This window comes from Platalea leucorodia, assembly GCF_965183815.1.
Source record: "Platalea leucorodia genome assembly, chromosome: 9".
NCBI lineage: Eukaryota > Metazoa > Chordata > Aves > Pelecaniformes > Threskiornithidae > Platalea > Platalea leucorodia.
The window spans coordinates 51,999,503-52,136,893 of NC_138831.1; the positions used below are offsets into that span (position 1 = coordinate 51,999,503).

Genomic DNA, 137,391 nt, shown 5'->3' on the forward strand with positions numbered 1-137,391 from the left:
CGACAGCGCTTGGCTCTACCAGCGCTAGAGGCTAGAGGCGTACCCAGGCCTCCATCCGGCCGCATACGCGGTCTTGAGTTTTTCTTGATGCGTCTATTTTCCCCATCTTTTCCTCGCTCGGCCACCTTCTGGCTGTGCTCATCTGTAAATCCCACAGCCAAACTTCCACCACCCTTTCTCCAGTTGTTTAGCTTTTTTCAAGATCACAGGATTTTAAGCTTTGCATCAGGCCCAGTCCTACCACAAACAGCTGTGGTGCACTGCAGATGCCAGGCCTTACACTTGCTGTCTGCTGTTACTGTGTCTTTCTGAGTGAGCGGAGAGGACTTCTTTCCCCCAAGGACACGTAACATTGCGAGCTGCACCTTTGGGTACTGTGAAAACAGCGACCCTTTGAGGGGAAGGCTGGTTTCCCAGCAGCCTTTGTGATCAAACTGGGAAACCTGATACTGCACCCCAGTGACGGACTGGAGGGCTCTCTTCTGCCACTCGTCCAAATGGACTTACGGCAAGATAGTCTGTTATCACAAGGCTAGGAAATCCTAGTAACACGCAAGAAGTTCCTGCGAGATACTGCTTTTCATTGAAATAGGATGCGGTGCCACTCTAGTGCCTTTGCACTTGGGTGCAGACATTGACAATATTCCACATAATTGCATGAGAAGATGGTTTTATTTTGGTTCAGTAGGATAGTCACTAGTAGCATTCTGAATAGTGTTGAATGAAAACAGTACATTTACAGCTGGCATCCCTGTGAAGTTCTTCCTTAGCTTTATTCTAGCACACTGCTAGCAGAGGGAGCTTTGTACTTTGAACAGGGCAAAGCTCCTACTTCGGTCTTGATGTGTGTAATTCTAGCACGCAAAATGTATTGTTTTATAGAGAAAGCATGTGACATCACTAGTGGCTCCTTTACCTATACAGATACGCTAGAATAGTGCACCGTATGAGACGAGATTCTTAACACCTATTCCTTCTTCCCTCCCCCTGTACCTCAAACTGCTACTGCAGTTGTTTCGTTTACCTGGAGGTACGTATTCGATTAGCAGACATTGTGTACTGTCAATCAGTTTACTGCACAAGTGGAACTTCCGAATACAGCCAAAACTTCATTCATAGTCAAGAACAACAGACTACTTCCTCCGTATTCCAGCTTGCGAAGGATCGTAGTCCAGCTGAAGAGTCAAGACATCATAATTCTTGTTGCTTTTTCACTTTCTGAAGAGGCACAGACCGCCTCCCTAGAAGCGTTTATAGGTATATGCAGGGCTGCAGAAAGCATGCTTTTACTAGCTAAAAAAAAACGGAGTAGCTTTCTGCAATCGCTGGGCAGCCTCACGTAAGCGGCACCTCCTGCCCATTCCTTCTGAAACAGTGGTTCACCAGGCAAGGGCCAGCTACAAAGAAAAATTCACTGGAGCGCAGACTTTCCGAGAGCACCAGTCTCCCCTGCTTGACGTGTTGTTGGTCGCAGCTTGAAGAAAAGGTCTTGGTGCTTAAACCCCAAAACTGCAAGAGAAGGGTACAATATCTCTATGTGTTGAAAGGAACTCCCTTTATCAACGCACATCAGCATTTTTCAGCCAATATGAGCTAACAGCTTAGTTCGAGTTCATGCCCAATACAAACTTGAAGGGGAGAAAGCATAGGAAAACCAAAAATTAACTCATGCTGGTTTGTTACTTTTCTGTCATAGTATTTAGTAACACTTGCTTCTAATTATTTTGGCTTACACAATAAAAATGACTTAAAATCATTTAGATCACTTTGTACTTCGAGTACCTCAGGATCATGCTACAAGCAACCCTGAAGATATTCCTACCTGCCCAAAGTTCCTCCAGCCTGGGTGTAGTATTTGTTATAATCCAAGCGTAGCAGCAGTTGAGCCAGGTCAGAGTTTATCTGATGGTTGCGAACACTAGAGAGAATCTTGAAGAGAAGTGATGACTGACGGCTGAATCCCTACAAAACAGAAGTCGTCAGTTCTGGGCACTCTCAAGAGAGAAAGCAAGCAAGCAAGCCAGCCTTTCATCTCTGCTCCTGCCTAAACAATCCTTTAACAGCCTGAAGAAAAAAAATCACTGCAAGAGAAGCGATGCTTGTGCTCCAGTATAAGGTAAGCTGTCAGCCACAAGGATTATTAGGTGTTAGGTATCCCAAAGGAGGGGTAGAGGCACAGGCTGGTAACCACCTCCTTTCTGTTCCAATAGGGTAATTTCTGCATATATGCCCGTACTCCTCCTCTCTGTGCACACAGAATTTTCAACTCGGGAACAGTTGATTAATTAAAATCGTAGAATTGTTAAGGTTGGAAAAGACCCTTAAGATCATCGAGTCCCACCGTTATCATTGCAAGCACTCATACATAAGCTCTTAGCTTAAACTCACTCCTGTTCTACAGCTGCTAAAGCCAAGATGACTGCTTAGGCAAATGTTTGCATGGGAGAAAAACAGGTCCATATAAACAAATTCACCTTCACCAAAATACTGAGTTGTGCAGCTCCTCGTTCATCCAACGGGCCCAGATTCTGACTGACCAGAGAACAAAAACTATGACAAAGATCCAGAATTTCATTTAAGCAGTGGAAAACCTGCATGGGATAAGAAGTACAAGATAGTAGTTTAAGCAGAGTTCAAACCCAGAGAAAGCTGTTCTTAGCACCTGCATAGTTGCAGCATTCATAATCGAGATGTTGCTGATACCATGTTTTTCAATCGGTAAGGAAGATGTTAAAGCACCTGTAGCATTTTTGTAAAGTTTTCTACGGAAAAAGGACTTAAACGTTATGCTGTGTTTTTCCCCCCCCCCCAACCTTTTGCAGACATTAGTGGGGAAACAGCGATTGGCGTGAGCCATCCACACAGGCACAGGAGTTGAACATTGGCTTCCCTATCCGACCAGCAGGCCATCATTGCAGCTTCGGGACTGAGAAGGAAGAATAAAGAACAGCACGAGCTGTGGTTCAAGGCCTTGGTCTCACTGTTGGCAAAACTTGGAATTTCTTTTGTATCGGGTGGTCCAGGTAACTTGCATTCAAGAGTGCTAAGAAAGCCCAAATGCCTCACAGACGTAACGATGGAACACTTAAAAGTTCCAGACGGGATAATGAGTACTCTGCCACCCTTACGCTCTAGCCTCAAGGACTGAGCAAAATAATGAGAGAGACAAGACCTGCAGTATCACTGTGTTTCATTGATACCGACCTTCTTTGGGAACGTTTTTGTGAGGCTACATGTTTAAGAAAAATACCAGCAACACTGTAACATATTTTTGACTAAAACAATAACAAAAACCACCCTTAAAGTCCACTCAGGAACATCTCAACTATTTTATTCTCTAAGGTATGTGTAAGAGAGGGAATTTTTCCTAATCTAATGCATTTCAGAATGAGTCCCTCAGGACTACAGTTCCCAGCACTATGCTAATTAGTACTTTGATAAAATTGCCTGTGAGAAAAATAGAGCGACAAAATTTAAGTTAATAAGGTTAACTGAACGCTGGAATAATCTTGATTTAAAATTGCCAGAAATGCAGCATCCACACTCACCAACTGTAAATTAAGTGATCTTAATTCAATTATCTGTTCTAGTTTATACCTGCTTTATTCCCAGAACTGTAGTCTGTGCTCTGCAGGAGATTATCACTGATCAGTTTTAAAAGAGATGGCTTGTCACACCTGTTCAGAAAGGCGTGTTTCTTAGGGCAGCTGGAGGATTTGTAGAAAAACGTGAAAACAAGACCTACTTACAGGTTTTAGGAGGATGAAAGACTGCGCCAACAGATTACTTAAGAAATGATCATGAGCCAATCGTATACTCTCAAAATCTCGCGTGGCATTTATCTGCTGCAGAAGCTGTGAGAACTGAGATTCCAGTACATCCACCTGATGGATATGTAAAGAAATCTCATTAGTATCTTGAGGAATAGGAGTACTTCAGACCAGCCAGAAGCTTTGTGTAAGAAACTTACTTTCCTTATTGCTACTCTTACCTTAGAGGCTGAGGATCACCTTCTCTCTGCCTCCTGAATAGGGAATTATATACAACAGTAGTACATAATGGGGGGGGAGGCAACAATTTTTGATGCCTAAGTATTATCTAAGTAGAAAGGGAAATGGTCACTTTAAGATTAACTATTGAAAAAGTATATAGCTAGCATGTAAACAGAGGTATTTGATTGTAGTCATCTCTGAATTTTACACTGGGAGATACTACCTGGAATCTCAGGGCAAAGGCTGCAGTGCAAAAACTCAGCCAGATTACTCTGGAGAATCTAGGAAGCCAGGCCCCCTCAATTCAGCTATTACGGCTGTTAACAAAATGATATGCAATTCTCACAAAATCATGCTACTAGTAACTGGTGTTTACATTTAAAAAGTCTCTTTTTTTACTTCAAATGGTCGGAATATGGCTTCTTTCAATTTTTAAGAAAAAAAACCTCAAAATAACAAAAAACCCAAACCACCACCTTGTCACTTAACTCAAACTGGAGTTCACTTAAAGGGTCAAGGGAAGAAGCCAGGGTGGTATCTTAATGATGCTACTTCAGGGATGACTGTGGCTTCTCACAAATGCTTCGTAGCACTAGAGCGCCAAAACTCCTGTAATTGTAGCACTAAGTCTGGGAACTCAGAGAAAGTTCTAGACTTGTTCCAAAGGAAGTCCTGATTTCCTTAAGGTACAAAGAATCTGAACCCTGAAAGACAGGACTTCAGTGCTCCCTCCAGTTCCTGATTAACCGATACGGTTTACCTTTCTCTATAATCCTGACCTGCAGATAATACTGAAGATTGTCCACAAGGAAAGCCATGTGATCCCTCAGACGCCACTTGATGGCATCGGTTCTGTTAGATTTCAGGTGTTTGCGTTGCATCTGGAGAGCCCAGCAGTGCTGTAGCTCAGCCTGGACTCGTCGCACGCTCAGCAGGTATTTGAACACAACATTGTACCTACAGTCAAAAAATAGAAAATCGCTTAAGATGAAAATCTTCCTTGGGTGTAGGAACCGGAGAACATAACAATGCAAGACTGGAAAAGGAAACAGGAGGTGGCTGCCTGCCAACAGGCAGAGTAGGTCAGGTGATGGCCCATCTCAGAGTAACAGATTTCTGCTTGTATTGGTTACTGACCTAAAAAACTACAGTTAATTTTGCCGTAAGGAGGGAAGAGCTGACAATGTTTTATCAAAGTAGCACTGTTTGTAAAATAGTGCAGATCTGTCAGCAGCTTCCAGGTCTCACTGTCATTACAAGTACCCTCCATATGAATAAGTGGAAGGAGGTCAAGGAGCAAGCTAAAGTATTATAGCTCTACCCTTCTCTCCATAGAGAGGAAAAAAACCTCAACATATTAGTGAGTGCCTGAGGTCAGGGAACCTATAGATGAATATACAAAGACCATACCTAGTACTTACTTCTCCAGAACAGCAGGAGTAAAGAGAATGTGCAGCGGCCATTGAACTTTGTAAGAAAGGCCCAGAGCTGCCCATCCAGATGCGGGGGCTTCGCGTGGCGATAACTCCCGGGAAGGCCCTTCACGAGTCTGAGAAGTATCTGCAAACAAATGAGGTGCTGAATTCAGTTGTCTTCTCAGTCAAGACAACCATGGCAAGGAAGAAAAGGGGAAAGAACAGAAGAGCCGAAGCAGGCTAGGCCATCACATAGGGCTGCAAAGGGAACAAAGCTAATACTTCCTTAACTTCAGAGAAGGGTAAGTAATAGGACTTGAAAACAAGGTCATCATCTCCCCTCTCAACTCACTACTAAAAATGTAAGTAGATACCTTTATGCTCCTTTCCGTGATACTCAATGGTTAAGTGAAGCAGAGGAAGAAGGTTGTCATCATCTAACAGTACCTTATGAGCAGATTGCTGAAATGCAACGTTGACATCTGACAAGAAAGCACAAACATCAACACAAGATGATGCAGCTAATGCTAATTTTGCACCCGTTAATTATTTATGCTCAGCCATAACAGACAACACTGACACACTATTTCCACTATTTTCATTTAATTCTAGTTTCAAATATGGAGAGAAAGTTTCTGAGATGTAATTTTCACCCACTCTGTGAGACATTCTAATTCATAAGTGCTGTTCTTTTAAAACTAACTACAACTTCTAGAGGATAAGATACAGCTCTTCTGTACTGGACATGGCTAACCATCTTCCTGCTGTGCCACAGTGAGGACAGTTTGGTAAGTGAATAAGCAACACTCACCATGTTCAGTTACAGCCGTAGGCGGTGTTTTTAACATGTGCTGTGCAGTGTCAATGAAGGCCTGAAAGAGCTCACCTCTTCCCAAAAGGTAAAAGTCTTTTATAATCTGTGGAGATATATTTTTTTGTATTTAAGCATATCAAAGCCTGAGCAGAAACTGTAAGCATCCTAGCTGATAGCATCCATTTTAATTATCGCTTGGACGACAACTGCCATTTCAAAATGCAGCTGGAGTGCTATGAATTTCATCCAGTGCCCAAAAAGCGTACACTGCCTTTGCTTCAAGATGCAAACCACAAAACCACATACACATACCCCTCTAAATCTCTCTGACCAAGTTCTATCACTGTGTGCTCATTTTTGAGACCTGGAAAATTAAGACAGCTTTATCTAAAAGAAGAAAGTGCAGAATCTAAGACAGTAAAGTATTTAATGAGAAAGAGACATTAAAAAAGAGAGAAAGAAATGAAAAATTAAGCTGCTTTAGCAAAAACAAGCTAGCAGTTACACTACCTTCAGTTGTCCTAGTAAATCTGATTCCTCCACCATCAGTTTCCAAAGATGCTAGTGAGGAAACAAAAAACAAACAAAACAAAACAAACCTCCCGTCAGATTTATCTAAACGCATTCAGTGAGAACAGTAGCTGTCATAAAATACTTGCGATGCATACAAAAAAGCATCTATATAAAATGCTATATAAAGCACAAGAGAACGCACTAAGAGTCCTGTGTGTAGGCAGCCCCTGCTACTAGTTACAACACTCTTGATTTATACCAGCAAGAAACTCTGCCCAAGAAACACGGAGACCCATGACAAAAAATAAGGCAATTCTTATGAAATCAGTTCCACCCTAGTTTTGTCCTCACTTCTTTAACCTCCCCATCTTCTCAGGCTTCCCCCCCCCGCCCCAAATTAAAAAAAGATTAAAAATTGCCAAAGCACAGAATTTGCCCAGTGAGACGCCATCTATTATGCTGAAAGCATGATGAAACGTTCTGAAGTCATTGCAAGTGAAATAAAAGATATATATCTAAAAATTCCCTTCTTTCCCCCATGAAAGTGAATAGTATTTGTTAACGTCCTTTCGTCATTAGAAGTTGGGGTAACGTGAAGCTCTGAGCCCCATAAGAACATGAAAGCTACCTGCAGCGTTCACACACTTGTTCCATCACTGATTCTAAAGAGCCCCCTTCTTCTCCCACTCATTCAGAAAACTAAGAGCTCCTCAGCCCGTATAGTCGTTACGCTTCCTAGGATCCTCACCTCAGCCACAGTGCTCCGTATCCAGTCAACCACTGATTCAAAGTCCACCAAACTAAAGAGCGGTTGCTGCTTGAGTCGATGTAGCTCTGCTGCAAAAGTGTCTTCCTGGTTTTTTAGGATGGAGCCTGCGGAGCAATGAGAAAAGCGTTTTGGGCAATAAGAAGGAATACCATTCGGAGAAGTGCAGACCCCTTCCAGCACAGTGGGGCAGAAAGGCTGTCCAGGCAGCACCATCTCAGGTCTGGCGAGGAATCTGAAGCTGAGGAGGCCTCAAAGTACAAGTACCAAGGTACAAAATTACTATTGCAAATACAGTTACGGGATAAACACTTGACATGGCAGTGCTGTGGTATCAGTAAAAACCCCAAATATTTTCTGTGTAAGTGATTGCCTTTTCCTAGGGCTGAGCTAGATCTTTGAACCCACAACTTTTCTGCCATGTTAACCAGTTGGTTTGGTTCTCCACCTACTCCCCCGCCCCTTTCAAATCTATCCTACTGCTTGAACTTGGGGATTTTTTTTTTTAACCAACTAAGCTAGAAGACCAATTTCTTTTCACCTCACTTCTCCTAAGGCAAGAAAACAGTCCAATTTAATTGGTCCTTTGTTCTCTGCAATGTCCCTCAAGTCATTTGAGTACTTTTGCATAGCTCAAGATAGAGCCTCTGCAGTAGTCCTCCCCAGTTGGTGTAGGAATAGATTTCCAAAACCATCGCCAACGTAAACTTAGCAGTCTCTCAAAGAGAGCCATCAGCTGGAATCGTCTCTCTCTTGCTGTCTTAAAGGCTCCATCTTGATCATTTGTCTTCCACTGCGACCTTTGGGACAACCTCGCAATGAATCTCTTATGTTTGTGGATGCGTTTTAATCCTGTGACGCCATTCTGCAAGATATATGCTCAGACCAAGATGTGCCCTTGTGTCTGTCTGCACCCTTCGGGGACAGGGATGCAAACTGAAAAGAAAACACGACCTTTGCAGTTGCGTTATTTATCCAGAGCAGATCACATGGTGGCTTGTTGCTGGAAACTTGGAGACTATGTTTGGAAAGCATTATTATTTACTCATCCTATTCCTATACCGCTCCCTTGGAATCAATCAGAAGCAGAACTCCGGGACCAGTGCTCTGTCCTGGCACAACCATCCGTATGTTCTGAAGAATATCAGCCAATAGTCAGTGACTGTTGAGGAATGTGTTAATACAGCATTTTGGAAGATACTTGTCAGTCACTCGTAACTGAGCAAAGGCCGCAAGAAAGATGTTCCTTACCTTTTCTGGTCAGGTTAACATTTTGATTCTCAAACATCTGTACAGATTCTCCCACAAAGAGGATTTTCTCAGCAACCCGCACAGGAATGTATGAAGGCAGCATTTCTACTCGCAGAGAAAACTGTTTTAGAGATGGAGCTAACATGTTCTCCTCCTCAATCAAGCGCTGTCAGAGACCCCAGGGAAAAGAAATCAAGCAAAAAAAGTGTGAGAAAACCAGACAGAAAAGGTGTATAAAGGGGTGTGGGATGTGTGGGAGGGGGAATCCAAGTACATTGGAAGCAAGCAGAAAGGTAGCAAACCCAATCTGCATCATTTAAGTAAGCCTGCAAACTTCTTTATGCTTCTGGTACGCTAGCAGATCTCCCTAGAGAAGATGTTGCTTTCATCAGAGAGGGGAGCAGAAGCAGGAAAAGGAGAAGCGAAACCTTTGTGGAATAGCAGGAAATTGGCTCTCCCAAAGGATAATGTTAATCAGCAAAAGCAATTTTTGTTGCAACTGCATTACATTAGGTTTTTTGCAGCCATAACAATGTTAATTAGCATTACCAAAAATAATCCTCCCCTACATCCATTCCAATATGTTTTAATGCTGCTAGAACACTTGTGATACGGGCCAAATGTAGATACCTCCACTAGTGAGCAAATAGGTTAAAGATCTGAAGGCTTGCTAGCATAAATTAGGCAATTTTCTCGGTGCCTGCGAAAGGTGTTTAAAACAATACAGTAAGTTATTCGTTTTTTTCTGAATGTATTAAGAACTCCAAGTACAGAGGCAAGATTTTCCTTCAGAGAAGCAATACTGATTATTTCAGTTGGCTTTCTTGTTATTGGAGAATTAGGTTCATTAGTCCATAATCCAAAAAACACCATGCTAACAAATTTTTGAGAACGTTTGCCATCTACAGAATTCTTCATTTTAATAGGAGAGTTCAGTACAAGTTTGTATACTGACATTAACAGCTTAGCAATTCTTTTCTTAAGATTCTTCTAACACTTTTAGATGAGGAAATACCCAAGTGTTTTATCGGTCTATCCCATCAACACTCAGGATTTCTTATTTTACTCTCTGACTGAAGAATTGCAAACACTGTTAGTCAATAATACTGAAGAAGAGAATTAATTAGGCTCTCTTGGTGTCATCTTCTTAATACCTACATTTTCTACCGTGGATCTAGAAGACTCACCAATTTTCACATTCTTCCTATATCCGATATAGTGAAATAACAGATTTTTCACTAACTGCCTTTTAAAGTGTTCCCTTGGTTTTGCCTGTGTGTACCTTGTTTTGCAGTGTTTGTACAGGGCACTTAATTAGTATGCAATGCAGGGTGTTTCAGGGGTGAATCTCTGTGTGTTCACAGCCGAGTTGCACGCAGCATGCTAACGCCATGGCTGCCCATGAAATGTTTTCTCGCAGTAAACTAGAGCGTGAATTGACAGACTTGTACTTGCTCCTGACGGGTCCCTGATGCAAACGCTATTGAGATGCACAAAGCGTGGAAGATTACTCCATTGAGAAAGCTGCCTTGCACAAGGGCACTCTAACGGTATGCCATCTACATGAGCAGTAACCGCATTTCACCAGCATACAGGTTGCTCCCTTGCTTAGCTTAGCAGCCTGGACACGTTCCTAGCAGCCTCTTGACTCTTGCATAGCACATTTTTCCCCAGTAATGTCAGTAGTATTACTCTGTTAGGTAACATTTGCACAACAAACAGTTGTGCAAGAAAGGTACCTGACCCAGCTGCCAATAGAAAGGGTGCAAATAAAGTCAACACCCAAGCTCCCCACACCCTCTCCCTTGCAACTGCTCACACTACCACCAATGCCTGTGTTGAGCAGATCACAGTGTTGACCGTAAGGAATCAGAAAAGTCAGTCAAGAGCAGGGTGAGGACAGCAGTTCCAATTACTTGACATCAGTGTCCACACAGACGCCATCCATAGGGCTTTCTGCCCTGAGATTATCCAACTGTGCCAAACGATCTGTCTCTGTCCTGTATGCCTAGCTGCAACGTATGATGATATTCTCTTGATCTGCCCCCCTACCAGGTCTCAATATATGTCCAGTCTAGCACAGCTCGCCCTGAAGCAGAAGACAATGTATTTCTTCTTCAGTTCCCTAAGGACTGAGGGATGCCAAGCTATGACTTGCAGTCTTACCAGGTCCTGCAGTTCTCGTAGCTGTTTTCCTGTAAGTCCCCCAATTCCTAGGTCATCGTCATCTTCTTCGGGTTGGCTAGGGACATTCCCAGAAGAGGGGCCCTGTTTGATGAAGAACTCTTCATGTTGGTCGAGTAGCAATCCATGCAGCATCCAGGCAGAGAGCTGCTTATACATGACTCCATGACACACAGCCAGAATCCTGAGGTCAAGAGAAACAGACAGTGGGGCCTTGGCACACAGTAATCAAAACCTCATTGTACATCGTTCTGGAAAGTCCAGTTAGTCAGCCAGGCAATATGGCAAGTGTTAAATGGCTAACGTGGAATTTTTTTTCGTTTTTTTTTTTAAACAGAGAAAGGTGGACCAATCACTTGCAAAACTAAACTGACACATCCTCTGAATATGTGGCTTCTCCTCAGAGATCTGCTAGTATACCAGAAGTATAACTAAGTTTGCAGTGGCTTCCCAGCGCTGCTGTTTCTACTCAATTACCATTTCAGCACGAACAGAAATTACCTTTTAAGTAGTCTGACTTTCTCCGCAAGGACACACAAACCTAGCAACACTCACCCAGTCACATTTATCCTTTTGAAGGATCAAAAAACAGTAACAGGTCTGCCATGTGCAAAACAGTTCATGTAGATCTCAAAAGAAGAAAAAACATAGGGTCTGAACTTTCCTCAGCCCTAAGTCCAAAGACTGGAGAAAGCCTTAATTCTTGCCGTAAGTCTGCTTTAGATAAATAATGGGGACCATGACAGTTTTTCCTGCATGCTACACCTACTTTTATATCACGTAAGCCTGTTTTGCATGTACTGTTTCCATGAGTAAGATGAGCACTTTGACACTAACTCCAGTTACTACAGAAGAATGAAATAACAGCTTTACTGTATCTACATACTTCTCAAGAGCACTGCGAACAGGAGGCAACCCCCCACAGCTATGTTTGTGGACTGTCTCCAATATCTGACATCCATGAATCTGCAGAAAGAAAACATGGTTAGACTAGGTCTGTTATTTGGATCCGTACTGACCTTTTCAGACATTTAAACACTATGCTTGCACAAGTCTTACAGAAAGATAGATGTAACATGCTCCCTGTAGTGAAGAAAGAGGCCTTCTATTTAACAAAAAGTAAGTGTCTCTGGAGTCTGAAAACATTAGCTTCTGCCTTTTTTTTTTCCCAGGGGACGGTGGGAGAAAACAGACTCGGAAAAGAAGAAATTCCAACCAGCCGCATCTCGTACTATGAAGTGTATTGCAATTATAAAATGCAAGTCATCAAAGATCATACTGATAATGAAAAAGCCAAATCCAGTGTAAACGGATTTGCAAAACAGTTACTCAATACTTACAGTAGCACTAAGAATAGGGCACCCATTACCGAAACCACATTCTTTCCTAGTATTAAAGGTCTTGGATGAGGGCAGAAATAACTTCATCAGCTAAAGAGGAAACTTGTTAAGAGAAACTAGCTACAATTTTACTGTACCTTCTGAGTTTTGATCTGTTCCACCATGACCATCACAGAGGGGAAGAGTAACTGGAACTGCAGAACAAGGAGCAAAATATTGAATTAGGTTGCTATGCAAGGGAGAGAGAAAAACTATACACGAGTAAGCGTGGACAGCAGCTGATTACAATAATTTAATGAAACTATCGTCTGGCTTTCCCCACAAATTAGAAACATGACATGAAAATCTCTAGCAAGAATGTCCTCCCTCCACTGAACCGAGACGCATGAAGTTACTGTGTTCCAGCTGCAGTTCAGGCTAAACACAGGCAGTGAGGAATATGCGACTGCCAAGGTGGAGGACCTAAGCTTTGTGTCAAAGTGTAAGTGATTCTCTGAGCGTGATTAAGGGACTACAAATGTGGAGGCGTTAAAAAGAAATGGCATGACGTGACAGACTAACCCTTATTTATCCTACCCGCTTTCCTATAGACTCAAGGAATGATAAGAGTAACCAAAGAGCACTACCAAACAGGCAGTTAACATGACATACCTGGTCCAAGGAATAATTAACATGTGAGATGGAAAGATGCGGGTCAGCCAGAAACTGTAAGAACAACAAAGCAATTAATGAAAATTAAAATAAGGTATGGATAAGTAAAAAAGCACCTTTGGCTCTATATTCCAAACCTTTAGTTCCCACTGCTTTTTTCCCCCCATACATTTTTGTGCTGTGTCCCATTTTAGGCTATAACAAGGACTGGATGGTGACAGTACCCAACATATGACAGCTGCTAATCTAGCGGAGATTAATCAAAGCCTTTACAACTGAAAACAGAAGTCACAATAGTCTGAGACAGCACCGGGCTCTGAGGCAGGTGGGACACGCTGAACTGAAGGCAGAGGGGACTTAATACTTATTAGAATGAAGAGTCATTTACAATGGCACCTCAAGGAATAATTTGGAAGATATCCCTGATGTGGAAAGGAAAACAGCTTGTCTCCTCTTTAGCTACTGCTACTTAGCGTATTAACTGCATTATTAAATGACAACTTTCCACAATCTCTCAGCAGCAGGACAGCCTCTTGTCGCAAGTCTCTCTCCTTTACCTCTTGTTCTAGGTCAAGCAGTGCCTGTCGATATGGCTGCAGCACTGAATCAAGACCCGTGCAGAAGGCTCGCAAATAAATGCCATGTAATCCACTCTGGTTTTGCTGGGATGGATGATGGTCCTGAAAGCAAACAATAAAATCTACATCAGCTCCCCAGGGCAGGTCTAAAGAGCAGTGGAGTTTCCGTGCAGTGTGACACCAGCAGGCAGTGGTCCAAACATGCCGAAATGTACCTTACCCACCAGAAAGCGCCCAGGAAAAAAAAAAACAAACCAAAACAGAAGCTTGTCACAAGGAGAGTTACTTGTGCAGAGTTATATTTAGCTCTTCTGTGGGCATGTGCAAGTGCTGGGAACCGCCGGTAACTTCAGCGCTTCTTTGTACTTCTGCGTGCCTCTGGGGTCCCAGAGGTGGCCGCAGACCCCGAGGAGGCCTCGCTACAGCACGGGGACGAGCATCCCGCACGGCTCGCCAGCCCTGGCCGGTCTGCAGCGGCCCGGCGCTGTCACGGTCCGCTTCCCCGGGAACGAGACCGTCCTCGCTGTCCGTCCTGCGCCCGCCCTCGGTCGCCCCGCCCCGCGCCTGTGCGGCTCCGCCGGGGGGAGCGCCCGGGAGCGCCGCCGCGGGGCCGGGGCCGGGGCCTGCGCCCCGCCGGGGCCGGGCCCGCATCCGCTGTGCGCGGGAAACGCAGGGCGCGGCGCCTCACCTGCTGCTGCACGTGCCCCGTGTACTGCTCCACGAACTCGGCGAAGCGGATGTAGTCGGTGCCGAGGCGGCAGAGCCGGTTGAGGACGCTGGTCTCGCTGGGGTGCAGGAACGGCAGCTCCTGAGACACCTGAGGGGGGAACGGCGGTGAGGGGAGGGCGGGGCCGGGCGGGGCGGGCCGTACCGTGCCGTACCGTACCGTACCTGCAGGCCGCCGCGCTTGCTCCAGGTGAAGGCCGCCCCCGGGTACCCGCTCAGCGCCAGCAGCAGCTCGTGGATCATCCTGCCGCGCCGCGCGGGCTGCCGGGAAGGGCGGGGCGGCTTCCGGCGGCGGCGCGGGCGCTGGCTCGCGCTCGGCTCGGGCTGGGGCTGGTGCTCGGGCTCGGGCTCGGGCTCGGCTCTGGCTGGGGCTGGGGCTGGGGCTGGGCTCGGGCTCGGCTCGGGCTGGGGCTGGGGCTCGGCTCGGGCTCGGGCTCGGCTCGGGCTGGGGCTGGGGCTGGGGCTCGGGCTCGGCTCGGCTCTGGCTGGGGCTCGGGCTGGGGCTCGGCTCGGCTCGGCTCTGGCTGGGGCTGGGGCTCGGCTCGGCTCTGGCTGGGGCTGGGGCTGGGGCTGGGCTCGGGCTCGGCGGGCGGGAGCGGCCGCGGCGGCAGCGCCTCAGCCGGCCCCGGGAGGCGCGGGGCCGGGCGCGGGCGGGCGCGGCGGGCGGCTGGAGGGGTCCCCGGGAGCGGCCGCACCGCACCGCACCGTGAGGGGCGCGCTGGCATTTGCGCGCCGCAGGAGCGCGGCCCGGTCGCGGGGGCGGGCGCCGGTCCCGACGGGCCCTTCCAGCCCCGCAGCAAATCCGCGGCCGCCGGGGCGGATTCCCGGGTCTGGTATTCCTCACCGCGTTTCTTTATCAGTTTCTGTCGTTATTTGTCAGCGTGTTACCGATGCCGGTTTTACCTTTCTCCATTTATTATGTATTGCTTTCCTTTTGCTTTTTCTCTTAACCCAGGTAGTCTTTTAATCAAAACTGCCCACTTTCAGAATTGTGGAGTTATAAACTGGGTTTTAGCAATCTCCTTTTCCTTTTCTTTTTCCTGTTTTTGTCAGTGTTTGTCTTCATGTGTATTTTTACTCTTCTTCGTTTAGAAGAAATCAGTGTTAGGTATCACCGAACAGCTGTCTGTCCATTTTAAACGTGCATTTGGTTCGTGATCAGCCCGCCACAGTGAGGTCTGAAACATAGGAAGAAGAACTTGTGTTATGCTCTTGCAGGTATGAATAAGTTCCTAGTACGTGGCCTCATTTTCTAAAGAATTTTTTCTTTCAGTACGCTCTCTGACGCGTGTGCATTCGCTTTCTATAGCTATCTTTACGTGTAACTTGGGAGCCCCAGCAGTAGCATTCTGTCATGTATCAGTATAATAAAACTATCCTCTTTATATTGACAAAGCTTCTATTGTCTGAGTAAAGACCGAGGAATTTGGCTAGGCACTTGTCGTTCATCACCGACCTAAGCGTCACAGCGTACCAGTGGCCCAGGAAAGCTGTGCGCCGTTCCTGCTTTTAGGAAGCTGTATTTGAGGTTCAGCACTGCTGGCTTCAGTCTTGCAGCGCTGGAGTTAGTGGCAGCCCTCCCCTTGCTCCTAAAAGGCTTTGGTTCAATCCCATGCTGCTGACCAAAAGTTCCGTGCCAACAGGTGGGCTTTGATTAATGCAGAATTTAAATACTATTTTCAGTAAACTATAAAGCTAAGCATGCTATAGCTAGCTTATAGGTAAATATGTAGCGATGGCTCAATAATTGACCAAAAAATGTTTAGTCTGTAAATACATAATTTAGTGGTATCTTTGTACAGTACTATTAATGTAACACTTTTATTAACATAAATACTACTACAGGTTTAATCTGTTAGAGAAATCTTGAACCTAACCACAGTCGTCTTCTGCAGCCAGAAACTGCACTCACAGCAGCATTCCTTCACAAAAAGTGAAAATCCCAGGAGCCTTCCTCGAGAACAGGGCAGGAGCAAACTGTGTAAAGTTTATTAGAGCAGAAGGAACTTTCCTTTATCAAAGGCAGGAGTTGTCGGGGGAGCTAATTTTTGTGGAAGTGAATCATACTAGGGATAGGCTTATAATTAACCATGAAAGCAATTTAAATGGAGAGATGGTGGCTTTTTCGTCACTGGAGTCCTTCTTTGACGGTGAAAGTTACGGCTTTGATGCGGTGCTTGGTATGCGGCCAGTGTGGCAGACTCGGTCAGGCGAGATGTCTCATTGTGTCTTTACTTTACAATCTGTAAATCTGGCTCATCCCCACTCGCTTGCTTCCAGCTAAATGTTGTGGTCTGCTCAGGACTTAAATTACTTTATTGGTTCCCCAAGTGTCTTTTTAGGTAGCCTACGTCAGAACAAGTAGAGAGGAAACAAAACAGCGGATAAAAAGACCAGGGGTATGTACACAGACAAAATGAATCTTGGATTACCCAGGGTGTTTTTCTTTGTTTTGTTCCATTTTTCCAGGTAGCTGTGGGCCTTCCTTTGGCCTTCCAGGTCCTTCAGGAGAAACTGTACCTGGTGCGTGGGGACAAGCGCACCGTTTTCCAGTTCAGGAAGCCTTTTTGCCAGTAGAGAGCTTGCCCATGTTGCACTGTCACGAGGGGGGAAGGAGAGGATTTTATCATGGGTGCTCAGAGCAGGGAGATTGCTAACTTGCCTCCAAAGAGGAAGGACTCCTCTGCTATTCCAGCAGCCTGCTGCTGTGCCCTAGCATCGTGTCATGGCTGTCAGCAGACCTGGGCAGGATTTGTGCTCCATGCTCTTATGTCACTTGCTCTCCGGCTTCCATGGGGAGTCCCGCAGATAGCCCTGCACGTGCAGGGCTGTATCCCAGGCAGCTGCTGGGCCATTTGAAGCGAGGTCAGGATGCCAAAGTAGAGCCTGGAAGCAGAGGGGATTGAGGAGGCCCATTCCGAAAGCCTGACTTCCCTTTTTCCTGCCTGGCTGGTCTGGTGCAGCGGAAGCATGTGGGATGGGCGCTCTGCGTTCTCTGCCCCGAGCGTGCAGCTGCTTCCCTTGGGGTTTCTCCAGAGCTTCACACAAAGTTCCCTGCTGCAAACGCGGGCGGATCAGGGCTGTGGGAGTGATCTGGGCTCGCACCGGGGGTGCAGCTGTGAACTTGCGCTGGGGAGGGGCAGGGCAGAATGTTTGTCTCTGTGTTTCTTTCTTTTAAGACCAGGGCAGTAACTTGTCTCATTTGACCACTGTGACTTTGATCTGATGCTGGGAGCCAAAAGGCAACTTTTGCTGCTGGCAATCCGTAGCCTAACATACAACCATATACAAAAGAGTATCATCAAGTATATGAGCGGTAGGAGTCTTTTACATATATATACACACACACATATATTTTTCAATATATATATGTAAAATACATATACTTACTCAATTGAGACAGCTCCATCTGGATTCCTCCAGGGCACTCTGACCCTGTAGGCACAGAACACGTAACTAAGCCGGGTAATTAGAGAAGACAGCAAAAATTAATAGGGATCTAAACCTTACTGCAGACATAGGGGATAAGAGTTAAACCTATCTGGGATAAATGGGGTCTAAAGGGAAAGGTCATGACTGGCTGTCCATGACTGAAGTACAAAAAACAGCATGAAGAAGAAAGCGATTAATAGGGATGCAGGATGCCAAGATGCAGAGTGGCAGCAGAGGTCCCTTACTGCAGCTGCCTGAGAGTTTCCTGTGCGCTACAGAGAGAAAAAGTGATGGCTGGGAATTCCCAGTGCTAAATGGGGCCCAGAGCAGATCCTACTCCATCGTCAGGCTTTGTTTTGCCAGAAATGAGGATACATGCGAGCAGTTATTCAGTGGAAGGTTGTTTGAATATGCTATTATTTCCCAAGCTTTTTTGGACTGCAAGACTGCAACGCTTTGGAAAGGCAGGTGTGAGAACTGGATATACTGTCCTGTTTGGAGAGGATTGGAAGAGGTTAGAGATTCCTTACGTTCCGGTGGCAGCCTGCAGCGAGGTTATCTTGAAGTGACTATAGAATCACAGCGTCAGAGTCTTCAGGTGTTCTAAACCTGTATTTTTTTCAGCACCATTCACAGAAATAATCTTTCTCATAAAGGAAGCGGCTAATAAATACCTGCAAAAGAACAGATAGCAGTAGTTTAAATAAAGGACTGAATTTTGGAGCTCTTGCCTGGTGATTAAGCATTAAGGCCAAGTATTTAAAGAATTTTTTTTACAGAATTGATCACTCAAATTTTGAAACTAGAGGAAAAATAAGTACCTCTGTAATGCTACTCGTAAGGCAATCCGACTTGTGTCTATTCGACATTAAAAAAAAAAAAAAAAAGACAAGACAAGAAACAGGAGAGGCAATAAATGAAACCCATAGATACACAAGCCCTAACAAACCACAGTTAGCAGAGACAGTAACAAAGACCAGAAATCTTAAATCAGGGGAGCCATTACAGGAACCACTGAACTATAACCTTAAAGAGGTGCAGCCAGATTCTTTGATGATGTGTGATAATCGTGTTTTATTTTTCTTATCAGAATGGGTCTTATAGGAAAGAGTAAGTTTATGGGATTTTTTTGAGGGAGGATGGTGGGACTGTGCAGAAAATATTAGGGGATTTTTAGGGGGAACAAAACTAGTTCTGCACTCCACAATGTACATATAAATATTATTTTAAATGTCTTCTCATTGTTTAACTGCAGAGTGGCCACGTGAAGTAATGCAAATAAATGTTAATAATTAGAACTATAACTGTTTGTTATAAAACCTTTTGTTTTGTAATTTATGTCTGGCATTCACCTATGTAGTTATTTCTGTAACTGTTGAACCATGACATTAATAATCAATAAAACCAGCTTTCACTTAGTCTCCCTTTCATACAGACCCTTTAAAAAATTTATGTAAATGTACTTTTTCATGGACTTGCGGAATCATTGAGAAGGGACCTCTGGAAGTCTCTAGTCCACCCTTGCTTCCTCAACGCAGGGCCAACTGGAGCGGGTTGCCCAGGACTGTGTCTCCTTAGGTGTGAAGTATCTCCAAGCATGGAGACTCCACGACTTCTCTGGGCAACTTGTTCCAGCGTTTGACCACCCTCAGAGTGAAAGTGTTTCTTCTTACGTTTAAGTGGACATTCATGAATTTCAGTCCATTGCCCATTGCTTCTCGTCCTGTCCTCTCTCAGCCTCCCCTCAAATGTCAGATGCTCCAAGCCCGTACGTGTTGCTCGGTGCTTCACTGAACCTGTTCCGTTATGTTCAGGTCCTCCTTGGACTGGGGAAGCCGGAACTGGAGTCGGTACTCTAGATGTGGTTTCACCAGCGCTGGGAAGAGGGGAAGGATCACCTCCCTTACCTGTTGGTGATGCTTTTCCTAACAGAGGCTACTGGTCTATGGAATTACTTAATTTGTGCTTAAGTAGTAAGCTTGTGCCCTGGCAGCAAAATTCATGGGACGTTAAAATGGACATGGCGGCATCTTCAGTACTCTGACTCTTGTTCAAGAACTAGGCAGAGCCAACAGTAATAGATGAGCTTAACACGCACTGAGGGGAAGGGAACTTTCAGGGCACGATTATCGCTGTGGCAGAGCTGCTGAACGCTGCTGCTGTTGCATGCTGACGTTTTGGGTCCCCCCGCTTCAAACTGTGGCTGACGTTTCAGGTGAGCTACCACAGCGTGGTCAGCAGAGCTGTTTAGGTGGAAGGGCAGAGCTGTGCCCGGCAAGGCCAGGCTCTGCTACTGAGCGGACGCAGCTGGGAGGCCCGGCAGGAGAAGAGGGCCGCCGCAAGCTGGCCCAGCAGGGTGTGCGGAAGGGGCCGGGCTGATCGGGCTGCGCCCTACGCGCGGGTGCGGGCACGGCGGGGCTGCCCGCCTAGGCAGGCTGGAAGGCTGAGGGTAGATGCAGGGCCTGACCGGGTTGACCCGGGCCGCGTCCCACCCAACAGCGCGGGCAGAGCTTGGGCCAGAGCTCAGCCGGGCGATACGAATGGGGCTGACGGGAAAGCTCAGGGCCGCGGGTGGGCCAGGGCCAGGGCGCTGCGAGGGGCGCCCCGGGGAGGGAGGCGGGGGCCTGCGTGGGGCAGGGCGGGCAGGCCGGGGTCCGGGGCCGAGCCGGGGCGGGCAGGCCGCGGTCCGGCGTGGGACGGGGCCGAGCCGGGCCGGGCGCTGAGTCCGGCCGGCGCCGCCGCTCTGGCGGGCTGGGCAAGCTGCCCCCCCGCTTCGGCGGCGGGCGGAGGCGGCCAGGGTGCGGCCGGGGCGGGGGAGGGAGCGAGCGCAGCCGGCGGCTCCTCCCCCGCCGCGCCCGGTAGGGCAGGAAGAGGAACCGCCGCGCCCGCGCCCAGCTCCTGGCCGGCCCCGGCCCCGCGCAGCGCCATGGCGGCGGAGGAGATGGACGGGCTGCCTCTGTCCCGGCCCCACTATGGCTGTGAGTACCGGGGCGCCGGGGCTCCGCGCGGCCGCCCGGCAACGGCCCGCCCGGCGCCGCCCTGCCCGGCCCGGGCCGCGCCGCCCGTCCCTTCCAGCGGCCGGCGCTGGGAGTGGCGGCTGGGGCGCCGCAGGCGCGGGGGGAGCCGCGGGGCCTCGGCTCTGGGACGGGCCCGCGGGCGCGGCGGGCCCCGCCGGTTCTCCGCGCCGGCCCCGGGGCGCGGCCCGCCGTGCCCCCCGCGGGGTGGGCGCCGTGGGGCGCGGAGCCTGGACGAGCTCCCGCGCCCCTCCCCGGGCGTTAGAGAAGAGCGCTGGGAGCAGGCGGCGGCTGGGCAGCGCCGGGGCGTCCTCCGCTCCCCGCCGCGGGCGGGCTCCGAGCCTCGCCCAAGATGTCCGCCGCGGGCGGGCGGGGAGCGCGGGGCGGGGGCGCCCCGGCAGGAGAGGGGCGCGGGGCCGCGGCCGCCCCTGCCGTCCTCCTCCCCCGTATTTCGGCGACGGCACCGGGCTTACCGGGCGAAGCGGGCGTTCGGTCGGCCCCCTCCGCCTCCTTGTCACACGCTGGCTGCGGGGAGGGAGAGGCTCTGGGTCACGGCGTCCGCGCTACGCGCCCGCTTGCGCTGCGACACGGCGGCAAAACCGAGGGGAGGCGGGGAGGGTCGCGGCGCTGCGGGCGGCGGCGGGTGGGCGCGGAGGCGGGGCCGAGCGGGGCCCTGGGGCTGGCGGGGCGCCCTCTGCTCCCGGGGTGCCCGGCTCTCGAAGCTGTCGGAGGGGCGGGTGTCCCGCCGTGCCCCGGACCGGCCCCTGGGAGACCCTTTGCCGTCTGAGCCGGGATCTTGTTCGGTCCCAGGCGCCGTAGTTGGTGCCTCATCACTCGCATGCGTTTGTTGAAGGCGTTTTAGGTATAAGCTAACCTGTGATGAATAACGGTGTGAGACGCTTCCTATGTGTCAAGTTGGTCCATAAAACCTAAAACGTTGTGGGTTTTCTTTTTTTTTTTTGACGCGAGAGCGTGGATGAGGCGTTTAGCCGTAAGGGTGGAAGGAGCGGGCTCTCTCGCTGGGGCTTTGAGCCCGCAGAATCTGGAGGATTTGGGCGCGTACCCCGCGGCGGGTCCTCAGCTTGATCCGAAGAGGACGTGCGTGGGGTCTGAATGGTTCCCTTTCAGACGGGGGTTGTGAGCAGCAGTTCCATCTTTTTTAAAGATGCACTAGAGAGATACAGAAGAGATTATACAATGTGAATATATATTGTTGTCCTTCCTTAATCTCTGACTACCAAAATCGGAGGGTAGATGGAGGGACATGCGGTCACTGACGTGCTTTTGAGGAAGAGAAAGGCAAGGCTAGAAGAAAATAAGAAAACGAAGGACTGTTTCTAAGAACTCTGAAGTTGGAAAAAGTTGGATCACAGTCAAATTGAGAAATCGGAAAGAGGGAAAATAGCAAGTTTATGGGATAAGGAAACAGGGTCTCTTCTGTTGATTGTAAAGAACAGATACATTTGGTCCTTCCTTTTCCTGAATCAAATAAAACCTGTGATGAGTTTCTGTGGGAAAGGCTGGATCTGATTTTCGATGTGCCTGAACAGTTACGTTCAGTCTTCAGCCACCTGAGAATGTGTTTCGACTATTTGCAGCTGTCTTGGATAATGAGAGATTAACAGCAGAGGAAATGGATGAAAGACGGCGCCAGAACGTAGCCTATGAATACCTCTGTCACCTGGAGGAAGCAAAGAGGTAAGAACAAGTGGTTTTTCAACTGCTGGTGCTTTAAAAGAAGTTGTGATGTTTGGTAAGGGGAATAATTTGGATGCAGCTTACCTCTTCTCTGTGTTTCTTAGTGGCTATATAGATTAATTTTAAAAAGCAAACACCACCCCCACCCCCCAAAAAAAAACCCCAAACCAGCTGACCCCTGATGTGCTTATCTAGCATGTTCTTAAAGAGTTTCTGTGACAAGGACTCCGTAGCTCTAGTGCTCCAGTATTCCTAGCACGGGATGGGTTCTCCTTGTTACCTAACTTTCGTATGTCGTGGTGCAATATTACCTCGCTACCTATCAGTGGACATGAAGAACAGGTTATTCTCTTCCTCTTGACTGCAGCCTTTTAGAAATTTAAGTTGTAACAGTGTATTTCCCTTGCATTTATTGTCTCTTAGACTGAAAACCCAATTCTTGCATATTTCTCTGCGGGTCCTATTTAACAGATCTGTAGTACTTTTCCCTGGGTTGTTCTGACTTCTCTCTGCTCACTCCATGTCTTTCTGGAAGTGCACTGCCAAAACAGACAAAAATTTTCCAACAGGAGTGTTAACATACATACTTAAAAGAGCACAAGGATTATTTTTTGTACCCTGATAGGTGCTAGTATTGTCCATTATGGCATGGTATCTACATTTTTGTAATGGTATGATGTAGTAGAGTTTTGCTGAGTTGCCACCCTTTTCCTTGAAGGTGTGCTGCTGAAATTCCTTCCTCATCCTGTGTTTATACAGTCTATCGTGCTTTCCCGAGTGTGTTACCTTTCACCGGATCCTGCTGAATTTGATTTTTCCTGATTTTTGTTTAATATGTCGAAATAATTTTGATCTTATTCCTGTCCTCTAGCATGTGTGTAGCTTTTGTGTCATCTCCATGTTTAATAAACGTGTAAGCATGCTGTATTTATTCATTCAGACAATGAAAGTATGATCAGAACACAGTAGATGCTATATATCTGCTATTAAAGGAAAAAGAACCAATATTAAAAATGAATGCATGAAGTCTTACTGTTGGTATTTTTTAAATCTTTTTGCAAATGTTCAATCCTATGTGCTGTATGTGGAGAATAGGAATGAGACAGACCAGTTTGTCTGCTGCTTCCCTTCATGGCAGTTGGGCTTTTTCACGCCTTTGTATAAATTGATTTTTTTTTTTTTTTTTACTTGAAACTTAAAATGGTTTTTTTGAAGCTGAGATTGAGACCAAAGACAGGTTTTTCAAGAACAAGATTAAAGAAAAAGAGGTGAGGCAATGTTTGTATTGGTGACTCCCCCTGCCCCCAACACTTTTGAAAGCAAGGCTAGTGTTTCAGTTTGCATTTTGTAATTAGTCAGGAAATGGATTGTGAGCATTTTGTAATTAGTCAGGAAATGGATTGTGAGCTTAGCCTTTCCTTGTTCCCACACAGATCTAGGCAAATTAGCCAATGTGTACGCCACAGAAAATAACTTCTGGAGCATAGAAAAGTATGGAGCGTGCGTAAAAGCATGTTCTAAATAGTCAGCAGCGTGTTTTGTCATGGCTCGCTGAATGCTTCGATCTGCCTTTGTCCTTCAAAAGATGATATGGATTAAGAGCCAGAAAACTTTCTCTTCCACTGGCTGGGTGATGAATTTTGGATAAATCCATGTAAGTCTTCCCCAGCAAGACAGACGTGTTCCACTGTAGTGATTTTATTGGGGAGGAAATGCTGAGATTCTACAAGTTCACTGCTGGCAGAGTATAAAGAAGGACTTTATTCCAGGATTTTAATAGTTTACCGTGCCTTACCAAGAATGTATAGTACATTTTTGAAGGGGCATGGAGCACTTGGTTTATGCTATAGTCTTTTAGGTGCTTCGTAACAATTGTCACTACTGTGGATTCACAGAGGCTGCTCAGTTACTAGCAGATAATAATTTTCTGTCCATACAGATTTGGATGAGGTTTGAAGTAGTGAGAAAGATCTGACTATATGTTAAAATAACTCCTTCCCTTTCAATCCAAAATCTTTAGGATCAAATGCTGGGTGACAAGGAGAGATGAGCTGGGCTGTAGGCACTGTCCGTGCTTGAAGGAGCACCAGATCCATCACTCGTGGACTCTTTCTGTCATTGGCCTCAGAGTAAATGCTTTCCGAGGTGCTTGTTCCCTGTTAATTCCATGTCCAGATTTGCAAAAAAATTCAGGCAAAAATACCTAACACGGCAACAGCTTTAATATTTTCATTAAGCTCTTGCGTAATCATGGGGACTTACTCTTTAGATAGATCATCTTTGACTCTAAAGTTTCTTGGCCATCTTATTTCTGCTTCTGAGTATTGCCTTGGTATTGATGAGGCTGAGCAGCTGGCCGTTTGATTTTGCTGCACCTTGTCAGAAATAAGGTGTTTTCACTGTTTTGTCTCAGAACGAGCCTTCAGATGTTTCAAATAATGCATAGTGGTTGCCAGTACGTTTTTGTGAAGAATGAAGCAACAGCCGTGCCGCTCAACATGCAGGTAGTGGTGTTACAGCCTTCCTCGTGTCCACCTCGGCGGTCAGAGCACGCACTTGTTAAGTGGAAGATCTGCTTGGAGAGCTTCAAATACCCCTTTTCCAGCCCTCAACCCATGTTTGCTTAGCGGCCTGCAGGCTGTTCATGCACATGTGAGTGGGAATTCCTGACTCCTGGAGCTGAAGCCATACCACTTTGCATGAGAGTTAAAGATTAAATGACCAGAAGGAGGGGAGCAGACTCCTTAGTTTAATAATTAAGATCCACAAGTGAGAGCAGAAAGGCTTGAGTTCACGGTCTACTCCCAAGAATTTTTTTTCCTCACTGAGGAGTCTTTTTGTAAATTGTCCTTTGAATTTTTTTTTTTATTACTACTAGTACAGCCTAAAAGAGGGCTATTGGCTGCGTTGTTGGAAAGGAGTTTGTTTAACAACTAAACCAGGACTGTAAGAGATCATTATATTTAATGTAATTAATGCCCTTCATGTGAGATTTTCTGTATTGACTTCTTTGCCAGTAGTGTAACTGAGACGTAAGGTGTGAATTAGATACTGTAGCATTTTGCTTGTGCTATTGATTACAGTGCCTCAGAGCTACGGGTATGGATAGGAGGGTCTACACTCTTTCTTCATAGGGAGAGATTTTCAGATTGGAAGTTATATCTATAAGGAGAAGAGGAGGACCTAATAGCAGAGGAAGGCATCTGGTGCACCCTGCGTCACACGCTGAGAGGCTGAAAAGGTGAAGGTTGTAAAGTCGATGGTGGCTGAGGTAGGGCGGGAGGCGGCCGAAGAACAGCTCTTAGCGGCCCCTTCCTCCCCCCGTAATCATATTATCATGTTACGTTATAATATTGCATTCAGACTCTGTTGTTTATGTTCAGTTTTTCCGTAATGTAAAGGCACCTAAAATGATGTGAATAATATCATGCTGATTTGCATTGCATCAGCATTGTCAGAGGTTTGCGATCCCTTTAACCAAGCAACAAATACGGAATCTAGAAGCAGAAGTGATTCCCCCCCCTCCATAAATGTTAAAAGAAGATGGTAAGATGAAAATTGGCTAGCACCTAATTTCATACTGAAATGAAAAATCCGGTAAAGTCTGGATTTCTGAACTGTCTCGTGTAAGAGCACATATGCGTTAGCTTTGAGTATTTCATGAAGCTGTTTGGACTACCTGTCTGCTAAGGAGCATACGTCAGAGGCGTTATCAGAGGAGTATCAATAACTTGTACTTATTTAACAGTATTCCAGCCTGTTTTGTTTTTTTTTCTCTTGAGCTGTCACTGTTGTTCTGTTGTTATTTAGCAGTTTTGGACTTCAGCTACTAATGTGCAACAGTCTTGTGAAACAGGCGTTATTCTTGCTAGTTGGAGAAGGGGAGGCAGAGTGTGCAACTAAGTTGCTCAAGATCATGAAAGACATTGAAATGAAAATTAGAGCCAAAATGAAGATTGTCAACAGAGGGATTCCTGTACTGTACTTGGACCAGATACCCCTTTCTTGAATAAAAATGGCTTTATGAATAAGTGTTATTTAATACTTCAAATTGGGTGTTTTATGTTTGATTGGTTGGGTTTGGTTTTCTTGTTTGTTTTTTCTGTCTCCAAATCACAGCAGTCTATACAGAAAAGCTGTGGCAGTGCAGATAAAACTGTGAGAAGTACTCTGTTCTGTTGTGACGTGGCAGCTTGCGCTCACAGAAGGGTAAGGATATACTTACCTGGAATAGAAGCAACCTGAGAGAACTTCTTTTTGTGGTCCTTATCTAGAAGGCAGGCTGGTGCGCTAGAATATTCTTCATCTGTGCTGTGTGATAGCCTTTTTTCCTACGTGGCTTACTCGCTGGGGTATTGTGGCATTTTCATGACGAAATTAGCATTTATCAATTTGGCAAAGGCTTTTTCAAGCTTTGTCTTTCACTGTGGAATATTTTAGGTTCTCCCAGTTGGAAACTAGAACGTTGTTGGCTCTCTTGTTTCCGTAGCTGGCTTGCTGGGTGATGGCACCGTGCTTTTTTAGCGCCCGGATTGTGTGGCTTCCAATAACTGCATAACCTCCACTGTGCCTGAGCAGTGTGTGTGTTCTTAGATGCAACAGGATGGAATCTGACCATGTATTTTTTTCTCGTTTTTGGGGTTTCTTGTAGAAGATGTTCCCTATTGAGCAAGAAAAGGATGCTGCTTGCTCTTTATTGCTGATTTAATCGGTTAAAGATTGAAGTGTACTGTCTGTGATCTTGTGGTAATCCCCTTCTTTCTGACCGGCTGGAGGATGGCTTACTGTAAACTGGTGATAGCATTGAGAGAAACTCACCTTTGGTGCCTGTGTGGTGAAGTCTGAAGGGTCTTTCCCACTGATAGCTTTTCTGTAAGAATGACTTTCCCCTCTCCCTCATGCATGCTCTCTCTCTTTAAAGTGGGGAGCAGTATTTTTGACTGGGACGACTTGTCTGTGTCTTTAAGCAAAAAATAAACCTAAATTGTTTGTCAGGTGACCCCGTTAAATTTGGTTTCCTAGAAGAAATCTAATGCTTAAAGAAAAAATCTGGTCTTTATCTTTCTGGGTTTCCCACTTTTAGCTTGAAAGTGTTTGGATGGATATCATTGTCTCTTGGAATTTGGTGTAGTCATCCAAGAAAGATCTGCTTAAACAGGTTTCTTCAGAGGTGTAGGGTGCCCGGAAAAACGAAGAGGAAGAATTGTAGAGAACACCACTCTCTGGGCAGGATGGACACATTGGGAGTTAGGGCTAGATGGGAAGCTCTGTACAGCTTGCTCTGTGAGTAACTTGTAAAGCTGGTTCATCAGTGTCTGTAAAGGTGTAGATATCAGTTGTTGAAGGAGCTCTTGTTTGAAGATAAAGTATTTAACATTGTACACTACAGCTTAAATCTGCTCGTGAAGGAAATGTGAGAGTTGCTCTTTTGCACAGGATTGATATCAAGAGGCTTCCTCATTGCAAATCAGAGATTTTTGCAGAAGGGTGATAAATTGCATTGGTTCCATTCTCTTATTAACCTGAACTTGGAAAAATTGAGGTAGTTTAGTTAAAATGTGTCTTACGAGCCTCTGTTAAGAACAGGGCTGTGATAGAGAGGTACCAATAAGGCAGTTTGAGAAAAGCAGGATTATGCTTTCTCGCTTACTTTTGCACGGTTCTCAGTGTGCCTCAGATAAGCAAGTCATGTGCAGAATATCTTATTTAAATCCTGCTTAAATTAATATGCAAATTAGATACAGGCAAGTTTCCCGTGGGTTTTGAAGCTGTAGAGTTAGCGCGCTGCCTGTTGGAGGATCCTGAGGATGGTGGCAGCAGGCTCGGGAGTGCCACAGTCCTGGTGATGTGAACAAGAGCTGCAGTTGAAGAATTTCAATTTTTTTTTTTTGTTTGCTTTGTTGTGTTGTAAATCTCAAGACAGCAAGGATCGTAATGTAACTCTGGAGTCCCTCAAATAAAAAGAAAGGTGAGGATTATTTTGGGTTTATCTCTGAGCTCATTCCTTTTTGTTTTCTTCCCTGCCCCCCACCCCCACCCCCGACTTATGCTAAACCTGACTTTGTGGGATGGGGTCTCTTTTAGCTTTTAAAGATATTTCTATTTGCATTCATGTTCTAATGTCCAGAGTGTATGCAGCCCAGCTGCAGTTTAGTATCCTTCAGTGATTTATGAGCGATTAATTGCATTACCTCAGAAGAATAGGAAATTATTGCAACTTTGCAAATAACAGAAAAAGAGAAGATAATGCAGTGGATCTTAAACAGTTCACAGACCAGATATGAAACATATTCTGTAGTTATGGTATGTGAAAGCTATTTCGCCTTATGCAGGCCAGCCTGCATCTGTATTTAATCCATCAGGTCATAACGGTCCCCTCTTTAATAATTGCTGGTCACTATTGCATGCTGGAAAAGATCTAAAGATGGAATTAGTTATGTTTAGAAAGCGTCTGCAGTAATTTAGTCAGTAGCCTGTAACGTAGAACCTAAGAAAGTGTTCCTCTTATGATGAGGTCTTCAGACTTGGATGGGAGGCAGCCTGAGACTTCTGAATGATGTCTGTCAGGTTTGCCCATGTTTTATTTCAAATGTATAACTCCTTTTTGGAGATCTTTTGGTTTTATTTTCTAACTTTAGAATGAGGCCTTTTTTCTTTTTCTTTTTTTAAACAACTTGTAATATTGAAGTATGATTGTATTTTTACAGTTGCAGAGTCAAGAGAGAAATAAGCTCATTCATAAACTGATGTATATGTTCGATATATTTGTATGCGAGGATTCCTGATATCTTCATGTATAATCCAAGTCATAAAATTACAGGAACTGGCATTTGGCGGAAAAGGACTTCTGTAATTCCCACCAGAAGTGACCCCTCTAGATCAGGTGACTGGGTGGGAAGGTCACTAATTGACATAGCAGAACTTACTCTTACGTGGCATAAACAGCGTTCCTCTTTTTATTCCAGGCTAATCAAGACTTTTCTTTATTTCCTTGTATTTCCATTTTATTCCCACTTGTAAATTGAGTCAGGTACTGTTTTTTGGGTTGGTTGTTGCGTTTTGGGGTTTTCGTGTAGTTTTGTGGTTTGGGTTTTTTTTGTTTGTTTTGGAGGTTTTTTTGTTTGTTTTCGGCTTCTGTCAGATACGATGCAAGTCTCATGTTAGATTGTAACCATGAATATTCATAGATAATATTTTATTATCAGTAGTGGTGAGCTGAAGTAGCTGCTGTTTAGCTCTCGCCACTTCATCTGGGGCTTCTTATCAGCTCCTGTTTGGACTTGAGGAGGTATTTCTCTGCAGCTCCTGTGCTGTTTGGTTGGTGACCTCATGCAGCTGGCAGGGAGTGCCTGTCTGGACTGGAAGTGTCTTCAGAACGGTATTTTTCTGAGAAGTGGGTGGAGAGAGGTGGGAGGAGGACAGTCGTGGAGTACCACCATCTTTGCCTCACTCTGAATACTTTTTTTATGACTCACTGGAAATAGTAATGAAAGGCAGGCCAGGAGGAGAGAAACAGCTGTTGGCACAGAATTAAATTCAGAGACCAGGGTTTTGCTGTTTGGACGGTGGTTTCTGAAGGAATATTGTATGTAATGCAAGAAGAGAGCAGCCCAAAATAACCAAAGCGAGTAGTTGTCACAGAACAGTTCTTGACTGTCAGGTACTGTGGAGTGCTTCTTATAACCCTTATTTGCAAGAAATCAACTTAGTTTTGAGGTATGATAACTTTAGCGATGCTGTACCTTCCAGGCATTTAAGCCTATTTAGTTTCTAGTGGTAAGTGATCAAAGCAATTAGCTTTGGCAACAGAATGGTTGAATGTGCCTTGAAAAAGACTTTTGCAGATGTGATAATTAAGTTCCTCATGACTATGCACTTGGTACTCATCTGAAAGCTCTTCAGGACTAATCTTTTTGGCAAACATGGCAAATATGACAGGATCCCCATCAGCAAGAGCAGCTAAAGTAATTTTTGCCAGTTGTTGGCAGTGTTTGCAATGGAACAAAGAGAACCTCATATTTACTTTTACGGGGCGGGGGGGGGGATTTAAATGCCAGAATATTAATATGGTCTTTGGTTCAGCTGCATGTTGCCAGGGAGGGTACATCAATCATTGGGAAAAATCTGGCGTATGTTACATGCTAATCCTTTGCTTTTTGGTATCTTTGAACTGAAAATGTCTCTGTGGATAACGAGAATGTTCTGGGGCCTTTTAGCTGCGAGCAGCACTCGTTTTCCTAGCTCTTCATTTGAGAGGCCGTTTCTTTTCCTGCACAAACTGTCCTGAAACGCATTTAAATTTCCACCTACTTCTCTAGAAGAGAACACTCCTGATGTGATAAATTTATTTCACTTTGTTGTTACCTCTCTGAGACATCTTCTTTCATCTTCTTGGGTGATTCCTTGATTTATTCAGAGTTGGTAGAATGAGTTATTTTAGAGAGAGGGTTTTGTTCGGGGTTTTTGCATGGCTGTCTAATGCCCTTGCTCAGGTGAATTGGACGAAGAGCTGAGGCTGTCTGCAGGTCTTCTGATCCTCTGTGAGAATGTGTGCCAAGTCTGGGATCGTAACTGAACTAAAAATGTTTGAGATTCGTATGTAGAGGCAATGATCTGCTGGAGTATGAGATCCCTTTGCTTTCAATAAAATGAATAGTATGAGTTGTCCAAAAATTGCCATACCTGTGGTGTTGGCAATACTGAGCAGTGGAAAAGCTTTTAAGCCATAGCTTGGTACAATCTTTCAGATGTCTTATGCAGACACTGTTGGGGGCAAAAAAAAAAGTGCTGCCCTTTCGTTCTGGCCACTTTTTCCTCTGCTGTGGCGCTGCTGTGGCCATGCATGTTCTCCTTGGCACACCTGTAGGGCATTGCCATAGAAGGGCTAAATGGATGTGAATGGAAGCATCTGGATGGGGAGGCACCCCATGCAACAGGGAAAAGGGCTGTTGGAATGACCTGTGTTTCAAAATGCCCGGATTAGCAGCTAGTCATCAAGACCACAGCGTGCTTGCATTCAGTCTCACAAGACAGGCTTTGGAGGCAGAGCACAGTGACCAAATCCTGGTGAGTCACGGAGGTGGCACAGGACAGAAATGGTCATCACCCTCAGCTACAAAAGGGTGTGAAAAGCCCTATTTGTAACCTGTAAAATCTGCATGTGGTTGCCAACTGAGGAGGAGCCCAGGAGATGTGGGGAGAACTTGACAACTGGCGTCCCTCGCCCTCCACGTCAGGGCAACAGATACTGGGCCTCCTAATGCTTGTTGTTGGGCCAGGTGTCGTGGCCCACTGCCCGGTGGGCAGATGAACATCCTCCTCCTGGTTGCCTGATTGCTGGACAGACTCCTTGGGCACCAAATGCTTTCTGGTGCTTGTGAGTAAGAGATTGGGTGAAACCTGTTTTGTTTTCAGTTTTTATGTCAAATACAATCAGCTTCCCCCTTCTATAAGGTCTGGCGTATTTTGCTACGTTGTTGGTACAAGGGTGTAACTGCATTTCCTACTCGTCTGCCACCGTACAGGTTCAGTAGACACTGGCTTTAGACCTAAGTTGAATGCGGGAGCTTTTTCTTCTCTGAGGCAGGTGGCAAAGATCTAAATTTCTGTTTCAGCTTTTTAGATTTCTCAAAATTATTTGAGTTGAAATTGAAATTAATGCTGCTTTTGATAGAAAACTAGACAAGAGAATTACAAACCAATGGACAGTCAGAATGTGCTTTAGGAAACAGATCTTGTTCAATAGAATATTTCAAATTACAATTCTGATTGTTTTGTGGCAATTACTGGTGTAATTTTAATAGTTGTAAAGGTACCTGACTTACTGTGTCATACTGATTTGAGAAAGCCCTGTGCGTTCACATGCGTGACTTTGGGTTTACCTGCTTTGGAAGACTTTTAAGGGGCCGATCGTGAACACTGTATCTCTTGAGAATGATCTCGTTTCCCAGGATGTCAATTGTTACCCCGCTGCGGAAGCCAACTTGCCTCCCCCGCGATGTGAATATGTTCTGTGAAGAGTGGAATTCTAAATACGTATTGTTGGTGCCTTCCTTTAGCTTGGACACCTGCTGTCTGGAATGTGCCGGCGTCCCTCAGCCCGCTTTTGTGAGCCTTGCTTCTGTAGGGCGAGTTGTCAGGCAGAAGATGGTAATGTTTGAAATTCTGTCTGTCGGCGCAGGGTACTAGACAAGATGGGGGAAAGCCAGTGACGTGTTACGCAAATACTGACCCTGAGGGCGAGCGAACCTGGTGGGGAGTTAGGGAAAGGGAGACGGGTTTTCTTTCTTGAGGTTTTGTTGTTCTGCGTGGAATGCTTGGTATTCTGAAAGTCTGTGTGTGATGTAATTTGCCATTTTTGTAGTATGAATAGAATGGCTGCTGAGCAGTGTTGGCTGGCTCTTTTCCAGCTTCTGATAGGCGGTCATACCATGATCACTGACACTCACTTTGACAGAGGGTTCTGCCCTCTTCTCCTTGAAGTTTTTTCTACTGTCTACCAGATTCTTGCCTAATTTTCCTGTTGCAGCAGCCATATGAGTAAGATGTTACCGCAACCTCTGTTGCTTGAGGAAGATGATATTGTTTACTGCGTGTCAGAAATCCTTTGAAACAAACTACTCTCCACTAAAATAAAAGTCCTTTTCAGCAGAGGGACAGGTGCGTTATGTTACGTGTCCTTGTTTTTCAAAATGTAGATATCCAGGAATTGTGAAACTAGCTAATTAATTGCCAAAAACTGAAGCATATGAACATTTTTGGGTCTTTGCTGCTGCAGTCTGTTTTTCATTTTGGCTTTGCTTATTTTCTTGGGGACAAAACTGTTATTTTACCTTTCACTTGCCCTCCAAACTGCTGAAAGGAGAAGAGAAAAACTAACTTTTCCAGTCTTTCCCCAGGCATTCCTTTAAAGTATTAAAAAAGCCTGTACGTCGGCAATACATGCTGTGACAGCTTTTTTTTTTTTTACCGAGACTAGACAACTTTACTTTATGTGACTTTTGTATCAGAGTTATGACATTTGATGGAGTTAGACCATAAAGGTATCTGATGTTGATTTTTTTGAGGCTCCAGGTAGTGAGAGGTCAGCCAATATCTAGGTGGATCATTCCAATGGATTAAAACTTGTGTGTGTTTTCCAATAAGAGTTTTTCCTGCTTCAGCTTCTAGCTGTTGTTTCTTTTTGTCTAGTGGAGACTCCTGCTCTTGCAAATACTCTATTTATATTGTTACTCGTTAAGAGTGACTAAATATTGTCTATTAGCCAGTTTGCTGACCTGGCAAAAATCATCTGTTCTTTTCCTTGGGATGGAGTGTGGGGACAATCTCTGTCAGGCGACGGGGCTGAATCTGCTTGCTGAGACACATGGGACTCTGGAATGCAACAGAAGCAGCTGGAGTCTGTTGCTGCAGTCAGAGAAAGAGATTTATCTTTTGTAGGTGTGCCCTGATACTGCCACTTTTTTCTCTGTGCAGTTTTGAATTTATCATCTGTGCCTAGGCAGTTATGCCTGTTCTTGCTTCCTGCTAGTTTATTACTCTGGTCACATAGCTGTCTCTCTTTGGTTTCCCCTCTCTAGTCTCCTTTTTCCAGTACATCAAATTCAAGCTTGTTTTTGTTTTCAACGCATGTTATTTAGCTTTGTCATAAATAATAATTTTTTCACTTGCTGATCACTACTTTCACTTGGCCAAGGACAGTAGCTTTGATCAATTCCTGTTCCATATCTTCCTCAAATAAGGTCCCTCCTGAAGATGATTTCTTTTACCCCCAGCTGGTGTAAAGCTTCTGCCTTTTCCTCTATTTAATGCCTTCTGCAGCAGTGTCTACCATCCTTCACTGGATTTGAGCGTGCCAAGGTAGGGGTTTTTTTTGCTTTTTGGAGTATGCTTTCTTTGTCCAATGCTCACCTTTTGGTTCTTGTTGTGTTGCACGTTTTATGGCATGTTGTGGGCTGTCTGGGGCAAGGAATGGCTTGGATGATAACGTGCTGAAGCACAATGAATGGCTTGTGGATAACTGTTGGTTTTGTGTACCACAGTAAATAATGATTTCCTTGTCTGGCTGCTCTGGAGGACCACTTTATATGTCTAGTGGATGGGAGGGGGTTCAGAGAGGATTCTTTTCCTGTTGTGGGTTGACCTTGGCTGGCTGCCAGGTGCCCACCAAGCCGCTCCCTCACTTCCCCTCCTCCACTGGACGGGGGGGAGAGACGATAAGATGAAAGACTCTTGGGTTGAGATAAGGAGAGATCACTCAGCAATTACCATCACGGGCAAAACAGACTTGGGAGAATTAATTTAATTTATTTCCCAATCAAATCAGAGTAGGATAATGTGAAATAAGAATAAATCTTAAATCATCTTCCCTTCTTGGGCTCACCTTCACTCCTGACTTCTCTAGCTCCTCCCCCTGCGCGGTGCAGGGAATGGGGGCTGTGGTCAGTTCATGATGTGTTCTCTGCCGCTTCTTCCTCCTCACACTCTTATTCTGCTCCAGCATGGGGTCCCTCCCACAGGAGACAGTTCTTCACGAACTGGGTTCTTCCCACAAGCTGCTGTTCTTCATGAACTGCCCCAGCGTGGGTCCCTTCCCTGGGGTGCAGTCCTTCAGGAGCAGAGTGCTCCAGCGCGGGTCCCCTGCAGAGCCACAGGTGCTGCCAGGAGCCTGCTCCAGCGCAAGCTCTCCACGGGGTCACAGCTTCCTTCAGGCACATCCACCTGCTCTGGCGTGGGGTCCTCCAGGGGCTGCAGGTGCATGTCTGCTCCACCATGGACCTCCACGGGCTGCAGGAGGACGACCTGCCTCACCATGGCCTTTACCACGAGCTGCAGGGGAATCTCTGCTCTGGTGCCTGGAGCACCTCCTCCCCCTCCTTCTTCACCGACCTCAGTGTCTGCAGGGCTGCTCCTCTCGCATATTCTCACTCCTCTCTCCTGCTGCAGTTGCGCAGGTTTGTTGTGTCTATCCGTCCCCCCCCCTTCTTAAATCTGTTATCCCAGAGGTGCTACCACTGTCGCTGATGGGCTCGGCCTTGGCCAGCGGTGGGTCCGTCTTGGAGCCAGCTGGCATTGGCTCTATCGGACGCGGGGGAAGCTTCTCACAGCCTCTCACAGAAGCCACCCCTGTAGACCCCCCTGCTACCAAAACCTCGCCATGCAAACCCAGTACACCTGTGTAGACATAAGCACGTCATGTGAGGATACTTAGGGTCTTCCTGGCTGAAGGGGAGATTAAGGCTGGTACTAGGCCCACCTGTACTAAGAGAATCTCTCTCAAAGCTAAAGAAATTGTTTGCGTGTTTCCTTGATATGTGGTGTGCTTATGCAGCGTTGGCCTGCTTGCATACACAGGGGTTATCTTCCCTTGGTACAGAGTGCTAAAGGCAAAATGGAGAAGCGAAGCTGGATTCTGCTTGTTGTGTGTTGTCTGTGTCGGGAGCAATGCAGGAGCTCTGCCTTTGCTCTTCTGAATTACCGTGGTGTGCTTCACTTGAGGCTGCAGCTTCAAGCTTTGCATCCTCTGTGCTGGCTGTCAGCTTCTGGGTGAGGTCTAAGACCGTGTGGCTAATGGTTAAAAGAAAGAGATGAGTATGTTAGGTTACAAAAGACTTCTTAAAAGACCTTTTTAAAATTACCTTCTGTTTTGTAATTTGTTGCAGTATATAGAATACTGTCTTGGTTTGGAATGTTTTGTTTAGAGTCGTCTAAATGGTAGAGAGATGAGGGGAAAAGACACAAGAAAGGTTATTTTAGTTAAGTCCAGGAGCAGAATGAGGATTTTTCAGTTAAAAAATAAAGCTGACATAGAGCAACAGCTTCAAAGATCTAAAAAGGTCTGATGTTATTTAAGAGATGTTCTTGCAGGTTAACAGCTGATCTTCATTGATTACTGCAGGAGGTAGAAATTGGTGTACCTAAGTACTACTGAAGGTTTTGCTAGGTATCTGTAGACATCTCTGGTTACGTGAATACAGGTAAAAGTCTGATTTAGGGTGACTAAAACCAATCTGTTTGTTAATTATAGTTAATACTACTTTTGCCCGAGTGTTAAAGCAAAATGTATTTGTTAAGTCCTATGTACTTTCTGCGTGTGAGTTACAACTAGTGAAAGCAAATCTAAAGCCCGTTTTTATGCATTTTAATAGTTCTGTGATTCCCAAATACATTTTTGCAAGTTAGATAAACTCACAAATGTAACACTCATAAACTGCTGTTGAAAAATACAGTGTTCATAAACTTTTGTCGAAAAGTTTCATCAATTAAACATATGCTATGTATAATAATTTAGTTAAGTATGAGTAGATACAGCATATTTAATTGAGCACTCAGTTACCTAGTTTAATAAAAGGCTATGTTTATTCACATCTCTCTCACTGGCCTCTGTCAGAGACGGGGTATTGGGCTCTGTGGGGCGGGAACGTTTGATCTGGCACCAGGAACAGGCGTAGGGGCTGCTGCTGTCGTCCCTGCCTGCCTTGGTGACAGCCTCCTGGATTAAATGTGGCTGAGGCAGCTGGAAGGCATTGTCAGCAACTCTGCCCACCGGATCGCTAGACTGGATAGTCATGCAGTGCAGGCAGATGCTATCAAAAAAACCAAAGAGAACAGAAGTAAGCGTAGAGCGGTTGCCTAGGGAAACGCAGATGATCCTACAGCAATTTGGGAGGCTTGAATTTTCTAAAGGTATTTGTCCCTGCCCCTTTCTGGCATTTGGTTGCTATGCTTTCACCTCTAGTTTGTAACTTCTGTTGTGCATTTGGGAATGTGGTGTGACTGGGGGGGGTAAAATCCTAAGGAGATATTCCTGCCCCGCCCTGAAATTCTCCATGGGCAGGAAAATGTTAAGTTGTAGTAAGTGCTTGGGTATGCTGCCTGCCTGCCTTGCTGGTTTTGGCTGCCTGTCTGGCGGATTTCAATGCGAGAGAAGAGCAGGGAGCCAACAGTGAAGCCTATTTGTTACATGGCGGTAGCTGTACTGTTTGGGTGAAGTTAAACTTTGGTAATCTTTACTAGCTAGTTTGGAGATGTAAGCAGTAAACTCCTGCAGGAACCTTTTCCTTCAAGAGCAGTAAGCAAAAAGATTTCTTATTCTGATAAATAGAAGTGGGAGAATGCAGTGCTGTAGGTCTGGTGTAGAGCTTGGCATTACAGGGGTTTATTTTAAGATATGGTGTGCTGTAATAGTTTGAAGGATGGACTTCCCAGTCTTTCTGTAGATGCTTGTGTTTCAAGAACGGTGTTTAGTTCCCTGTGAGGTAACAATATCCCCAGTGATCTCAGCCTTGATGTTCTGGGATTAGCGCATTTAACCATCACTTGAAGGCCTGCTCTCGCAAGAGCTGGTGTAGAACCCCAGCCTGACCTGCAGCATTAGGTGAAAGGGTCCTGGTGCTTGTGTATCACAATTCCACGCCCTGCCTAGCGACTTGCCTCTACTTAAAATCAAGGTGGTTATTTCCTTAGGGAATATGTTGGCAGTCCCTTAGCTGACTGAGTGCTGGGCACGTTTGGAGTCGGAGCCTCTCTCTGAGGCCACCAGGATGTCACTTCAACAGTGGGATGAGTCGCAAGGCTCTCGCCCCTTAGAATTCTTTTTTTTCCTGAGTTGTATTTTTTAGCATGAAATACTGTTAATCACTCTTTCTTGAACTATGCGCATTCAGGATTTATAAATAAGTTCGTTGTCTTGGACACCATGAATGCTTTATCTTCAAGAGGCTGAAGGACTCCAGTGTGATCTATTGCCTCTTCGTTTTCCTAGCAGAGGGCACCTATGGTGTTTATGTTGACACACAGGTGTTTGTTGCACTTCTACGAGACTGCCAGTATTCATTCTGCTGTGAATACCTTCCAGGAGTGCAAACGACTTTGGTGTTTTTGAGAAAGATCTTTGAAGCTTTGTCAGCACTTTTCGCTAAGCAGTACGTGTAGCTTTTGCACAGCTTCCAAGTTCCAACCATAGTTAATGATTGAACAGCTCCTCAGTCACCTTTCTTACGGTATCCAGGTGCCTCTCCAGATCCCTGTGTAGGCTGAACAGTGCTGCTTGGAGTTGCCTACATTTTAAATGTTAGGGGTGAACACTGGAAGAGGAAGCAGCTGGAAATAACTCTTAAGTTGTTCATGGCATTTTCAGTACATCCATTCAAATGGCACCTTTTCTTTTATCTTCCGTTTAATTTTGGGTATTGTGAGATTTGAAGAAACTATGAGTGCAAGATGCACTTTTTGTGTGTATATGGATATAGCAACAGGCAATAGGTGAATACCCATAGGATTACTTTAAAAGCGCAAAAAGATCACCTCGTTTCAAGAATTTGTACCCACAGTGTGAGCGTGCACATGGAGATCAGATCTTGAAGATGTGTATGAAAAACTTGATTTTGGGCAAATAGCCTGCCGATGTCATGGTTATGAGAAGGAGATGTGTAAGACAGTCTAACTGTGCATAAGGCAGCGTTAGTAGAGTACAGGTTTAGGCAGGCTTATTTTGCTAATTAAAATATATTGGTATAGTATACAGACAGCGTTACAAAGACTGGAGGATAATATCATATGCACCTGGAAAGAGAATCGAGCTCTGTGCCCCTCCAGTCTACCTCTAGACCTCCTTCAGGAGGAAATAAAGCATATTCAGCCTTCTTGAAGGAGACAACACCCTTCTGAAATGTAGTTGGTAGGGGACCACTAGAAGCAAGCAAGGAGTGCTATGGCACTGACATGCTTACAAAGAGAAGACTACTGTGATTCTGACCCACGATCAAGAACTTCGTGGCCAGTGCTCCCAAACTAGAGGCTCAGAAGTTTGCATTGAGGTTCTGTTTGCAGCTTTCCTGCTAATGAAATTGGTGAGGTGTGCAATAAGCAGAATGTGATGTGATCCTCTGGACAACTGAGCTTCAGCCAACACCTAGCATTGGCACCAGACTTTGAGTGGTATTGGTTATCCTTTAGCATGATGTGTTAGCGTTACGTACTTTATCACCTTGCAGTTCTTAATGGCTAGAAGTACTGAAGTGTTGCTCTTTAGGCCAACGCAGTGGAAGTGACTACCAGGTGCAGACTCAGATGGTGTGCTGGGCCGCAGTCTGGTCTCAGAGTTGAAAAATGTCACTGGCTAGGTCTGTGTACAAAAGGAAGAGCCATTGTCTTGAAATTCTAGGCCAGCTGAAGGTTAGAAAAAGTTATTTCTGGCCTCTGCAAATAACTAATTTTACCTTGAAATTACTGCTACTTAGTGATGACCAAGAAGTGAGCTTTCCTCACTGGTTGATAAATATCACTTCTTTTGACTATTAATGCCTTCTGTGTTTTCTATGCCATGTTGTTTTCTTTTTGTGCTGGAACATACTGCATGGTAGTCCTGTTATGAAATGAGCAGTGTTCCTTACACGTTTTGTCCATTTTTTTTATTGTCTGCTCTACTATTTTTTGTTTATTAAATTGGGTATTCTTGCAACAATTTCTGGAGAGATGGGTTGCTAGTTCTTCCTCAAGCTTATCTATAATCAGTCTGAGAGGAAAAGAGTGACTTTCTTTCTTTTCCACATTTTTTTCCATTGTCTCAGGGTTAGCAAGACTTGACATTTTCACAAGTGTAAGAGCAGAATGTGTGCCGTGTGATCGGTGTAAGTTTCTGCTGTATCTAAACTGCAGTTCTGGTTAAAATTGGCCTATGATACTGTCGAAAAATATGACACCTTTGTGTAACTTGCCACAATCCTTGATAATGCTGTATTGGGGGAGAATAAACAAGTTGGTAGCTGAGGTGACTGACGTTACTTTTTTCCAATCCTTGCTAACGGAGCAATGTTTCGTCTAAAAGTTTGAAGACAGCATTACTTGAGAGACTGGCTGCCTGACAAGACCTGATGTTCCGTTTTTACTGTCCTGTCTTCTCAAGGAAGGCCTGGCTCTAAATTGCAGCTGATGGTGGTAGCTGCATGTGGATGTTCAAGGATCTTTTCCTAGGAGAGGGATCTGCATTTCATAGCAGTAGGACTGACTGATTAGAAAGGTGCAATTACTACCTTAATTTGACCTAACTTCAGTAAAACTGGAGAGTCCAACATTACCTATGTAGTCATGTGATGAAATTTGATCGAAGAACTAATTCTGGGTTAAAAATTATTTTTTCTGTGCCGGTGAGAGGGAGGGAGCGTAGTGGAAACGGCCGCAGTAGCAAAAAAGAATTCAAGGTTTCTGTGGAAAGCTTATTATCGATAGCATATTGTTCTAATGCCTAATGTCTAAAGGGAGCAGAGGTTGCTGCCATCAACTGGGTTTCCCCCCTCCCCCCCCGCCCTGTGAGACTTGAGAAATGCTTTCCTCTTGTTCATCTGGAAATTCTGCATTTATTTCTACCTTTTAAGGATGACAGGTGTTAATTTTAATATTAATGTACGAGCTTTTAAATGTAACAGGTACTGCGTAATGCTTTCCCAAAACATCGCTTTGTCCTCTGGCCTAGCAAACGGTTAAGCAATGCCGCACCAAAGGGGAGCGTTATTGTATGTAAATTGCCTTAGTTTTGTAGTTATATTAACACCCACTTAGGAACCTGTTGAAACAGGTATGAGTTCATTGAGACAGTTTATGTTCTAATTATGGGCTATTCATCTTACTTTATGCAGATGCTTAAACAGAACTCGCTCCTTCTGTGTCCTTCCGTAAGGCGTTAAATGGTTCGGTGGCATGTCCCTTCTGCTTTTATTTTAGGCCTTCCTAGGTTGAACAAAGTGGGTGGTTTGGTTTTTTTTTTTTTTGTTGCCCCACTAAGGTTCTTGGGAGATTATTATGAACCCTGTTGCTAGCATTTGGACTCTTCCAGGGTTTGAGTAGCTCTGTGTCCTCTCAGGAGTCTTTGGTTGTAATGCTCTAAGGCATGCAGGTACCATTACAGAAGCTCTTGCCCCACTCAGAAGGAATGGGGGAAAGGGTTGCTCGTGGGGCAGGGGAGAGCTGGACTAGATCTCAAGAGGTCCCTTGCAGCCTCAGAGGTCCTGTGAAGGTTGGGTTGAAGCAGCATAGGAAGTGCAGCCATGTGGGACAGGGGAAGAGCGTGACCTGGATGGTGGTGTTTGACTTGTCTTACAGTATCTTTTGGATAATGGTCCAGAATTTTTAAACTTATGTCATGTTTTCTCTATCACTCATTCAGTTGCTATCTGCATTTTTCTAGAACTTAAAGTTCAAGAAGGACTACATTTTTTTTGAGAGGAAAGCAGCAAAACGCAGGAAAATAGTAGTTTGCAGAAGGAGTTTCTTTTTGTAGCTCATGTACAGAAGTTGGCCAGGTGTTCCCAGAAACCTTTTCTTCCTGGTAAACACTACTCCTTGTTGCTTTTCCAGGCTCCCTGTCCTGCTTTGGGTTGCATGCCTCCCTTTTCTTGGGCTCAGGCTGCACTCCACAGTGTAATGGTGTCTCATTTGGGATTTAAAGTGATCTCCCAGTTTAACTGTCGATGATCCACAATTCCTCATTTGCAGTAGAGGCTGCTTTGAGAACATTCTGTTCAAGAAGATGAGGCAACCAGTTTGATTTTTAATCCCTTTAGGGGAGTGTTTGCATTCCTAGTTATAAAATTAACCTGAGGAAATATGACAATCTAAGTCACAAAACACTGTATTTATGTCACATTAGAAAGGAAAGTGTGGTACTAAGTCTCTTACTGTAGGAGACTGAGAAGCTTGCAGGAAAGCTAATCCTTTCCAGGCTAAACTAGGCTTAAATTAGCAACTTCTTATATATACTTTTTCCACTTCAAAATTGTTACTTACTGTTTGAGTGCACTATACCTGAAATGCAAGGTCCATGAGACTTTCTGAGGTTATTAATACTGTTTTCACTTGGACTAGAGGGACCGAGCATGCTTTGCCTTGTGGAAGCTTCTCTAATATGGGGTAGTTTGATTTACATCTTCTTTGGAACTCTTCTGACATGTAGCCCCTGCCATCTGTGAGTTGTATGTGTCCTGAGTTGATGCCTTCTGCACTCCCATCCCTTTACTGCATAAAATTTGTAAGATGTTCGCATTGAATGCTGAACTCCTGTCAAAACTTGTTGAACTGGTTTACTTTCTGTAACTTGTACTTTGACTCTGTTCCTTGCTCCCTTAACATGTCCTTCGGGTTGTATTTGTTTTCTGTACCTTACAGGCTTTGCATAAACGGTCTTCCTATTGTTTTCCCGAGTTAGATAGCAAGGAGCTCAAAGGGCAAGGTGGGAGAGGACAGGGCTGCACATCATCTGGTGTTTGGTGGCTAACTGGTGACTTTCTCATATGTGAATAGAGGGTCTAAAGGAGGGGCACGAAGATGATCAAACTGCTGGAGAACCTGCCCTGTGAGGAAACACTGAGGGAGTTAGGTCTTTTCACCTTGGAGAAGAGAAGGCTCAGGAGAACCTCATCACAGTTTTCCAGTACTTGAAGGGTGGCTACAAAGAGGACAGAGGCTCTTTTCACAAGGAGCAGCATGGAGAGGATGAGGAGCAATGGGTGGAGAGGTTTCATCTTGATACAAGGAAGAAACCTTTGCAGTGAGAACGATCAACCACTAACAACCTCCCCAAGGATGTGGCGGAGTTCCCATCACTGGAGGTTTTCAAGATGCGACTGGACAGGGTGCTAGATCATCTCATGTAGGCTCCCTTTCCCACGCGCGGTTGGACCAGATGATCTTTTGAAGTCCCTTCCAACTTGGGCTGTTCTGTGATTTTGTGAATAAACCCGGCAGTGAGATTAATTCTCATTTCCAGTTAGTCAGGTGCTGTCAAAGGACACATGAATCAGTCCTCTGACTTCTTGCAGCTTTTTAGGAAAACGAGTAGAACCCACAAAGAGTGTGTGAGACTTGAGGCTTGGAAATATCATTTTTATATACCTTTCCAAATAGTGTTTTAGGTGCTTCTCCAGAATATGAAAGGATACTTCTTGATTTCTGTAGAGTATCCCCTCTTTTGGGGGGAGTGTGGGGGGATTTTTCTCCCTCTGCACCCTCCCCACGTAGGGTTGCGGTGTCCCATTTCAAGCGACGCTTTCTTCAGTAGTGCTAGGGCCTGGTCAGTTTGGGGGAAAGTTTGCCTCAGCCATTCCAGCCAGCTACTGGTTTGCTGATTGAAAGTGTCTGCACACAGGGCCTTTGTAATCTGGACGTTCAGAGCAGAGGCTGCAACTGTCATGTTGTACGTTTCATGAAGAGTTTTGTGAGACGTTGATTAGGAAATTTATTCTAGTTTTGGGGGTTGGGAAAGACTAGAAGTGAGTCAGATGGCTGGAGAATGAGAAGCCAGCAGAAGCTGGAAGGATCTGGTGCATTGCCCGTTTCCTGCAGAAGACCGCTCCCTGTTGTGGGAGGGCTGTCAGCGGGAACATAAAACTGTTTCTTGCTGTTGATTTCTGTGAGCGCTGGTTCCTGAGAAATGTGCAGTTTCCCTTTTCTCTTCCCCCTCCTTCCAGGCTCTCCCGAAATCTCCACCGCTGTGTCTGTTGGAGACATCTGGTTGCTGGTGGTTAGTTACTGTGGCAACCTCATGGAAAAGCTTCGTGGCACCTTTTTCTGGCTTTTCAGAGGTGTCACCTCTGCCGCTTGGAGCTGTAGAGAAGCCAGGTGTGAGGAAAAGGCTTTCCTGGGCAAAGGGGATGTGTCTTAGAATTGAGTAGTTGTTTGCACTCAGATGGAAGAATCAGTAGCACCGAGGTTTGGGGACTGTAATAGCGGCTGATTGTGGGTACTTCATGATGAGCAGCTATGGAATGTTAGTGAGGTTTTTTCTTTTGAAATAACTTCACAATTTTCTATGTTATCCGGAGAGGAATGCAGATAGTGAAAACAATCTGAATAACCAAAGAAAGAGCGGTGAAATCAAGCTGTTTGTAAAACCTCTACTGAATCACGAGTATTCTTTCAACAGTGAGGCTGTAAGCGTAGCTGTCTGCTGCAGAATCCACAGGTAGGAGCAGGACCGGGGATTAGATCTTTTAAAAAAACTCAAACAGAAGTGCAAAAGGGATGAATTAAGATTTGAGGACTTCGTGCTGTATTTGCTCTACGGTCAGTTTTTAGATGCTCTTGGGTGTAGGCATCGGAGTCACTCCAGCTGGTTTTAACTTGCGTTAATAGAAAAGGCTGTCTGAGGGTTAGTGGCAGCTGAGCTAAACAGATGTGTTTGAATTGTACCTTTAAGCAAATACAGATTTAGAGCAAAGAACAAAGCACTAGTGTTATGCCTTTGTTGTTGTTTTAAGAACACTGGCTTGTGTATCTTAAAAGGCAGATGGCCACTTCAGGTACTATGAGACCGCATTGTATACTAACATTTCAAATAGGGAGAGATGGAGAAGTAATAGATTCAGACATGAGAACTTGACTGGCGTTCCCCTTGAGTTTGAGTAGTGAAGATGTGCATTCATCTGCAATGTATGTTCTAGCAAGCGTTCTGTTTATGCTAACCGCCATGAAAATGGAGGAGCTGTGGTAGAGTATCAGACTAGCTCTGTGGCAGGTTAAAAAAAGTAACCTTAGAGATGGTTGAAACTGAGTACAGGCAGGACAGTGAAGAAGATTGTCCAAGACTGCATATCTGCACTAGTCAAAGTTATCTTTCCTTTGACTGTTAAAATATTGCAGCCAGTGAGACTTTTCATTTTCACTAACAGCTACCTGTCTTCTAGAATTAGAAATGCAGTCTACTGCCTTCTCAGGAGAGATGAAAAACTGGCCGTGGTGAATTTGAATGCATCTCATCTCTGTCGTGTACCGCTACAGTGTTCTGTATTTGAGATCAAGAGTGAACTGTGCAAAAATATCCCCAAAATGCAAATTAAATTTTATATTTATGATACTTCTTTCCTAAATTACTGTAAAGAAATCATCACATATTATTTTCTCATTAGGGTCAGAAAGAATGGTCACTTATTCTGTCATCTTCTCAGATATTGCAGGTTAAATAATTTTTAGCACTTTCCATTGAGGCTTGCGTGCTGGGCTGAAAATTGGTGGTTCTGAAGCTGATTCACATGCAGTTCATATGCTTCTGCCTTAGATTTGGTGCTGTTTGTCGGGAAAGGTGCAGCAGGCTGATGTCAGGGACTACAGTTTCAGTCATCCGATTTCAGTCTGCTACCGAAGGACTGTCCCAAAGGACTGTCAGAGCACCGGACTGCTTCTCAGGCTTTATTTCAACAAACTGAATGCACTGCATTGTTCAGGCTTCTCACTGTGAAGTATTATCTTGGCTAATAAAAACTTCTTTTCTATCTTATTCCTTCTCCCAGTTTGAAAAAATGCAGACCACAATGACAAGGTTAGTCCCATCAGTGTCGTATACAAAAGAATAGTAGTGCCCGACTTTACTGTTCCCCTTTGTATACACCCCACAATAGCATTAGGTCTTACAGCTTTAAACTTTGAATTCATTACGTCTGCTGTACTCATTACACGTTTTTCAGTGTCACAGTTGTCTTTTAGGATACAATCCCCAGTCTGTAGATAAGCTAGATCAATGACCTAGTATTTAACCATGTCTGAAGCCTAGGTTATTTGAACAGTCCTGTTCTTCCTCAAGCTGTGACCGCCTGTGTGCTAATTACAGGTTACAGTTATGCTAATATTGGTGTTATCCTCTGTCCTGGTTTCGGCTGGGATAAAGTCAATTTTCTTCCTAGTAGCTGGTATAGTGCTGTGTTTTGGATTTAGCATGAGAATAACGTTGATAACACACTGATGTTTTAGTTGCTGTTCATTAGTGCTTACACTAAATCAAGGACTTTTCAGCTTCTCATGCTCTACTGACTGAGAAGCCTGGAGATGCACAAGAAGCTGGGAGGGGGCACAGCCAGGACGGCTGACCCCAACTGGCCAAAGGGCTGTTCCGTACCGTAGGGCGTCATGCCCAGTACGTAAACTGGGGGAAAGCTGGCCGCGGGGCCACTGCTCGGGGACTGGCTGGGCATCAGTCAGCGGGTGATGAGCAGTTGCATCGTGCATGACTTGCTTTGTATATTCTATTCTTCTTATTAATTACTACTATTTTATTTCAATTACTAAACTGTCTTTATCTCAACCCACGAGTTTTCTCAGTTTTACTCTTCCGATTCTCTCCCCCATCCCGCTGCGGGGGCTGGGAGCGAGCGAGCGGCTGGGTGGTGCTCAGTCGCCGGCTGGGGTTAAACCATGACATCCTCTAATTCTCTAATTTTGTCAGCCTCAATTTTTGTGTTTACTTCCTGGAAAACTGAAAGAGGGGGGCATAACACACATCTGTGTCAAGATGCGTTAGAAACAGCACCATTCAATGAATCCCCAGGAAAACACTGCTTAGAGAAGTCTGTTCTTAGTATACATGAGCTATTTTTTGTGTGTATGTACAGTGCTTGATTTTAATCAGAATATTACGAGGCATGAAGCCTCGTACCTCGTAGATGTGAAATGTCTGCAGTTTTAGTTGGTCAACAGAGCCACGTAGTTTTCCCAGCTGTGTTTTACGGGACTCATTTCTGTGAAATTCTGTTAATTTACTCCAGTTATTCATTTAATCTGTTATCACTTGCATCCAGTACGGTGTTTTCCTGTTATTTTGCCTGGATTAATATGGAGCTAAATAGCTTAACAGTTATGTATGCATCTGAAACAGTATTTAGAATATTAAAATTATTTTCATTGGGTTCAAGCAGGATCCTTTACTTGCCCATCTTTAAGATCAGTCCCAGTAATGTGGACTCATCATCCCCGTGAGCCAAATTATTAACCTTGCTTATGTTGCACTGTCAGCTCTGGTTTATAATATGGGCTACTGCTATTCTGGGCCATTATTGTCTTGAAAGCCACTATTCTGTGATCGTTATTGATGAAAGGCTCATCTGTCCTGTCAGAGCTTTAGAGTTTAGCTGCAAGTGAGGCATGATCTAAGCAAAATGCTTTAGAAAGTGGCCCGTGGCTGCGCAGGTCCCTTTTTCAGAGAACAGAGCAGCCAGGGAGCGTGTCGTCTTTGCAAGAAACCGCATAGCTGAGCTTGCATTACACAGCCTCTGGTAGCTCCGTACAGAAGAAATATCAAGGTGTACCTCTGTTTTAAGAACAGTGACTTTTCAAATTATTGGCTGTTGTAATCTTTGGTTTTTGTCATGAGGATCCGTGACACTGTTAAGTGAGATGGAAGGAAACAAGGTAAGGGAAAATCAGTTGTTATGAGGAGAGGAATGCCTTCTTCCAGGTTTTTTCCCCTGTTATCAAAATGTATGGTAGGGTGAGAGAAAATATATAGGTCAGGAAGGTAGACTTGATGACAGCGTTGTACGGCCTCTCTATGGGATCAGCTAAAAGAGCTTGAATAAGTGGTACAAAGTCATGAAATAACTAGCGGATACTTAGTGAGAGTAGAGTAAAGAAATGCTTGTGAGATAAGCCTGTACTCAAGAGGAAGATTTAAGTCAGTTAAAAGGACAGGTTGGCCACTATGTCTAGATCAGTACCAGCTAAATCATGGGCTGAAGGAGAAACATGATGGTGAGATGGTATCTTAATTACTTGTGAAACTCTGGCGAGGGGACTCTGTACTACTTAGTGTTTTGTCTGAAGTGTTACTGGCTAGCATTTTAATGACACAGATTGTGTGGTAGTGCTATACCCACTTTCAACCCCTAATACTAAGTAAAGAGTTTGCTAGAGTGTGACAGCAGTAGCAGCATGAAACTTGTTTAGCGTGGCGTTGTGTTCACAAACTGGAAATATGCTCGTGTGACCAACTTTGTTCCTCTTACTTTCCAGATGGATGGAGGCCTGTCTGAACGAGGAGCTGCCTCCCACAACAGAGCTGGAAGAAGGATTGAGAAATGGAGTCTACCTGGCCAAACTTGGAAACTTCTTCTCCCCTAAAGTGGTTTCTGTGAAGAAAATCTATGATAGGGAACAGACTAGATATAAGGTGAGAGCTGTTGGCCATAGATACTGCTTTAGGTAGACATCTAAAATAGGAAAATGTGCACATGGAAAGTTAGTTTCTATTAGTATCACCTGAGAAACTCCACCTTCATTCTAGAACATTGGTTAAGTGAGAGGGGTGGACTCTTAGCTTTATATCTGAGCTTGCACTCATGTGAAAGAGCTTGTCATAAACAGTCAGTATAATCGTATATAGAAGACTTCTGACTTCTTTTCTGTAAGAGTACTGTTTTCGCTATCCATCTTAATGAACCTCCCTGTTGTTCTTGGCAGCTGTGATATTTTGTTTCTTACTGCCCTCCCCCTTGTTCCTGCCTATTTTTATTTCAGGCAACTGGTCTCCACTTCCGGCACACAGATAATGTAATCCAGTGGCTGAATGCCATGGCTGAGATTGGTCTCCCCAAGGTAATTTCTATGTTGTACGTGCAGATAAATAAGTAATCTCAGAAAAGCTTTACATTCCGTGGGAGCATTTGCTGTTGTACAAAAATTGTCAGACTTCATCTGGTTAATTCTTCAGTTTCTAGATTTGTGTCCTTATAGAAATTCTCTCCTAAAACTCACTGAAAGATTTCATTCTGCTATGTGTGTGAGAATGATTAGGAGCAAAATAATTCCTCCTTCTGTACCATATCATTAATATCACTAATCTTGCATAACATCTGCATTACATTGTTCTTGCCATGCATTCTTTTCAGCAATACCTGAGCTACAGTTTGATTGTGGAAGTTTTTTTAGAAATCTATGCTAAAAGTAGCAGTGCAACAGAAAATACTATGTTCTCCATTTCTTCAGACTTCCCTACGAAATTTTCACGTCAAGTTGAAATGTTCCTAGTGTAGCTTAATCAAATATAAAATATTGGCTTCACTAGGGGAATGGCCAGATACGCTCCTCTGACCTAATAAACACTGTTGCCTGAAAATATATGGAACTGTGGTAGTGTTGTGCTGATAGTCAAGTTGCATACATGGATAGCAAGTACATTTTTTAACCTTTTTTTTTTTTCTGTAAGCCATGTTACACTTAGTCTCACCAAAACCATCATTGCGTAGTTTAATCTGACATATGTTTTGTTTGCATACATACTTGCAAATTGAACACTTTATTTTTGGCAAAGTTTTTCAAATGACTTGTTGAGATTAACTTGTTGAGATTTACTTGTTGAGCCTTGCTGGGATTTATGATGGTCTTACAGGAACAAATTTGGGACTAGGAAACGCTGAAATATGCTGTTAAGGTTGTTAGGTGAAAATAAATGAGGAGGGAGCTAGGCAGAGAGAAGTTAAGTGCTAGGTATGAGGCAAGATTTTCAGATGTAAGTGGGTTTTGGGGGGAAATAAATGTGTGAGGAGATGTTAAAGAAACTGGGCTGGCGTCCAGTACATTGACAGAGAGATATTGGTGCTTTAAGTAGTTCCCCATGCGGAAGAGCCAGGGACCTGATGCTGTGGAATTGTGAGGGTCCTTCAGTTGCTCTTGTCTTTACAGAAAGAGCAATGCTATTTTGTGCTCATGGGCAACAGCAAGGAACCTTCCAATAACTAGAAAGTAACGTACCTTGTCAGCACTTCTGAATGGACTGACACTTCCAGTATTAGCCCCTTGAGTTAAACCTTGAAGAGCTTTGCATTTGAGACTGTCTGAAAGCTTTTGGGTCCAGCTAACTGAAAATGTAGTATGCAGAGCACCTCAGTGCTCGTCTCAGTTTCCCTTTGTCACTGTCTCCTCTCATGCTTCTCAGCCCCATTTAGTCAAAACAAAATCCTCTTTTTCTCTCTTCTGTTGTAAGTATTTTTTTCATCTCTCTGCTTTCGCCAAAGTCCTCGCTAATACCTCGTGACCCAGTATCGTGGTGGGCACACAAGAGAAAGGGTGTGCTCATCCATGTGTGTAGAACATGGGCAGGACAAGGGGAGCCCTGGTTTGCGTGGTAGAGACAAGAGGATTGATTGGCGCTTCAAGTAGGGGAAATGTTGGGCCAGGGCAGAGAAGCTCGAAGAGTTTTGTTCTGTGGGCTGTTTCATTAGTGTACTGCAGAAGAATTGGGCTTATCACAGTTACGTGATTTGACTGTAGAGAGTGAGTATAATTCAGACTGCTAACTTTGTTTTATCTTTAGATATTCTACCCAGAAACTACAGATATCTATGATCGCAAGAACATGCCACGCTGTATCTATTGTATTCATGCACTCAGGTAAGGCATGCTAGGCAGAAATCTAATTGCTTCTGAAATCTTTCCGCAAAGCTGAAATGCGAGAGGGGAGAGAGCTGAACTGAAGGCTGGACGAGGACAAATTTTCTAGCAGAACAGTCTTACTAAGTCAGAGCAAAGATCCATGAAGCCACTATTTTGCCTTGGGCAGTGGCTAAATCAGATGCTGAAGGAAAAAAAAAAAAAAAGTCAAGTATGTTGTGCTTACTACCTTCCCATCCCAGTTCTCACCCTCCCTCTCTACTGTCTGAGGCAGAGCTAAACATTTTGGGGCTTAAAGGAAAACCTGTAGCCCTAAAAGGTGTTTGTGAGAAAGGAAAATATTAGTTTATCTAGGGATCAGTCAGATCACTGAATGAAAGCCAGTGTGATCACAGCATTGTACTGCAGCATGTGTATCTTGATGAGCATAGTAAGTGATCAAGCAGGAACTGTTGTTGAAAGGTCTCTTAAATTTTAAAATCTCACATAGAGCAAGTAGGATAATTCCAGTTCTTGAGAAAACTAGGAGGATTTATTTGTTGATGCTTTGCTCTCCAATCTGATAGGATGGCACATTGCATGTGTTTTTGATTCCCGCCCCGGCTAGCTGGTTTGAACACAAGTGTGGTTTTTGGAACATGTTGAGATTTCTATTTAAAAAGGATCCCTTTTGTAGAATTTACTAGGTGATTGAATGCTGGGCTGTATACATTTGGGTCTTCATCTGTTGCTTGCTTGGTTTCAGTTCTCAAGAATGGCTTGTTCTGCTCTCTGATCTGTTGCCAGTGTGAAATCCATAGAGATGGATTGCATTTATCTGAATGTTATCTGATATTTCAGGTTGCTGTAGATGAAATTATTATTTACAGAAGAGAGCTCGATCCCAACTTTAGATCTAAAATGAGTTATCTCTGTAGAATAAGTCATTTGGATTTACAGAGCAGTGAGGAGTAGACCTGTGGTGGGGTACGCTGCCACTATCAAGACCAGTGCTCCTTTTTGTTTAGGTTATGGCAAAGTTCCTCCCTCGCTGGCAGCTTTGTGATAGCTGCTGTAGCTCCTTCATGCCAGGAGTTGGCTGGCATATATTCTTGTTACACGTTCTTTGTTATATCCTGGCCGTTCCCACCCCCTGCCCCTCCCCAGTAGTCAGAATTGTGGACAATTAGAATCATAGAATCGTTAAGGTTGGAAAAGACCCTTAAGATCATCGAGTCCAACCGTTAACCCAGCACTGCCAAGCCCACCACTAAACCATGTCCCTAAGCACCACATCTCCCCGGCTTTTAAACACCCCCAGGGATGGGGACTCAGCCCCTGCCCTGGGCAGCCTGTGCCAGGGCCTGACTGCCATTTCGGTGAAAAAGTTTTTCCCAATACCCAACCCAACCCTGCCCCGGCGCAGCTTGAGGCCGTTCCCTCTCGTCCCAGCGCTTGTTCCTGGGGAGCAGAGACCGACCCCCCCGGCTCCAGCCTCCTTTCAGGCCGTTGCAGAGAGCGATGAGGGCTCCCCTCAGCCTCCTCTTCTCCAGGCTGAGCCCCCCCAGCTCCCCCAGCCGCTCCTCCCCAGCCTTGTGCTCCAGCCCCTGCCCCAGCCTCGCTGCCCTGCTCTGGCCACGCTCCAGCCCCTCCATGGCCGCCTTGGGGTGCGGGACCCAGCGCTGAGCACAGCATTCGAGGGGCGGCCTCACCAGTGCCCAGCGCAGGGGGACGATCCCTGCCCTGCTCCTGCTGGCCACACTGTTCCTGACACAAGCCAGGATGCCACTGGCCCTCTTGGCCACCTGGGCACCCTGCTGGCTCATGTCCAGCGGCTGTCGACCAGCACCCCCAGGCCCTTTCCCGCCGGGCAGCTCCCAGCCGCTCCTCCCCACGCCTGCAGCGGTGCCTGGGGTTGCTGTGACCCAAGTGCAGGACCCGGCCCTGAGCCTTGTTGAATCCCATACAGTTGGCCCCGGCCCATCGATCCAGCCGGGCCAGGTCCATCCATAGGGCCTTCCTACTCTCCAGGAGATCAACACTTCCACCCAATTGCCAAGCTTTCAAAGAAAATTGTTTGCTGTTGGTGTACTCTTTCTAGATCATATATTAGGAAAAGAAAATTAATTCAGGGAGCAAAATTAATAGATGCAGGTAGTCCCAGTAGTTAAGGCTGTAGAAGTTATAATCTTTCATCTAATAATACCTTTTCTGTCCTACTTAATTTTTTTCAATTGTTAACATTTTTGGCCAAAATGTTCCATAGCCAATTTCTCTTCAAAGGCAGCCTCCTCAAGATATTATAATGTGAATAATTTTGCTTATCAAGGAAAGAAGAGTAATTCTGACATGTAAATATAAATATGGAAAAGGATGTTTTTATAAAAGCTTGTACTTTTTTCAGGCTTAGTGCCGAAGTATATTCCAGTTAAGAAATAAAGATGTAGAATGCAGTTTTGTTGACAGTCCATAGGTCAGAAATGTTCCTGCCTCATGTTTGTGTTTTGATTTGTAAAAGAAAATCTGCTTAGATTTATAAAGATTGGAGATTTAGATTTGACATGTTGAGGTCATGTGAAAAGGTGGAATTGCTTACCCTCTATTTTCCAATCACATTAAAACTGAGTTTATGGGAGGAATGGATATTTACTTTATGAATAGTTTATTTTTAATGTTGCTGTATAATCAGATATGTTAATAGAGGGTACATTTCCATGATCTGTGCTGAGCCGGCACGACAGGCAAAAAGGAGAGGAGTTGCTTCTGTTTCCCCAGTCCCTTTTGTCCTTAGATGTATGGATTCATCCCTCCTTTGTAGCAGTTCCATTTCTTGTCAGGCTCCAAGTGAATACATTAACACCATTTTAGTAAGTCAAATCGGCTTAGTGAATGCTTCCCCCCTACTCGGCACTGGTGAGGCCACACCTGCAGTACTGTGTCCAGTTCTGGGCTCCCCAGCACAAGAGAGGCACGGACATACTGGAGAGAGCTGCAGGAAGGGTCACTAAGATGATTAATGGACTAGAGCGTCTCTCCTACGAGGAAAGGCTGAGAGAGCTGGGACTGCTCAGCCTAGAGAAGAGAAGGCTCCGGGGGAACCTCAGCAATGTGTGCAGCCATCTGAAGGGAGGCTGCAAAGAAGATGAAGCCAGGCTCTTTTCGGTGGTGCCCCATGACAGGACAAGAGGCAACTGGCGCAAAGTGAACCACAGGAGGGTCCCTCTGAACATCAGGAAGCACTTTATTTACTGTGAGGGTGACCACGGAGCGGCACAAGCTGCCCGGAGAAGTTGTGGAGTCTCCACCCTTCGGAGATATTTGAAAGCCATCTGGACGTCATCCTGGGCAACCTGGTCCTACGTGACCATGTTTGAGGAGGGAGCTTGAACAACGCAAACTTGAGAGTGCCCTTCTTGCCTCAACCATTCTGTAATTCTGTGAAGACTTCAGAGTAATAGACCAGTTGTGTGCATCTGAGGGGGGGGAAGAGAGGAGTCAGCTCATCCTCTTGATGATTGTGAGCTGTTACGTTGGCTTATCTGAGTGGCTTCTTGAATCTATATCTCCTAAAATTATCTGTGTCATTGTCAGAACCACAAGGAAAAATTACTAGTTCTAATTATTTGCTTATTTTCTTTTCTAGCCTGTACCTGTTCAAACTGGGTCTTGCCCCCCAGATTCAGGATTTATATGGGAAGGTGGACTTCACAGGTAAAAAAAAAAAAGTGCTGATGCGTGCTGCCTTTATCTCAGACTCTACTAGACATTGTATAGATAATTAAAGGATTGTTACTGTTGATATCCTAAATGCAAATTAAATTCAAAATTAATGGCTGTGAGTAGTTCTAGTAATTTAAGAAAAAGGTTTGATTTAGTTGCTTCTGAGCCAGGCTGTTAAATAGCCATCGGTTCGCTAATCATTACTGTCGCAAATAACAGCCCCTTAACTTTTTTGCCACTGTTGTTAAGATGCTTAAACCTTGCCTCCATCCCTCAGCAGAGGTTTCAGTTTGGAACTGGGTAAACGGTTCTGACCTCCCTTGGCAGTTTAAAGTAGAGGTGCCATCAGCTGCAGAAGAGTACGCCAGCTGATCTGCTGCAGGAGATTCCAGCACAAAGGCTAAAGTCCACGTGCCCCCTCAGGGTTTCAGTTCCCCGATTTCTGCAAAAGTGTCAAATTCTGTGTTTGGCATTGGTGAGGTTCCTGTGTGAGGGCGTGCATCTGATTTAAAAGGTGTATAAACTTTATTTTCCTGCAAAACAGTTGTTGATTGTACCTATAAAATGCTAAACTATCAACCGTCTTTTTGAGTTGTGTGGCATTTAGCAACAGCTTGTCTCTATCCTCCATTGGCTTTTCTCACCGTAGTCTCTCTGTGGGGAAAAGAGAATACTAAAATACCGCCTCTGCATTTTCCTGACCTGTCGGTAGCCGTAGTTGAGGCGCCTCAGAATGATGGAGTGTTTCCAGCTCCTCATGAGAGTCAGGTGGTGTTTTCTGGTGAGAAAGGCTACAGAATATTCCCATATGAGTTTCTGGGAGAAATGTAGATTTTAGGAAAGTGTGCAAAATGTCTATCAGTTTTCATGTCTTTTGTTTCACTTACTGAGTTATATAGAAAGTATTATTTAGACAGTAATTGTCATTTATTGTAGCTATCCGGATTTTTTTTGTAGCAGCGGATTGTATAGCAGTGCTGATTCCTAATGTGCTTAAGCCTGCATAAAGCTTGTTAAGCCTGCATGTCTTTATGTCTGTTTCAGAGGAGGAAATCAGTAACATGAGGCTTGAACTGGAGAAGTATGGTATTCAGATGCCTGCCTTCAGCAAGATTGGAGGAATTCTTGCAAATGAACTTTCTGTGGATGAAGCGGCCTGTAAGGAAAAATGAAGTGTCATTTTATGTGATTATTCAAATCAGCAGATTAATTTTTTTTTTTTTTAAAGTGTTGGTTTTAATGCCCCCTGTTGTAAGACAGTACAGTCCTTTCGATAGGCCTTTTGGAACACTGGGAGGAGGGTTTTCTTCTTTCCCTCATGTATTCTTTTTTTCTTTTCTTTCTGGAACACGATGATTTGACTAGCTAGAGTATTGTACTGGGAAGTAGGCTGCTGTTTTTTGTCAAGAACACAAAGCCATGATAGAATGAGAGGGACTTTGATAATTCTTTTGATTTCCACTTAATTTCCAGATAATTCTTCTGCTCTTTCCAGTTAAGTTTTCAGTTTTTAACAGAGCTGTTGTGTTTGGGACTAACTGGCAGAGTGTGACTTGTTTTTCAGTACATGCTGCTGTCATTGCCATTAATGAAGCAATCGACCATCAGGTTCCAGCTGACACTCTTATGGCAATGAAGAACCCTAATGCCATGCTAATAAATCTTGATGATCAACTGGAATCCACTTACCAAGACACACTCTACAGAGCGAAGCAAGACAAGATGGAGAATGCTAAAAATAGGGTAGATCAATTCTTCTTTCAAACCATCTATTTGCATACACTGCAATTTTGCATTGCAGTGTCAACTGTGGGGAATTCACAGAATGTGCGTTACAGTCCTGTATGTGTAGTGTTAGGTGAATTTACTCCTGGTGGTATTCTAATATGTTGCCCAGTAACGTGTCTTCCTCTTGTAGAAGACAGGCAGCAGTTAGCTGTGTTACTTTGTTCAGCTGTCTGAAATACAGGCCACGTAGATACAGAATTCGTGTCAGCCTTTGTATGTTGGGAATGCTGTTCCTCTATTTTCATACAGTACAGATACATTTTCCTAACAATAAAATGATGAGCAAAACGGACTCATGCTCTCAGAAGGGGTCAGTGGTGTTTTAGAACGCTGTATATCAAATGCCTAGCTATGTGTACTGCTTTCTGCGTTCTGGAGCTCTACTGTGTGTTCATATAGAGCCATTACATTGAAATAAGGTGTTTCTAGGCTGTCTGTATCAGAGGGTGAGTATACTTACTTTATATGTATTTACTTCTAGGGCTTCTTTTTGCGTGTGTAGAAGTAGCCTATCTATGACCTATCACAGCTCTATATAGATATAGAGTTATCCTCCCTGACCTTTTCAATGAGAAGATCTATGAGGGCAAAAAAAACTGTAGAAACACTGATTAGTTTTTATTTCATCTTCAGATTGCCTCAGAAAATTCAGAGAGAGAGAGAGATGTGTATGAAGAACTTCTGACTCAAGCTGAGATTCAGGGAAACATCAATAAAGTAAACGGTAGGTATCAAGCTAAAGTAATAGTCTTAATTTAAAAGAGTACTTAAAAACAATACCTGTGCTGCTCCTTGCTTTCTGTAATGCTAACAAAAGTGGACGGCAGCTCCCCTGTTTTTGTGGGGTTTTTTGGTGGTGGTTTCTTTTGTTTGGTTGGGTTTTTTTACTCATTATTAGTACATTACTCGTAAGCTAAATTAATTTTGACTTCTGTTGCCCTTCCTTTAGGAAATGGATTGTCCCTGTCATTGCCTGTCTCTCCCCCCCCCCCCCCCCCCGCCCCCGTTCTTCGAGTAATGCATGCTATTTGCAACCTTCAGCACCTTTTTTTCAAGTACTACTTTGCATTGACTTTGGAAGTCTTCCATTCGGGTTACATACATAACTTGCTATCCATCAGGTCTAAGTATTTCTGTCTGAGCAGTAGGTTATATAAACCACAGGACTTCATTTAATGTTTCTCAAAACTCTGCTTTACTGTTGCTAGCACATGCAGCCATATCAAAGATTGACCTGGCTTTGGAACAAGGAGATGCGTTAGCACTGTATGAAGCTTTGGCAACACCAGCCCTGGGACTGCGAGGATTGCTACGAGAAAATTGCGACTGGTATTTCAAGCAGTTTTTGAGTGATAGACAACAGAAACAGGAGGTATGGAAAAGTCTAGATGACCCTGATTCATGAGGCTTCTTGCCCCGCCCTTCACCATAGCACTGTATACTAATTGCTTGCTATATACCTGCATTAGAGTTTAGTGTTGGTTTGAAAAAGTTAACGCTAAGAGACAGAAGCATACAGTAAGCATATTTATCATTTAGTTTTCATCTCTGCATGTGGAAGGCCAGTATAATGCTTGTATGTGTGTATATATAATTAAAATACTTTCACCAAACCTTAAAATACTAACTCGTGTGTGTGTGTGTATAGAACTATTATAATATAGGTGCATCTTGCCTCTCATTTTACTATTGTCAGTGCCCAAATAATGTGGATATTTGTGTTTTATAAATACCTATTAGATAAGCATATGCTGCTTTCGCTGTGGAGAATCCCACCATACGCCATTTGTAGACGTGGCGCTTAGGGACATGGTTTAGTGGTGGACTTGGCAGTGTTAGGTTTACGGTTGGACTCAATGATCTTAAGGGTCTTTTCCAACCTAAATGATTCTATGATTCTATAACTAAGGTTAACCTTAGTTACTCGTTCCAGGCCAACTCTTCAGTGGATTTTATGTGCAGGCTGCTTATGTATGCTGCTTATAAAATGCACGGAATAGTTTTTAAAACCAACATTGTCTCAGTTATCACAATGTCATGTATGTCAATAGGAGAAAAATATGCTGATACAAAGATGGTTATTACTATTGCATCTCTTTAATGAATGATTTTTTTTTTTTTTTTTTAAAAGCTGCAACAAGGTAGACAAGTAAGATACTGCATGCATTTGGATCCAGGAAAAATGCAGACAAGTCAGTTATACAGTTACAACAAACTAGATCTTGGGCACTGTGGTGGATGCACAGGTGCTTGTATGTCATAAGCAGAAAATGCAGTGACATGACCCAACAGTGCCTACTGGAAGACCTGTTGAGGAGGAGGAGATGAGATGGCTTTTGCACTGTAGGGAGTGTAGAAAGACCTAGAAAAGATCAGACCGCATAATTACAGTAAGAGGCTGAAGAAACATATTTGTTCTTAGGGCCTTTGAAACACAGTTTGGAGTAGAAGTAATATACGACAAATCAGTCAGAGAGCTGAATCTGTAGTAAGGCCTGGCAGTTTAAATTGAGGTCCTGAATGAATGTTGGGTTTGAATTTCTGTTTATTTTTGGAGAGGGTAGCTATGCATTATCATAAGGCTTTTAAATCTCACCACTGTCAAATCATCAGGTACTGGAGCAGACCTCATGGATAGTGTAAGTCTTAAATTGCCAGAGCTGGCAGGTGGGAAACAAACACTCAGTGCTGGGCACCGAGTAATTGTACGTAATTGACTGTGGTAAGCCACTGCTTAGCTGAGTATTGCATCGTTCAGCATATTTAATGACAGTAGTTAAAGGCACGAGAACAAATCAGAGTGTGTTCTCAGAGCTGACAAACCTGAAGTGAGCCTCAGGATGCCGCTCACACCGCTTTGCTCACAAAACTGCCCTTTTGGTTTTCTGTTAAGTCAGCAAATGCCAAGCTTCTGGGCTGACCTTTCTTACACGGTACGCTACAGAATGAGGGTGGTGATCAAACCCCATACCATGTTTGTTCCCAAATTGTTGGAGGTGTCTGATCTAATTTTTCATAGGAATCAACACAGCAGGGTGATCGTGTCTCCAAGTGAGGAAGTGGTTGGCCGGGTTGGCAAGCAAAGGGTGTAGAGCGATGTGGATGAGAGGCACCCTCAAATCAACAAGACAGGCCTGAAGGGGACCTACCTCTACATTACGTACAGAAGTGACGAGAGCAGTGTTATAAGGGAATCTCTTTGCTGGAAAGTCAACATGACCGGGTGGCTCTCTGAAGTGCCTGTAGACTAATGCATGCAACATGGGGAATGAACAGGAGGCATTAGAGGTCTGTGTGCAGTGGCAGAGCTGTGATAGCGCTAGGATCAGAGAGATGTGGTGGGACAGCTGCCAGAACTGGAGTGCTGCCACGGACTGACCTGTTAGGAAGGACAGGCCAGGGTGGTGATGAGGGGAAGCAGCCCTTTGCGTGAGAGAGCAGCTGGAATGCATGGTGCTCTGCCTTGAGACGTATGATGAACCAGTTGAGAGCTTATGGGTCAGGATTAGCAGGCAGACCGATGTGTACAACATTGTGGTGGGTGTCTGCTGCAGACTGCCTGATCGGGCAGAAGAAGTAGATGAGGCCTCCTTCAGACAAGTGGAAGATGCCTTGTGTTCACAGGCCTCAGTCCTCCTGGGGGACTCAAACTGCCTGATCCGCTGTAAGGGCAACACAGCAGGGCACAAGCAATCCAGGATGTTTCTGGAGTGTGCTGGTGATAACTGATTGGCATACATAACCGAGGAGTGGATGAGGGAAGGTCCTTTGCTGGACCTAATACAGACAACGAAGAAGTGGTTGGAGATGGGAAGGTCAGGGGCAGCCTTGGGTGTAGTGACTGTTGAGGATCCTGAGAGGAGGGAACTAGGTAGAAAGGGGGATCACAGCCCTGGCCTTCAGGAGAGCCTTAAGACCAGTTTGCAGATCTGTTTGGAAGAATCTTGCGGACTGTGGTCCTGGAAGAGAGGTCCAGAAGAGCTCACTGACTTTCCAAGGATCGCCTCCTCCAAGCTTGAGAATGGCCTATCTTAATGAGCAGAAAGTCAGGCAAAAGTGGCAGGAGGCCTTCATGGATGAACCAGAGAACTTCCCACAAAGCTCAAACAGAAAAAGGAAGCATACAAGAGGTGGATGGGAGCAGGGTCAGGTGACTCAGGAGCAATATAGAGATGCTGTCTCAGCATGTAGGGTGGGGTTAAGAAAGCCTAAGCCCAACTGGACCTGAATCTAACAAGGAACATGAAGGGCAACAAGAATGACTTTAATGTAGATATATCGGCAGCAAAAGGAAGGTTAGGGAAAATTTGGGACTGCTGCTGAATGGGGCAGGGGAGCAGATGACCACAAAGGTTGTGGTACTGAGTACCTTCCTTGCCTCTTACTTTACTGATAAGGTTTTTCCCTTGGGAATCCCAGGCCTCCGAGACCAGTAGGAAAATATAGAATAAGGAAGACTTACCCTTCAGTAGAGGAGGATCAAGTTAGGGACCATTTAAACAACTTGGAGAAGGGAGCTGGTGGGCTGCATTTGTGAGTGCTGAGGGAGCTGGCCTGTGTGATTGTGAGGCCACGCTAGGCAGTCTCTAAAAATTGAGATCAGGGGAGGCTCCTAGGGACTAGAGAGTGAATGTCTTTCCTATCTTGAAGAAGGGCAAGAAGGAGAATCTAGGGAATGATAGGTCTGTCAGTCTTGGCTCAATCTCTGGGAGGATGACAGAGCAAATAATCCTGGAAACAATTACCAAATACGTGAAGGACAGGAAAGTGGTTAGGAGTGGTCAGTGTTGATTTTTGAAAGGGAAATCATGCTTGACCAATCTAACAGCCTTCTACAATGAGATGACTGGCTTGGTGGATGAGAGCAGAGCAATGGATGTTTATCTTGACTTCAGCAAGGCTTTTGAGACTGTATCCTGTAATATCATCAGACAAGCTGCTGAGGCATGGGCTAAGTGAACAGTGAGGTAGACTGAAAACTAGCTGAACTGTCAGGCTCAAAGGGTTGTGATTAACAGCATGATATCCAGCTGGAAGCTGGTCACTAGTGGTGTACCCCAAGGATTGGTACTGAGGCCAATACTATTTACCATCCATTTAAACCTTTGTAAGTTTGCAGATGATACAAAACAGGGAGGAGCAGCCAGATGGTTGTGCTGCTGTTCAGAGGGACCTTATCAGGTTGGAGAAATAGGCCATTAAGAATCTCATGAAGTTCAACAAAGACAAATGCTAAGCCCTTTACCTGGGGGAGGAATAACCTCATGCACAAGTACAGACTGGGGATAGATTGGCTGGAAGGCAGCTTTGCAAAGAAGGATATGTGGTCCCGCTAGGCAATGACTTGACCAAGAGCCAGGATTATACCCTTGTGGTAGAGGAAGCCAGCAGTGTCCTGGGATGCATTAGGAAGAACGCTGTCAGCAGGCTGAAGGAGGTGATCCGATGCTGTTGAAGACCGCAGCTGGAGTACTGCACCCAGTTCTGAGGCTCCGCAGGACAAGAGACATGGACGTACTGCAGCAAGTCTAGTGAGGGCTGAGAAACCGATTAAGGGCTCGGAGCAGGACTTATTAGGAGAGGCTGAGAAAGCTGGGATTACTGAGCCTTGGGAAAAGAAGGCTCTCAAATAACTGATCAGAGGGAATAAAGAAGACTCAGACAGATACTTCTCAGTGGTGCACAGTGACAGTATAAAATGCAATGGGCACAAGTTGAAATTCAGGAAATTCTGTTTAAGCGTAAGAAAAAAGTTTGGTGGGTTTTTTTTTTTTTTTTTTTTTTTACCAAGGGTGATCAAACACTGGAACGAGTTGACCAGAGAGCTTGTGGAGTCTCTGTCCTTGGATATACTCAAAGCTCAACTGAACACAGAGTCACAGAATGGTTGAGGCTGGAAGGGATGTCTTGAGTTAGCTCGTCTTGTCCAACCCACTTGCTCAAGCAGGGCCTCCTAGAGCTGGTTGCCCAGGATGACATCCAGATGGCTTTCAAATATCTCCCAAGGGTGGAGACTCCACAACTTCTCCGGGCAGCTTGTGCCGCTCCGTGGTCACCCTCACAGTAAATAAAGTGTTTCCTGATGTTCAGAGGGACCCTCCTCTGGTTCACTTTGCGCCAGTTGCCTCTTGTCCTGTCATGGGGCACCACCGAAAAGAGCCTGGCTTCATCTTCTTTGCAGCCTCCCTTCAGATGGCTGCACACATTGCTGAGGTTCCCCCGGAGCCTTCTCTTCTCTAGGCTGAGCAGTCCCAGCTCTCTCAGCCTTTCCTCGTAGGAGAGACGCTCTAGTCCGTTAATCATCTTAGTGACCCTTCCTGCAGCTCTCTCCAGTATGTCCGTGCCTCTCTTGTGCTGGGGAGCCCAGAACTGGACACAGTACTGCAGGTGTGGCCTCACCAGTGCCGAGTAGGGGGGAAGGGCCATCTCCCTCGACCTGCTGGCAACAGTCTTCCTAATGCGGCCTACGCTACCATTAGCCCTCTTTGCTGCCAGGGCACTTTGCTCGCTCATGTTCAGCTTGGTGTCCACCAGGACCCTCAGGTCCTTTTCTGCAGAGGTCCTGGGCAAGCTGCTCTAGAGCAGGGGTTTGAACTAGACTATTTCCAGAGATTCCTTCTACCATTGACTATTCTGTGATTCTGTCATTTTAAGCGGTCTCCCTTAGAACTTGTGCCTTTCTGGGGCTGAAGAAACTCTCCACCTTAAAGTTTCTGGGACTCAGTTGTATCACCTAACTAGGAAACAGCTTTCAGACAGGGTCCCTATCCTGTTGTTGTCAGACTTTAGCACAGCTCATTCAACTCCTCACCTGCTCTATAATGTATTACGGAGCAGGACGGAATGTAGCTGCAGTGGGAGCTGCCTGGCTGCGTGACTGTACCCGTCTCCTGTGACCTGATACATTCTCTCACTTTGGACAGTCTCTGCATAGGGCTCATTAGGACCTACATTTCTACTAACTTAACATGTCTTCTTCCCTGAACCCCCTCAAAATCTCTCTGCATCAATATATGTGGAGATAGATAGATAGATAGAGGTATATAATACCTTTTTTTGGTAGACTATTACAGCTTTTTCTGCTGGAGTGCAGCTTTTTTGTGTTCAGAAGGATCCCTCAATCTGAATGGCATACAGCAATAATTCAGAACCACTCTTGATCATTTTATTTATTTATTTTTATTTTGTGTTTGGTTTCTTTTTTTTTTTTTTGTTTTGTTTTGTTTTGTTTTGTTGTGTTGTGTGTGATGCAAAATTTGTTTGGTCAACAGCTAAACGATGTTCCTTAGAGAATAATTCCTTCTAGTGAATGTGCTGGTTTGGGATACTCTTTCCATCAGCCAGCATACTGCTATGCTTTGTGAGCGTTCCTTACCTGGGATTCTACGTGAATGATGGAGCTGAAGGATGTGTGTAACGCTGTTATAACCTTCTGTGGGGGTGTGAGGATTTCTATAGCACAGACTTAGCCCTGCAGCTGTTGTTATTCAGAAGATTTGCCACTTGCCTCTTGAAGAAAGATCTTCACAAGCTATGTTTCTTGGGACCTACAATTAAGATAAAACAGGAAAAGTGGGGGCTTTTTAAAAAGTCCTATGAAGCTTTGGTGTGGCAGAAACTCTCTGTAGTTGTCCAAAGATGCCTCTAGGGATGAAATAGGACTGGGAAGATTTTTTTACCAAGATTTTTAGTAGCCGCAAAAATGAAGTTCAACTGTTTTCTAAACTACAAAGTCGGATTGCACGTTCTTCCAGAATGTAATTGAAAAGTCTTGTTAGCTAAACGTGGTCTGTCGGTGCTTTTGGAGAATTACCGTCTTTACTGTGTGAACTGTACAAAGGGTCATGACCTGTTTGGCTACTACCCAAGTTATTCAAGCCCTCCTGCTCCCCAGTCGCTCAGTCTTGCTTTCTATTTGTATTCACTCGTACCGTATAGACCAGGAAGCATGTATGTGTAAGCCAAAACTGCGTGTTGTCCATTTTTGATGTTCTGCTAGCTCTTTTGTTGCTCAGAGGTAAAATGGAACATTAATTAATGTGTCATTTCATGGCAAACTACACAAGTACTGATTTCACCCCAGCATGCAGCTCATGTACAGGGAGTCTTTTCCCACAAAATTGTCCCCTTTGTCTTAAATGTTTTATAATTTTGGAAGCTGGGTCTTCGCTTTAATTGCTGCATTCATGGGTCTGCACTTCTAATACTCTAAAAGGGATCAGGTTGTAAACATACGGTCTTTCAGCATATGAACTGAGAATCTGATGAGTAATTTCTGTCTTCCTCACATGTGTGGCATTCTTTGTTTGCAGCAGCTATGTGGCATTAGAGTGTTTTAAGGAAAAGCTGGTTTTTTTTTTTTTTTCTTTTTATTGAGCTATTTGAAGTGAATAAGCTGACATCGTTTCACCTTCCCGGTTTCTTTTTTTTCTCAGGCTGGCCTTACAGGTCCTCTGCAGAAGGAAGAGTTGCAGTTGGGAGTGGATGCTGCTAACAGGGCAGCACAACAGTATCAGCAAAGTAAGGATCAGTAGAAATTATTGCAGCAGAGTGACCATGGATGTGACCAAAAGGATGAGACAGCACAATATTTGGGTCTATGTGGGGATACGTGAGGTCTCTCTCAAACAGTTATGAATGTTCTTTAAGTACTTCATGGCGGCTGCTAAGAACATTAAAGAGAGACGGTTGCCCTGATTATTTGTAGTGTCTTTTATCCAGCTCTTATAATACTGCTGGAGATACCAGCATATAATTTAAAATATTAAGAAACATGGAACTTTTGCATCGTCCTTAAATAACCTCTTTTTCTAGAATGCTTGTATGAGTTTTTGTGCTATGAATCTGTGAAGGAAATCTGGATTGCTCCATGAGGTGTGAAAGCTAGGTTACCTCTGACCATTGACATAAATCTTACCTGGTTTCAGCTACAGAACCTTTAACTGTTTCTGAATATCAGGTAGCAAATAAAATGCAGATCACGATGGCTGATTGTTTTTTGATTGATGCTTCTGACATCATGCAGAGCTCTTTTCTGGAGAAGAATGTTCAGTCCTGGCTGTGCAGGAGCAATTAGTTCAATTTGTAATAGGTAGAAAGGAGACTACTAGAGATCTGGGGAGAAAGGGTTTAGAATACAAGAGGGAAACAGTGAATGCCTAATAACTAGGAGGCTGCCTTCGAAGTACCTTACTTGTTCAGCATGAAGCTCGGCATTTGTTCACCTACTTGCGCTACTTTAAAGTTAGCCAACGTGTACCCACTATAGAGTGCCTGTTACTGCCTTGAGCAGGATAGATGCAGAATAGACATAGACAGGAAGAAAAAGTTGCTACTACTCGTCCATCGAAAAGTTTACAATTATGAGGCTTCTTACTATCAGAAGACTGAAATGGTGAAGCAATCCTTTGGTAACCAGGCAAAAAGGTGAACTGGTTTTAAACACGAGCTTTATTTTAAAGAAGGCATTATGTATTTTAGTTGTCTGCAGTAATGGAAGACTAACTGGGGAAGTATGGATCAGAAAGCTTCACTCATTTCCTGCAGCTAAGGGAATTATTCTTTTTCTTGTTAGGTATCTGATTATTGAGTAGAATAAAACTGCTTTTATTACTGGGGACTCAGCTGTCTGCCTTCCTCATTCTTTGTGCTATCTCTTTGACCTTCTAGGGCTGGCAGCAGTGGCCAGAATTAATTCTGCAATTCGAATGGGTGATGCTGAGAAGACTGTGGCAGAAATTATGAATCCAGAGGCCCAGTTACCAGAGGTTTATGCATTTGCTGCAGATCTTTACCAAAGGGAACTGGCCACCCTGCAGCAACAGAGCCCTGAAGTAAGTACCACGTTCTCTCTTATTTCTGGAAGTTGGTATGGATCACCGGGTCTACCCTGTCTGTTTTGTTAAATGCGTTCTCTGGAACAAACCTATCTTGAGTCTTCATAGAACTGCTTTGGTGTTCAGTCTGTTCTGATGTGAAGTTTAATCCCTAAATCTTGAGCTACTTGGCCCTGCAAGATTCTACTTTAATCTCTTACTTGCTGTTCTAGCTTTATGATACTCATCTTTCTATTTCTATGTCATAAAGGTTGTCTCTTTGCTTTGTTATATGTCTGTTCTGAGAACTCCTCTATTCTGTCTTCTGTGTGCAGCAATAGTTTGTAAAGAGTGAGCAGAATTAATTTGTTGTCCTCTTTGTATGCAGGGTAACCTCACCCATCCAGAATTATCTGTTGCTGTAGAGATGCTGTCTTCTGTGGCCCTGATTAATAGGGCTTTGGATTCAGGGGATGTGAATACAGTGTGGAAACAACTGAGCAGTCCTGTCACAGGGCTTACAAACATTGAGGATGAGAACTCTCAGAGGTGGATATTTCAAGGAATCGTGTCTGTCCTTGATGTTGCTTATATTCTGTGACTTCTTGAATTCCCCTTCCCCCCCCACCTTTACGTTCTTTCTACATTATTTATTACAGTATTGATTTAATCTCTCGCGTCACATCTTGGTTTTGCGATTACTGTTTCTTACTGGTATGATTTCTGTGCTGTCTCTCAATGGTTTCTCACAGATTTCACGTTAAAGCCATGTTGTGGTACCATTAGATTGTCACTAATACTATGCCAGCTCACCCACCCTGTTCCTTGCCCTGGACCCTCGTTCAGAGTTTTAGTGCTTTTGTTGATTATTTCACATTTGGGCTGACCGTACTGCACGCAGCCTTTCCTCTTTCTATTCTTTCCCCTTTTCATATTTCTTCCAGTTTCAACCCTCACGTTACCTCTTCCACTTTGTGTACAATTCTCATGCTGTCTTGTGTGTTCCTTGGCCAGCTTGTTGTGATGTGATGTTTATTAGTTTTGGATTTTGTTCTTTGGCAGGTACATCGATGATTTGATGAAGCTGAAAGCTCAAACACGTGCAGAAGGAAATGAATTTATCACGTGGAATGATATCCAGTCATGCGTTGATCGTGTGAACATAGTTGTGCATGAAGAACACGAAAGTAAGTTTTTCTGCTTGATTCATGCTAGACTGATCTAGCTCATAAGGAGTGCTAAAATTAGGTACAATTAGGTGCATGTCAATACAAAAAGTTATCGATTGACTTGTAGTTGTGTCATACGTTAAGCATCGAGGAAGATCTTAGTTGTGAGAAAGATATGGTGGTCTGTAATATAAAAGGCTTGATAGCAGGACTGTTGATGGAGAGATCAGGCAGTCAGGAGTGTTTGTGGTATTGAAATCAGTAACTCCAAACAGTTTTATTAATCCTTCCAATGCAAATTTCAACTCTTTTTGGATAACAAAATGTGTTGTCTGCTGTCAGTGTCTAGGATTAGCCTAGAATGTTTTCTAATTTTGCTTCCATCCCTCAAATTTAATGAAAGCTAGTATTACCAAAACCTCCCGAGTTAATTGTGGCCCACTCTTGGAGTACTCCATCCTCCTTCCTAATTTGCTGCATTCAGTAGAAGTTACTTTGCTTGAAGTCTTGTTCTCTCTTTGGCTGTAATCTCTGCCCTGTTCAGGTTTTCCTCTTCTCCCTTTTAGTCCTTCTTTTGAATGTGCTTTGGTCTTTTTACCTTTCCAGTATTCAGTGGAAGTTCCACAGACTCAGTCCAGGATCCCCCTTTACTCTTTATTTGTGGGTGATCTGACCTGCAAATGCAAGATAAGCTACCCATCTTTCTGTTGATGACTCTCAGATGTAATGATCTGTCAGATGCATTTCTACAGTGGATGAGGAGCTTGAAGGAACAACAGAGAGATGAATTTATTTCCTGGTCTTATTCTCAGTCCTTTAACTCCTGGCTGTATTAACGCTACTTCCAAATTACAGCTTCTTTGAAGATCAGTAGTGCAAATATTGCATCAAAGAAATAGGCTTTTGCAGTTACTTTGATTCAGTGATAAATCAACAGAGATGCCTCAAAAAGTTTATTCTGAAATGCTGTCTGTTCGACAGTTATGTATGCAAATGTTTTTGCTTAAAACATTTCATACAAATTTTTCTTTTTTCAAAGAACATTTAATTATCTCATCAGTTTGATGCCATTCAAGTTCTGAGTTCCAGATATTGGGACCCAAATCTCAAATTAGAGTTGAAATGGAAAGTGCTGATCTTCTAAGAGGTTAATTGCTTTGTTTACAGTTAGTTCTGTCAGGAAATTAGAAGCTTTTATTTTCTGTTTTAACGCTGCATATGACCACTAGTTGTTAAAACCAGTATCTCTAAAAGCTGAAATGACTGATAACTGGCCTTCTGACCAGTAGAAGAAGAATATGCCTGCACAGCTGTTGCCTTTTAATACGAAATACTGGTAAAGTGCAAAAAACATCCCTGATTGGAAAATAAGCAAAAACGCATGGAAGTTACAAGTGTATGCAGCAAGTGCGAGTACCAAAACTTAAATGCTCGTGAAGGAAAAGATACCTGATGCAAGCTGAGAAATGTGAATGGCTGTTAACCGAACTTCTATGCTTCTTCTAGTTCTGCTGCTTTTTTTTTTTTTCATTTTTATTTTTTAGTAGTGTTTATGTTAGTGTCTTTTAGCAGTGATAATAGACTGGGATTGAGCGTAAAGACCAAAATGTCAGCAAAACAGAAAATGGGAGTAATTCTCTTTTCTCTATGACAGTATTAGTTGACTTAAAATCCAGAGTGGAGGTAGAGTCATCCTTGAAAATAGCACAATTAAGCAAACTTATTCTTAGGTAGATCCTTGTGAGGTTCCATATCAGGTCATTTAATTTTCTATTACTTTTTTTTCAATTTCATTAAGGGACCATAATTTTTGGTTATCACCAGTACTGAAAACCTCCTGCATATGCAAGTAGCATGACATTTACTTTCGAGCCATCTTTGTAACATTTAGTTCAAAGCCTTGCATCCTAAGAGGGGAGAGATTTGCCACAAATGTGGAGGTGATGACACAGTTTATATTGTACACTGAGACAAACAGGTGTCTTCTGCCACTTCTTGTTGCGTAATTGGTGAGTTGTGTTTCACCTTGAAAAGACTTTATAGTCTAGAGAGGGTTAAATTTTAATTTAAGAGCCTGCTATCTTGATTAACTTGTTTCCTGGATCTCCAAATAGACACTGGGTTTCCTTGTTTGGGTCACGTGAGCGGATTTGTTGAAACCGCACAAACGCAGACCCACACCGTGCGCGCACACAAGATGCTAGTTTCATAGCATCTGTTCTATGTAAGAGGTCACAGCAGAAGTCTAAAAGTTCTTGTACTCCCAACACCCTGTTTTTTATAGCACTCCTTATCCTGGAAAAAAAGGTGCAGAAAATCTTGTGATGAGAGAAGCTGTTCTAACAGGGAATTTCTTAGTTCTTTGGTCTGCTTCATATATGCCCTTATGCAAGGGCACTTTTTATCTCCTGTCTATGAATAAGTTAATTAGTCTGAGAAGGTCCTCAAGGCATACGAGCACATATTTTTCATTTCCACTATCCTTGTAAATAGTTTCAAATTAAAAAATGCTTTCTAGTGAGGAGCTGTAACATATTGCTCTTCCATGGAGTAGTTTTGTCATGCCCATATTAGCAAACTAATCAGAGAGATTTGCTACTTACATTCTGTGCCTTTTCCTAAGTCCAACAGTTATTGTATCTGCTTTTTGACAGAAACCACGCAATCATTTCAGTGATCCTGGTTCTTGCAACGTCCTCGACTTATATTTTTCCCTAATCCATGCAAATACCACCTCTTCCCCAAGATGTTCTGTTTTTCACATAAACTTTTGCTTTGTGGTTCTCTTTCCTGCATAGAAGAAAAAGTCACAATCTTTGGATACATTAACCAAAGTTGGAAATGCCCACACTGAGCTCCTTACTTTCTTTTGTCTAAAAGATCTCTTTGTTCTGTAGTGATCAAACTATGATTTGAATTGATCTTTCTTTAAGCAGGGAATAGAATCAGATGACCTCTAGGGTCCATCTCAACCTAAGTTACTTTGTGATTCGCAGGAGATGGTTGCTGTAGGTAGTGCATATATGATGTAGACTCTGTTTGCATTTAGCTAACTATAAGATATTTATTTTTGTTTATTTAGCTGAATGGTAAATTTTACTGTACTTGAATAGCATCCACATCTCTGATAATACAGCTAATACTACATATGTTTAATAGAAGAGTTTTCTAAAATATGAAGTCACTATATTTTTAAATGGTATTCCATGCAAATCTTTAGCTTCATGTGACGATTTCTTTCTAGAGAAGCCAGAACCTTGGAAAACTGTATCCTATGAACTCTGGCCGTTTGGGCTTTGGTAATTCTCTTGTAGTGGCTCTGAGCTGGATGTCTGACAACTCAGTCCTGTCCCTGCATGTGGTCTCCCTGAGCAATTTTTTTTTTTTTTTTTTTTTAATTGCAGTCCCCAGGCATTATGACTACTTTAAGGTGGAGAAACAGTCTTGCTTTCTTTACTATTAAATAATGTTTTCTGTTAAAAATACTGCAGTTAGCTGATACCTGATGTAGGAAGGACTAACTGCACTTTCCTTCTGAAGCAATGCTTATGATTATTGTTGACCAAAAATGGAACTTGGTATTTCTCCCCCTACGCCTTCCTCCCTAGGGATTTTGGCAATTGGTCTTATCAATGAAGCTCTGGATGAAGGGGACACCAAAAAGACTATTCAAGCCTTACAGTTACCTGCAGCAAAATTGGAGGGTGTAGCCCCAAAGGTAGCACAGCATTACCAGGATACACTACTTCGAGCCAAGAGAGAGAAAGCACAGGTGAGTGCAATTAAATGCAGCTCTCAAAAAACCTTTACGTCTGTGTAATGGGCATATTACTGGTCCTGAAAGCCAGGAATCAAAACTGGAAGTGGAGAGCTGGGCATCTGCATACCATCAACTGATCTTACCCAGTTAGTTTGGATATGTCTATACTAGAGAAAGAGATTTGCAGCCAGGCTGTATGAGTCTTCATGAGCTACAGAGATGGGTATAAGGATATTAACTGCATGAGATGGCTTGCTACAGCTAATCCCGGGTCCAGAATGAGATGTGTATCTTGTTTCCGAGAAATAATGTGCCTCACCTGTTTTTGCAAGGAGACCATGTTCATTTTGGGAGTTCTGAACTTCTGAATGCAAGTTTCCTGCAAGCTTAAGTATTTTTTTCGTGTTCTTTGTTAAATGTAGTTATAGGCATAGTTATACATGGCAAAAAGAAGGTTTCTGATAGTGGAAAAATCTGTTAAGTGATAAATTAGAAAAAAGAAGTGAAGCAAAATACATGCTATTAGCAAAATGTATAGTGATGCCCATTGTTCGCCTGGTGACACTTTTACTGCTAATCATTTTTTGAGTGGCAGTTGTCTTTCTTATTAGCCAAGGACTTCTACCTACTTGTACATAGTTGCTGCTTGCACTAACTGACTAAATGTAAAGGTGAAGATGGGGAGAGGAAGAGCATGTCTCATCTTACGAGTTTAGGAAGGAGGATGAGAGTGTGTGTGTGTATGCAACCAATTTTTGAGTAGTGTGGATGGGATATTGATTTTTTTTTTTTTTTCCCCCATTTATTTACAAAGAAGTAGCAGACATCTCTGTTTTCAGTGGCTTGAGAATGTTTTGGGTTTTTTGTTTTGTTTTTAGTTTGTGTTGTGTTTTTTTTTTTTTCTCCTGCTGTGGAGCTCATTTGCTCTAATACCAATGCAGAATTTTTCATAGAGACTAAGATCTAGATTGTGTTGAACACTAGTTTGTTTTGTTTTTCCCCTTTCTTCCCTCAAGGTAAACCCACGTGATGGCAATAGCTGAACACTGTGCACATTTCTGATGAAAATCATTAAGCAGCTTCCCCAAGGGCCCCCGAAAGAGTTAATGTTCCTCAGGAACCCGTTTTGTGCTGAAGCATTTCCTCCCGCTGAGTCAGAATGAAATAATGAACTCTTTTTAGTGTGTGCTTAAGCTTGTGCCAGTGCCAGGCCATGCTGGTAACTTCTCACTTGGCGTGAAATTACCTTATTTAGGCATATGTTCATTTAGGGCTCCTCCCAGCAGCATGGCAGTAATTTCAGAAATTGAAAGGTCATATTATAAACTAACGTCGTGGGGAAAAATAGTCACTATCTGAAGTCAACTGTTAGTTACTAACTAGTGATTTCTGTACCTTAGGGCTGAGAGGGATGGTAGTTCACCGCAGGACGTTGCTCAGTTGCCTATGTGAGTGGGGAGCGCCGTATGATGGATGTTTCTCAGATGATGAGTGGAGAGAGAGAACAACAGTAGACCCTGTAGTATGTTGCGCTGTGCGTACCTGCCGGAAAGCCTGCAACAGTAAATCCGTAGAAAAGCACGGGATGGTTTCGGTAGTCTCTGGGTTGACTTCTGCTGGTAGAGGTTACAGTAGAGGACGTTGTTTCTTTGATTATTCTCCCCCACTCCCTGGACAAGGATTTTGCTGTTGCTGGTACTCTCATGGGACTGTCCAGGCTTTCAGATGAAATCTGCCTGCGAAAGACATGTTAGTCTCTTGAAGGAAATATTATTAAGTTTCAGACCCACCAAAACAGTGGGGAAAAATGTGGATGGCATGTAAGGAAATGTTCGTTTTCAGTCTGCCCCTAAAGCTCTTGAACACTGTAAATAGTGGCTCTTCTGTGCAGCGTGATTGTTATTCCATACCAGAAGTAAATGTTTCCTGTGCTCTGTTTGTATGAGGAGGGTGGTCAGAGGGGTGGCAGTTGTGTCTTAGCCTTTCTTTCAGTAATTACCTACAGGAAGCAACGGTGGGTGGGGAGAAGCCGTGCTTGGCAACTGCTGGATTATTGTTCTTTATGTGTATTTTGGGACTTGCTAAACACTTGTCTCTTTCCTCTTCTCGAATTTCTGCATGTAACATTAGTTGATAAGATTTCTTCAAATCCCAGCCAAAATACAGGACACTGTGCGATCACTGCTCCTTGACGAGCGATCTGGTAAACCAAAGGCTTAAAACGTGGCTTCGACTGTTGTGCGTGTGCACCGAGCCACAATATGCACAATGCTTTTTGGTTTGTTAGTTTGTACAGGCTTGTGAACTTTTGTGGGCAGGGACGAGAAGAGCCTGGTGTGGCGTTAGTTACCCGCGAGTGTTTAGCTTCTGCGCACAGACGTGCATCGGTAGCTTTTTGCTCTAAGAACTCTTTGTAGCCATGTTCTGTTGAAGGACTAACTTGTGTTCCTGGAAAGTCACGTCCTCTTAGCAAGTACGGCTTTAGGACTAACCAGTACCAAGTCCTTGGCCTTGTGTTCTCCCTGCTTATCAGAGCGATTCCCATTGACAGAATTTCTTCTTCGTTCTGTTTCCTGAAAAGACTTTTTGACTGGGAAGGAGGTATTGAGTCTGGTAATGCCATAGTCGTCTCTACTAGTCACAAACACACATGATGTCCTTATGTTGGAGTCAGTTAGAAAGACTGAAAAATTTCTTATTCCCTCCGATACAGAAAACTGCTATATTGGCTATTGTTGAGTACGGTTTATTTTACTTTGCAAAAATAGTGATGCTTTTCTCCTCATGCTGTGTGTATTTTTCTCATTGTATTCTCTTCAGGACACGCAGGATGAAACGGCTGTACTTTGGCTAGATGAAATTCAGGATGGGATTCATAGGGCTAACAAGGACACAGAGGAGTCGGAGAGATGTAAGTATTGTCACACAATATTGCAATTAATCCCCATTATCAACCAAATACTGGTTACTAAAGGAAAGGTTGGGAGCTAGAAATGTCATGTAAATGTGGCAAAGGAAATCAAATGCACTTATGTTCTTCTGGTGTAGTAATTTTTCTTTGAAGAGTGAATGTCAGATTCTTCAAATATTAAATTTCTTATCTTTTGGGCGGATACGCCATTTTTCCAGTTTTGCATGTGACCATGTTGCCTCATTGGGCAAAACTCTATCAAATAGTTTGTCATTTGCAACTAATTGTGTGTGTCTGTGGGTGGTTAGTTATGTATGAGAATGTTTACATGCACAATTTAAATGATGTTTTCTGGTGCACTTTACCTTTTGTTTCAGTGGTATACTATTGTCTCATTTCTATTAAGTATTTCTAGACTACCTCGCATCTTTTTCAAATACAGACAATAATACAGCTCAGCGATATTCACCTTTGCTCCTTAGCGCAGTTTGTAGGTGGACTGGCCCACCCATCATTACATCCCAGTCTTTATAATGATGTCTCTTCTGTCTCCAGAGACAATGAAGTAATTACTACTCTTTGCTTAACTTGGGTTTTTTGGTTGGTTTTGGTTTTGTGCTTGGGGTGGTTTTGTTGTTGCTGTTGCCAGAAACTTTCTCTTTAACAAAAAATTAGGGTTTTAAAAGTCTTCTGATACATTCTAATTGCCTGTTCTCTATATACGCTGTTTGTTTGCTGGGTACCACATGCTTCAGAGAGCTTGTTTTTATACATTTTTAAATATGATATTGTTCTATTTGCATTTACTCTAAAGGTCTATTTTTCTGTCGCATTCATCGTTTGCACCTGTCTGCTTGTTTTGCTTGATTTGTATAGTATTAGTAAACTGATTGTTTTCTCTCTTTATAGTCACTTTATATTTTTCTTGATTCTGTTTCTTCATCTCTGGTGTGCTGATGAAACGTCCTACTTTCTGCTTCCAAACCTTCTAGTTTGATGTTAGGCTGATACTTTAAGTTATCCAAAGATGCACAGTCAGTCCCTTCTGATTTTGCTTTGAATAGGCAACCATACTGGAAGCTGAAAAGTTTAATCTGAGTCTGGAATCTCTCTGGTGCCTTCTGAAACAGGTTGTCCAAAGGCCCTGTGGAATCTCTGTCCTTCGAGGTTTTCCAAAGTCGGTCAGACAAGGCCCTGAAGTTAGCCCAGCTTTGAGAACAGGATTGGACTGGGTGCCCTCCAACACGAGTTCTTAATGAATCTCTATCAGATACATAGAGTTTCTGGCATGGTTGATTCCTCTCGTCCTCGCTCTGTTGGCGCAGAAATGAGCTTGCTTTTATATTTGTGGCCTGGTCCATTTGTATTCTTTATTTGTAGATGTTTTAGAATAGAGTAAAACCAAGAGGTTCATAAAAAGCTTTCTAATGAAAGACACAACGAGTTTGTCTGACTCTATGGCCTAGTTCAGTTTTTTTTAATGACGTTATTTAGTCAGTGAATTCCTCTGTCAACAGCCAGGAAAAAAAAAAAAAAAAAAGGGCAGGGGGAGTAGGGCAGAGCTTTACCTGTTCATCTTGCTGTTTGTTCCCAGCAGTACCAGTGCAATTTTTTCACGATTTTCCCACCCACTGAGCACTTTGGCAAGGCAGCAGCTTGAATGTCATGTCAAGGAACTTTTGGTCAAAAGCAGGATTAAAGTATGTGCCCTTAAGCCTGAATAAGATCTTCAGATACCCTTCTCTATCCATGTATGAACAGACATTTTTGCAGTCTTACCTAGTGCTGAAAACTCCTGTATTTCATGTTTGCTCTGTCAGTGTGATTCCTGTGCCCTTGTGACTATGTCTGTATTGGAGTTGCAGTTCTGGAGTAGCCCTGGAATGACGTGGTGTTATTTTTCTCTTCCTCTGCCCCTCTTTCCCCAGTCAAGTTTTTGACTTGTTTACAAACTACCCCATACTTTTTTCACTAGGGATGGATGGTGCTAGTTGTTGAAAAGGCCGCTTTTGAGTCGTGACTGGCTCTGCCAGAAGAAACTGCCTTAACTAAAATGATGTCAGAGTAGAGCTAAAACTTTGTCTGTATTGGTGGTATAAACATTGGTGGTCAATCAGCACGATACAGGGACTCGGGGCACACAAATTATGTGCTGTCAGGTGCAGTACCATGTATGCTTGGACACTCCGTACTGAAGGGACCTCTATACTGCAAGTTGTCTGATTGTTCTTTATTTATATTTTGTATTTATACTCACTTAAATATTTGTGTATATACACACACCCCAACTGTAAGTGTGTGTTCATGTTGCCTTGTTGTATTCTGTCGTTCTGTGTTTACTGTGAGTCACTGAGCCCCTGAATGCCAAGGTAACCTGCTTCCTTGTGTTTTCGAAGTCTCCTTAGGAATTCTGGCCATTAATGAAGCAGTAGACCGTGGTGATGTTAGCCAGACCCTGAGTGCCTTGCGTTCACCAGATGTTGGGCTATACGGAGTCACTCCAGAATGCGCTGAGACGTACCAGCGAGAGCTGTCAGAAGTCAAGAGAAGAAAAACAGCAGCAGGTGAATCTCAAGTAGCTAGCTGTTAGTGAAATAAATTCAAGATTATTGCATGTGGAATCAGAACCAGAGGTAAAAAAGCCTCTGGGGAGAAGTCTTGTGTTACAGGTGGCAATTGTGGGTGCTTTGTGAACTAAAGTTTAAAAAAAAAAAATAATGAATAGTAGAATGTTCTCCACTTGTAGAATGCATTGTGTTTAGGTAGCTCTCATGTGAGGTCCTTACGCACTCGGAAACCTTCCTTCTCTTGCTTGGAGGAAAGAGCATCTGTATATGTGGATTTCCTAGTTGTAACATTTGTATGCGGGAAATATAAGACACCTGTCTGTTTTTGAGACTTACGCTGCAGTTTCTGCTCTTAGGGGGCAATGGCAGTGAATGGGTGAAACACTGGGTGAGAGGAGGCTATCATTATTATCATAACCTGCGGACCAAAGAGGGAGGATGGGATGAACCAGCGGAATTTGTGCAAAATGACACGCAGCTGTCACGGGAGGAGATACAGGTAGGGTAGATAACACATTTCTTTCTCTGAAAAATTGATGTTCCTACCATTCCCATCCTTAATGCAGCTCTAAGAGAACACTTCAAGGCTATAGTCATGTTAACAAGCTTAGTAACTCATTTATTTCACTGAGCATCATCAGATTGCGTGTGTCAAAACTCCTTGTCCCATTTCAGAAAAATTCATCCTGTTGGTAAAAGGGTGCAGGGCCATGGTGTTGCTGTTTATTGAAAGGCAACTTGGAAGTTTCTCGTAAGCACAATATGGAAAGCTGATGTAACATCCTGTTTCTTGTATCTCCATTCTCTTTTTCTGGCTCTTCTTCCTACCATAACATTAATCCAGACCACCATATCTGGAGTCACTGCGGCGTACAACCGAGAGCAGTTGTGGCTGGCCAATGAGAACCTGATTACGAAACTTCAGGCTTGCTGTCGAGGATATCTTGTTCGCCAAGAATTCAACTCGAGAATGAATTTTTTGAAGAAACAAGTCCCAGCAATCACTTGCATTCAGGTAACGACATCCTTTAATTATGTTTGAAACTTGTACTCTGCAATTGTTTTCTACACACAAGCTTATTGACAGTTTTTGTTGAATTCAAACAGTTACAGCACACAATTGTCTTTACCTCATTTTCCAAATTTTCTGAAGGCATTTCCTTCTCCCAGAGAGTTTTGGTATATTATTTACTTTTCCATGTCACGTATAATCAATGAAGTCTTCTCAGGCAGAATTGGAGAGAGAAAAACTTATTTGAGGAAGCTTTACCTATCATTTTATTATCAGACTCAGTGTTTTGGGAATAGGCAGTATGAAGTGTTCCGTATGTCTTTATGGTGATAATACCATGTGATGAATTACTACTGTGATTCTTCATGAATTGAAGAGAAACAACATGGTTTTCAGTATTTCTGAGTAAGATTATTCTTCTCTTCAAATTTGTCCAGGGATTTGGAGGATTGAGGACCTGAAAGAGATGGTGGGATAATTCAGCATGAGGTTGGGCGCATTTGCAGGAGAAGAATGAAAAAAATCTTTCTCTGGTGTTGTAACTGAAATGTGTGCAAATGAAATAGATGCTTTGCACCCTATTACCTCTTTATTATTTGAGCAGTATATGCGTGTTTGTTTCTGCATAAGTAGCACACACTCTGTGTATGTATTTGGAAAAAAAAACCACAACAAAACCCCCAAAACCACTCCCAGCTCATTAAAATAAAACTCTCTCCCTTTAAGTGTAGACCAAGCCCTTGCCTAACTTCTGTTCCAAGTATCAGTAGCAGTGAGCCTGCTCTGAAGGCTTATGATGTTACATCACTGTTCTCGCCAGCAGCAGCATTTAATGCATGATCCTCACATAGAACAGTTTCTGTCAACGTGACTGTTTAGCTATATCCTTGATCTCTAACTGTGCTTCAGAAGGCACAGGCTCTTCATGGGATGATCTCAAGTCTCTCATGGTTACAGTTGGTGAAATAGTTAATGCTTCCCACTGTGTATCTCTTGGTAAGATAAGCACGTCTCCCTCACGTTTTGCTTAGCCAAAAGAGAAGTCAGAAGCTGAGGAGCAGAAAGAAGCTCAGATTTGTAATTACTTCTCTGTAATGAGAAAAGTAAACTCAGTGCTCCTGTTTTCTGTTTTCAGTCCCAGTGGCGTGGCTACAAGCAGAGGAAGGCATATCAAATCCGTTTGGATTACCTGCGAGCACAAAAGGACCAAGTAGTGAAGGTAGCGAAGGCTCCCCTGCTCGCTTTTTTGGTAAACCTTTTGGGTAGTGAACTTTGTAGGAAAGGTTTTTATCTGAGTATTTTGGTTACCCTTCTGTAGATTCAGTCAATGACCAGGATGTATCAAGCCAGAAGACGTTACAGAGATCGTCTGCAGTATTTCAGAAACCATGTAAGAGGCTATCTTGTTAAATGAATTCAGTACCTGACTTCTGTATTCTTTCCAAAATGAGGTCAAGTGCGCACTTTTTTTTTTCTTTTTTTTAAATCCTAGATAAATGATGTTATAAAAATCCAAGCCTTTATCCGAGCAAACAAAGCACGAGAAGACTACAAAACCCTCAGTAAGTATTGCCAAGAGGATAAAACTGATGTGCCTTGAATTTCTGTTTGCATGGGATGTTGCTAGCATGATCTATAACATCAAGACAGTTTTGAAGAGCGATTGGGATGAATTTGGTCGGGCAGTGTGGAGAGTAGGTAGTTCTTGAGGCTGAAGGAAAACTTGATTCCAGCTGTTGCTTTTGCAGCTGAAAAATAGAACCGTAGCTTTGCAGTTAACTTTGGTGGTGTGAACTACCCTAGGCTGATATTGACTTTGTTCTTTACTGTTTGCTTCTCGCATGATTTACTCAAAACAAGAAACTCAAAATGTCAGAAGCTGTTTAGACATGGTGATGCTAATTTTATTCTGGCTGCTCCTTGATGTCCTGTTTAAACATAGATAAGAAATATATTTAATTTCTGTTTCTCTGTTTTCTTGCCTATTTTTAGTTAATGCTGAAAACCCACCTATGGCTGTGGTTCGGAAATTTGTCCACTTGCTCGATCAGAGTGACCAAGATTTTCAGGAGGAGCTTGAGCTAATGAAACTGCGTGAGGAAGTTGTAACCTTGATCCGATCCAATCAGCAACTGGAAAATGACCTCAATCTCATGGACATCAAAATTGGGCTGCTAGTGAAAAACAAAATTACATTGCAGGTAGGAAATGTGCTGATGGGAGACGAACTACAGATTGAACTGAGCCCAGTGGTAGTTAGCATGGAGAGCTGGCCTTGGATGTCAGTTGCTCCGGCCCAGCGGAAAATGTTGCCCCAGACTCACAGATTTTACTCCCAGTACGTTCTTACTCCATTCTGCTAATTTAGTATGTATCCCTAGAAAGAAAACTGTAGGAGGAGAAGAAATAAGACCTGAAGCTAAAAAAGGTAAACAAACACCAGACTATTGTGATCTGATGAATGCAACAGGTATCGTGTGTTTGAAGGCTTTGAGAACTCTGTTTTGCTGCTCCTTTGTGGTTAAACAAGTGACACACCAGAAGCTTGCAGTGAGGGGGGTGATTTCGGAGGCAGGAGACACGCTCGTGCCACTTGGTGTCTGTTGGTTAAAGGAGGCCCCCCTCTATCACTTGGCTGACATGATTAATTTCACAACAAAAAGCTCTTCCTCATACAGCATTGTCTTGTCTTCAAGCTGAAGTTCTGGTCAGCTATTCATTTGGTCCTGGATGGCATGACTCTAAGCTCCTCCCAGTGTAAAAACTCAATTGGTGTAGTGAAATTAATCTCGGAAGGAGGCTGCAGCTTTTGGGCTGGTGCCTGCAGCAAAAAGTGCTGTTGCTGTCAGAGTATGTAGAGATAGTGAGCAAGCTGAGTATGAAACAGGATTTTTAGGTTTTAAGCCGAGTTTAAAAAGGAAAACATTTTCAGGCATCTTCAGGATGCTACCAGCTCCGATAGTAATTGCTGCCAAGAGTGACTAACCTTTCTATGGTTTTGGACAAATTCAGGAAGTCGGGGACAAAGCAGAGCAGGTACTTCCAGTCAGAGAAATTGCCGCCATAGCAAATAATGCTTCACTTTAATAGCCACAGGCATACCTTGGCCCCGCCTTCCCACGTACAAGAGAAGTGGGCTCTCAGATGCAACTGTTTTCCAATATTGCCTGTTATAAAATACTTAGAGTGGAATCTGTCCCTGTTCTTTCTTTCCAGGATGTTGTTTCTCATAGCAAAAAACTTACCAAGAAGAACAAGGAACAGCTCTCTGACATGATGATGCTGAACAAACAAAGGGGAGGTTTGAAAGCTTTGAGCAAAGAGAAGAGAGAAAAGCTGGAAGCCTATCAGCATCTGTTCTACTTACTTCAGGTAAGAGCTTCTAACACTGCTCAGTAACCTCTTGTCATAGATGCTTATGTGTCTTGGCACAGTCTTTGCTTAGGCACTGTATTTTTGAGCCACCATAGCTCTTAGCGACACTGGCCTGTGTGGACGTGCACGCTAAGTAATTTTTCTTGTTGTTGTAGACTAACCCAACCTACTTGGCCAAGCTGATTTTTCAGATGCCTCAAAATAAATCCACAAAGTTCATGGATTCTGTCATCTTCACGCTGTATAACTACGCATCCAATCAAAGAGAGGAATACCTGTTGTTGCGGCTTTTCCAAACAGCATTGCAGGAAGAGATCAAGTACGTGGTAGCATACGGCACGTTCTTGCTGTTGAATCAGTTTTGGCCATTTCTCGGATTGAGACAGTTTTCATGTAATGTCTCATGCTGATATGCAGATAATGCTAAACTGCCCGTTCATTGTCCTCTTCCCATTTCATATCTGTTCTTAATGTAGTCTATAAAGGAAGAGCCGAGTATATCCATTGAGGATGAGGGCTTTTTACTTCAGTCAAGATTTCACTGCTCCACATGGCAACTACTTTTAATCTGATGCAAAGTCATCCTAAAATTCAGTCTAATCTCAATTCTCCAGTGTCTGATTATAAACACCTCCAACAAACTGCAAACTCAGGCTTTATGAGCCAGAGAGAAAGCTAACACTAAGCTCTCTGGATTTCCAAAAGCTGGTGAGGAGGCTGAAACCAAGAGGCTTTATTGTTTGGCATTTCTGCGTACTGTCAGTGTTGGGGACTCTGGCTGTCCGTAGGCATGTTTTGTTTGATCAGTTGGGCCTTAGGAGCTCGGTGTTACATGACTTCAGTTCTTTACAATGCAGATCTGCACAACTGGCTGTGAAGAAGAATGTGCAATAAAATCTTTGAGAAATTACTCTTTAAGCATTCTTTGGAATGCCTTTTAAGCACGAAGATGATATATGCCCTGAAACAAATAACAACTTCTAGAAGAGATTTTTTTCCCTTAAATTCATGCTTGGAATAGTAGCCCAGGGAAATGTAGACACTTCGTTCTCTGCTGCTGTATTTCACATAGTGGTATACTAGGAGAGGCTTCTGTTGTCAATTGCTCATTTTCTTATTTAAATACTGGAAGAAATCTACTGTTCTTTTTCTTCTCTACATAAAACATGCTCCGTTTCCTTTGTATTTTTGAATTTGCTCTCAAATAGAATGTACACTTGGATTTGCATTAATTGTCATTGAGATGGCTACTGGCAAGTTGCATTGGAGTTCCCAAACAGAGGTCATAAGTTTCTTACCTTGTCTGTCTTGAGAAGTGTTCCAGTATTGTTCTTGTACAGTGTTGTAGTTTATTGCTGTATTGAGATTTTAGTAAAAATCCATCACCTGTTCATGAGTGTGATGCTCTTTTACAGTTTGGTTTATGCTGAGAAATGTATCTAAAGCTGACAGAATTATGCGTACCTCATATTCCATATAGATTCTTTCTTCTTCAGATCAAAAGTAGACCAAATACATGAAATCGTGACTGGGAATCCTACTGTTATTAAAATGGTGGTAAGTTTCAACCGTGGTGCCCGTGGTCAGAATGCCCTGAGGCAGATCCTGGCACCGGTTGTGAAGGAAATCATCGATGACAAATCACTCAATATCAAAACTGATCCCGTGGATATTTACAAGTCTTGGGTTAACCAGATGGAGTCTCAAACCGGCGAGGCCAGGTATGGGAACTGCTACTACTGTGTTTTTCTAAACATTGCTCGGCTGCTTTGCACTGCTCAGTTAATCATTTCATCCTTGGCTTCACTGCATGCATCTGTCCATCTGACACCGGCTTTTCCATCTCCTCAAGATGGCTTTCATGCGAGAGTTCTAAAGATCACGTTCTGGCGATGGTGCTGAGGGTATTGAAAGGGAATCTCATTAGGAGATGGAAGAAGAAACGCTCTTTGGTGTTTTCCTATATTGACTTGATAATTAGCTATGAGATGCCCTCTAACCTAAAAGAAATCATGGTGAGAAAAAGTATTTGGGAATCAGTTCCGTGTCAGTCTCTGCTCATGTCGTATATAGCCGGTGCAAACTTAGGTACTATTTGCAAGCCAACAAAACCTCTTTTGCTGGAGGAGAAGCATGACTTTGCAGTCCTTTTAGTCCTAACATCTTTCTAATTAGTATCAGCCACTGATGACAATTGGATTGTGCTGGATGGTTTTGTGTCATTCTGGTTTCTTTTTCTTCCAGTGCATGTGATTTACTAGAACGTGAGGTTTCTATTGTGTTGTGGGTTTGTTTGTTTTAATTAAACATACTTTAAAAAAAAAAAAAAAAAAAGAGAGAGTTTCCCCATTCAAAGCAATCTGCAGTCATATATTTTGCAGTACGCCTGGTTCAAAATTCTGGACATGTTAAAAATGCAGGCAAAGATGTATGTTCGGGTCCTTCTCTTTACATGAGATTCAGGAGATGCTTTTACAAATTATCTGCTTCATCAGTCTGTCTTCACTTGAATACTATGCAGTAATTTCAGCTGATGGAGAAAAGTAACTACTCATTGGCACTGCTTCCCGCCAATAGCACATTATATCGCTTTTATGGATACTGTTCTAGCTCGTGGCTTGTGTCCAAGCTTTTGTCATCTTAATATTCAAATGTGTAGCTTGCTTTTTCGCCGATTTATTTGCAGCCTGAAGTACCGCTACATGTCACACGTGGCACTTTTTTGCCTAGTGTGCATGCTGTAAAAAAGATAGAGTTTTGAGTTAGCTGGGCCATTTCTCACAGTGGCCATTGCAAGGGAGAGTAGAGGAAGTAAAAGCAAGAAGTCTTCAGCTCTTCCAGTGCTTAAAAGCTTAATTGAAGGCAATGCACAGCTCTTGGCAGCCAAGTGAATATAAGCTTGTTTCCATGTCAAGCTAGTAATGTGCTAGCCTGAGGAGCACTCACCTTCACGTGTTTGACTCTTTCAAATAGCAAACTGCCATACGATGTTACACCTGAACAAGCTCTAAATCACGAAGAGGTGAGGACGCGCCTGGATGCCTCAATCAGAAACATGAGGACAGTGACAGACAAGTTCCTGTCTGCCATTGTTAGTTCAGTGGACAAAATCCCGTGAGTCTGGTGTATCACAGTATTCTCCCTGGGAAGCTGTTGGTGGGTTCATGCTTGCAGCAGTCTTACTTGCCCTTTTCTTTCTCTCGAAGTTATGGAATGCGTTTCATTGCCAAGGTACTAAAAGACTCCCTGCATGAGAAGTTTCCTGATGCTGGCGAGGATGAGCTTCTGAAGGTGAGGATCTGGACACTGTTGTGAATAATTATCAGCCAAACTGGCTGTGGCAAGCGCGTCTCGTTCTTCTCCTTTGTTGGGTGTATGTGTGGAGAGGAGTGCATGTAAACCTAGATAAAGCTTATTTATGTACTTCTATGGATAGAAAATGTTTCACATTGGGCTTTTGATTGTTAGCTTCATGTACGTCACCTGAGATGTAGCACATCGTTCAGAAGGAGCTGTCCTGTTGCTTCTGCTTTGCATTTAATACCTTGGGCATTTGGTCCTTTAGGTTTCTTGACTTGGGGTACTCTTGCTCCTAGAAAGTAAACGTTTGGTTTTGCTGGTATGATCACAGCCAGCTGCTCCTTTCTTAAAGAGACAATGTCAAGTTAAAAAGTCTGTATGCAAAATTCTGATATTTGTAATTCCCCTATCTGTAACACTAGGATATTTTGACAATATGTAGAGAGTCACTTTCCCTGATGTCTAGCCAGTTTTGTATTTTGCATGTCAGCAGGTTTGGAGAACTAAAAGGATCCTAATAGTAGGCACTCTCAGATGAGTATAGCTTTGGGGTTTTCATTGAAGTTTTTTTGGTTTTATGGCTTTTGGCAATTGTGAAGGCCTTTATGTCCATGAATGCTTTGCTTGTTAATAAAGCAAAGTTTGAATCTTAGAATACTTGACAACGTCTCTTTAAACTTCTCTGCCTCTGCTTCGTTACAAAATAATTACGAATCTGAATGCTGTTTTCTTCTCTCTTCTAGTTCTGTGCTTTCCCATTCTGAGACATCGATTCTTTCTATGCAGGTGAATTAATTTCTTCCATCTGTAAATTTAGGTGGAAAACTGCAGTTTTCATAAATCCTCATGGAAACAATGTAACTGTCCATGTGAAAGTCAAAACTGCAGTTGCGTGCAATGACTACTCGTAGATTGTTTTAGCAACCAAAGCTACCCATGTAATATACTGTTCTCCTCCTCCTGCAAGTCTGACAGTTATTAATACAGTTTCTTTCACAGATGTGTTTTCTTATTGCTGGTAGTAAACAGCTTTGTTGTCATCCCACAACGTAATCTGTGAGAGTACAGCAGGGGCTTGCATGAAACGGTTGTCAAAAACATGACCTCACTGAAAGCAGTTAATTATTTCTGGGGCTGCTCAGCAATGGCTAGATTTTTTTCTCTGTTTTCAGCTGCTTGTTTAGACTCCGATTTCTTCTGTGCACTTAAGTCATGTGGCAAGCAGGTGAAGCCAAGATTCGGTGACTTGGCCCTCTGCAAATTTCTGTGAACCACCAGAAAATACTAGAGCATGCGGTGTGAGAACTATTGCTTTACATCAGCATTTTGGGTTAATTCCTTTTCTTTGCTGGAATTACTTTTGGCAAAATATCAAATACAGGTTAGAAGTATATTTGTGAGCATATGGATAATGTGACATCTTTATTTTTAGTTCCTTGAAGTTTATTGCTGGTCACATTTGACTAGGTAAATTGGATTTTGAAGCATCAAATGCCATTCATCTTCTGTGTTTCTAATTTTCTTACCTCTGGATTAAATGGTTTCTCAGTTACTCTCACTAACTTTTAACTGGGGGTCTGTGCCTGAAAATGTTGCTGGCTTATCGAAGAATTATTCTGAAGGAGAAGAGGGCTTTGGAGAAGGAACGGAAAGTAGTTTCCTCAGTTTAGTTCCTTGGTGTGCCGTGCTTCCTCACCATTTTTGCTTTGTCGGAGATGGTGGCCAATTCTGCACGCTTCTCTAAGAATTAGCTCTTGTTCCATATTGAAACTGCGTTACCGGGTTCCTCTATACCATGATCGTTCTGCCCTCTGTTAGACTAACTCAATTATGTTTAATTCTCCTGATAGATTGTCTCATGCTCATATGAGTAGTTCGTCAGTAACTTGTAATATCTCCTGTCCATACGTTTTCATAAGTTAAAGTTTTAAATCTTTATGCATAGGAATATCTGCTGCTGTATTGTCCTGTGACTAGCAGTGCTCAGTGTTCCCTCTTTGTGTTGACCATCCTATTGCATCTTAATGATTATTTTTTTTTTTTAACACTGTAGATTCTTTGGGATAGTATGTGCTTGTATACAGCAGCGCAGCAGAACCTTTATCTTGGAAGGGGCCACTGGCTTACGAGAAAATAATTTATCAAAGCACAGTCAGAGTAGTTTCTGTAAAATTCAGTTGGGTCCTATACCATTGTTTCTTGATGCGTTTCTTCTCTACTCAACTTTTCCCAGATTGTTGGCAACTTACTCTATTATCGCTACATGAATCCAGCCATTGTCGCACCAGATGCGTTTGATATCATTGATCTTTCAGCTGGAGGTCAGCTGACCACGGATCAACGCAGAAACCTCGGTTCCATTGCAAAGATGTTGCAGCATGCTGCATCCAATAAGATGTTCATGGGAGACAATGCGCACCTAAGCATCATTAATGAATACCTATCGCAGTCGTACCAGAAATTCAGGTAGAAGACCTTAGCTAATTAAATTGGGAAGTTTGGCAGCAGGTAACATTGCAAGTAAAAAGGGATAATAATAACTTTTAAATATGATAAATTCTCTCTCTGTCAAATATGCGGTCTGTTGAAAATAAGAGATTGCACTCTAGACTGTCATAAGCATCAGTGAGAAGAGTAGGTAGAATGTATACCTGGAATTCATGAGCAATACATTGTATGTTAATGAGATTGTGAAGTCAAGTATTTTGACTTAGGAGTTTCTAGAATAAAGGTTGCTTTTACACATGTTTATTGTGATATTTTGGATGTGGACAACTAGAATGGACGTACATTCTTCTGTCCCATATGAACCCTGGCTCCACATGAAAACCCAGTGGTGCTCAGGAATAAAGCAGGTTGGCATTTAGCTGTTCATAGAGTTGAAGTAAGCTTTTGTTCAAGAATCATCATCTTATACCTTTCTCGTGCTTTGGAAGAAAGACGACCAGAGATTGCTGGGAGCAAGGGGTGTTACTGCGGTGGAGGCAGGAGGGTGTGTGAACAAGGTCACTGGAGCAATAGACCAGTCCTGTGAATGCTGAAAATGAGCCAATGTCAACATGGCCAATATCAATAATTGAATTTACTGGGTTACTTCTGATGTGTTAAACTAAAGCTGACAAATTGTAGTATACCGTAACGTACCATACTTTAAAGAAGAGAGATTATGCTTGGGATTGTTATGGGGAGTTAATGCTCTTGATACATCACATGACTCTCAGAATCACACTGATTCTTCTTTTCTTCTCCTTTTTTCTGAAGACGTTTTTTTCAGGCTGCCTGTGAGGTTCCTGAATTGCAGGATAAATTTAATATTGATGAATATTCTGACTTGGTGACTCTCACTAAACCAGTTATTTATATTTCTATTGGTGAAATCATCAATACACACACTGTAAGTATACATGGGTCACAGTTGCTCCTTATAGGCAGTGCTTACAAAGAAAATGCTGCTTCTGGCTGAAACACAAAGTTACCAAATACAAGGTTGAAAGTTGGCTTTTGATTGTAGTGTGCAAGAGCTTCTCAGTTTATAGAATTAAGTAATCTGCTTGTGGCTTCTCTTAAGTTTCTTTTTGAAAGTATTTGAGTATGTGATAATGGCACAGCTTTGAATGTTGGTATTGCTGCTTTGGAGTTCAGTGAAATAAGATCTTTTTCTAAAAGATACCAGCTCAAAGTAATGTAATTTTACTGTCTAGAAAAGGACGTACAGCTAACAACATAAATGTTCTTTCTGTTCATTTAGTTGCTCTTGGACCATCAAGATGCAATTGCTCCTGAGCACAATGATCCAATTCACGAGCTGCTGGATGATCTTGGAGAGGTTCCTACAATTGAGTCCTTAATAGGTGGTCTAGTTTATTGTACTTAAGAAATATGTGATATTGCCTTAAATGATTTGAAGTGCGGTAAAGAAACTATCTAAGGGATCATCACAGGTCGTTTGGGAGGATGTACTCTAAAAAGCAGCAGCAGATTTGTTGCAGTGTATTCTCTGACTGCAGAACTCATTACCCTGAGAAAAACGGGTTCCTTCTCTTCTCCTCCCCAACCCCCTCACCTCACCCCACTCCAGAAGTTTCTAGAAGACAGACAGATATTTTGACATGTTTTCTTCATTCCATTACGCTGGAGCTATTTCTCTGTGTGTGCGTCTGTGTGTGTGTGTCCGTCCATCCCAGCTTCTTTGCAAAGATCTCTGTTCTGGAGATCTGTATGCATTCCTTTCAGAGTGTGGTAATAAGCGTATTAAATGATGTGTGTCCCTATAGGCATCTTTGGCATATGGACAAATAACTTTTTTTTCCCTCCTTTAGAGTTTTTTCTACATGTTAAGAATTTTATTCTCTTTCTTCTCCCCCTTCTGGGGGAGGAAGGAACTGACTTTACTCATCTGTGAAAGTTTTTTCTAAAAACCTGAGGCACGGTTCACTGCTTCAGGATATAACAAACACTGGAAAGTTGCACAAGCCTCTCTCCTTCCTTGATTTCTGTGTTGCAGCTATTTGAAGCATGAAATCCTAGTGTGTGGGGCGGGGGAACAAACAGGCAGAGTTTTTGGAGAGGATGCTTTGACAGCAAAATGCTTATTGTGAAGTCGCTTGATGAGAAAGATTGGAACCTTTTACAGGAATGATTGCTAGCACGTTTTCTTCCGAGCACTGGCAAAAAACAGAACATAACATAAGAAGTGTTATCTGAGTGAACCTAGACCTTGAGTTTAACTAGAACTTACCCTTCTTCCCCATTTCATTTCTCCTGCGTGCATTGTATCAATGTGGTTAATATGTCAGAGTTTAATCTTTCTGCAGCCCTTTAAAAAAGGGGGATGGGAGAGGAAGCATCCGAACAACTGTTCTGATGAAAGTTCAGACACAATTAGAGCAAGAAAATTTCCTTTTGACAGGATAGCTTACTTTAATAGAAGATTACAAGCTCGGTTGCCAACAAGGGCTTCACTCTTAGCTTGAATTCATTCTAATGAGGATATGGACATAGAGGCATGGCCATATTTTTATTTATAAAGTATTTTTGGCAGGTCAGGTACTCAGTCAAGAGAGAGATGCTGAGATACAGCGTAGAATACACATATATCTTGAAGGCATATGAACTAGTGATTTTGTGGCCTTTCTGGCCGGCACATTCTCTCAGATTTGTGAAGGAAAAGCCTGTAACATATTCAAGATGATGTTTTTAAAATCTGTTTTTGGCTTTTGAAGTGTCTTTTTGACAGTACAGGAAACAGTGTTGTTTTTCTGTTGGCTGTTATGTAGGGAAAAATTACAAAGCTCTAGCAGTCAAAAACATAAAGAATATGATTTAATCTATAAACTCTTTCTGCTTGGCAGGGGAAGGGTCTGGCAATGTTAATGACCCCAACAGGGAAATGCTAGCAAAGACTGAGGTTTCTCTCACACTCACTAATAAATTTGACGTTCCTGGTGATGAGAATGCAGAGATGGATGCGAGGACGATTCTGTTGAAGTAAGTGAGGGTAACTACCGGGTATGTTTCTCAAGAGAGTGAGGAACATGAATTTTCACAGGTAATCTGCATGTGAAAATAAGAGAATCAAAGTGTAATTTAAACAAACATGGGACTGTTACTCCAAATACACTGACCTTGTAGCCATGTCCTTTCAATGCTGCGGCTGTTAAATTTGTTCCTGTTAGTTCTTTGTCACTGTTGAATTTGTCATTCTTTAAAAGTCTATCTTGGATGGTTCTGGAGGGGAAAGCTACCAGAAAAGAAAACTTTCTAGATGTGAGCAAGTGTGACAGCAGCAGTTGGATTTGCCTGCATGTGAATAATTTGTAAAGATCATCCTAAATAATCCATAGTGTTAATCACAATTGAGTTTTAACTCTGAAGTCTATTAATGTAAAATTTAGCTGAATCAATATTTGTGTTGCCTATATAATGCCCTGTGCAAATGTTTTCAATAGAACATACGTGACATATGGAAATTTTAAGCGTAACTAAATGTCCACTATATGCGAATAATGCTCCATCGCTAAGGTTGCTAGTTCCTGCAGAATTAGCTTCTTTACGCAGCCTTTGAGCGGATTATGTCTGTACCCTGTTAGCGAAGCGGGAGACGATGGTAACCTAGGATATTCTCCCTGTAGCTATCCCCCCTCCGTGGGAAATATCTCCTTAGGATATTTTTGCTGTTGCTGCTCTCCTCTTTTGGTTTATGATGTGGTCCCCTTCTCTCTGCACTCGCTGTCCCCCAAAACTGACTCTTAATAGATGACTAATAGCCTTTTTGGGAAATAGAGGTGTTATTAGCCTAACGGAAGGAGAGCAACTAGCTAACTAGTTATTAGCCTAATGTAAGAAAGACTGTCAGGGATTTCATTATTGCCGGACTCTTTATTCCAGAGGACTTAGTACTAATATTGACTCTTGGCCAGTTTTAAGCAAAGCCCTATTGCTGAGATGTATAGAAGAGCTACCTGACGTTCAGATGCACACTTACCTGCTCTGATGCATTCCTGCTCAGACACTAGTTTTAACTGAGAATTCTTTGGGTCAGCTTACACTTGGCCTAGATGGACCAGTGATCTGCCAGAAGAAAATCTTGTCTCCAAAAATAACTGTAAATTAATTGGGCTTCTCAAAAGGTACATCAGTATTTCCCTACCCGCCAGAAGAAGGTGACATTGATTTCAAAAGTAAAGACTTGCCAGGTGTGCTGGTAGTCATATAAGTTGTGGATGATGAGGAAGGTGTGAGTGTGATGCACTTTGTGTGATGCCAGAAATAATTCCAGCCTGACTGCGAAGTACTGAAGGTGCTATTTGATTTCATCATGTGGCTCAAGGAGAGAATTGCCTCAGAGTGGGCACTGGCTGCAATTAAATCACAGCTGAGATCAAGGAAGAACCCTGTCTTTCACCAGACTGGAGTCAGGGATCTGCCTTGGCTCAGCTACTGTACACGTAAGAAAATAGTTCTCTGAAGTTTTTGATACCTGTTACAAAGCACTGAAGTGCACGTATGGATGGATAACATGATAGATTTTCTAGCTGCACAAATTCGCTGTTGCTGCTACCTGCTTTACCTTTCACCTTGGAATTGCAGCTTCTGTGGTCCACAAGGCAGTACTGGGGCTGCCTTGGAATACATGGGGTAACACCCTTGCTGTTTGAGGGGGTACTGGGGAGAAGGTCCTATGTGCTATGTAGATGAACCTTTCAGGGAACCAGTTGCTGATAACACGCTGTCAGAGAAGTGAAGTGCTTCTCAGGGGTCTGGTCTGGTCTAGCCTATGACTGCCTAAGCCTGCATCCAGGGATAATCTGACTTTAGGTAAATCAGTAACATTGGTATTATTGCAGAATAGAACAGTACTGAAGGTCTTCCCATTTAAGTTTTTTCTCCTATTCTCCTTGACTTCTTTGCAGCACAAAACATTTAATTGTTGATGTAATCCGCTTCCAACCAGGAGAGACACTGACTGAAATCTTGGAAACTCCAGCTACCTCAGAGCAAGTACGAAGTTGTTTACCTGCTTTCTTTTTAGACTAGGAAGTTGTCGTCTATTTAGATATACGTGGGTATACTTGGGAATCTGCATTTATGTATTGCAGTGAAGCTGTCTCCACTGGTGTTGGAGTAGTGTGTAACGTTAATAATAAGGAGGGAATATAATGGAAATAAACTGTATGTATGAATCTTACTCCTCTGGTAGTTGCTGGAAGCTGTTTGTCTAGAAGACAGTTTTAAACAGCAGGTAGGCTTCTGCTGGTTCCCGTACGTGGAATGTGTTCATCAAACGTGGATTCATTGGAGTCGGTACGGGAATGACCAAACAAAACTCTTTATCCTATGTTATGCTGGAGGTCAGGCAATCTGTTTCTGATTCTTTGTCACTTTAAAACTGAATATGAACTTGTAATTTTTTGTTTTCTTTTTCTAGGAAGTGGAGCATCAAAGAGCTATGCAGAAACGGGCCATTCGTGATGCTAAAACTCCCGATAAGATGAAAAAATCTGTGTCTGTAAAGGAAGATGGCAACTTAAACCTTCAAGAAAAAAAAGAGAAAATCAAGACAGGCCTGAAGAAGTTGACAGAACTGGGGACAGTGAATGCAAAAAATAAATACCAGGAACTAATCAATGACATCGCGAAGGTATGCCAGTCGGTGGTTTCCTAGTAATCACAGTGGAGTTTTCTCACAGTTTGCAGTGTTGTGAAATGGGCATGAGTTTTCAGGAGGAGTAAGTTTTGTAGCAGCTAATTTACAGACACGAAGCCAACCTTTTGCTGCAGCATTTCTACCTCTTGGCATTTGGGAAGTCCTTTATTTTTATAGGATGTTTGTGTGTTGCCAGAATCTCAGGCACTTTAAGGAAAAGCATTATAGCTTGGAGGGGAAGTCCTGATGTGTGATCTTTTTTTCTGCTCCTTTTCACTAATGTAAGTAGCACCTCTACCGACTTAGTGACATGAGGAGGTTTTGCCCATAACTTAGACATCCTAACCGTTATTTTTATTTAAATGTACTGATTCAAGAATACCTAAACAATAAAGGGAGGAGCTGAGAAAAACTTGCAAAAGTGATCTAAAACTGTTGTACGTTGCTACAATGACAATGTATTTTATATCACGTTTACCAAAAAACTATTTGGGAAATGTTATGTATGTAAAGTGAATAAATGATCGCCTTTAGGGGGTTGATTAGAATTAATCGTACTCTCGCTAATACGTATCAAAAATGAAAATGAAAGTCGACTGGAGCACGTGATATTTTTTTGTTCAGGTATTAAGGTAACGTGTGCTTAAAGATGGCCAACTAAGACAGACGAGGGAGTCTGTGCGCTGCCGTGGTTATAGTGCTTGATTTGTAAGATACCTTTCCTACCCAGCAGCGGCAAAAATTGCTGCCTTTCTTTAGATCACGTACTGTCGGTGCCCACTCTAGTCATTGCAACTAGGACAGCATTGAAGTTTGAGAAAGCAACAAAAGGTTCTACAGAACTGCTCTGTAGAGTTGGTTAGTTCCAAAAATAACCAACACACAGAAGATGTGGTGACACTTAAACTGGGGCAAGTGCAACTGAGGGCTCCGCCTTGTAGCATGAAGCAAGACTGAGCAAAAAATCAAACAGTGTGTTTCAGATACTCTGGGCTTGAGCAACTGGAGAGCTCGAATGACTGTTAAGTCTCTGCCTGTCTTTCTCTGCCACGTAGGATATCCGAAATCAGCGTAGATACCGTCAGAGAAGAAAGGCAGAGCTGGTGAAGCTGCAGCAGACGTACAGTGCCTTGAACTCCAAAGCTACTTTTTATGAAGAACAAGTGGATTATTACAAAAGCTACATCAAAACTTGCTTGGATAACCTGGCCAGCAAGGGCAAGTATGTATCTTGGAACCATGCCATGGCCCTAGAAGTGTTTCTTACAGAAAGCACGTGTAGGTTGTTGCTAAGAAGAATCATAATGCCACCTGCTCAAAGCTCCTCGGCCAAGCTCTTTACTGCAGCGATAGTTCTAGGGAAAGGGTCTCAGCAGTGGTGGGAAAATACAGGGAGAGGGCAGTGCCCCATATGGGGTCAAAAAGACATACTTGAAAGAATTTTGGTCCCTCTGGGAGAGGGGAATGTAGAGAGTCCAGTGGGAACGAAGCAGGTTGCCCAGATAATGCACATGCTGCTCAGTCAGTCTGTGGCATAAGTTATTGGTAAATAGTAGAAAATCAAAGATCTGATCTGAGCTACAAGTGCTTTGTAGATGAACTCACTAGTAGAAATGTATCATCTCTCAGATGCATTAGTCACGGTTGATTAGTTATACTAGCTCTATCCCCCCATCCAAATAGGATTAAATGTTTGCTGTCTGAAATATCTCATCTTGTTTGGTGGGTTTTTGGAGTTGTGTTGTTTTGGTTTTCCCCCCAGAGTCTCTAAGAAACCTCGGGAGATGAAAGGCAAAAACAGTAAAAAGATTTCTCTAAAATATACAGCAGCTCGACTTCATGAGAAGGGAGTGCTTTTAGAGATTGAGGACCTCCAAGGTAACCAGTGAGTATCTTTTTAAAACTCTTTAGAGCTAAATAACCTTCTCAGAGGAAAACAGGTACGTTGAATTCTTGTACCTTTCTTCAAACTAGTCTAGGTGCTGGAAATTGAAGAACAAGAAGCTCTGAGATATGTTTGAGATCACGACATTGTCTTGCGGTTTTGTTCTTGGAATTCAGCATTCTTGGTAGACTTAGCTATTAAAGCTGAAGAAATTGTTTTGGCAATGTAGGCTGGCATCCCTTGCATAGTGATCACTTTTCAGTTTTTTTTTTCTGGATGAAGCAAAGCAGGTCTTTGATTGAGAAGTATAATGGAATTTAAACATGACATCCTCTTGCCGCCTGCCCCTTCCCTGTCACCCCCACAGTCATGGAAGGGTACCTCCTCGGGTGAATTGCTGCTATGGTTAATAGCTCTCACTGTTGAAAAATCAACTTAATGCTAGCTTGAGTTTGTCCAGCTGCAGTTTGCTAGCCTTGAGAACTTGGTATATCTTCTGTGGAATATAGAGAAGCTGCCTGTTACTACAATTTTTTTTTCAACTCTGAATCATATTTTGTACTTTGTGCACTAAAGGAGGCATGGATGTGCAGCACTAAAGTAGACTGTTTAGACTGCACGGGCTAAATTACCGTATTTCCTGCTGCGCTTGTGTGAAGGTGTGATCTACTGGACGTAGAAACTGTTAGGCTTCCATTCATTGTTGTATTGAGTCTGTTCAGCTTTTACGGTCTCATTCCAGATGGGGATATAGAATAAAGAGTTAAGAATAAAATTCTTAGAAATTTATCTTCAGATTTCATCTTGTATATTCTCTCCCTGTTTCAGTAGGAATTACTTGTTCAGTAATGAACTGTGTTTTTTAATTTCTTAAATTTCATAGGTTTAAAAACGTGATATTTGAAATCAGTCCAACAGAAGAAGTAGGAGATTTCGAGGTAAAAGCAAAATTCATGGGGGTACAGATGGAAACCTTTATGTTACATTATCAGGTAAGAACTGTCCTATTTAATAGTGGCATGTAAGTTCTGCTTGCCAGACTCTTCATCAAAATCATAATGACGTGTTTTCTGCCTGAACAGTCCGAAAAATGCTCTCAAAAGCAACCCGTTTGTTGCAGGCAAAACAGGTGCAATGCAAATGGGCGGGATTCAGACTACTTTTGTTTCCTTACTAATGAAAGCCTGATGTCAGTCTGTGTTCTTAGTTACACTTACACGTACACACGCAAAACAAACATATGCATTTTCAACAAGTTCCTGCTACAGCAGAGAGATCAGGAGTCTGTGGCAGCGGTTAGCTGGGCTTGGGTGTGGTGGCTTCAGCCAGTCATCACGTATTGGTGTTCCTTCTGCCACCCTACACTTACTGGTTTCTTTAGCCATACAGTTCTTAGGAGTCCTCAACCTTTACTTAGTCCCGGCTACCGGAACAGGCATACCGACTGACCTTTTCCCAAACGGTTCCCCATTCTTCCTCCCACATCAGTACTGTTACGCCTGGTGTCTCTGTCCCCTTCTTCCACTTCTGTCCCTGCCCACCACCCACCCAACTTGGGTGTCATCAGGTTTGTTAATCGTGGATGCTTCAGGGGTCTCGAAGCAGATTGTGTGCAGGAGCACCTTGCATTGCGATAAGTCCATGCTGCCTAACTGGCTGCTGGGAGGGGCAGCTGCCTCGCACGTGCTGTTCGTGTCCTCTGAGGACTCCCGTAGTTCATTCCGGTCCTAATCCGTCGGAGCTGGTCACGAACTTCGTTCATGGGGCTACCCACGGTGTCTCGCTCCTCAGGCACATGTGTTGTTAGACCACTATGCCTTTGTAGCACTGCTTTGCAGAAAAAGCAGATGTTCTGAGAGGACAGCAGCGAGGGAACTGCCATTAGTCATCCAAGTATAGCATTAACAGTGGCTTCAGTTAAAAAGACTTGTATTGCCATTGCCAAAATTTTTACAGAAAGCAGCAGAAATAGCTTTATGATGGTTTGCTCCAGCGTCACCCAGGCTGGTGGGTGCAGCTGCAGGAGCCAGATTTGGATGTTGGAACGCACACGACATTTCCCTGCAGTAGCACTACCTGAATGCCGCCTGCAGTATGTATTGTTTGAGGGTGGGCTTGCTGAAAGAAATTCATTGCTGAGATAAATCAGTGCAGGGAGTCCTATTGCTCTGTCCCGTGCATCACTGACAGGAGGAAAGTGTGACTAGAAATACTGCCTACGTAAGTGCCTGAGAGACTGAATCGGCATCGTGTACATAGTCCTAACGGAGATGCCATTTCTTTCTCTGCCCTAGATTGCAGTGCTCTAAACCACCTCACTGAGGCCTATGGCAACTTAAGATTTTTAGAAAGTGACGCTGTGGAATGTTGTAATGTTTCATGGGTATATAATATAATTAGGCACATGGGAGACCCTTTCTAAATGTTACAACGACTTTATGGCTACTGTGCAAATGAAAAGCCTGGAGATGGCTAGATCTGAAATTCGGCTTTCTTAGAATGGTTGTCTGTTTCTGCCCTCTTTCATAGTTTTTTTTTTAATCAACAGAGATTAAAAAATTAAGATCTTAAATGCCTTAGAGTGACTTTATTTTTCATGCAGTACGAGTGTATCTTTAACAAGTTTTTCATTTTTCTATTTTATGCCATGTACTTTGCGATAGATATTCCTCAAAAACCTACTGTACCACAGGGTCTTTTATATTCTCTATCAGCTCTTGAGGATTCCTCGCTCATAAAGGTATTCTCTTTGGCAGGATCTTTTGCAGCTGCAGTATGAAGGTGTTGCGGTCATGAAGTTGTTCGACAGAGCAAAAGTGAATGTCAACCTTCTGATCTTTCTTCTGAATAAGAAATTTTATGGGAAGTAACCAACCTCTGCCAGCAAGTCTGTGAAAGGGGAGGTGGATAGAAACCTGCACATACAACTTTTAATGACGTAGCTATGTATCACTATATGCCCATGCTGTGCTGAAATATATCAAATGTATCACCAAAGAGGACTAAGAACCTCTTGTGAATTGACAACCCTGATTGAGTCTGCAGCGAGTCGGTTTCTTGTTTATTTATGATCTTCAACCTTGAAGGTCCCCTGAAAAGCAGTTAATTTAGAATGTATTTTTACATGGCGCTGGGGATTAAACTAATATTAGAGTATACTTAGGGCATCTGGATGCTTTATTTGCCTAATTGTGTGCTTCGTGAGGCTTGAATTGTTGCCTGTGCGAAGAGAAAGCCGGCACTATACGGTGGTCGGTTTGCCTCTTCCTGAAAGCAACAAAGAGCTGCAGATTGTATTTAGACTCTAGTTATTCTCTAACAGCAACAACCAAAATAAAAAATGGTCAAGGTCCAGGTTACCCATTTGCTTGCGATCTTGCGGTGGTGGCAGCAGCGGTGGCGGCCAGTTCCCAAGACAGAACTGCTACAGTCTGGGGAATCAGTAAGCGTCGTGCACGGTTGCTGAACTATTCGTGATTATGTATTATAGCCACATAGAACAGCTTTAGTGTCTCATTTTTCTTGATTTGTTTCTGTTTATCACACTGTAATAATTTACAGATGGCCCCTTAAATAGAGGGACTGTGGAATGTATTTACTAGTGCTTACAGATGAAAAGCCTTTTGGGGAAGGGGAGGGAAACTTAAAAAATTTCTTGAGACATGTTAAATTTTAATGTTGCTTGCAAAGCATTTGAAATGTAAAAATAACTTTTTTTCCAGTTTAGAGCAATGATCTATATATCTGTATCTAATGCAATAAATGTTAGGCTCTACCTGCAGACTTGTCAAAGGAAGAAGACTATCTTAAATAGGTTAGCTTTTAAAAAGTTAAATTCTTCTAGCTATACTCAAGTTCCTGTTTCTTTTACTACTTTGTGTTGTTGGGTTTTTTTTTCCCCCACCACGGTGGTGGTGCTGGCTGTTCTGCTATATCTAATAAAAATGCAGAGACTCTTTAAACAAAAAAAAAAAATCTGACCTTTAAATTCATTGGTTGTTCCAGCTCTCCTCCCAGTTTTTTTCTTAACATTTTTTTTAAAAAAGGACATGTCTCTTAGTTGCAAATTCAAGTTATTCATAGGTCACTTGTGTTGTTTGTTTAGATTATTGAGTTACGTTGAACTGCTTTATCTCTGATCTACACTGAGCTAGTTATTTCAGCTTAGATGATGTTTTCTCATGAAAAGACAGTCATAAATTTGAAATGGCTACATCCCGGAGGATGACTTCTCTGCAGTCCTCTCGGAAGCAAGTATTTATTTCAACCTGCTGGTGTCTAGACTGTATTTGAACATATTTTAATGTTGGTGCATGCACGGTCCAACCCAATAACAAAAATTACTTGCCAAACCCCAGAAAGATCTTTACGGTCCAGATCATCTGAAATAGAGATACCTCGGAACTGGATTTCCACTGAAATCTGACAAAGAGGTTTGAGTTGGGATTAAGGTCTTGCCTTGTTTTTTTTGTGTTGGGGTTTTTGTTTTGTTTTGTTTTCCTGCCTCTGAATTTGCTGTATCATAGAAGGACTTAAAAAGTGAATTCCTTTGATTTGGGAATGATGAGAATAATGGTAGAACATTATAAAATGATTGTCAGGAAAATGCAGCTGTACTCTGCAAGCTCTTGAGCCACAGGGATTGATCATCCCCCTCCCTTTTTTTTTTATGAATATTTTTAATACTTTTCAATGTCTGCCAAATAAATTTCAACTATAACTCAGCTGGGATTCAGGGACAAGATAATGAGGTGTTAGAGGTCTGTGTAGTAGCCATGGGGAAAGCATCCTTACTATGTGATTTACAATAATTCCCTCGTTGCCTACACCTATTGAAAAAACAGGGTTTTGGCCAAAATTGGGGGGGGGGGGGGGGGAATCAGTTCTTTGAAAATAATCTTAAAAATGGGAAAAGTCTACTTGGAAAGAGTCTACTCATTTTAGCTGAGCAACAGTATGGAACTGTGGAGATTTTTTTTAAAGGAAAAGCTCTATTAAAAGATCCAATCTCAGCACTTAATTCTATGTATTTTATAATTTACTGGTGGCTTAGCTTTGCTTACCCATTACACCGCTGTATTTACCATGGGAGTAGCTACAAGTACAAAGTGTGTCGTCTTTCTTCTCTGTTAAAATTTGCCTTTGTAACTCACATCTAAGTAAAAAGTCATTTGTCCCCACGGGCGTTGTGTGAACTGACTGCAGGCAGCAGCCACGAACACGCGGCTGGGCCACGGGCACGGTGTGGCGGCAGCGGGCGCCGCCAGCGGGAGCAGGGTACCACGGCGACTGCGAGCCCCCCACCCTGGGGCCCTCCCTGCGGCCATTTCGCCAGCACCCTCCCAGAACGCCCTAGCCCTACCCTAGCAGGACGAGCGCAAGTCGGGCCTCCCGCAAGCCTTGCGCTGCACTGGGGTTCTCCTTGCCGTTTGCTGCGGCTCTGCAGTGTTCTCGTGGCCCCCAGCTACCCCAAGCCCTGCCCCAGAGCCAGCAAACACTGCCCCAAAACTCTGACCGGCCACCAGACCCTGCCTGAGTGCCCCCGAAGACCTCTAAGCCTGCCCCCAGGGCCCTGGAACACCCCAAACCCTGCCTCAGGGTCTCCAGCGCCCACTTCCAAACGTCCTGAGGTCCTTCCCCGTAGCTTGACACCAACACCCAAGCAGCCCCTGCCGCGGGGCTGGCACCTGTGAGAGCTTTCAGCAAGCTGCTTTCAGGATTTGGGGTGGACCTCTGCTTTGCCAGCAGAGCCCGCTGTGCCCAACGTGCTGTGTAGCACCCCCGTCTCCATGGACAAGATTAAAACGTGGCTTTTCAGCAAAGGCACGTCACAGAGTGTTTCTTTCCGAGTCTTTGTGTATGAGCGTGAGCCACAGAAGTTGTTCATCGTAACTTGTACAGCCATCTCCTGTCGCGGCTCTGCCAGGGATTGTGCTGACACAGGAAAACATTTTCTGCTCCCAGGAGCCATCTCTAGTTCTTGCACATAAATCGTAGGACTGTAGTCATTTCTAGAATGAGACTAATGCCAGTGCATGCAAGGAGCAAAGCTCTCCTGTAACAACAGGGCTTCTCTCTTCCATATGGGAAGAAATGTGACTCTGAACCAGAGCGCCTTGAGAAAGGGGACAGATACCGTACTAAGGAACTGTTGCCCTAAGGGTTCTTTTTATGACTGGATGGAAATTTTAGTTGACAACTTTTATCACCCGATACTACAGGGCCAGCCAGCCAGGTTCTTTCGGGGACCTTGGCAGAATGATGATGGCACCAAGTTGTAGTTACTGTTAAAGCTTTGTATTTTTGAACGGAATTTTATGATCAGAGTAGCACAGGATTTCTGCAAGCAGAATCAGTGCACCATGATTTTATATTTCATAGCACCACTTAGCTTATGGTTTCTAATCACCTGGACCCTCTGTGGATTGGGCCAAATCTTAACGCCTAGCTTGCTGCATCAATACGGCAATCATCGCCTGGACTCAAAAACAGATAGAAGGAGTCCCATGCTGCGTCCCCAGAGGAAGCGGACACCGCTGGAGGTGTCGCTGGCTGCCGGAGCATCACGGGTTTTGCTGTCCAGCAGCAGTTCTGGTCCGAGTCCCGCTCAGGACCTGTAACTGCCTGGTTTTACAGACGGTGCTGTGCGTGCTGCTGCGCTGCCCTGCCCTGCGAGGTGAGGAGGGGAGTTGGCCTGATGGCCAGGGACCTCGAGCCGGCCGGGAGGGGAAGCAGACGTACCCGCCTGGTGCGCAGGACCTTCAGGGCAAGGAGGGGAAAGGGGACCAATACGTGACCAGTGACCAGCTCGGCCACAGGGAACGGCCATTTGCCTTATGAAATGGGACCAGGAGCTGGAGGTACCGGTCACGTTATACTTCATTTTTGGGGGGCGTTATGTTTTCCCAGAGCGCTCTGCCTCAGCCATCTTCCCTCCGTACTAAACCCGAACTATCTGTCATGGGCTTGCTTCTGGTTTGCATGCGTGTTGCCATGCCAATAGTGCCGGCATCTTTTAGCAGATCACCTTCCAGTGTTTTGTTGAATACCGAAGCACTTCATTCCGCTGCCTGTTCAGTGCTGCTCCTGGATGCTTTTCTGCCTTTTCACGCCGTTTTCTTCCCATTTTTCCCTCGCCCCCTTTCTCCCACCGTGTCTCCTGTCTCCCACAGCCTTTCTCGGTCGCTATGGCCTGGCGTCTGGCTGTAACCAGCAGGTACAGGCGTTCTTCAGCAGCAACACCCAAGGGACCAAAGCCGAGTCCCTCGTACCGCGCCGGCACGGGCGAAGAAGAGGCCGGGCCCCGCGGCCGGCGAGGCCGCAGGGAGAGGCCCCGGCTCAGCCGCCTCGTAGCCCGCGCCGCCCTTTCCCTCCCTGCGTTCCCGCTGGCAGGGCCGCGCTCCCCTCGGTGCCTTGTCCTGGGCAGAAGCAGGCCGGAGCTCCGCTCCCCCAGCCTAAACCAGAGCTGAGCGAGTGACAGACGTGACACGGAGCTGCGAGAGGCGCGGGGCGGGTCCCTCTGCCGCGGCTCCCGGCCCCCGCCGGGCTCGGCCCGGCCCTGGCCCCGGCCTCGCCCCCGCGGGCCGCTTTCGGGAGAAGCGGCCAAAGCGCGGCTGCGAGAAGCGGCGGCCGGCGAGGAAACACCGCCCCCTCCCCAGGAGCCTCGGGCGGGGAGCCCGCCGCGCTGAGCCGGCGCCGGGGCGCTGTGCCCAGGGGCGGGGCGGTCCCGCCCTCCGGTAAAAGCCGCCGGGCCGGGGCCGGCCCAGCGCCAGCCCGCGGCGGGCAGAGCCGCGCCGCGCCGCGCCGCGCCGCGCCAGGGGCTCCTTCTCCCAGGGCAGCGGGCGCCGCGGCGCTGCCCCGCTCCCTCCCGCTCCGCCTGTGCCTCCGCCCCGGCTCGAGGCTTCCTGGGCCGCCGGGGCCGCCTCCGCGCCCGGGGCAGCAGCGGGGGCTGGGTCCCGCGGGGAGCAGGGGTCGGCTCCGGGGCCGGGGAGCCCCCTCCGGGCTGGCAGAGCCCTGCCGCGGCCGGGCCCGCGGCTCCTGCTGGGAACCCCGGGCCGGTTTCCCGCGGCGGGGCCTGGCACCGTCAGGTGCCGGGTGCCCAAAACTCCAGGCTTCTGCCTGCTCTGGTCCTCTGCGCGTAGGCCTCCTCGTTCTGCCGCTCTCGCCCCGTGCACTTGTGCTGGGCCTGCTCTGGGCTGTCCCTCGAGGTATTAGTTCCCAAGCAGAGGGTCTTCCTTGCTCGCTAGCCAGAGAGCAAGAGGGCGTTGCTCCAGGGCCCCCCAGTGCCATAGCTGGTGCGCGGTACCCATCGCAGGGTACTGCATGGTCATGGCTGTGCTGCACGGGGGTGAAACCCGTGTTCTCTCGGAGGCGGAGCACTGGGAGGAGGATGGAGCTTCACCTGTGCCATGCTGACTGAACACCTGCTGTTTTACTTTCAGGGTGGATGGGAGGTCTCTGGCTTTGCGGTCGATGCTGTAGGCGCTTCCGTCGTGGCCTGGGATCAACTTGGGTGTCAGCACTGCTGTGTTGGAGGCGGAAGGTGGCTGATGGCAGGTAATCAGACCCCAGCACCCGCTGGACCCTTCCTTCTGCTAAGAACAACTGCACCCTGCCCCAGACAGGCCTGGTAGCACGCTCAGGTGTGGTGGGACTAGCAGCTTGGCCAGATGCTGCTCTTCTGTGGAGCCCAGCACTAGAGACCAGAAAGAAACTGGTGGGGAAAAAAAACAAAGCATGACTTGACAGCTAAGCCCTCGTGGCTGTTACCTAAAGGTCCGAGCTGAGCCTAAATGGACTGCAGTGATGCTGTTGCTGCCTGGCTCAGCTGGGGGAGAGTGGTGTCCTGGCGCCCAGTCCTGTTCCCAGCACAGCTGCGGTGTTTGCTGTGGCTGGGGTGAGCAGAGGGGGAGCCCCTTGCCTCCCTGCGGTCCTGAGCATAGCTGCCTGGTCAGACTTGAGGTAGTGAACTGTGTGGTTGATAGGCATTGCAGGCTTTGGGTCAGAATCTGGTATTGGCCTTTGAAGCTCCTCTTCAAGGCAGAGCGTGGTTCTGATAAGCAGCATGTGCAGTTAGCATGTACTATCTGTGTTCTTCCCTCTTTGCAAGACCTGGTGACCCCAGTTTGTGCTAGAAACTTGAGTGAGAGTCTGGCCCTGCTGCAGTTTCTTCATTGATCTGCAGACCTTGTCCCATGGGTTGAGGTTGGGACAAGCTGCTGGAGGATTAAAAACTTGTCCTGATGAGCCAGGCACTGTTCCCTGGATACTTTGGGCACCGCTTCAAGAGGAAGGGGTAAAGCATGTGCTGCCCCTGGTTCGTAAGGGGCGTGGGGTGAAAGTCACTGTTGGCACAAGAGAAATAAAGTCTGAATGGCCAGACCCAGTGATGCCCCTGACCTGCCCCCAGCGCCAGGGCTGTGCCTCCTGTGAGGCTTGCCCCTAGCCCCAGTTCCCAAGCGCTTCCCTGTAGAGTCTCAAAGGCACGGGGGGGGGGGGGGAGTCTTCCTTGCCCTTGTCCCCATCCACCAAACGTTTCATGCGGGGATGGGTTTGAGAGGTGTCTCTTTCTGAGCCCTGAGAAACAGTTTAAGTGCAGTGTCTTCTGGGCTTGAAACAAGCTCAGTGGGTTGTTTGGGGGCTCCAAACCAGAGGCTATGTGAGGTGGTTCTGAAGCTCTTAAAAAAATGGTTATGTGCTGTGTTTTCAGCGCTTGAAAACGGAGGCTAAGTCCTGTGAGTTTTGGGGCTCAATAAATAGGCGCTGTGTTTTCAGAGCTTGAAAAGGGAGGCTGAGTAATTCCTTTCTGAAGCCCATAAAAAGACCAAGTCCTCTGGTTTTGGGGCTCAGAAATAAATTATGTCCTTTGTTTTTCAGGCTGGGAGACAGAGACTTAACTGCTGCGTTTTAGGGCCTCAAAAACAGAGGGTGAGCATTGCCTTTCTGAAGCTCAGAAGAAGACTAAAAGTTGTGTGTTTTCAGTGCTTGAAAATGCGGGTGAAGTCCTGTGTTTCTGGGATGCAGAAAAAACTTAAAAGTGCTGCATTTTTGGGACTTGAAAATGGAGGCTCAGTCGGCCATTTTCAGCCCCCAGAACAGAGGCTTGGGGGGGACTTTGGGTGGGTGGGAGACAGAGGGGGGTGGTGGGAGGGTGTGGGGGGTAGGCAAGTAGGGAGGGGGTCCAGTCACATCGGTCCCCAAAGTTCAGGAGGCTGGCATGTACCAGGCCAAATTAAACATCTGAGATAGTTGGATGTGTGAAAAGCACCTCTTTTTTCAAGGTGTGTGCAACCACCAGAATAGTTATTAAACAATTATTCAATATTTAGACAACATACAATTATGACAGTTGATATTCATATACAAGTTATGACAGTGATTGATTTACAACCCTGGCAAAAAGCCCAGATTGCTGCAATTAGCTGGAGCTTTAATTGGCTTATAACAAGAGGGAGCATCTGGCAGTCAAAGTGTGTATGAGCTGGAACAACTTGGAGCATCTGTCAGCCAGGGCTGTTTGAAGCATCTTGAAGCTGAAATTGAAACAAGCTGGAGTGTCCATCAGCAGGAGCATCTCACTGCCACGAAGAGCTGGAGCTTCAACAAGCTGGACCTGAAATTACCTGAATCAAGCATCTCTTGCAGGAGCCAGAGCTGTAAGAAGCAAGAACTGAAATTACCTGGGGCAGTAACAGGCTGGAGCGTCCATCAGCACAGAGCTGTAAGAAGCTGGAGCTGCCATGCAGCTGGAGTGTCCATTAGCTGGAGCCGTAACAAGCTGTGGCTGCACTCCCAGCACAGTAAATGGAGCGGCCGCTCCCCATGGCCTCCATTAGCCAGAGCTGAGATTACCTGCAGCAGCTCTAACAGCAAGGAGCGTCTATGAGCAGGAACGTCTCCTGGCTGGAGCTGAAATTACCTGGAGCCAGAGCATCCATCAGTCAGAGTGTCCATCAACCAGATCCATACTCCGAGGCAGGTGCAGGCAGGGCTGTCCCCAGCAAGGAGCTCTTCCCAGCCCAGAGCGGCAGGGAGGCGAGTAGTCCTTCGCCAGCACCAGAAGTCACGAGCACGGCATGTTTCCTCCTCAACCACAGCCAGGCACAGCTTCCTCAGCTCACGTGTGTTTGGGGTGCTCCTGCATGCCCGACGCCCCCGCAGCACAGCACACCCACCGGCTTCAGGCCACTCACCGGACATTTCCTCCCATGTCAGTGTCCCCCGGTGCTGCCCGTGTCAGGGCTGTGCTCCTCACCCAGGCTGAGCCTTTCTGCCCCTCCGCTACTCCCCTGCGCCATTGCCCGTGCTGAAAAAAAAACCCTCATGAGGAAGCAGCCGCAGCGTCGCAGCCGGGAGGATGCAGCTCTCGCCTGAGCAGGAGCTCCTGGCCCTGGATGCACCATGGCAAACCGAGAAGCGATGCTGGACCTCGCTGCTCCAGAGCAGCCAAGGATCACGGCAGCTCCCAACGAGGCCCTGCCTGCCAGCCAGACACGGCAGGCGCAGCGGTACAGCCGGATGCTCGGCACCACCAAAACAGAGCTAACAAACAGCCCAGAGCTTCCAGGCCAAACGCCCCTCTGTGGGAGCACCCAGGGGAGCTCCCCATGCCCAGGGGTGCCTGGTGCCAACGCCCCTTCCCCGAGACACCGTGGGTGTCATAGGAGCGAGGAGCCTGGCCAGGATGTCCCACTCCACGCCCCCAGCCATCCCCAACCTCGGCTGTGTGGAGGCTGCTGCTGGCAGCTGGGACTCCCGTGCTCCTCCTGCGGCTGCTCCCTGCAGGCAGCAAAACCCCTTGCTGAAGGCAAACGCCAGCTCTGAGGACGTTCCGTTACCTCCTGTGCTGCTCTTGCCACCTCAGGCTGAGGCCCAGTTTCATGCATAACTCGGCAGTTTCCTCAGCCACGTGCCAAGTCCATCCACGAGGTGCCCCAGTGAGGACAGAGGTGACGCTGGGTCACTGTTTGGTCCCCTTCTCCACCAAGGGACATGTATTCACCCTCCAGGTGGGTGCCAGCTGTAGGGAACCTGTACTGTAGAGCAAGACACAAGACCCCATCGTGCTTTCTGGTGGAGTGTGCTGGTGTTGGCTGGGATAGAGCTAATTTTCTTCATAGTAGCTAGGATTTGTGCTCAAAACAGCCTTGATAACACAGGGATGTTTTCGTTACTGCTGAGCAGTGCTTACACAGAGTCAAGGCCTTTTCTGCTTCTCGCCCCACCCCACCAGTGAGGAGGCTGGGGGTGCACAGGAATCTGGGAGGGGACACAGCTGGGACAGCTGACCCCAGCTGACGAAAGGCATATTCCATGCCATATGACGTCATGCTCCGTATATAAAGCTGGGGGAAGAAGAAGGAAGCGGGGAACCTTCGGAGTGATGGCGTTTGTCTGCCCAAGTAACCGTTATACGTGATGGAACCTCGCTTGCCTGGAGATGGCTGAACACCTGCCTGCTGATGGGAAGTCGTGAATTAATTCCTCATTTTGCTTTGCTTGCCTGCACAGCTTTTGCTTTACCTATTAAACTGTCTTTATCTCAACCCATGAGTTTTCTCACTTTTACCCTTCTGATTCTCTCCCCCATCGCACCAGGGTGGAGTGAGCAAGCGGCTGGGTGGTGCTTAGTTGCTGGCTGGGGTTAAACCACAACATGGAGCCATCCAGGGCCAGCAAGGCAGTCTGGGCTCCTGGCACGACCTGGGGATGGCAGCCTGTTTCCTCCACCCCACTGGGAGCCGAGTCTGGGAGCCACAGGCTGAGATACACCCACGCATGGGGAGTGCTCGTACTCGCCGCTGGGCCCCGGCTGCCGAAAGGCGTTGTCCATCCCCTGCAGGTACCCGAAGGCCTCTCCATGTACACAGTCTCCCTATGGTGACAGCTGAAAAGAGAGATATTTTAACATCACAGACAATAACCCTCATGTTGTCAACCCCTGATCAGTGTGCTGGAAAACAAGCAGAGGAGAGATGTGGGGTTAGGTATATGAAAGCTTGAGAGAAGGATCATGGAGAACAAAATATTCCAGCTGAATGGGGACAGAGACAGCTTATCCAAGTGTTAACCCTGCCTGTAATGCATGACTAACTGATGCCTTCAAGCTAGCATTGCTTTCAAGGGTTTCAAACAAACAAAAAATAAGAGGATGTTAAAACCATTGCATAATTACAAGAACTGCTAAATTCAGTTAAAGTATTGGGTTTATGTGTTTCAAAAGAAGAAAGGGAACCCCATGGGTAACAGCCAGGCCAGGGGACTGGAGAAACAGTCGTTGAAAAACATGAGCTAGGCAGTGTGTTAAAGTACAGGAACAGACATGCTGTTCATAGGCCCCACTGTAACCCAGGACACCTACAGAGTAATGTAAATCACTACCGGTCACCCTCTCAGCTGCTCCCATCTGCCTTCTGTTGTCTGTGCCAGTCCTGCGGAGCCTGCAGCTCTGTGGTGCTCAGCCGCTCCGGTTGTCTCATCCTGCATGAAATAGGAAATGGAACAAGTGTGATCTGGAAGATGAAAAGGGACAAGTATAACACTTCCCTCCTCTTTTATTTTACAGATGAACTGCCAAGGCTGTGATCCCACCTTAAAGACAAGAGAAAATGTTCATCAACCAAGGTGATGAACACAAGACCCAAGGTATTTCTGCTTCCCAAGAGGAGAAGCCCTGTTTCCTTTGGCAGGGAAGGCAGCACCTACTCTTACGGGCTGTCCTCATGAAAGCAGCGAGCGTGATCTACTGCCACTATATTGGGCAATATAAAGAATTAATGGGATCAATCACTGGGACGATTTCTGTGTTTGGGTGCCAGGAGCAGTGCTGAGATGCTCCCTGATGTCCCTGACGTCCCTGACGTCAAGGCGATGTGCTGCACCTGGATGAAAATGAACCCGACCTGAACCGAACAAAGCCCTCTGGCTCCAGGGGGCTGGAGGCATCCGTGACCCCGAGCCGTCCAGGGGAAACACCTGATTCTGGGATTGTCCAAAATCGAGCTGTAATCACGTCCCACTGAGGATGTCTAACGTCGCTAAAGGAAGAGCATTAAGCTTGGAAACACATCGCCAGCCTGGCTGTGGCTCATACCGAGCACAGCTGTGAGCGGCTGACACTGCCACCGCACAGCCCCAACCAGCAGCGCAGGAGGCAACAGCGCGAATCTCTACCCAAACAGAACCGTCACACCGCGCAGGAGCGCCAGCAGCTGCCACGAGCGGGCAGAGACACAAACCTGAGCTGTTCACTTCAGGCACAGGACCTGTAACGGAGCCTCCTGCAACCACACCGCAGCACTCTCACCTTCACATGCCTGCGTGTTTCCAATTGCATCATTAACAGCACCGATGGATCTGCAGCGCAACGTGTGCCTCACCGCGCGCTTTTGTGCCAGCGTTATTACCGTGGGCAATTACTGTGGGACCAAGAAAACGCACGGGGAGGTCCAGGCGACCGACAACATCCCCAGCAGCAGGTTTTAGGAGCCAGCGTTTCCGACAACACAGGCACCTCCTTGGCCAAAGCCCAGCATCTTGACGGCGACAGGCAGCGACCCAGCATCCCCTGGCCTCGTTGGCTGCCAGATTCCCAATAAGTGAGACAAACCCAGCCAGGAGCAGGTGCTGGGCCTCAGTCAGAGCCCAAGGCCAGGGGCCGCCCCATCACGGCTACCGACCCCCACAGGTACGAGCAGCCTGCCCCAGTGGAGTTCATGGTACCAGCCCAGGAGAGACGCTGGGAGGTGACAGGGTGCCAGGGCCAGTGTCCCCATCCTTGTCACCGCACACATGGCTCCTCTGGCTCGTGTCGGTGGGCTGTAATGTGTGGGAAATGGGGGAGTGACTTGGCACCGGGGGGAGAATCAACCTGTGGGAAAAAGAGGAAACCAACATCGCCTTTCCCTCCCTTGTCACCCCTGTGCTCGTCACCCACATCTCATCTCCCCCTGTGGCCTGCCTCCCTACGGCACAGCCCTGTACCCAGGGCAGCCTGGCCCTGGGCATGCCCCTGCCTGTGGATACCGTGTGTGTGCCCACCGTGCGGGGCGGGGGGAAGGTTTGGGGGCGTGGGAAGGGAGGCGGCAGCGGGACAGGACCGTCGACGGGACTGGGGCAACCCCTGCCCCGGAGCTCCACACTCACACCCAGCTCTCCCCAGTTCTGGATGGGACGGGGCCAGACACACCGAGGGAGCCCCGGGACGGCTCCTCATGGCCAGGCAGAGAGCACTTGGCCCAGCTCGGCTCGACCTGGTGGGAGATGTCAGAGCAAAAAGGGACGAGAACCACCCTGGAGCCTCTGACAGGAGGAAGGCCAAGTCCCAAAACTGGTAGCGGGCAAGAACACTGCTGCCCCAGCCCGGGCAGCGCTTAAATAGGCTTAAGTAGGATAATAACTTCTTTTGGCTGGCTGGTTATACTGTGTCCTCTTGTCCCTTGAGAGAGTCAACAGCACCTCCCCTTTTAGTATCATTAGCAAACTTGCTAATGGTTCATTCAAGTCTTCCATCCAGACTGTTGATAAAAATAATGAACAAAACCAGCCCTAGGACTGAGCCCTGAGGAGCACCGCTGGTGACCGGTCGCCAGCCGGTCAGCTGGTGACCGGTCCCCATTCACTGCAGCCCTTTGAGCCCTGCCGTTCAGCCAGTTCTTCACCCAGCGCACTGTGAACCTGCTCATCTCACAGCTCGACAACTTGTCCAGAAGGAGGCTGTGAAGGACAGTATCAAAAACCTTACTAAAATCCAGAAAAGCCACATCCACTGCCTTCCCTTCATCCACGAGGTGAGTGACCTTATCATAGAAGAATATCAAATTAGTTAAACAGGATTTTCCCTTTGTGAACCCCTGTTGACTGTGCCAGATGATTGCACTGTCCCTTAAATGCCTTTCAATAGCACCCAGTATGATCTTCTCCATGATTTTTCCAGGTGATGAGGATAGACTAACAGGTCTGTAGTTTCCAGGGCGGGTGGGTGGCTGGAGGCTGTGACTGCACTCCTTCAGCCTCTGGGAAGGGAGGCCTGGGCATCGTTAGGGTTTCATTGGGCCAAATGTGGAGACAGCAGAGCCCATGGGAGAAATGGAGAGGTTCCCTCTCTCCCCTGGGAAACGTTTTCTTTCTCTCACCATCGATATCATAAAACTATTTAAGGTAAAACCATCATGACTATGTCTAAACGCTGCCAAAGCCTGTGAAGGTGTTCGAAAGGGCTTTAGAGATTTAAATTCAGCCCCCTCTGCCCTGAAAGCACTCTGCACTGGGAAACACTTGCACAAAGGCTGGGTTGGGAGGGGGTTTTTGGGTTTTTTTCTTTTTTTCTTTTTTTTTTTTTTTTTCCTTAGGATGTGACCAAGAACCGTAGGAGGAAACAGAACAAAGTCTGGGCTGAGGCACAGGTGATCAGCTGCCCCTTGCCAGGTAGCCCCAGGATGTGACAGCCAGGTGCACCTCACAACCAACCCTCCCAGGTGCTGCTGGGTGAGTCCCCAGAGCAGAACTTGGGGAGAGCTCCTGCCCTGAGCCCACAGCCCAGGGACAAGCTGCAGGATGGTGCCCATCAGCCCCTCTCACATCCTACCGGTCCTGGGGATTCTCGAGTTGACCCCGGCCCCCTGGAAAATATTCCCCTGCAGTCGATCCTACTGAAGATGTGAAATGCAGTGGAGTGAGGGAAAAATTCCCAACATAAAAGTTGGTGATAATGAACAAAAAATCCTGCAAAGCCAGGCCACACATGTGGGGGGACGGAGGGAGGTCCGTCCAGAGTCTGGTGCCCATGACCTGCCTTCCTGACCTGTGATGGAAGTTGCCCAAGAGAAGGTAATATGTACCTGAAGGTATTTAAAAGACGGGTAGATGTGGTGCTTGAGGACATGGTTTAGTGGTGGACTTGGCAGTGATAGGTTAACGGTTGGACTCGATGATCTTAAGGGTTTTTTGAACCTTAATGATTCTATGATTCTAAGGGTGTGGGCTGGGGGTCCAGGAAGGCACAGGGGCCCAGCGTGGGGCTCTGAAATCTCCTGTGAGCCCAGGAGTGCTGAGTCCATGGGGCAGGGAACCACCGCCCCTCCCAGAGCGGGGCAGAGGACCCAGGGGTCTGCGCTGCCTGTCCGCGCTCCTCTCCTGTCCCGACACCCAATTGTGCTATTTGGGGAACGGTGCTCGCTAGAGCCCCAGTAAGAACCTGTTTCCCGCTGTGCTTCCCAAACACCGGGTGCCCCAAGGGCTCGCACTGTCTGCTCTTCGCCTCTCCCAGCCTCGTGGGGGGACGCTCCGGTTTGCCCTAATCTGCCCTTATCTGGGGGCACACGGTGGGTGGGAAAGGGATCTCCTTTACAGAGACACCCCAGGCACCCGGGCTCCCTCAGCCACTCTGCTCACAGCGGTGGTGCAGCCCGAGAGGACCCAGGCGTCCGGGTGCTGGCAGGGGAGAGGGAACACGGACACGGACACGTGCAGAGCGTAGCTTTGCTGAAGGGGTTTATTGATCATGAGAGGGAAATGGCCCAGGGCTCCCAGGGGATCAGGTGGGGTCATCCAGGGATGATCATCTCCTCATGCCGCTGGAGGGGGACATGGCAAGGGTGTCACCACCAGTTCCAGTCCTGAAAGACAGAGCCCAAAATGTGACCGCCAGCGTCCACCGGGACATGAGAGGGCCTTGTCCCCACTGTCTCTCTCTGCAGAGACCTGGGGAAGAAGGGAATTGGAGCCCTCAACATACCCAGGACAGGACTTGGCTCTCGTGAGATCCATGTGGCACCCAGAGCACCTTGCTCAGTGTGCCATTACCCTGGGATGCCCCTAAATCTCCCAGAGCCCTGCCCTGCCCAGCCCTCACGGTGATCCTGGGGGTCTGTACGGCACCTGTGTGCCTGGCCTGCACGGTGACCCTCTGGGTCCATAGAGCCCCCCTGAGTGCAAGGAAAGGCGTGGGGGCAGCTCTGTCCAGCTCACCCTGGGACATGGACCACGGACAGTCCCCTCTGTTTCCCCCTACCACACCCAAGGTCTGCCCACCCCTCAGGGCTCGGGGATCGCTCGGGGCCCAGGATCCTTTGTGGGGCTGGAGACACCATGATGCTGCTCACCTAGACATCGACGACCGCAGCCATGCGTTTCTGGCGCACAAGCTCCACCTGCCTGGCAGCCACAAGGGGCTGGGGAGAAAGGGAGGGTTAGGGACGCGCTTGGGTGCGCTGCAGTGTACTGGGAGGTAGGGGAAAGCAATGGGGTCCTTGGGGAAGGTGCCTCTGGGGAAAAATGGGTACATGAGTTTGTACGGTGGTGCACGGAAAGCAGCGGAGGTCCTGGGGCAGGGGCCCATCTGGGTGCGTGGCTGTGTACTGGGGCATCCTGGGGTGCGCTGGGGTGTACTGGCTTGTAATGGGATGGATGGGAATGCAGTGGGGGCCCTGGGGAAGGGGGCCTCCCTGGGAAAACACTGGGGTGCAGGGGTGTTCTCCGGGGTTGCAGCGGGGTGCAGCGGGGTGTACTGGGGCCCACTGGGATACCCTGGAGTGTCGTGGCCATGGGAGGGGTGGGTCTGGCGCCAGCGGAACTCGGGGTGCCTACCTTAGCCCTCTTTGCTCGCCCGATGCTGATTCCCCCCTGTGGAGAGACCATGAGACCCCACTGGTCACTGGGATGTCCCCAGTCCCAGCAAGGGATGGGAGGACCAAATCGTCCTCCAGTTCCCCAGACCGGACGCCCTCCAAGTCCACCCCACTACTTACACCCAGGCAATAACCGCCACTTGCTTCGAAGCGTGCCTAGGGAAAAAGAGCAAAGGGATGGTCTTGGTGAGGCTGTTGGTGGGGCACAGGTATCCCCAGCCCCCCCAGGCCCACGGCTTCCCCTTGGTCTGAGTGGGAAAATCCCTTCTGCTCCCCCCAGCTCCATTCCTCCAAGTTTCGCCTGGGATACCCGTTCATGCAGGGACCAGGAGTGGGGATGGAGAGCGCGACAGCGTGGGGAATTCAGGGCCTCCAAAGAGGACAGGGCACTGGGGTGAATTAGCAGCCCCCAGGGGACTGGTCTGGGGGCGTTGAAGGGACAGGACTGCACAGGATGCAAAGTGAGGGGTAAAGGAATTCAAGCGGAGGGGGTACGGGGACTCCCAGTGCGGTGGTTGGTGGGGGCAGAAGGAAGAGGACTGCAAAGGACCAACACGAGGGGGTTGGGAGAGTGTTTGGGAGTGGGGGGTTCAACGAAGGGGATTTAGGGACACTACCACAGTGGACAGGATGAAAGGCAAAGGACTGAGGGGGAAGAGAGAAAGAAAGGCATTGGGAACGATTGAAGAGAGGGCATTTGGAGACCCTAAATAGGATGCAGAGGAGATCCTGGGGAGGAGATGTCTGAGGGGACCAAAAGGATGGGATGGGGAGGCCAAAAAGGGAGGGATGTGGGGGCACCAAGACAAGAAACCGGTGGGGGACCTCACAGGAGTTTGCGGTGGACCCTCCCCAGGAGGGGACAAGTCCGACCACTCAGTGAGGAACCCAGGCTCTGGGCATCAGAAGCTTAATTGCAGGGGAAGTGGAGGGAACAGACGGAATTGTGGGAGCGAGAAAGCTGCATTGTCCAGGGCTGGAGGTGCAGCGGAGCCTGGAGGAGCCCCTTGCTTGGGAAAGGGAGAGGCCAAGTCAAGGGGTTTTGTGCTCACCACTACGATTTAATTTTGCAGGAGAGCTGATGTCCTGCAGCCAAGACCCATCCCCGCCTTGAGCCCTCCCCGTGGCGCTGGGGGCTCACCTGAGCATCCTCCGGGGTGCACAGCAGGATGGTGAAGAGCAAGGCCACGCCGAGCACTGCGACCTTCATCTTCCTCTGCGGTGTGGTGAGTCCTGGGTGAAGCTGGAGAAGGTGAGGGGCAGATTTATCCCTCCCAGAACTCCTCCTTTCCCCCCCGTGAGCACCCAGGGCAAAACCAGGCTTGGCAGAGACACCAGCCCTGGCAAGAAGCCCAGCCCCGTCACAGAGTCACCCCCGCCTCCGGCACTGATCCAGCCACCTTCCCCGGCATCAGTCCAGCTTCCTGCATGGGGCAGCTGCACGTGGAAGGGCCCAGGCATCTGGGGGTGGCGAGGGGGGCGGACAGAGCGCCCCTGACAGCCAGACAGCCTACGGTGATGACCCACTGCTCCAGCATGAAACCATCCTCCAACAGCCTCCCGAAGCCAGATCCCCCCATCTCCCAGTGCCCCTCACCTCCCAGCACTGCCATCTCCCAGTGCCGCTTGCCTCCCAGAGCAGTCTTTCCCTCTGGGACTCCCCCAGAGATGACGCCAGCCTCAAACCAGGGGTCTCTAAGCGGAGTTGTCTCTGACCCCTCTCCAGCCCCTTGGCTAAATGCTGGGCTGGGGCTGACCCCTCTTTGTGGGGCACCAGGGACCCCGGGATTAGGGAACCCTGGGAGGTGAGAGGACAACTGGGGCCACAGGCAATGGGGACAGCCAGGTGACCGGGATCTTCAGTCGCTGGAGGCAATGGGGAGCACTGGTGAATGTTGGGCGCTGGGAGATGAGGGAGTGCCCCTTCAATGCCCTCGTCCTCGGCTCGGCCAGCGCTGTCCCTGAGCAGGATGCGGCCGCTCAGGGGGACATGGTGAAGCGGGCACTTGTCCCCAGGCAGCCACTCAGAGCTAATTGCGGGGATGGAGCTCCCCTGGCACGAGGAGGGATGTTTGTCCCCGCAGCATCTCTGATAAGCCGTGTTTGCCCAGGGCCCGTGGCACAAGAAGCCTGTTTGGCAAGACTGGTGCTTCACGAGAGTGCCTGACTGGGGGGAGTCTGGGGAGGGTGGCTAAAGCAGCCTGGACGCCTGGGCTCCCTCCAGCCCCAGTAGCAGGCAGGGCCCACAGAGGAGGGCAGTGCTGGGGGGACCAGAGAGGAGCAGGTCCTGGGGCACCCTGCACGCCAGGCTCCCTCGCTCCCCTGGGGACAGGCTGGAGCCCAGAGGTGGGGGCAGCCCCGGGGGAGCAGCCTGACACCCGGGGTGTCGTTCTCCTTCGGGAAAGCCTGGTGGCAGGGGAGTCCTCCAGGAGCAGGGCTTAGAGCAGCCTGTGTGACAGAGCTGCCTCCCCAGCGGCACCACGGCCCTTTCCCTCTTCCCCCTGCCTGCCCTGCAGCTATCCCTGGCTTTCCAGGGTGGCTTCGTTCACAGTGCCCCTGGCCCAAACATCACCATCCTGGGGGCCCCGGGCAGCATCTCTGACCATGGTAGGGCAGGGGCCATGTGGGATTGTATATGACTGGTTCAGCTCTCCACTCTGAGCAGGGAGAGCCGCTGGGTGAAACTGCTGGCCTGGCTCACACAAGCCAAGCAAGACGTTTTCCAGCAATCAGGCATCGATGCACCCGTTCTTTCCAGTTGCAACACTCGCGCGATCTGCCGTCACTGCTCTCTTCAAGGATGAAAGCGCCCCAAACAGCAGAGGGAATAGCTGGTGCCTCTGTTAGCAGGGACATACTCATAATGAAGATGGGCATATTTTCGGTCAACAAGCTCAGGCACCCCTGTTTTGCCCCCCTGTAGATGCATACAACTATCAGGAGAGACAGATAATGCGACAGGTATTTATTATTTCTGCATAACGAGCAGACCAGCATTTTGGTGGTGTGAGCTAGCAATGGGAGATGATAGGGCCAGTAAGGCCTCAGTCAGGAGATGCAGCACGTGTTTACCTGTCTCTTTCAGTAGCTGATAGTCAGAAGTAAGCACATGTAATAGCCTACAAATCCACTAGCTGCGCTGAGAAACAGCATCATCGAATGCATTGGACTCATTGCCTGTACAGAGTTCACGGGACCTCAATATTATGATAGCAGATCCACGAATACTTCGCAAGGCTGGCACGCTCCTCTGTAAACTCATCCTCTGTTCATTACGTTGCACACTAATTCAAGCTACCACGCTGTGCTTCCCAATCGCCATTCACTTCCAAAACCATCCAGCAGTCCATGTCACACGTCTGAAAGTGAACTAGCGCTCTGTTTTAGTTCTCTGTCTATGAGGGTGTGAGGATAGTTTATTTGTATGAGGCGCAAGCTGGGAATCAAAGGGTGGTGGTAAAAATGTGGCTTAGGTTTTGAAGTCAGTGGGAGGTTTGCCTGAGTTTCAGTGAAACCAAGGTGTCACTGTTTTTGTTCCCATGATGATACAGATTCCTGTCACAGCTTCAAAGAAAGCCTGTCTGGTTTTATCCACATGAAAAGAGATAACTAAAAATACACTGATAAGTGGTTCACAAGAACTGTAAGTGGTTCAGATTCTTCATTGACATTATATGTCATTTTTAAGGGTTATGGATAAGGTTATCCCTTACGTGACACTAACTATAAATAATAGATCTGTTGTGGATCAGTTGTCAAAAGATTTAAGGCAACTGACTTGAATATTTGCTTTGAAATTGCCCAAAGAGCAGAATCACCTGGAAGATTTTAAGTTTGACTGCTTCTGCTTTGTGCATTATTTATTAGATAGCTAAGTTACACAATGTTGAATTATTTATCATATTTAAATATGCTGCGATGTTATTTGTATTCTGAAGTTATTTTGAAAAGAATTGATGAATGCACAGACTGCCATAACTGAGGAATATTGACTTAGGAGAGGTCAAGGCTGCCTTTGAGATAAGTGCAGATCAGGTGGATGGCATTTGATAGGCACTTAACATTAAAGGTGCTATTCAGGAAGATCCCATCTGCTGGTTTAATGGTATCTAAAAAGACGTGCTCCTGTTTTTGTAACAGTAGTGTATTGAAAAAGTAAAATGTCACAAGTTTGCCGGTTTGACAAAGAGATGGATAAGAGACTTTACAAGGTTGGTCTGAAGTGTAGCTAATCCTACCTGTGCTGTCTCCCTCCACCTTCTCCAAGCAATTAGCTCTGAGTGGCTGCCTGGGGACAAGTGCCCGCTTCACCATGTCCCCCTGAGCGGCCGCATCCTGCTCAGGGACAGCGCTGGCCGAGCCGAGGACGAGGGCATTGAAGGGGCACTCCCTCATCTCCCAGCGCCCAACATTCACCAGTGCTCCCCATTGCCTCCAGCGACTGAAGATCCCGGTCACCTGGCTGTCCCCATTGCCTGTGGCCCCAGTTGTCCTCTCACCTCCCAGGGTTCCCTAATCCCGGGGTCCCTGGTGCCCCACAAAGAGGGGTCAGCCCCAGCCCAGCATTTAGCCAAGGGGCTGGAGAGGGGTCAGAGACAACTCCGCTTAGAGACCCCTGGTTTGAGGCTGGCGTCATCTCTGGGGGAGTCCCAGAGGGAAAGACTGCTCTGGGAGGCAAGCGGCACTGGGAGATGGCAGTGCTGGGAGGTGAGGGGCACTGGGAGATGGGGGGATCTGGCTTCGGGAGGCTGTTGGAGGATGGTTTCATGCTGGAGCAGTGGGTCATCACCGTAGGCTGTCTGGCTGTCAGGGGCGCTCTGTCCGCCCCCCTCGCCACCCCCAGATGCCTGGGCCCTTCCACGTGCAGCTGCCCCATGCAGGAAGCTGGACTGATGCCGGGGAAGGTGGCTGGATCAGTGCCGGAGGCGGGGGTGACTCTGTGACGGGGCTGGGCTTCTTGCCAGGGCTGGTGTCTCTGCCAAGCCTGGTTTTGCCCTGGGTGCTCACGGGGGGGAAAGGAGGAGTTCTGGGAGGGATAAATCTGCCCCTCACCTTCTCCAGCTTCACCCAGGACTCACCACACCGCAGAGGAAGATGAAGGTCGCAGTGCTCGGCGTGGCCTTGCTCTTCACCATCCTGCTGTGCACCCCGGAGGATGCTCAGGTGAGCCCCCAGCGCCACGGGGAGGGCTCAAGGCGGGGATGGGTCTTGGCTGCAGGACATCAGCTCTCCTGCAAAATTAAATCGTAGTGGTGAGCACAAAACCCCTTGACTTGGCCTCTCCCTTTCCCAAGCAAGGGGCTCCTCCAGGCTCCGCTGCACCTCCAGCCCTGGACAATGCAGCTTTCTCGCTCCCACAATTCCGTCTGTTCCCTCCACTTCCCCTGCAATTAAGCTTCTGATGCCCAGAGCCTGGGTTCCTCACTGAGTGGTCGGACTTGTCCCCTCCTGGGGAGGGTCCACCGCAAACTCCTGTGAGGTCCCCCACCGGTTTCTTGTCTTGGTGCCCCCACATCCCTCCCTTTTTGGCCTCCCCATCCCATCCTTTTGGTCCCCTCAGACATCTCCTCCCCAGGATCTCCTCTGCATCCTATTTAGGGTCTCCAAATGCCCTCTCTTCAATCGTTCCCAATGCCTTTCTTTCTCTCTTCCCCCTCAGTCCTTTGCCTTTCATCCTGTCCACTGTGGTAGTGTCCCTAAATCCCCTTCGTTGAACCCCCCACTCCCAAACACTCTCCCAACCCCCTCGTGTTGGTCCTTTGCAGTCCTCTTCCTTCTGCCCCCACCAACCACCGCACTGGGAGTCCCCGTACCCCCTCCGCTTGAATTCCTTTACCCCTCACTTTGCATCCTGTGCAGTCCTGTCCCTTCAACGCCCCCAGACCAGTCCCCTGGGGGCTGCTAATTCACCCCAGTGCCCTGTCCTCTTTGGAGGCCCTGAATTCCCCACGCTGTCGCGCTCTCCATCCCCACTCCTGGTCCCTGCATGAACGGGTATCCCAGGCGAAACTTGGAGGAATGGAGCTGGGGGGAGCAGAAGGGATTTTCCCACTCAGACCAAGGGGAAGCCGTGGGCCTGGGGGGGCTGGGGATACCTGTGCCCCACCAACAGCCTCACCAAGACCATCCCTTTGCTCTTTTTCCCTAGGCACGCATCGAAGCAAGTGGCGGTTATTGCCTGGGTGTAAGTAGTGGGGTGGACTTGGAGGGCGTCCGGTCTGGGGAACTGGAGGACGATTTGGTCCTCCCATCCCTTGCTGGGACTGGGGACATCCCAGTGACCAGTGGGGTCTCATGGTCTCTCCACAGGGGGGAATCAGCATCGGGCGAGCAAAGAGGGCTAAGGTAGGCACCCCGAGTTCCGCTGGCGCCAGACCCACCCCTCCCATGGCCACGACACTCCAGGGTATCCCAGTGGGCCCCAGTACACCCCGCTGCACCCCGCTGCAACCCCGGAGAACACCCCTGCACCCCAGTGTTTTCCCAGGGAGGCCCCCTTCCCCAGGGCCCCCACTGCATTCCCATCCATCCCATTACAAGCCAGTACACCCCAGCGCACCCCAGGATGCCCCAGTACACAGCCACGCACCCAGATGGGCCCCTGCCCCAGGACCTCCGCTGCTTTCCGTGCACCACCGTACAAACTCATGTACCCATTTTTCCCCAGAGGCACCTTCCCCAAGGACCCCATTGCTTTCCCCTACCTCCCAGTACACTGCAGTGCACCCAAGCGCGTCCCTAACCCTCCCTTTCTCCCCAGCCCCTTGTGGCTGCCAGGCAGGTGGAGCTTGTGCGCCAGAAACGCATGGCTGCGGTCGTCGATGTCTAGGTGAGCAGCATCATGGTGTCTCCAGCCCCACAAAGGATCCTGGACCCCGAGCGATCCCCGAGCCCTGAGGGGTGGGCAGACCTTGGGTGTGGTAGGGGGAAACAGAGGGGACTGTCCGTGGTCCATGTCCCAGGGTGAGCTGGACAGAGCTGCCCCCACGCCTTTCCTTGCACTCAGGGGGGCTCTATGGACCCAGAGGGTCACCGTGCAGGCCAGGCATACAGGTGCCGTACAGACCCCCAGGATCACCATGAGGGCTGGGCAGGGCAGGGCTCTGGGAGATTTAGGGGCATCCCAGGGTAATGGCACACTGAGCAAGGTGCTCTGGGTGCCACATGGATCTCACGAGAGCCAAGTCCTGTCCTGGGTATGTTGAGGGCTCCAATTCCCTTCTTCCCCAGGTCTCTGCAGAGAGAGACAGTGGGGACAAGGCCCTCTCATGTCCCGGTGGACGCTGGCGGTCACATTTTGGGCTCTGTCTTTCAGGACTGGAACTGGTGGTGACACCCTTGCCATGTCCCCCTCCAGCGGCATGAGGAGATGATCATCCCTGGATGACCCCACCTGATCCCCTGGGAGCCCTGGGCCATTTCCCTCTCATGATCAATAAACCCCTTCAGCAAAGCTACGCTCTGCACGTGTCCGTGTCCGTGTTCCCTCTCCCCTGCCAGCACCCGGACGCCTGGGTCCTCTCGGGCTGCACCACCGCTGTGAGCAGAGTGGCTGAGGGAGCCCGGGTGCCTGGGGTGTCTCTGTAAAGGAGATCCCTTTCCCACCCACCGTGTGCCCCCAGATAAGGGCAGATTAGGGCAAACCGGAGCGTCCCCCCACGAGGCTGGGAGAGGCGAAGAGCAGACAGTGCGAGCCCTTGGGGCACCCGGTGTTTGGGAAGCACAGCGGGAAACAGGTTCTTACTGGGGCTCTAGCGAGCACCGTTCCCCAAATAGCACAATTGGGTGTCGGGACAGGAGAGGAGCGCGGACAGGCAGCGCAGACCCCCGGGTCCTCTGCCCCGCTCTGGGAGGGGCGGTGGTTCCCTGCCCCATGGACTCAGCACTCCTGGGCTCACAGGAGATTTCAGAGCCCCACGCTGGGCCCCTGTGCCTTCCTGGACCCCCAGCCCACACCCTTAGAATCATAGAATCATTAAGGTTCAAAAAACCCTTAAGATCATCGAGTCCAACCGTTAACCTATCACTGCCAAGTCCACCACTAAACCATGTCCTCAAGCACCACATCTACCCGTCTTTTAAATACCTTCAGGTACATATTACCTTCTCTTGGGCAACCCCCATCACAGGTCAGGAAGGCAGGTCATGGGCACCAGACTCTGGACGGACCTCCCTCCGTCCCCCCACATGTGTGGCCTGGCTTTGCAGGATTTTTTGTTCATTATCTCTTGGCTAGGGTTTCGTTTCTCCAGGCATGCACTGAATTACCACCGACATTTACATTAGCAATTTTTCCCTCACCCCACTGCATTTCATGATCTTAAGGGTCTTTTCTAACCTAAATGATTCTATGATTTCATGTCTTCAGTGGGGTTGACTGCAGGGGAACATTTCCCAGGGGACCGGGGGGGGGGGACACACCTGAGAGTCCCCAGGGCAGTGGAATGCAAGCAGGACTGATGGGCACCACCATCCTGTGGCTTGTCCCTGGGCTGTGGGGTCGGGGCAGGAGCTGCCAACGGGGAAACTAACAGAAAAAGGGGAAGCCAGAAACCAAAATATACCAAGACGCTGACCTGACAGAGCAAACATGGAGAGAATGACAAGAAACAAACCTTACTGCTCACAGTAATTGATGGGCCATCAAGAAACCACAGGTGCCACTTCCAGGAAGATCATCCTGGACTCTGCAAGATTGTGAACCAGGGGGACACTGGACTGGGAGCGATGCGGGAATTGATAGAGGTGTGCAAAGCCATGAAGGACATGCAGGAGAAGGGGGAGGAGGGACAAATAAAGATGGGGGTAGACAGAAAAGGGTATAAAAGGGGGCAGTCCTATGTAAAGTGGGGCCGGTCAGTGCACTTGTCTAGCTGAGTCCTGTGGCTCATCACTGCAGTCTGTTGTGTCTTCTTCCATCTTATTAAAGCTTTCCTTTACTAGCTCTGCGTATTCTCACCCTGTTGTGTGTGTGTGTTTGCTGCAAGGACTACGTGCCAGCTGCTGGTGAGACCTCTGTGGATGAGAGTGAAAACTGGTGCCAGGTACTGGGGTCAGACTGGGTGTGTGGGCACCCCTGGCCTGGGGTGTCGGCTACTGGAGTGAGCGGGGTCCCAGTGCAGCTACTTGGAGCGAGTGGGAGCCTTTAACTTCCAGCCACTGGGTGGGAACTCTGTGTATCCCTAAAAACAGCTACTGGGGGGACCGGGGTGAGCGTGGGGAGTGAGGGGCTCTGTGCCACGGCTGGAGCGGGGCCACGGGTCACAGCCCTTGGGTCTGGTGCCGGCTGCTGCGGGAAGGGAGGCGGCAGCGGGACGGGGCCGTCGGCGGGACTGGGGCAGCCCCCGCCCCGGGGCTCCACGCTCGCACCCAGCTCTCCCCGCTCCAGGACGGGACGGGGCCGGACACACCGAGGAAGCCCCGGGACGGTTTCTCGCGGCCGGGCAGAGAAGAGCACTCGGTCCCGGCGGGCAGGGCCCGGCACGGAGCAGCAGAGCGGGCACCGCCGGTAGCCCGGAGGAGCGGGACCAGCTCGGCTCCGGACGCCAGAGCGAAGGGGGACGAGAACGGCGCCGGGACGCCCGGCAGGCGAAGGGACGGGCGCGGAGCCGCGGGGCGGGCGAGAGCGCCGCTGCCCCGGCCCGGGCGGGCTTGAACAGGGGCGGGGCGGGCGCAGGAGAGCGGCGGCGGCGGCCGGGCCGGTCGCTGGGCTTCGTTCCGCGCCGGGCCGCGGGGCAGCTGGAGCCGCGGTCAGGGGCTGGGGGCGCGGCGGGTCTTGGGTGCGGGCTCCCCCGGCCGGAGCTTCCCTGGGCGGGTCTGGGCCCCGTTCCCCTGGGGTCGGTGGGGGCTGAGCGCTGCCCTGGGGTTCGTCGGGGGGTTTTGGGGCCGAGCCCGTGCGCGGCCGGGGGGAGCAGGGGCGGCCCCGTCGGCACTCAGCCGCTCCTTGTTGGGGCCGGGCAGCCCCGGCGCGGACGGGGCAGCGGGGGCCCCTGTGGCGCCGGGGGTTCCTGGAGGCGGGCTGGGCCCGGCTCCCCGCGGGGGTGCTGCGGCCTGGGGGCGTTTGGGGGGTGGGCCGGGGGTGCTGGTGATGCTGGAGAAATGAAGCCTGAAATAGCAGTAATAAAGCGACGCCCGGGCTGTGCTGGCGCTGCCCCGCAGAGGCGTGGGGCCGGGCCCTCCGCGGTCCCCAAGCACTCCCCGACACGGTGTGTGAGGCCCCGGGGTGCAGGGCTGAGGGGTGGCTGTGCGCCCCCCCAGCAGCGCACACGGGGACTGCACAGGGGGCCGGAAAGCAGAGGGGGTGAGCTGGTTCGGGGCCTGAGCAGGGAGACCAGGTCTTGGGGCTTGATAACAGGGTCCTGGGGCTGATTTGGGGGCTCAGGAACAGATTGAGTCGCGTGTTTTCAGGACCTGACAGAGGGGACTAAGTTGTGTGGTTTTGGGCTCAGGAACAGAGGTCAAGTGCTGCATTTTTGGGACTTGAGAACAGGCTCAGCAGCTGGGTTTTTGGGCTCAGAAAGGGGCACTAAGTGACCTGGTTTGGGGGCCAAAAGCAGAAGCCAGTTTGGCTTGGGGAGTGGGAGGGTGTTGGGGGCTGCAGAGGGTGGGCAGGGTGCATGGACCCTCCCTGGAGGTGGGGGTCTGGTCATGTTGACCCCCAAGTTTGGGAGGCCAGCATGCACCTCAAGGTCTGAGGTGGTCTCTGGGGGGAAGGGTGCTTTTCAGACCCCACGCACCCTCTTTTGAGTCCAGTTTTTCTTTGTACGCTGCTTAGAATACTTATTAACTAATTAATAATAACTAATTGATATTTCTACAGTGTACAACTATGATGTTTAATCGTAATTCTCAAGTTTTGACAGCGATTGATTTATGACCTTGACAAAAGCCCAGACTGTTGCAAATAGCTAGAGCTTGTAAGGAGAAGGAGCTGAAATCAACAGGAGCTTCAGTGCAGAGCTGGGGCTTCCATTAGCCAGAGCTGTAGCAAGCAGGAGCTGTGGAGAGGGTCAGGGTGTCCACTGTCTGGAGCATGCATTAGCCAGAGGCAAAGTTACTACAGGTATAATGAGCAGGAGCTGCAATTAGCTGGAGGGTCTATTTGCTGGAGCATCTGTCGGCTGGACTCCACTCCTGGCATGGCAGGGCTGTCCCCAGCAAGCAGCTCCGAGCAGCAGGGAGGCGAGTCGTCCTTCTGCCAGTGGGGAGCCCAGCGTCTTCCCTCGGGAACTAAGTCCGTGCCATGCACCTCTCTCTGCGTGGAGGGTCTCTCCTGGTATTGTTCCTGAGGGCAGAGGTGAGGTGGGGGACCCCCGCCTGTCCTGGGACAGCCCCGCTGCGAGGGGCTGCAGGCAAAGTGGCAGCACGAGGCGGCGATGTCTCCCCAGTACCTGGCAAAGGGGAGAGAAACCGGCTGGCCGGAGCTGCTGAGGTGCACAGCCCCTCTGGCAGAATCCTCCCCTGTGTTTTCACTGTTGGCTGGGTGTGACAAACCGCTTCCTTTTTTGCCTCCTTCTTTCCCAGTGTCACCTTCTGCGTCCCGTGCAGAAAATCCTGCGTGCTGGATTCCGCTCGCTGGCGCGTCTGGGGCTGCGGGAGTGGGGAGAAACACTTGCCGGTTCAAGGACGCTACGGGTGCGCCACATCAAAGCCAGAGGAAAGGCAAATCTGCTGCCTGTGCAGAAAAGCTGATGGCAAACTGCAGGTAAGAGAGCGCGCCTCCTTCCTGCAGTGCTCCCTTGGGAGTTACGGATGTTTGCCTTCCAGGCAAAAGAACAGACTTTGCTCTAGGAGAAACGAAGAGCTGCCTGTTCCCTTCTTTAGGGCCAAGTGTTTCTCTTCTGTGTGTTGATACTAATTTTATGGGCGAGCTGGAAATAGCCTTTTGTTTTTATATGCATAACTAAATTGTTAGTACTATGTGCTGTCAGTATGGTTAATTTTTTAGTACCTAGGTGCCAGTAGAAATGTAATGAATGAAACAGATCATCTGCACTTCATGCTCTGATGAGACACTATGCTGAGACAGGGATGAGCTCCCAAAGAAAAAAAACATACAAGGTCATGGGGTTTTTTGTTTGTATTTTGTGGGGGTCTTGGGGGGGGGATGAGTTTTGGGGGGTGTGGATTTAAAAGAAAAAAAAGAGCGCAGTGTTGACTGGTGGCAGCCTGCAGAGCTCTTTTGCTGCCCGACCTCTCCTTTTCCTCTCTTGAACTCCTCTCTCGTGGCTGTAATTGTCGTTTGGAGACGTTCAGAAGAGCGGTTCAGTGACTTGCCTGGGTCCGTGTGCCAGTAATACCGGGAAGGGAAGCGCTTGAACCAGTAGCAAATAAGTTGGCTACAAGCAGAGGTTCTGAAGGAAGAACAACGATAACAGGAAGCAAATAGTAAGTTACCAAAAAATTGGTGTGTGTCAAACGCATCCGAGTTTTATGGCCAAATGTTGTTTGGCAATATGTTCCAAACAGCTGTTTTTGGTGAATGTAAACTTTCGGGAAATTCGGGGTTGTGTGTGGCAAAACACATCCCTCTGTTTGCATCCTGCTACGTAAATGTCCGGCTGTTGTTATGCTGTTAAATGTACGTAAATGCAGGGCTGTTGTTCCCGACTCTCCGTATCACCACGGTAGTGCTGCGATATTTAGACCTAACGGGTGGGTTTAGGAACGGAAGGAGAATGTCTGTTTTCTGTAAGGGCAACGAACACTGACCCTTTTCTCTCTCTGCTACTTTCCTGTGCGCGCAATGAAGCTGTTTTCTTTTTCTCCCTTGTTCCTGGTCTACAAACAGAAGCTGTTGCTGCTGTGGGTTTGCAATTTGTGTTACTACGTTTCTGTGGAGTTCCAGTTATGGATCGCTTCTACTGTGGCAAAGTGTCAAGACAGGGTTTTGTGTGTACTGAAAGCTGCTTTGACTGCAATCAGCGTAGGTGAAACTGATCTTGCGTGCGCAGCCGTGCTCGCAGGGAGGCTCGGTGGCTCCTCGTCAAAACAGCAAGGTGCGTGTGGATGTCCATAGGGTTGTGCTCCGGGCCCGAGAGCGTGCCATATTTGTGCTGTCAGAAGATGGAATAGAGCGTGTGCCTGTGAAATGTAAGGACAGCCAAAAGCTGGGAGGGACCCTAAGCAGGTTTGGTGGCACAACTGCGGTTTTAAAAGATCTCGACTGCTTGGAGAAACAGCCTGGGAAAAATCATTCCTTTTTTGCAAGGAGGCAGTTCACAAGGACAGATGGGTTGCTGTACTCTTCAACAAAAATATTCAACTTGGGATGTGCAGGGCGAGGAAGTCTTGGCTATACGTAGGCTTGAGAAAGTGTACACAGGTGTCTGTCTGTCACCTACATCTATCTATGAAAGTGGTTTTAGTGAAACTAAAGCTGCCAATGAGTCAAAAAAAGACACAGTTGTCTAAAAAAAATGCAAAAGCTCTTGTGGCCTGTGTCAACAACTGTACCGAATGCTGCAGAAGTCACTGTAGCTCAAATAGAATCCGATAGCTAGCGCGAGGAGCAAGGCCTGCTGCAGCCTCAGACTGCACGCCCTGAGCTTTCACCTGGATCCGCAGACCGTATGCTGAGCTCCTGCCTGGCTACGTGAAGGAAGGGCCTGAAACTGGTGCAAACCAGGAAGATAAGGTAGCCGTGACCGTCGGCAGAAGCCACAGCTATTTAAGATAAGAAAAGGAATGTCCTGCCTGGAGACAGGGAAAGGATCCAATAAGGAATAAGAAGAGCCCAGACCCAAATATTGCTGTTGGACTGAACCGTCGACCAAGGCAAGGGGAACTTAAAACTGCGAGGGTATAATTGCCCAGGGCTTTCTTTGTTCGGGGTCCCTCTCCGGAGGCACCCAGCTCGAGCTGCTCTTCACTGCTGTACCACTCGACAAATTCACCTGGCGTACATCGTGTCGGAGACTCTGCTTCGGGGAGAAAAGGGGGTCGAGCATGAGGGGAGAGAAAGCGCCCAAGGGTGAGCGTGTGTGTGTGTGAGCGAGGACTCGAAAAGGGGCACTGGTCAGCTCAGTGCAGCTGCCCGCTGCGAAGGGGCTCCGCTCCGAGCAGTTAAAGTCTCGGGTGGTGTGCATGGCTACTCCCCAAATAGTGTGTGAATGCTCGGGCGGCTGCTGCTCCTTTAGCACAAAGAGGATGCACAATACTTCTTCCTTCACTCGGTTGTAGTCTTGTAGTTGTAGTTTGCAAAACTTCACAAAACCAGGAAGCTTGGGACTCCTACCCAGCTTTATGCTACGGGTTTTTTTTTCCTCTCTCAGCAGAGTGTCAGCTGCCGCCGTTTCACCGTGGTCGCCCTTTCTTCTGCCGTGAAAGTGCAAGACGGACGGAAAGGCTCCATAGCGGTCTGCGAGTACAAGGTACGTCCGCGATGCGTGTCCGCGTTTTTCCGAAGGCGCTTGTAGTACGGACTTCAAAGTTAACGTCAAGAATGTGCCGGCTCTCCTTCCTTCTGTAGTTTTTCTAGGAACTGTTTTAAGGCAGATACTAAAAGTCAAAGAAGGTCTGCGCTGGAGCGTGTTAACGCCTGTGCAAAGTCGGCTTCCCTCCGTTTATTTTGCCTTCCCGAAAGCGCAATCTTGTGTTTCTGTGCGCTTACTAGGAAACGCTATTGGGAAAACAATTGCGTCGTAAAAGAGGAAAGACAATGTTTGTGAGAGTTCAGGCGTTCGGAAGAAACAGGCTTTGTTTTTGTCATAAAAGCTGTGTGCTTTTTCAGTCAATAAGTTTTTAAAATATCTTACAGTAGGTCTTGAAAAGCTTCCTGCGATACTAGCGTCCGTACTAAAAGCGATCAAGGTCCAAGGAGAGACGTGGGCAAAAGAGGAGGAATCGGCGTCGCTTTCCCGAGAAGCATTGCCAGCCTTGTAAGTAGCGACAGCGAGTCCTGACGTGGTTTCGGTGAGTTACTGCTTCGGCAGCATCCTGTTTTCTTAACCTACAGCGTGTGATTTCTTACTTCAGCTGGAAAGAGATTTTCCAGAATGGAAATCTTTCTCATTCAAAGAAGTTGTGTTTTATGAGCTCCCCATCAGAGTGGGGATCTTCAGAGATGATGCGCTTGGCAGTGGAAGTCAGCAGCAGCAAGACTTTCCACTCTCTTAAAAAAAAAAAAAAAAAAAAAAGTCCGTTTGCTTCCAAAGACCCGAGCACAGCACGTCTTCCAGAAGTTGATGGCATCGCTGGTTCTCAGTTGCAACAGCCGAGATGTCATCAACACGCGTTCCTCTGCGTGCTTCGGCGCAGCCAAAAGCGTTAGCAAATCTGCCGGTCCTTTTTGGTAGCCTTACGCGTTGCAGCCCCGGGGATTGGATTCTGCCCCCAAAGTAAAACCGTATGGGGGATCTCTTCTGTCACGGATTTTTCTCTCCTAGATGTAACTTTAGGAAAAAAAAGTTAAAATTGGATCTACAAACTGCCTTGCGTTGTTTCAGCTGTAACTGCCAACTAGCTGTGGCGTACAATTGCTTAGGTGTGTTTAAGCAGTTAGGTATTTGTTCTGAACGTTGACCAGGAGAGGCAACTGAACGTTACGGGGTGTTTTCCCCCCCGCTCTTTTGACGGAGTGCTCTGAAGTACTTTCTTTCTGTCTGGCTTTCAAAGGTGCGTTTCCCTGGCAGTTCAGCAGCATCTCTCTTGGGCGGCGCGGCTGGCCAGATGTCGCTCCTAATGACGTAAGGCGCAAAAAACCCCTGGTCAAATGATAACTGCGTATCTTGGAGACAGATAATCTACTGGTATCGATTCACAGCTGTGCAAGTTAACTTAACGCCAAAGGAAAATCCAGTCCTTCTCCAGCAGAAGTATTTTTATTGGATGTTTATAAAACACACGCACAGCTTTTTTAGTATGAAGCGAATTGCTGCGATTTGTCCTTTGCTTTTCCTTTTCCCCTCGAAAGCGTTACGCTTCGCTTCCAGCTTTGTCGACCGAGCCAGCAAGATGTGCAGCAGCAGCTGCGAGGGCCGTAGCTGTTGCGGCGGACCTGTAAGCGTAGATTCTGATTGCGGTACGCCCTCATCCTGCAGCCTCGCAGGGTCGTCTCCCTGCAGCCATGCCGTAAGGAAGGGGTGAGACGTTTTCCAACGCCGGCAAGAGCGCGTGCTTGTATGCGAAGAACGTGTTCGGAATCGTAGCGGTTAGTCTTAATGCTGATGGGAAGCGTTCAGGTCGCTCTAGCTTTTAAAGGATGTCTTGTATTTGGAGCTGACCTGCTTACCTCGAATCCTCCTTGAGCTCAACTGCTCTCCTCTCCCTTGCTCTGACTGAATTCCTCTACTCGCTGCTGTGCTATTTTTTTCACATGCTGAAATATCGCTTGGGCTTTTTGTTTTTCAGGTGTCTTGTTGCAAGCGTCTCGTGATGCTCGCTAGGTACCCCCCGGCCCAGGTTGGCCTGCCTGTCGTGAAGCGTCCCGAGGGTAAGGGGCCGGCCCCGTGCCTGGAGGCTCCCGGCTCTGTCTCCGGCGGGTGCCCCGCGGGTGCGGCAGCGAGGGCTGCGTGGTGGGGCGAGTCCCGGGCCAAGAGGGAGCGGGGAGGTTCGTTGCCCCGGGGAGCCCGTCCCAGCGCGGGAACGGAGGGGGAGCACTGCAGAGCAGAGCCTGAGCGAGAGGTGCGGCACCGTCCCCCGGCAGGCTCCCCCCGCGGCGTGGGGCAGCCGCCGGCTTGCGGGACGGGGGCCGGGGGGGGCTGCAGCCGTTTGGGGGGGCTGCCCCCATTTTATTTTTCTGGCGGAGCTCCCCTTTTCGGGGGGGCGCCTACATATGTAAATGGCATTATTAAAGTAGCTGTTTTCCTTGTTCTGTGCCTTTTTAGGGGGGGTGATTAAAAAGTGTGGAGGGGCCTGGGGGGTGATGATGTCATTTGGGGCCCCCCAACGTCACGGGGGGCGGGGGCGTGATGATGAAACAGAGGAGCAGGTGAGTGGGGGATGAAGGTGTCACGGGGAGGTTTCCCCCCAGAGAAGGGGGGTCACAGTCCCAAAATGCCTGAAAACTCGTGTGTGTGTGTGATTAACCATGTGAAGAACTGGAAATACGGGTGCGAGGCATTGCAGTAGAGAAAAATCTCTCGCCTTTATATATATATATTGAAAAATAATATTCGTTTTTATGTGTGTGTATATATATATGTAAAAGGATTTCAAAATACAAACCTGTACCTGCTATGTTATAGAAATTATTAAAAGATCTCAATGGAGATAGATAGGGTTTTAAAATAAAAAAGAACTTGTCTCTATGTTAAGAAATAAAGGAGTTTAAAATGCAAAAAGAGATGATGTAGGTGAAGGAATTTAAACCAGAAGTCAGTCTGGATAGGTAGAAGTACCTACGCTTACCCTGTGTCACCGAGTAAGCCGAAGTAGGTATCCCGTGTAATCGAAGTAAAGGTTCTATGGAAGTGTAAACAGATAACTAAGTCTAAAGAGGTAGGATTGTAAGTAGATACCGAAGTCTAAAGAGAGAAGTCGAAGATATCAAAGTGTCAAAATATGCAAGTCCAAGAGCAAAATATCCAATATCCAAGAGCAACACAGTTTGGGGCTCCCAGGAAAGCTGAATCCGCCTGGATTTGTGCAGCTGGAAAACAAGCACAAACACACCACACCGCACACGCACACGCTCACACCCCCCCCGCCCCCCCCCGCGTTTTAACGCAGAAAACCAAAAATGACCCATTGTTATGATGTGGAAAAGCGCCGGAAAACCCCAGAACTGAATATTTTGGAAAAGCAGAAACCCCCAAGTTTTGTATGATGTAAAAGAAAAAACAAAAAAGAAGAACAACAACAAACAAAGAAACCCCAAACGAAAAACCGGCGCCAATTTGGGCCAAATCTGGGGTGAACCGCGGGTGGTTTGAGGGGCATTGCTGGGGATTATCTGGCGTGGATTCCTTCTCCGGAGCGGAATATCCGTTGCGGGTTATCCCAGGTGAGTTATCTGCTGTGGATTATGCCGGGTGGACCCCCTGGTGTAGGTCATCCCCACCCGTGTCCCCCCGTGCACCTTTGTACCCACACATAGCCGCCGTCCGTCCGTCCGTCCGTGTCCGTCTCCTCCCCCCTGTCCTCCTCTGCGTGTCTCTCCGCCCTCCCGAGTGCTCTCCACCCGAACGTCCCCCCACACAAGGTTTTTCCCCCCGTGCGGGTTTTTTTTTTTTTTTTTTCCCTGGGCCGTGCCCCCCGCGTCCCCTGCCCTCCAGTCTCGCGCCCCCGCTCCCCTGCTCCACCCCTCCCCTAACCCCTTTGCTTCTGGACCCCCAGCTCCGCACGGGCCACGGGCAGCCTGGGGAGCTTCACCCCGAGCCGTTCCTTTCCCCCCTGGGCAGCAGCGGTTCTGCCGCTGCTACAGGCAGGCGCTTTCTGGACGGGCGAGGGGCTGGGACGACCGGAGGCTGCCGCACGCTCCGGTCCGAGCGAGACGCTGTTCCCGGGGAACCTGGTGCAGGGAAAGGCGAGGGACTCTCCGCGCTGCCGGTGGCTCTTCAGAAGGGAACCGCGCTCTGGTTTTAGCGGCAGAAGGTGTCGGTTGGGCAGCCGCGTAGCACTGTGCTGAGCGACGGGGCAGGCGTCTGGCTTGTTGGAGTCCAGGCGTGTTTCTCGCCTCGCAGTCTCGATGCCAAAACAAGCAGGGGGTTCAGGTTCCCAAAGCCTTTGGACGTGGGAGCAAGATGACAGCTAGGTCTCTAGCAGCACGGTATTTCAGCCGTGTCGCTTGCTGCAAATGGCTTGCAGGCCAGGAGATGTTGAGAGGGGTCTGAAACAAAGAAAGGGAGCGTGGAAGTGGTTGTTTGAAGGTGGCAAATGAGGCAGCCGAAGGAAGCGAGCGGCTCAGCCGCCTTGGTGGACCAGCCCCTCCAGCCTCCCGAGTCTGGCGCGCCGCAGGCGGTCAAAGCGCAGGCGCCGCGCTCGCTGGCGGGAGCGGCAGGGAGCGCAGAGCTGCGCTGCCGTCCAGAGCGGCGAGGGAACCGGCAGGGCTCTAGGGCCATCTGGTGCGGCCAGCCGACGGGCCTCTTTGCTTTCCCTGTTTCACGTCTAATTCCTTTGCGTGCCGCAGGGCAGGGTGGTAAGTAACATCGCGCAGGTCTTATTTAAGTGGCAAGCCCTGCGCGGGAAGCCCGGGGCGGCGCAGGATGAGCGGAGGGCACCGCGGCAGAGCCCGAGGGTCACCGGCGTATCGCTCGCTCGCAGATCGCGCGCTTGCCGGCGGTCTGCTCGCGTGCACCGCTTCCTGATAATCGTAGCTGCCCCTCTCACACAAAGCAGCTTTCAGTATCTCCTCGCGTGCCTTCAGGATGTCATCAGTGTCGCTTTTTTTTCCTTTTTTTTTAATAAAATCTCTCCAGGGTCTGTTGGCTCGCTGGTGTCACTCTCCCACCCCTGATGCCACCTGCAGATGAATCCAGCAATCCCGGGGGCTTACTCTGGGGGCAAAAAAGCCGAGCCAAGGCAAAGGTATTGACCAGGTTCCCTGCGCTGCTTCCCCCGGCTGGGTCCTGGGGTGAGGGGCGCGGAGAGAAAGGGCCAGCAGCCCTCTGCGAGCTGTCAAGTGCAGAGGACTGAAATGCTCGAGCCGCTTGGGTGCTTTTTGGGGGCGAGGCAATGGCTCTGGCTGCGTGGGCTGTGAGCGGGAGCAGGGGCAGAGAAGGGCGAGGCTTGTGGCCCCCCCCCCCCCCCCCCCCCGTAAGGCGGCGGCGGCGGCTGCGGGCGGCCCAAGGCGGGCCGGGGTGCGAGTCCTTTGTCCCCGCGGGGAGCGCTCGGGGCGCGGGGCTCGGTGTGGTGCTGCCGCCTGGCGTCCAAAAGCGGGTACTGCAGCTCGGGTGGCGCCCGGGGGCGGTGGGGCGTTTTGGCCGTGCCTCGGTGCTGCCGCCTGGCGTCCAAAAGCGGGTACTGCAGGCCGGGAGCCGCGCAGGGGCGGTGGCGTGCACGTGATCCCCGGTGCCGGTGGCCGGTACCGGGCATGCGACAGCGCGGCGCCCGCGGGGCGATGCCGCCGCAGCCGTTGCTGCCTCCCGGTAAGGAAGCGCCGCTCTCGCCGCCCGGGAGGTGCTGGCTGCTGCTGGCACGGCTGCCTCGGCCTCCGCTGCAGCCCCGCCCCGGCCCACGCCCCCGTCCTGGTGTGGAGCGGCCCCTCCCCTAGCGACGGGCCCCGCCCCTGGAGCTCCCCGGCAGGGGAAGGGCACCACCCCTAGCGACAGGCCCCGCCCCTGGAGACCACCCCGTGCGGTGTGTCAGGGCGGAGCTTAGCCGCGGGGGGCGGAGCCTTGCGGTGGTAAGGCGGAGCTTTGCCGTGTGAGGGCGGAGCTTCACCGGCGCATGCGCGGTGTGTAGGGGCGGAGCCTTGCCGCGGGGGGGCGGAGCTTTGCCCTGAAGGGCGGAGCTTTGGCCGAGCATGCGCGCTGTGTCGGGGGCGGAGCTTAGCCGCGGGGGGCGGAGCCTTGCGGTGGTAAGGCGGAGCTTTGCCGCGTGAGGGCGGAGCCTCACCGGCGCATGCGCAGTGCATGGGGGCGGAGCTTTGCAGTGGGAGGGCGGAGCTTTGCCCTGAAGGGCGGAGCTTTGGCCGAGCATGCGCGCTGTGTCGGGGGCGGAGCTTAGCCGCGGGGGGCGGAGCACTGCCGTGTGAGGGCGGAGCCTCACTGGCGCATGCGCGGTGTGTAGGGGGTGGAGCCTTGCCGCGGGGGGCGGAGCTTTGCCCTGAAGGGCGGAGCTTTGGCCGAGCATGCGCGCTGTGTCGGGGGCGGAGCTTAGCCGCGGGGGGCGGAGCGTTGCGGTGGTAAGGCGGAGCTTTGCCGTGTGGGGGCGGAGCCTCATCAGCGCATGCGCAGTGCATGGGGGCGGAGCTTTGCAGTGGGAGGGCGGAGCCTTGCCCTGAAGGGCGGAGCTTTGGCCGAGCATGCGCGCTGTGTCGGGGGCGGAGCTTAGCCGCGGGGGGCGGAGCGCTGCCGTGTGAGGGCGGAGCTCCACGGGCGCATGCGCGGTGTGTAGGGGGCGGAGCCTTGCCGCGGGGGGGGCGGAGCTTTGCCGCGGGGAAGGCGGAGCTTCGCTGGCGCATGCGTGCTGTGTCGGGGGCGGAGCTTAGCCGCGGGGGGCGGAGCGTTGCGGTGGTAAGGCGGAGCTTTGCCGTGTGAGGGCGGAGCTCCACGGGCGCATGCGCGCTGTGTCAGGGCGGAGCTTTGCCGCGTGGGGCGGAGCCTTGCCGCGGGGAGGGCGGAGCTTCGCTGGCGCATGCGTGGTGTGTGCAGGGCGGAGCTTTGCTGCAGAGGGCGGGGTTTGCCGCGGGGAGGGCGGAGCTTCGCCAGCGCATGCGCGGTGCGTCGGGGGCGGGAATGGCGCGGTGGGCGGAGGTTCCCCGCGCGGAGGGGCCGGGGTGAGCCCGGGGCGGCGGGGAGCGGAGCGGTCGTTGGGCTGCGGCTGCAGGCAGCGAGGAGGTGAGCGGGGAAAGCCCCGAGGAGGGCGGCGGGAGGCACGGAGCGGGGAGGGTGCGGTGCCGTGTGGGAGCCGGGCGGGCGGAGCTTCCTGGAGCCGGTCCGGGGGGGGCGCCGCGCCGCGCCGCTCCGGGGCCGGGAGGCGGGGGGGAGCCGAGCCGCGCCGCTTGTGCCGGGCGGCGGGGGGGGCGCCGCGCCGAGCCGCTGAGCTCCGGGGCCGGGCGGCGGGGGGGGCGCCGCGCCGAGCCGCTGAGCTCCGGGGCCGGGCGGCGGGGGGGGCGCCGAGCCGCGCCGCTCCGGGGCCGGGAGGCGGGGGGGAGCCGCGCCGAGCCGCGCCGCTTGTGCCGGGCGGTGGGGGGGGCGCCGCGCCGAGCCGCGCCGCTCCGGGGCCGGGCGGCGGGGGGGGCGCCGCGCCGCGCCGAGCCGCTGAGCTCCGGGGACGGGCGGCGGGGGGGGCGCCGAGCCGCGCCGCGCCGAGCCGCTGAGCTCCGGGGACGGGCGGCGGGGAGGCGCCGCGCCGAGCCGCTGAGCTCCGGGGCCGGGCGGCGGGGGGGGCGCCGCGCCGAGCCGCTGAGCTCCGAGGCCGGGCGGCGGGGGGGGCGCCGCGCCGAGCCGCTGAGCTCCGGGGACGGGCGGCGGGGGTCGCCGGGTCGGCGGCGGTGGGGGGGGGCCGGCCGGAGCCGGTGGCGGGGGCTGCCCGGAGCCGTGCTGGGGGCTCGGCGGGGCTTCCACGTGCGGCGATGGCGTGGGGAACGGTGTCCCCGCAGGGTCAAAAGCAGGGAGGGCTGCGTCTCGCGGCATCTTGGAGCCCGGGGCTTTTGGTCGGCCACGTTGGTTCCCCGGGCCGTGCCGGCAGGTGTAGTTTCTACGGCCGTGGCTGCCGGGCAAACCGCTTCTCTTTTTGCCTCCTCCTTTCCAGTGTCACCTTCTGCGTCCCGTGCAGAAAATCCTGCGTGCTTGATTCCGCTCGCTGCTCAGGTAATGGCGTGTCTGGGGCTGCGGGAGCGGGGGGAAACACTTGCCGGTTCAAGGACGCCACGGGTGCGCCACATCAAAGCCAGAGGAAGGGCAAATCTGCTGCCCGTGCAGAAAAGCCGATGGCAAACTGCAGGTAAGAGAGCGCGCCTCCTTCCTGCAGTGCTCCCTTGGGAGTTACGGATGTTTGCCTTCCAGGCAAAAGAACGGACTTTGCCTTAGGAGAAATGAAGAGCTGCCTGTTCCCTTCTTTAGGGTCCGGTGTTTCACTTCTGGTTGGTCGTGCTAATTGGATGGGCGAGCTGGAAAGAGCCTTTTGTTTTGATACGCAGAAGTAAATTGTTAGTAATACGCGGTGTCAGTAGAGTTCATTTTTGAGCACCTAGGTGCCAGTGGAAACGTAAGGAATGAAGCTCGATGGGAACTGATAGTTAAGTTTAGTTTTCCGTGATTTTTCTTTGCCGTTCGGGCGTGGATGGCACGGTGTCCTGTGGCTCGGTCCACGTTCTGTTCCGTGGAGCCTTCGGTCTAGGACTTTGAAGTAAGGAAGTTTGTCCTTCCAGAAAAGGGCTAGTCGCTCCTAGGATTGAGGTGTGGACTTGCAGAGTCTCTTAGGCACGTGCTCGGAATTGGAGGCGAATTTCACTTGATGTTGCTGCTGTTTGTCTTCACTTTCCTTCCTTTCCCCACGGCTCCATCAGGAGTGGGAGCTCTGAATCATCATTTTGTTTTCAGTCTCAAACACGTTTTTTTACCCAAGGAGGTGCTACGTTTAGAAGTTAATGAGTTTTGTCACAAACGCGTCGGTCGATGCGATTGCGTTGCGATTGTTAAAACCCGCAAAATAACACCAGTCTTACGGATCTGGCCTACTTCTTCCGAACGCGGATTCGTCACGTGCAAATCGGGATACAGATCGTCTGCGCTTCGTGCTGAGACAGGGATGAGCTCCCAAAGGCAAAAAATACAAGGTCGTGGGGGTTGTTTTTGTTTGTATTTGGGGGCGGGGGGGGGGGTGGATTTAAAAGAAAAAAAAGAGCGCGGTGTTGACTGGTGGCAGCCTGCAGAGCTCTTTTGCTGCCCGACCTCTCCTTTTCCTCTCTTGAACTCCTCTCTCGTGGCTGTAATTGTCGTTTGGAGACGTTCAGAAGAGCGGTTCAGTGACTCGCCTGGGTCCGTGTGCCAGTAATACCGGGAAGGGAAGCGCTTGAACCGGTAGCAAATAAGTTGGCTACAAGCAGAGGTTCTGAAGGAAGAACAACGCTAACAGGAAGCGAATAGCAAGTTCCCAAAAAATGGGCGCGTGTCAAACGCATCCGAGTTTTACGGCCAAATGTTGTTTGGCAATATGTTCCAAACGGCTCTTTTTTCCTTCCCTCGGTTGTAGTCTCTGCAAAACTTCACAAAACCAGGAAGCTTGGGACTCCTACCCAGCTTTATGCTACGGGTTTTTTTTTTTCCTCTCTCAGCAGAGCGTCAGCTGCCGCCGTTTCACCGTGGTCGCCCTTTCTTCTGCCGTGAAAGTGCAAGACGGACGGAAAGGCTCCATAGCGGTCTGCGAGTACAAGGTACGTCCGCGATGCGTGTCCGCGTTTTTCCGAAGGCGCTTGTAGTACGGACTTCAAAGTTAACGTCAAGAATGTGCCAGCTCTCCTTCCTTCTGTAGTTTTTCTAGGAACTGTTTTAAGGCAGATACTAAAAGTCAAAGAAGGTCTGCGCTGGAGCGTGTTACGCCTGTGCAAAGTCGGCTTCCCTCCGTTTATTTTGCCTTCCCGAAAGCGCAATCTTGTGTTTCTGTGCGCTTACTAGGAAAGGATATCGGGAAAACAATTTTATCCGAAAAGAGGAAAGGCAATGTTTGCTAGAGTTCAGAAGAAACAGGCTTTGTTTTTGTCATAAAAGCTGTGTGCTTTTTCAGTCAATAAGTTTTTAAAAAGGAGGATTTCAAAATACAAACCTGTATCTGCTGTATTATATAAATTATTAAAAAATAATTTTCTGTCTTTTTCCCTTTTTTCCGTCTCCGTTTTAGTTCACCCATGCGGGTTTTTAAATCACTTCCCGATGTTCTTAATCGCCGCTTCCTTTAAACACTTTCCTGACTCCTTTTCTCCTCTTTGCTGCCTTTATTCCCCTGTATTTATGTTTTAATTCTTTCTTGTCTTTCCTTAGGGCCCTCGTTTTTTGAATCTTCCTTCTCCGTCCCTCTAGTTCACTGTCCTGTTTTTTAATTTTCCCATTTATTTCCCTAATCCCTGTGGCTTTTTCCATGTGCTAGGTTGACTTTTCCCCTGGGGGTTTAGCTGGGTTTAATTGTTTCTTCTCTTCCCTTAGTGCCCTCGCTTTCTAAATTTTCCTTCCCTGATGGAGCTCCCTGTCGCTATTTATTAAGTTTTTTCCTTATTT

At 47.3% G+C, this 137,391-nt stretch overlaps 2 protein-coding genes across 2 annotated transcripts; one reads left to right on the top strand and one right to left on the bottom strand.

Moving 5' to 3' along the window:
• Positions 1 to 690: 690 nt before the first annotated feature.
• On the bottom strand, positions 691 to 14,508 carry TUBGCP4 (tubulin gamma complex component 4). The gene is made up of 18 exons (XM_082321681.1): positions 14,396 to 14,508; positions 14,193 to 14,321; positions 13,484 to 13,606; positions 12,927 to 12,980; positions 12,413 to 12,469; positions 11,822 to 11,901; positions 10,918 to 11,119; positions 8,752 to 8,917; positions 7,483 to 7,607; positions 6,732 to 6,782; positions 6,219 to 6,324; positions 5,782 to 5,889; positions 5,414 to 5,552; positions 4,772 to 4,949; positions 3,750 to 3,884; positions 2,475 to 2,591; positions 1,823 to 1,962; positions 691 to 1,509 (listed from the first exon to the last, which is right to left on the bottom strand). Exons 1-18 carry the CDS (start codon positions 14,471 to 14,473, stop codon positions 1,497 to 1,499), a joined length of 2,001 nt encoding a protein of 666 aa, XP_082177807.1. The 5' UTR covers positions 14,474 to 14,508; the 3' UTR covers positions 691 to 1,496.
• A 6,018-nt stretch (positions 14,509 to 20,526) lies between these two features.
• IQGAP1 (IQ motif containing GTPase activating protein 1) lies at positions 20,527 to 98,817 on the top strand. The gene is made up of 38 exons (XM_082321973.1): positions 20,527 to 20,640; positions 22,275 to 22,374; positions 48,145 to 48,301; positions 48,649 to 48,726; positions 50,444 to 50,520; positions 54,143 to 54,210; positions 55,264 to 55,377; positions 55,784 to 55,962; positions 56,641 to 56,731; positions 57,216 to 57,379; positions 64,443 to 64,527; positions 65,677 to 65,840; positions 66,211 to 66,371; positions 66,885 to 67,009; positions 70,600 to 70,763; positions 73,572 to 73,662; positions 76,059 to 76,226; positions 76,586 to 76,728; positions 77,074 to 77,244; positions 78,377 to 78,460; positions 78,560 to 78,631; positions 78,734 to 78,803; positions 79,234 to 79,442; positions 80,458 to 80,613; positions 80,772 to 80,935; positions 82,113 to 82,337; positions 83,590 to 83,730; positions 83,823 to 83,907; positions 86,150 to 86,382; positions 87,178 to 87,310; positions 87,665 to 87,767; positions 89,268 to 89,403; positions 91,329 to 91,416; positions 91,844 to 92,056; positions 93,118 to 93,284; positions 93,825 to 93,947; positions 94,831 to 94,939; positions 96,704 to 98,817. The coding sequence occupies exons 1-38, from the start codon at positions 20,589 to 20,591 to the stop codon at positions 96,815 to 96,817; spliced, it is 4,977 nt and encodes a 1,658-aa protein (XP_082178099.1). The 5' UTR covers positions 20,527 to 20,588; the 3' UTR covers positions 96,818 to 98,817.
• Positions 98,818 to 137,391: the final 38,574 nt, after the last annotated feature.

Excerpts from the sequence above, each read along its gene's own strand:
- TUBGCP4 (XM_082321681.1), bottom strand. The coding sequence starts at position 14,473 with ATGATCCACGAGCTGCTGCTGGCGCTGAGCGGGTACCCGGGGGCGGCC. Across the intron at positions 6,325-6,731 it reads ATTTACTAGGACAACTGAAG|ATTATAAAAGACTTTTACCT; the intron begins GTAGTGTAACTG and ends ATATCTCCACAG. Across the intron at positions 5,890-6,218 it reads TACGGCTGTAACTGAACATG|ATGTCAACGTTGCATTTCAG; the intron begins GTGAGTGTTGCT and ends CTTTCTTGTCAG.
- IQGAP1 (XM_082321973.1), top strand. The coding sequence starts at position 20,589 with ATGGCGGCGGAGGAGATGGACGGGCTGCCTCTGTCCCGGCCCCACTAT. Across the intron at positions 87,768-89,267 it reads TACAATTGAGTCCTTAATAG|GGGAAGGGTCTGGCAATGTT; the intron begins GTGGTCTAGTTT and ends TCTGCTTGGCAG. Across the intron at positions 92,057-93,117 it reads TAATCAATGACATCGCGAAG|GATATCCGAAATCAGCGTAG; the intron begins GTATGCCAGTCG and ends TCTGCCACGTAG.